Below are 131,616 nucleotides of genomic sequence, written 5' to 3' on the forward strand. Positions count from 1 at the left end.
ACTAAGTCAAGTCTTCTTTTTACTTGATTAAACCATCTAACTAAACCAATGCTACTCAAAGTAGCAAGACCACAGACTGTTTGTTTATGATAAGGCGTTTGAGCCAGAATGTGTGAAAGAATGGCTTCCTTTTTTGAGCAAGCCTTGCTATGAAAAAATGTTTAGCTAAACTAAGCAATGCTATCTGACCTATATTCTTGCCCCACTTTGAGCCAAACACTTTGACAGTTAGACAAAGACATTTTTATAAAGAAAATTAACTTTATGGGTGAAAGTTAAAATTAACTTTCATCTACTTCTATAGCATATGTATATTTACAAATACCCAAAATGTTTAAAAATACAGGGATCTACTTTCACTGGTTAAAAAAATATAATAAAATAAAGACACAGAGCACTTAAAAAGTTTTTTTTTTTAAAGCCAAGACACATTAAAAAAAAAACCTAATAAATTTTTAATTAGAATTTTTTTCCTTTTTTTAAACAGGACAAGTAACAGATTACATCAAACTTCAGAACTTCTCAAATATCTGGTTATTATACACATTCCCATCTGTCTTGCAGGGAGGGATCTTGGTCGGCTTAACAGTTTCAGGTAAAATAAGCTGCATAATAGTATATATTACAGTAGTAAGTGTACAATGCTTACATGGAATATGTTTTAGAAGCAAGAAAAAGATGCATATGCATCAAAAGGCGACCTCTTAAAATGCCACAACTATTTTTTTACATTCACTCTTGTAACAGGTCACAAGATGGGGTCACTAAGCTCAGATAAATCACTGTGATGCACATAAAATACAGAAAGATTGGTTATTATATATATTATATATATATTTATATTTTCACATGTTAGCATCTGAGACATAAACTGAGAATTTAAAATTTATTCTCTTCAGATAACAAATCATTTTTTATTCTTCATAAACATGGTGCCCACAAAAGCACACAGGTAAGGCACAATAAGGTTTTCTGTTACAGAACAGTGTGCATCATGTTTACTTAACCAGGAAACGTGCATTAACTGTGCAAGTTCATGCTGCAAACCTAACACATATACAATTTTAAATAAAAGAAAACTGAGCTTTAAACAAAACCAAAATTGGTACAATTTCAGCTTTTTCACATATTCATTTGGACTGACAATGATATATCAACAGGTTATTTTTAAAAAGCCAATTGCTACATTACAAGTAAACTTTACTCCGTTAACTATTTTAATCTGAAATCATAAACCATAATAAAGTAACTTTACTGAAACAAAGTAAATACCCAGGCACAAAGTGACCATCACTCGTGCATTTAATATACTGCGAACTTTCATAACCCAAAATTGCGAACGGAATTTTTCAAATACACATTTTGCTGCGACAATGTGCCCTGTTTTAAACTTGACATACAACAGGGAAGCTAACATTTCATTAAATTATAAATAGATTGGGAAAATGATTTAATCCCAGCGGTACTATGTCATAGCCCTAGTATTTATAATAAATACAGCTTTTCACAAAATATTTTCCCAATATCTGCCAATTGCTTTTTTATTGCTCACATAAATTTGAATCTATTACAACTGATATTGGAACTTTCACACAAAATCATACTCAGACATTTTTATATAAAACCTATAAAAGTTATTTTAAACTTGTATCTAATACTTCCAGGTGTTTGGCTGTTTGATCTGTATGATAGTACAGCCATATGTATATATGTGTGTGTATATATACACATATACACATACACACATATATATATACATACACACATATATACACATACATATATATACACACATTAGATTATGAATAAAATAGGAAGCTTATTTTACTGCTTTAATGCAGACATCCTCACAAAACAGACTACTTTGGCTGTCACCAGCATTTATACATATATACAAAAGCCAGTTTAAGTACATGTACATCCACTTACACATTTATGTAACCACTAAACCCGAACTGATTTTCCCATATTCCAGCTGTAGCAAATGAATCTCTTACAAGCAATAGAAACCTAAGGTTAAATTGGGAAATTAATAGTTTTACCACATTAGCCTGTAAGGAACTATTTAGGTGACTGTATACAAAAATTCACAATATCAGTTTACAGGAAATTATGGAAAAACAAGAAGCCTTTTCCCCATGCTTTCGTGTGGTTATTCAAACACTTCTTGGTGCAAAAATACAACCATCACATCTGAAAATGCTTAATAAGGTCAATGTTCCTCATGCAAAACTTTTAAGTGCATTGGCTTAACTGAACTCCAAAAACTGAACAAAACAATTACTCTATCTACTCAGCATTGCTGCCTCACTGCTAAGTCCCTTTGGAACCTTAAGATTTCTGGAACGTTCAAATAGAGCTGTATTCAATAAAAATATTACATACAAAAAGCATTTAAAAAGGGAGACAGGAAGCCAAACAGGAATTTTCCTACTGTAAAGAACAGTCTTAGGAGTGGAAGAAAGTCTTTTCAGGAACCTCCTTGAGAATTGGCTAGGCCAGTCCGAAGACGAAGATGAGACATAGAGTTCATGTGTTTATTTGATGGCTTCAAGGGAGTGTTGCAAGTAAGAGCCTGGGGAAAGCGATGGTGATATCTATCTAGTCGTAAATATTTTACTGTAACCAATTTCCCTGTTGTAAGATAAAAATAACATTTTAGATCTGTGTGAATGTGCTTAATATTAATAGAAATCAAACTGTGGTAAAAGACAAATGAACACACAAAAAATAATCTAAAATTATTATTCTATAAATGATAACCTAAGATTCTTTCATTTAAAATCTGGTAGAATTTAACAGTAAGCCATAATTTATCTTTTCAAAATGTTTGTAGTATTCAAGTTTCTTACCATCAAACCAAGAGCCATGCAATGCCTTAAAAGCTTTCCCAGCATATTCTGGAGACAGACATTTAACATATACACAACCCTGGAATATTTTAAAAAGAAAACAAAAAGGAAGAAAGAAAGAGTCTTAGTTTAATAGCAATAATTCAACATGAAGAATTCAATAGTGAAAGCTACTTTACCTCACGAGAGTTCTTGTCTACTGCAATGTGAACAATGCCATCGTTATCACTGCATTTTTCTAAAATTGCTTCTTGAATTGCCAAATGCCACTGATCCCCTATTTCCCTAAAAAATTAATGAAAAAAAAAATCAACAGCCACATTCCTACTCAGAAAGAAGTTTTCTGTCTCTTCAATGAGTGCATACTAAGTTGCTTCAGTTGTGTCTGACTCTGCAACCCCATGGACCGTAGCCTGGCAGGCTCCTCTGTCCATGGGATTCTCCAGGCAAGAATACTGGAGTGGGTTGCCATGCCCTCCTCCAGGGGATCTTTCTGACCCAGGGATTGAACCGGTGTCTCTTATGTCTCCTGCATTGGCAGGTGGGTTCTTTACCACTAGCATCACCATATACCTAACTAGAATTAGGACAGCTTAAAAACCATATATTGTAAAAAACTAACAGTATATAAATGCTTGTTACTAGCAGTAGGTAGATTTTAAAAATGTTGGCATTCAGAAGTCCCAGCTATGTTCTCACTTTCCGGTGTAAGAATGTACAAGCTGAGGCACTGAAGGATCAGCCTACCATAGCAAGAAGGATCAGCCTACCATAGTAAGATAAATATGTTTTCAATTTTATGTTTAAAATCCTTTGCACTTACAGTCATTTCTCTTTTCTATCTAAATAAGTATTAACAAACACTTCAATGAGTTGTGGTAAACTTATAAAAGTTAAGGATTATTTTTTAATGACATTTTCAAATTCCTAACTTAAGGAAAATTCTTAGTAAATATTATATTCTGAGCTGTTTTTTCCCAAAATATTAGAAACTTTATACAGGACAAACATTTTGCAAAAATAAGTCACTTTACTATTATGAAAGAGGTTCTGTTATAGTAACACACATTTGTCTTTCTTGTGAGATACAGATGGTGGGGCAGAGGAAAAGGCCATTCCACTTCAAATCATAAATCTTCATCTCAGGTAATAAAGTACTGGGCTGGCACAGACTTCCTAATCTCTAAGGTATGGGGTGAGACTCCCAGTAGAGGGATCACCACACTGTCATTTCTACCTCTGCAAAACGAAGGGGGTGCGTGTGTGTGTGTGTGTGTATGCTGACAGTGCTTTGTCACATTAACAATTTCGCTGTTATTTAGTCTATCATATTAACTATTTCTTGAAATAAATGAGTTATCAGATGGGAATTATACATATTTTATACATAAGACAATTTCCACTATCAGCTTTTTTTTAAAAACAAACAAACAGAATTTGATTTGTCCTATTATTGGACAGATAAGCAGTCACCTCTAGGAAGCAAATTCTAAAGATTATTACAGCTTATATGTAAAATATTATGGATTTTAAAGAAATAACTTTTGACTAGACTATTTTCAGGAATGCACGTGTCACTGTAATTAAAAGAAAAATAATTAATAGAAAAGTTTCTCAATGGTAAATGGACATAAAAGTTCCTCAAATATTGCAATGACAGGTAGACAAATCTTATAGAAAGGAGGGTATGTACATCTTTCTTAGAAAACTTTTTATAATAAGGGTTTGGAAATTTTAAGACAGCAGATATTTTTATTTATATTGCCTACAGAGGCAAAGAGTGGTGGCAAACATGACATACATTTAATAAAGGATACTGTTATTTATCATCATATTTGTCATTAATCTGATTCAACCATCTGCCTTCTATAGATTCACAGTAAAACAAAGATTTTAAAAAGTTTTTCAAATCATTATACACCTGTGTCTTTTCGGAAAACTTTGTTTCAAATTTTGGTAGTTAAGATTCAGAAGTAAAAGAGATTTTTCAATCATAGACACAGCATTATAAGACTATCATGTATTTTTCATCCAGATATTTAAAAAATTGCATGTACCTTTTGTCATAATACTTACATAACTGGATCAAACATATTTCGAATCTTCAGACATGGCGTCAAACTATTTGGTGGTGAATTTCTTCTATCTAAATGAAATGCTATAAAAAAACAAATTAGTTTTACTATTTTCCACTGTTCCATTTTATTGAAAGGTATTCAGTCAATTCGTTCAAAAAATATTCACTGCATGCTTTTACTATGAGCTAGATCCTTGGATCAAGGTGAAAAAGACAGACACACTCACAAGACAGACACAGAGTCACTGATCTCACACTTTACAGTAGGGGAGACAGATGAAAAACAGTATCACCAAAGAAATTATAACTGTGGCAAATTCTAAGAAAGAAGGGTATAGAAAGCTGTCAATGTATGTACTTAAGCCCATTTGTGAATATCAGATAACACTAAGGAGGGTGTACCTATGGTTGATACTTGTTGATGTATGACAGAAAACCACAAAACTCTGTAAAGTAATTATCTTTCAATTAAAAAAGAAAACATTTATGCTGAAATCTAAAGAATAAATAAACATAGGCAGAATAAAGAAAGGTGTAAAGGACATCTAAAGCAAAGGTGACAGCTTATACAAAGCCCAAGGCAAGAAGGAACTTGATATATTCAAATAACTAAAAGACAGTCACTGTGACTAGAGATGGAACAACAGAAAGATAACCCTGAAGATGCTGGATTATGGAGGACTATGTAAGCTGCATTAAAGTACTTGGATATTACCATAAGGGCAATGGGAATCCACTCAAATGTTTTAAGGACAGGAATAGTAAGATGGGATCTCTTAAAACTTTTACATAGACTGTTATGTGGAAAATAGATGGAAATAAGAAGTGAATGCAAGGAGACCAGTTAGAGGTTATTATGTTGTCCAAGAGGGAGATGATAGTAATGTGGATAAGACAGGTCAATGATGAAGATGGAAATAAGTGGACAGAATCAGGACATTATGGAATAGATTTGACATGACTTGTTTAATGACTTGTTTAATGTAGAGACTAAGGGAGAGATTAAGGATGACTCCCTGGTTTTTGACAGAACTGACTGAAGAGGGGACGGTATCATTAATTAAACAGGACACTGGAGGAGAGGTCAGTCTGGAGAAAGATGACATTATGTTCGTGCATGTGTTGAAAGTCTGGCACTTCTTAGTACAGAAGACAAGTACACAGCTGGGTATAAAAATCTGAAAGTCAAAACAGAAGACTTAGTGCATGATATAAAATTGAAAGTTATCAACATATATATAGCAAATGAAATTGCAGCATAGGATCGTTTGAGAAGACCAGGAGAAGATAAAAGATGGCCTGGAAAAACCTCAATACTTAGAGGTCCAGGAAAATCTGGAAAAGAAGAATTAAGAAATGCTAAGAAGTAGGATGAAAATCAGAAGAAAGTGGCAACCACAAAACAAGAAAGTACCAAGGCAGGTTCAATTGTGAATATTGCTCAGTAAAATAAGGACAAGAAAGAAAAATGTCCATTGAAATTAGCAACATCGAAGTCTGAGAGCTATTTCCTTGAAATGATGGGGATGGATAACAGATTGAAGTCAACTAAAGAATAAAGTAAAGACAGTGAGTAAACTGTTTAATGCTATTTGGCTATATGCAGGTAGAGACACAGGATGACAGCTACAGGACAATGTATAGTGCAACAATGTGTTTTAAATATAATATAATATAAAGACTATAATATGTTTAAGTGCTAATGAAAAGATCCAGGAGAGACAGGAATTTAAAACACAGTAAGGGAAGATATTTGAGAAGACTAGAGGGAATGAGATCCAGAGGGATCCTCTAAAGAGAAGGGCTGGGTCCTTGTTAAGTGAGATAGCTCCTTGATTGCAACAGGAGGTAAGGATGAGCATGTATGTGCGTTAGTTGCTCAGTTATGTCTGACTCTTTGCAACACCATGGACTCCTTTGTCCGTGGAATTCTCCAGGGAAGAATACTGGAGTGGGCTGCCAGTTCCTTCTCCAGGGAATCTTCTCAACCCAAGGATCAAACCCAGGTCTCCCACACTGCAGACAGATTCTTAACCATCTGAGCTACCAGGATAGAACAAATTCTGGTAATTCTATGGATTTGGTGGTGGAAATTTGAGGCAGGTACAATCTGATTGCTTCTATTTGAGTCATCAACTGAGAATCAGAAGACAGAGAAGAGCAAAAGTTTGAAAAGAGGGGACAAGATCTAAAACTGCTATTGAGTAGAATAGGAAACTGAAGTGACTAGCAAAAAATGGTAAGAACAAGAAAGGCAAGTAGTACTGACAACCTACTTGCAGTTAATTATTTATAAAGGTGCCAGTCTGCCAAGTGGTTCTGACCTTCCTTGCTATGCTCAGTCATTAGCATATAGACAAGCAGAGATAAACAGTTCCATCCTTGGTTGGAATTTATCAGGGTAAGATTAAGGACAGGTGATGACAGAAGGGTACTAGCAAGAGAGTGACTGAAAAGATGGACCAAGGAAACTAAGATGGACAGGAAAAGAAGTAAAGATAGGAGAAAGGCTAAAGAACTGGAGAAAGAATGTACATTGAAGAATCAGAGATTCTGGAGTTCCCAAATACATGGAGTAGAAGGTTGAAAGGATGAGTTCATGACAAAAACCAGAGTGTATCAATTAAAGATTTCAGAAGTGTCAGTAATAAGAAACATCTGGAGTATGATGTAGGTATAGTCACTAGATATGAAAAATCTTTGCCAAATCTCACATCAAGAAGGTCTGTGAACCTCTAGTACCTTCCGAACTTCTCTAGCAGTATATAGATTCTGTTCTTAGATGACCTTTTAGCTGTAGACTGTCTGACTTTCTTGAAATTCTAATAATGACTTAGGTTAGCAGGGGTTCAACCAGAGAAAACAGAAACATTCATATCACCTTATTTTAGCCTACACCCAAGACTCCAGAAAATAAAAGACCTCGAAGAAACTATCCCTGGCCAATTCTAGTCAGAAAGTAGTCCAAAAGATCAAACTGATTGATCTAACTAAACTCTAATTCCCATGGCTTCTTTACTCTAATGTAAAGAAACAGTAGCTACTGAATGATACATTTTAAATACCTCAGGAGCTACCTTTGGGTCCTTCAAATGAATGCTATTTATTCCAAACATGACATTTGTCAGAAGCATAGATAATTCTTGTGCTTCCCAGTAGATAGTGTTTAATTTTTAACTGGTGCTTTAAAATACCTTTAGACACACTAATATTATCATCCGTTTCTTATTTAAGTACTATTTAGAAACTGAACTGAAAATTCAGTAAGGTTGATTATTTAACAGTTACTTGGGAAAAGTACCATTAAATGACAATAGCCTGCAGTGGCACTGAACTCAAAAGACTACTGTAACTATTATACCAACTCTTCAGACACGCACCATTTTGTTATTTAGCCACAATACTCGGTTGTGGGATATCTCACTTCACTGACCAGGGACTGATCCTGGACCATGCAGTGAAAGCCTGAAATGCTAACCATCAGGCCACTAGGGAATTCCCCAGCATGTACCCTTTAAAGCAAAGAGTTAATTAGTGTCATCTTGGCAACAAAGCTTCATTTTTATGCCACGATTATAGATCCTATTACTCAAGGTCTTTGAAAGTGAAACTCAATTAGAGAAAAAAGGGAGAGATTGGATTTTATTTCAATTTCAAAACAATTAACCTACCTTTCCCATATAGTCTAAGTATAGCAAGCATTGATAAATATGCTTTCTATCCAATAAGATTAAAAGAAACTCAACTCACTACTAGTTTGAAATACAAATTAAACTAGCCATGAGATTTCTTTTTGCAATTAACCATTAACATACAAAAAATTGAAATGTGCTAATAGTTACTACTTGTAGAGGTTTGGGTACATAAGGCAACCAAACACCAAATCCTCCTATAAACTTATCTCTGTTTTTGCAACTATACAAACATTAAGAAAAATATGGAAAGAAACCCACAAAAGTGACTTGGCATGAGATATGCAAGTATCTCATTGGTGAAAGACTCTTAATGAAAAAGCAAGCAAAAATAGAAAAAAAGAGAAGTTAAAAAGTTATGATTTCACTTACACGTTTTAAATATAAAATAAATATATACTTGTACATATATAAATATGTATATATAAGTAAAATATATATACAATATATATTACAAATTATCTGCACAAAAAATATCAGGGGAAAAGAATGCAGTTAGATCTTTAATACTAGGTTGCTTTTAGTAAGTGAAAGAGAAAAAAATCCAAGTAATGTATCTAGTACTATATCACTGTGAAGACAAACCATGTCATTTGTATTAGCACACAGAAAAGTGGGGTGACAGTAAGAAGCTAACACTGATCCTTCTATTGGATGGGGCTGTAAGGGAGCTTTGCCATCATATATCTTTCAGCTGTACTATTTTAAACACATAAGAATTTTATATTTGAAAAAATTATCTATCTTTTTTGTTGTTTAAGCATACATACCTTGACCTTGCCACACTTTAGAAGGTATTACTAATATTTTGTCACAGGAGGCAGAAGGCTGGATCCACCGCCAAACTAGAAAGTCTGCACCACCTATTCTTCGTGTTTCTGTGCGAACTCTAGACTCATTAGCAGCAAGGAAGTCAACAGCTCTATCCCAGACTTTCTTCATTTTCTTCCTATCATTTGAAGGAAAATGACAAATTTACTATCATCTTTGTCATCTTTTTCAAATATCAGTAACTGAAGTAGCAGTTGTTATTCTTAATTAGGGTTGTTCTTATCAATGCTTATGCAGTTTTTTCCAAAAAGATTAAGATGCCTGAAACTCTCCTCAGATTTACCATATTTGGATGTCCAGAGGTGGAACAACGCATTGGTATTTTCCCCTCTCAAAAGCTCTACTGATGATTCGGATGTGTTGCTACATCTTACACAGGTAAGAATGCTGCTTTAGGGTGTGACATCATCTTTTATTTTCAAGAAGTTGTTGTTGAATTCTTTTATTTAAAAAGCTTCATTAACAACGAAATTAAGTATTTTAAAACATTAGTAAAACATCACTGGCTACTGTCTGTCTCTGTTTATTTATCAGGATGTAATTGAAGGAAATAAGGTAGAGACTTTTAAAAAGTAAGAAAAGTATGCTTAGAAATCCAGTTGTCTATTATGCCACTGAAAATCAGGCTGATAATAGATGAAAGCTTAGAAGAGTTTAAAGTACAAAAAGACACCTGTATAGTAAAACAGCTATTATTGAGGAGGGTCATAACTCTCAATGCAATTTTCATGACCACAGAAGGTAACATTCTGATTTACTTCAACTCATAATGCTTTGAACACACCTGTCATGAGGCTGTATTAAAGAATCTCGCACATGGGGAATAGGCATGTAAGGCTGTAAATCTTTATTTTCCTGGCAAGCTTCATTATGACTTCGTAAAACATCTGAAAGTAGATCAAACAAATTTATAAAGAAAGCAACTATTGGACACCATGTAATTTATCACATGATGACTATTCTAGAAATAGTTTAGATTTTTACAAATACTGTACCTATAATCTTTACCACCATATCATACATCTGCCTTGTTTCCTCTTCCTCTTTTGTCCAGCGATATTTCATGTAACGCAGAACAGCACAAACCATCACTACACCTGTAATATTTACATATATTGTGTTTTAAAATCGTGTTCAGTGGCATTCAGTAATATTTGTTGCAACCTGAAACAATTGTCAGCTGTTAAATCTGGTATAACAAAGTAAAGGGAAAAAACGCCATTTTGACAGTTTCTACAGTGATTATTTTAACTGCCATAATGGGATAGTGGAATAAGTCTTCAAGACAGCGGTTTGATTTAGCTACATAATAAAATTAAGTATAAAAATTTAATCATTAAACATTTCCCAGTGTGTCACTTAATCTTCCCAGAAAAAAACATTTCTTCTTTAGGTTGACAACTGAACATTTATTTAAATTCCTTTTTTTTTAAAATACAAAGTAACATGCTTCACAAACCTTTTTCTTTGCAGCATTAAGCTACTAGAAAAGTGAGTCTTATGAGACTGTAAACATTTAATTTTAAGTAAACTAAATTATTTTTAAAGGACTTGGGTAGAAAACAGAAGATATTTCTAATAGCCACATAAAATTAGGAGGTCTGAATGAAAATTTTAATTTGGATAAATATTATTTTTTAAATGAAAAATAATTTTTAAAAAGTTAATTTCTAACCAAGTATTTTAAAAAAAAGCTAATTTTTGTATCTTCCTGCTCTATTTCCTAAAGTGGATTTCTATCTATGCACTGTATTTGCTTTTTCTGTAACATTCATGTGACCAAGTCTGATTCCTACTTCTCATAGCACTGTTTCCTAAGCCCTTAGAATGATACTGACTGTGTGTGTGTTAATCCCTTCAGTTGTGTACGACTTCTTGCAACCCAATGGATTGTAGCCATCAGGCTCCTCTGTCTACGGGATTTCCCAGACAAGAATACTGCAGTGGGTTGCCATTCCCTTTTCCAGGGGATTTTTCAACCCAGGGATCAAACCTGGGTCTCCTGCGCTGCAAGCAGATTTCTTTACCATCAGAGCTACTGGGTAAGCCAACTGACATAAAACCCCTCAATATTCCTATATCTTAGTGAAGACTTCTGGATGTGATTTATAATGACAACTATCACAGAAGTATATTCTCAAACCTGCCATTTGATGAAATACAGATACAAAAATCTAGACTACAATGTATCTTTCTCATTCTCACAACTTACCTAAGCATAACAACAATAACCTGTGGGTGACAGTAACAAAAGCACGTCGAAAACGACACCAGAAGGACATCTGTGGCCTTGTGGATTGTAAAAACTGAACATCAACTATATCTGTCAATTCTTCCTCAGGGCCATAACCAACACACCTATGCAAAAACAATTACGGGAGAATTGAGAGACAAAACCACCGCTTAGACTACAAAACAGACAAAGTAGAAACCAAATCTTTTACCTTATTCCAACATCTTTCCCATTTTCAAAAATCCACTGTAATGAGATGTTAAATATATCTTCATATTCAGGACCTAAATCCTAATAAGAAAAATGAAAATAACCTTAATAATTCACATTCACTTGATTTTATGTGTAAGCTGTCCTATAAATAACATACCTTATATAACACTTTTAACTACATAATAAAAATATATTATTCAATACAGAAAAATGAAAAGAAATAAAAGACAAAAGTCACCATTTCCCCACCTCCCTAAGATAACCACTGTTAACATTTTGCTATGCTTTTTCATTTTTTATTTAAAAAATAAACTTAGATTGTTTTTAAACACTGCTTTTCAAGTATCGTGGTAAGAGTGAATTAGTCATTTTTTCTTTTTAATGGAACACTATTTGTAGATGAACAAAATGACAAATTACTTAGACTTGGTTTCACAGCCATTTTCTCAACAAGGGAATGAAATATGCCCATCGGTTTCAGAGAAACAACTGATTGCGTTATTCACGATAAAATTAAAGCTTTCAAATGAAGTGAAAAGCAGAATTTTAAATAATTTACATCCATTATTATGAGCTTAACAATTTCACAGTGCTTAAAAAACTTTCAAAATAAAACTGTGCTGTGATATTCACAAATGTGACTTTAGAGTATAGCATATTAAAATGTGTCAACATTTGGAAGATCTGAGTAACTAGTGACCCAATATTTTCAAAATGACCAATCATAAGCTATAAAATCTTGCACAGGTAAAAGATCCATTCTCACTGCAAAACAGATGAAAAGGCCTTAGTATGAAAAGTATGAGTATGAAAAGTTCACTGTCATGGTTTTAAATTCTATACTACACTAATCTTTAAGAAACTATTACTTGTAGAGTTTTGATGCTGTATTAAAGAAGAGTATCTATCTGACTTGAGAATTAAAATACTTTTCCCTATTTTGACTATCTATCTGTGTGAGGCTAGATTTTCGTGATGTACTTCAACCAAAACAGCATCACAATGGACTGAATGCTGAAGCAGATATGAGAATTCAGTTGTCTTTTATTAAGTTGGACATTTGCAAAAATGTAAACTGATGCCACTTCTCACTAAATGTTTTTACTTCAGAAAATAGTATTTTTCATAAAACACACTATTTATGCTAACGTAATAAAGTCATTATTCTTATTTTAAATGAATAAGTAAATTTTAAAATGCTTTAATTTCTAATATGGCAAATACATATCTAAATAAATACATACATATATATTCTACAAATAAATGCCATTTAGGATCATCAGTAATTTTAGGACTACAAAAGGATCCTGAAACCAGAAAGTTTAAGAAGTGCTATACATAAGTGGATTATGTATTTTCTAAATCAAAATATTAAAAATGAAAGTGATGTTGTATTATACACACTTTTTTCTACTTGCTTTTTTTCACAGAATGAACTGGTGTTGTCAATGTATATCAGTATAAATATTCACGGCACAACTCCAATTTTTTCCAGCATGGTAGTATTCCATTGTGTGGTTATTTTACACCATCACCCTCTCACTAGTGAACATGAAATTGTTTCAATTATTTGAGTATAACAAATAATACTGTAATAAACATCCTTAAAAATTCTTTCATTCAAAATATTAACTGAGGGCCCACTATGTGCCAGGTGCTGTTCTAGGACCTAGAACTGTAGCACTAAGCAAAAAGCCAAAATTCTCCACGCTCATGGGAACTTGTATTCTATTCAAAAGTATGTCTTTATATACTTTTGGAAGTGCAAAAAAATGAATTTCTAAAAGTAGAAACAAAAGTCACTTTATAAAATTCTTTAAAAATATTTATATGTAATAGCTACTGCATTTTAGCAACAGATTCTTCAATAGCATTGGAAATTATAATGTTCTCATTTGTTCAGTTTACTTTCTAATGTTATTTCAATATATCAAATTTGAAAGTATAATAAAGAATTTTATGAAGCAAAACTAATCTTGCTAGGCATCATTACTTATGTGTAACTACTGCCAGGATTTTCAGATGCTAAAGATAACCTATAGGCTATTTTTTTTAAGTGTGATAATTTCAGCATTATTTATAAATACCAAAAAATTTGTAGTCAATGTTAGCAATTAATTATTAAAAGATGATTTATATATGAGATCACTTCTGTTGGATATTATTAAATTAGAAATAATCATGATGAGAGCTAAATAGCTATATACTTTAAAAAGTAAAATACAGCATTCAACTATTACTAATCATGAAAGATATACACTCATGTGAATAAGAACTAAAAAATAAGAAAAAGTAAATTTTGTTTAGTATTGCTTCAAAAAGTTATGCAATTATACAAGATAATTTCAGGCAATTTCTGCCTTTTTTTAATTTATTTTTTTATTAAAGGATAACTGCTTTACAGAATTTTATTGTTTTCTGTCAACCTCAATATGAATCAGCCACAGGTATACATATATCCCCTCCCTTTTGAACCTCCCTCCCAATAATTACTGTTTTAATTTCTGTAAGTAGACACCAGAAATCACTTTGCATATAACTAAAAAATCAAACAGAACTCATATTCACTTACTCTAAATTAGAGAAGATTAAAGCTTTGATAAAGAAACATCATATTTCTGGTTATACTGCATTGATGAGGATTAGATAAAGCACAAGCAATGCAAGATTTTGACAACTCCATACAACAATATTAATATGGGAAAAACTAGAGATCTCGTCAAGAAAATGAGAGATACCAAGGGAACATTTCATGCAAAGATGGGCACAATAAAGGACAGAAATGGTATGGATCTAACAGAAGCAGAAGATATAAAGAAGAGGTGGCCACAATACACAGAAGAACTATACAAAAAAATCTTCACGACACAGATAATCACGATGATGTGATCACTCACCTACAGCCAGACATCCTGGAATGCAAAGTCAAGTGGGCTTTAGGAAGCATCCCTACAAACAAAGCTAGCGGAGGTGATGGAATTCCACTTGAGCTACTTCAAATCCTAAAAGATGATGCTGTAAAAGTGCATCACTCAATATGCCAGCAAACTTGGAAATCTCAGCAGTGGCCACAGAAGTGGAAAAGGTCCGTTTTCATTCCAATCCCAAAGAAAGGCAATGCCAAAGAATGCTCAAACTACCCCACAACTGCACTCATCTCACACGCTAGCAAAGTAATGCTCAAAAATCTCCAAGCCAGGCTTCAATAGCATGTGAACTATGAATTTCCAGATCTTCAAGCCATATTTAGAAAAGGCAGAGGAACCAGAGATCTAATTGCCAACATCCACTGGATCATGGCAAAAGCAAGAGAGTTCCAGAAAAACACCTACTGCTTTATTGACTATGCCAAAGCCTTTGTGTAGTTCAGAACAAACTGTGGAAAATTCTTCAAGAGATGGGAATATCAGACCACCTGACCTGTCTGCCTCTTGAGAAATCTGTATGCAGGTCAAAAAGCAACAGTTAGAACTGGACATGAAACAACAAACCAGTTCCAAATTGGGAAAGGAGTATGTCAAGGCTGTATATTGTCACCCTGATTATTTCACTTATATGCAGAGTATATCAAGAGAAATGTTGGACTGGATGAAGAACAAGCTGGAAACAAGATGGGCAGGAGAAATATCAATAACCTCAGATATGCAAATGACACCACCCTTATGGCACAAAGTGAAGAAGAACTAAAGAGCCTCTTGACAAAAGTGAAAGAGGAGAGTGAAAAAGTTGGCATAAAACTCAACATTCAGAAAACTAAGATCATGGCATCTGGTCCCATCACTTCAAGGTAAACAGATGGGGAAACAATGGAAACAATGACAGAGTTTGTTTTTTGGGCTCCAAAATCATTGAAGATGGTGACTACAGCCATGAAATTAAAAGACACTTGCTCCTTGGAAGAAAAGTTATGACCAACCTAGACAGCATATTAAAAAGCAGAGACATTACTTTGTCAACAAAAGCCATTCTAGTCAAGGCTATGGTTTTTCCAGTAGTTATGTATGGATGTGAGAGTCAGACTATAAAGAAAAGTGAGAAGAATTGATGCTTTTGAACTGTGGTGTTGGAGAAGACTCTTGAGAGTCCCTTGGACTGCAAGGAGATCCAAGCAGTCCATCCTAAAGGATCAGTCCTGAACATTCATTGGAAGGACTGATGTTGAAGCTGAAACTCCAATACTTTGGCCACATGATGCGAAGAACTGACTCATTTGAAAAGATTCTGATGCTGAGAAAGATTGAAGGCAGGAGGAGCAAGGGACAACAGAAGATGAGATGGTTGGATGGCATCACTGACTCAATGGACATGAGTTTGAGTAAACTCCGGGAGTTGGTGATGGAATAGGGAGGCCTGGTATGCTGCAGTCAATGGGGTCACAAAAAGTCGGACACAACTGAGTGACTGAACTGAAATGACACAGAGCTGAAGACCTTGTGTTAATTCCTGTTTGTAATATATTGGTTTTTTAAAAGGATTTAGTACTCATTTAGTTCCTTTCAAAGACTGTATCCTTCAAAGACACAAACAAGATACCACCCTTGAAAGATGTGGATATTTAAAAAATCAATGAAGTAAACACATTGTATTTAACTTGTATTTACATACACATTTTTCAGTTTCTATTCAGTGCAGTATGCAGTATTTTATGACATTTTTTCATTACTATATAGAATGTGAAAAGTTAGACTATAAACATATTTCAAGTAATGCTAAAATAAATGAATTTCCAAGTTTACTTGCTGTGTAATTTAAGTATAAAAATGGAGGCTAAAGATTATAAATAGCACGACTGCCCTCATTAATTATCGTTAAAAACAAACATAATGATTCAAATTAACAAGGACAGCTACTCTAATAAGTTAAATATGTGGAAGAACAAAGAGCTTAACACTTCTAGTTATAAAACAGTAGAAGGATAGAAAAAGGTATCTGTTGTTATTTTTCCATTTTCTGTTCTCCTTTCCTATGTAAATACCCCTCGATATCCAACCACTACTTGCTATACAACAGAACCAAGGAATGTTCCTTTATGAATAAACATTTTAAAAAACAAATGATAATTTATTTAAAACTTTCATTAAAGATTTAACAGAGTTTGAGTTCTTAAATAAACCATTACTTCCACAAATATTCGACATAGTACATGGAGTTCTATAGTATCATAAAATGGAATTTTTGTAGAAGTAAAAGTTGAATTCTTTTCTGGCATATGCAAATTAAACAGTTCATGCTAACACTGTAGCATACAGCATCTACCTGATTTTAAGTCTGAAGTGCTTTATTCACTTTTTGGAGCCACCTGGAAAGCTGTAATGCAAGGGGTGAGTCAATTTTTTCGGCAAAGGGCAGACAGTAAATATTTTAAGCTTTGCAACATATATACTTCTGGTCTCTGTCACTTACATATTTTTAATGCAACCTTTAAAAATATTGTAAAACCTCAGCAGGCCATACAAAACCAGGCTCATGAGCTGCAGTTTGCCAATCCTCGAGGTAAGGCATTCCTGTATCATAAAACACCATTTTCAAATAACTGATGACAAAACTCAGGAGGAAACCAAGTTTTTAAATTTTAAAGTAGGTCTATTATTAACATAATTACTTGTTACTATTTATTTATAGGCAACAGCTCAGCTAACACACTGCTGACAGCATCACAGAAATCTTTCTAAATTGAAAGGAAGTTTTCCCAAATCTTTAACAAATTAAATCTATTTTAATATACTGTAATTGATTCCCAATTACAAGTTTACCTTATTTTCAAAATAACTAGCCAAAATGTATAATTTAAAAACCCATATCAGATGCTTTGAACTTGGATTACAGTTTCAAAGCACAAAAACAATACTGCTTTATGTAAAAGATTCAGTTCATTAAAGAAAGCAACAAAATGTGTGGAGGGGAAAAGATAGTGGTACAGGGAAAAGTTAAGCCAACATTAAACATCTACCAGATAAAGTTCACAAATGGATAATTTGCATGACACTAATAGCTGTGTGGCTTTAGTGAATATTCTGGTGGCTCAGTGGTAAAGAATCTGCCTGCAATGAAGGAGATGCAGCAGGAGCCACGGGTTCGATCTCTGCATTGGAAAGATAGCCTGGAGAAGGAAATGGCAACCCACTCCAGTATTCTTGCCTGGAAAGTCCCATGGACAGAGGAGCCTACTGGGCTATAGTTCATGGAGTCTCAAAAGAGTCAGACATGACTTAGGGGCTAAACAATACACACTAGATGCTACCTTTAAATTACGTAAAATATGACACACAGAAATCAATAGTGAGTATGATTTAGTTCTTAATGTTTCAGTGGAAAGTTGATCTTTTACTTCCAGGAATAATGGAAAGAATATGGTCTTTAGAATCCAAGAGGCCTGGAATCAGATCATGACTCCACTACTGAATTGCTGTATGTATAACCACAAGAGGACGTTAAGAGAAAATAAGTCATGTAGGCAGATGCATATACTTTGTTCACTTCTTCAGATTCTCAGCCCTATTCAGGGTCAGTCTCTTGACCACTCAATATGAGGGTATAGGTTATAAACTCTGCCTCTTCCATGTAAGAGGCAGAACAGTATAGTGAAAAGAGCTGATATTTTGATTTTATTCACAGTTCCATCACTTACTAGCTGGATGACCTACTTATTAAACCCCTCTGAGCTTTATTTTCTTTATAAAGGTGAGTTGATACCTTTTTGCATCACTGTGAAATCAAAGGTAGCATACAGAAAGTACCAAGACAAATTATACTTGAAATACTATAACGATTATGAAAGGTATTAATTCATTTCATTTTTTAGGATACTTACTTTCCCACAAAGACACAATCTTATTAACAGCGATTAACATTCCAAGTTAGTCCATAAAAATTTATTCAGCCCATAATTTGGCATATTTGCAATCTTCTTTCCTATTATAGTCTTCACAAATCTTAAAACATATTGTGTTTAAAATTAAACAGGTCTTAAAAGTGACCTAGGAAATGAACCACCATTCATTTCATCATTCTATTGCTAAGCTATCATACAAAGCTCCGATCATTTAACTTTGCATCTATGTCTTTTCATGAAAATATAGTGCCACATATTTCCTAAATGTTCCACCAGAGGGACCTCTTTTCACAAATCAAAACTAGATTTCAATCTCAAAAATGAGGAATTAAAGAGCCCAAGAAAAACACTGTAGGAGTAAGAAAAAAATGTTAAAGTTATTTAAATTAATTGTCACATTTACTTAAATTTTCTTTGAAGAAGAAAGTGGGAAAAATAAAAAAAATGGACTGTAAAGACTCAAAGTGAAAAAAGTTTTTACTGAGGCTTATTCACTCATTTGGGGCTTCCCTGGTGGCTCGGTGGTAAAGAATCTACCTGCCAGTGCAGGAGACCTAGGTTCAATCCCTGGGTCGGGAAGGTCCCCTGGAGAAGGAAATGACAACCCATTCCAGCATTCTTGACTAGGAAATCCCATGGACAGAGAACCCTAGTGGGCTACAATCCATGGGGTCACAAAAGAGTTGGAGATGACTTAGCAACTAAACAATTCATTCCTTTCACTCCATCAAATATTTACTTAAAATGCACCAGACGCTGAGGGAAAATTAGCTTACAGCATAGGAGTTTTACACATTCTCTAGCTCATTTATTCCTGAATGCAAAAACTTAATTGTGTTGCAGGTGAAACCATGGTACAAGCACATAAAAGGTACAATAGCTCTCTCTCCATAAGCAGAAAGCCTACAATATACATATGGTTTTCATTGTTTGATACCAGAATTGTAGTGGGATTCTTCCATATTTATGTTAGAACTTGGGTAAAATAAAATAGGTTGTGCTAAAATTATCATTACCAATTAGAAAGTAATCTAGCAACGTATTTCAAAAGTATTAACAAAAGTTCTTTGAACAAGTGATTTCCTTTCTAGGACTATTTCCTAAGGAAATAATCACAAAATCAAATACTATAATGCAAAATTAGCATGCTTTCATAATACTGAAATCCCACAACCCAGGAGAATAAAAACATGTAAAGAAATATTATTCAATAATAAAAAGGAACAGTTTTTAAAAGCCTGAACAATGACATGGGAAAATGCTAACAACTTTAAGGAAAAAATATCAGTGTTTATAACATTTATACTGATACTAATTTCAGCGGGGAAATGCAAGACTAGAGAAACATGGACCAAAATGAGTGGCTAACTTTAGGTGGTGAATCTGAAATGCAGTTTTCCTTTTATTTTCTATATGAGTTAAATCATAAACATGGGGTAATGTTATATTGGGAAAAAAAAAAAGCAGCAGCCTATTAAAAACAGCACCTAAACTTTTATCTAGACCCATAAAACTATTTTTTGGGAAAAATTTCTGTTTAAGGTTTTTCTTTTAGTAGCAGTCCAAACTGCATCTTTGGCACAGGTCGTATCAGATTTCACAGCAACTGAAAACCTGAAAATGAAACTCCAAGAAGAATATACACACACCCCCCTAAATGTATAACAAAAAGGATATTATCTACAGAAAGTAACTTCATTTAATTAAGAAATTAATCCAAAATCTTTTGTAAAAATATACATTATATATTCTACTAAATTTGTTTTTTAAAAAGGTAAAACCTAATTTGAAACATAAAACAGTTCCAGAGAAAAGATATGAAGATCTTTTAAGACTGGAATTCACTATCATCATTAAAACAAAACAAAACAAAACAACACCTCAATACAGACACTTCTCTACTCAACTCATGAAGGGGTACTTCTAGTAACTTCTTTGCTGCCAGATTTTAATAGAACTAATCTTTTGTACCCACTGCTGCTTGGCTTAGATTTCAATTGTCCCAACTCTGGCTCTATGTCCCTTCTTTTTTACCTTATCCAGTCAAATGGCTGGGGAGGGGAAAAAGATGCAGTTAATCACCTTTCCACACCAACCGCTGACTTCTCCAGCTCCAACCTAACTACTGATGAAGCCTTATCCTGTTCCCAAGCCCTATCCCATCCATTTAGTCCTTCCTTCGAACACAATTCAGTACATTTAAAGAATCTCAGGGTTCTTGTGAAGAGCAACTTAATCCTATCCCAGGAATTTATGACCGACGATAGCACATATCTGGTATCTATCTGTGCCATTACTACTCTGAGAGAGTCAAGTGAAGTGAAAGTTGCTCAGCCATGTCCGACTCTTTGCAACCCCATGGACTATAGAGTCCATGGAATTCTCCAGGCCAGAATACTGGAGTGGGTAGCCTTTCCCTTCTCCAGGGGATCTTCCCAACCCAGAGATTGAACCCAGGTCTCCAGCACTACAGGCAGATTCTTTACCAGCTGAGCCACAAGGGAAGCCCAAGCCACAAGCCAAGCCAAGAGAGAGTCAACTGGGGGGAAAAAAAGGGGAAACCAAGAGGGACTCATTGCTTGGGATCAGTTCATCCTACTGCTAAAAGTAAAAACACTTTCACTTGCTGGCTTTGGACTCCCGTATGTTCTGCCCTTTTCCTGGACTATTTGACTCTATGTTCCCTTTGCCTACTCAATCCAATCCTATCTTTGCCTTCACCTGAATAATTCATCTAGCAATTCTTCTACTCTTTAAGACAGAGCCTTGTAATTATAAGCCCTTCTTATTTAGACCTTTTTGAATCCTGATCCTTCAGTTATCCAAACTATTAGCTACTACACTCTCCACAAGTTTACCTGCCATTAATGTTGTCATCTAGGCCACAACTGAAGATGAAGGAGAGAACGAGGCTGACAGACAAAATCTGCAGCATGTTAAAGAAAACTCTCTCCAGAATCACACTGGTTTAGTTAGGAAACACACAAAAAAAGAAATTAATTTTATTGGAAGTTAGTATAACCATCAGGAACTGAACTAGGTACTTTATACTTTCACTTAAGTTCTCCTAACAACTCAGATAGTCATTAAAAAGTCCCACTTTTACACTGAGACACAGGTACAGAGAAGTAAAGGGACTTTACCAAGACACAAAGCTTCTACATGCCAGTCCTACAATTTGAATCAACATCTACTCCTCATCATATTATATTGTCTTAACATCTTTTGTGTATCTACATGTAAGTTACGAATTAAGTTAAAAACTGAGTCCATATTTCTCTTTTTTGACAAGCATATCATGGGAGATTGCCACCAAAACCTTGCTGAAAGCTTTAGAACAATACAATATTCTGAATCTAAAAACAAAAAAGAGGGGGTGACGTCAGCGAAACAGCTGAATAGGAAGGCCCTGATCCTCCTTCCCTGCTAGAGACACAAATTCAACAGCACACAGATTAATTCCCTTTGTATGATAAGAAACCCAGAAACCAGTTAAGAGGTTCTTGCATCCCAAAGAAGTACAAAACCAGCTGCATGAAAGTAGGAAAATTTGTAACACACTCACTGGAGCCCCTGCCCCTGGTACAGCATAATGTGATGGGGAGAAAATTCCCAATTCCTGGCTTCTCCTTGAGCAGGGAAATAGAAGACTGGAGTAACTGTCTAAATGTTCAGAATTTTGGGGGGGCCACCAGAGGGATGGGCGGAGAAGGCAATAGCACCCCACTCCAGTACTCTTGCCTGGAAAAATCCCATGGAGGGAGAAGCCTGGTAGGCTACAGTCCATGGGGTCGCTGAGGGACACAGAGCGACTTCCCTTTCATTTTTCACTTTCATGCACTGGAGGAGGAAACGGCAACCCACTCCAGTGTTCTTGCCTGGAGAATCCCAGGGACGGGGGAGCCTGGTAGGCAGCTGCCTATGGGGTCGTACAGAGTCGGACACGACTGAAGTGACTTAGCAGTAGTAGAAGGATGGGGTTCTGTCGTGCTTGAATCTAAGCACTAATAGGTCAAAGGGCACCAGGCTGGGGACCACCAAGAACAAGGGCCATGAACTAGCACACACTCACTTGCCACTGACCCTGCCTGCAGCTCAGTGCAAAATAAGTGTTAGAAAACCCCTAACTCCTCATTTCTCCCTGAGGAGGGAAAGAGCTGGAACGTGTGTCCAATGTTTCAGTTTCTCAGGGAGCTACCCAAAGGACTGGTTTCTGTATTACCTGTTTCAAAATACCGAGACCTGCCATAAGCTAGATGCCTGGGAGTTGCTGAAAATAAGGAGCTCGACAGCTTGCTGTTGCTCCAGAGGGCCCGCAGTACAGCAGACAGGCACTGGAGGGAGCAAGAGACTATAAGCTCCTATAAAAAGATTTTGTTCAAATTTCATAAAATTTTATATTAGTGCCCATTATTTGTTTTCATACTTCATTCAAGATCCCACACTGTATTCAGCTGCACTGAGCAGCTTCAGCTGCATGCAACAAATTCTGATAAAATCTCTTTTCACTTTTATTCTGTCATGCATATTTTCTAATTTTCCTTGATGTGGGGCTTCCCTGTGGTTCAGATGGTAAAGAATCCGTCTGCAAAGCAGGAGACCTGTGTTTGATCCCTGGGTCGGAAAGATCCCCTGGAGAAGGAAATGGCTACCCACTCTACTATTCTTGACTGGAGAATCCTGTGGACAGAGAAGTGTGGCAAGCTATAGTCCATGGGGGTTGCAAAGAGTCGGACACAACTCTTTTCTTGTTATGGCTCCTTAGATACATCCATCATTTAAAAGTGAACATTACCAAATACATGGGATTTTTAAAGTATCTTTGGTATTAATTTCTTATTCTGATATTAACTTCTCATTTAAATGTTCTCTTCTCTGCAATCACCCTCTGCACTTTTTAAGTCTTCTAACTTTATCAAGGCTTTCAATGGCTAAGTCAAAGATTTCTCTTGGTATATGTCACATTGCACTTGAAAATACGTGCTGCTGCTGCTGCTATATGGGTTATTTTCAAATATCTTTTGATAGATTTCTAACTTAATTCCACAGTGATAAGAGAACAGATTCTGTATTTCAATACATTCAGACCATGAAATTTTTATACTTTGTTTTACATTCTTGGATATGTTCCAGTGTCTCCTGATTTATAATCTATGGGAACCTGAATAGAATTTGTATCCCACTGTTGTGTGAAAATTATATAAATCTTAATTATGTTGAATTGGTTCATAGTGCTTTCTAGATCTACTATACCCTTCTACTTTTCTGTCTACTCATTCTGTTATTAACTTTTGAGAGTTTGATACTGAAACTCCAACTAAAAATTTATGTACTTAAAAAATAATTGTAATATATAGTGGAACTATTAAAAAAAAAAAAAACGAAACCTGTAAAACCTCTCTAGTTGGGAATATACACCCACAAGTCCACAATAAAGATTTGAGGAGACCCCAGCATATCTGAGCTCACCGGTAAAGGTCTTTCCCTGCATGAAGGCAGTTCTTAAAGACTGGGAGATGTAGCTGTGTTTTCAAAAGGAATATGTGTATAACGGACTTTTGGACTCAGAGGGAGAGGGAGAGGGTGGGATGATTTGGGAGAATGACATTCTAACATGTATACTATCATGTGAATTGAATCGCCAGTCTATGTCTGACGCAGGATGCAGCATGCTTGGGGCTGGTGCATGGGGATGACCCAGAAAGATGTTATGGGGAGGGAGGTGGGAGGGGGGTTCATGTTTGGGAATGCATGTAAGAATTAAAGATTTTAAAATTTTAAAAAAAAAAGGAATATCCCAAAACAAAGTAGCAAGACACACAAAAAGAAATGAGGAAACACGGCCCAACTAAAACAACAAAATAAATCTCCAGAAACCGACCCTAAAAAAACTGAGGTATATGAATTATCCAATAAAAATTTCATAATAAACTGGCATAAAGATGCTCACTGAGCTCAGGAAAACAACATATAAGTAAAATGAGAATATCAAGAGAGAGAAAATACTAAAAAGAACCAACAGGAACTCTGGAGCTGAAGAATACAATAACTGAATTGAAAAATTCACACCATGGGTTCAACAGCGGTCTTAAATCCATCAGAACAAAGAATCAAGGAACTAAAAGATTAGTCATTTAAAGTTATCCAGTCGGAGGAAGAAAAGAGAATGAAGAAGAGTGAAGAAAGCTTAAGGGACTTCTGGAACATCATTAACTGGACCAATACACACATTATGGAAGTCCCAGAAGGAGAAGAGTGAAAGGAGCAGAAAGTTTATTTGAAGAAATAATAACCCAAACTTTTCAATCTGTGGAAAGAAATGGACATTCAGATGTAAGAAACCCAATAGCTTCTTATGGGATACAGCAAAAGCAGTTCTAACAGAGAATTTCACAATGGTAAACGCCTACATTAAAAAAGAAAGATCTCAAATAACCCATCTCTACACCTCAGAGAACTAGAAAAAGAATAAATTAAGCCCAAAGTTAGCAGAAGGAAATAGGAATTAGAGCAAAAACAAAATAGGAAATAGAAGGAAAAAAAAACCCAACAAAACAAAGTTGTGGTTTTTTAAAAGATAAGCGAAATTGACAAACCCTTAGTTAATAAAAAAAGAAAGAAGACTCAAACAAAATCAGAAATGAAAGAGGAAGGGGCCTTATGCATCTGCCAGTGCGGGAGACACACACCGGTTCAGTCTCTGAATCAGGAAGATCCTGTATCTGCAGAGCAACCAAGCCAGTGGACCACAACTACTGCGCCCTTGTGCTGCAACTACTGAAGCCCACTCTGCAATGAGAAGCCACTGCAATGAGAAGCCATGTACACCAAAACTAGAGTGCAGGTCCTGCTCGCTGCAACTAGAGAAAAGCACGCAGAGCAACGAAGACCCAGCAAAGGGCACCCCCCCAAAAAAATTTTTTTAAGAGAAATCGAAGAGATTTTTAAGATTGATGTCAGAGAAATACAAAAGATTTTAAAAGACTACTATGCAAAATTATTTGTCAACAAACTAGATAATAGAAAAAAATGGATAAATTCCTAGAAACATATAACCTATCAAGACTAAATAACAGATAAAAAATCTGAATGTACCTATAACTAATACAGAAACTGAATCAGTAACCAAAAGCCTCCCAACAAAGAAAAGTTTGGGATTCAATGGCTTCTCTGGAGAATTTTGCCAAGTATTTTTTAAAAAATTAACATTAAGCCTTCTCAAAGTCCTCCAAAAAACTTAACAGGGAACACTTTCACACTCATTTTATGAGGCCACCATTACTCTGACATCAAAGATGCTTCAAGAACGGAAATACAGACCAAATCCCTGATGAATATAGACACAAATCCTCAACAAAATATTAGCAAAGTGAATTAAATAGCATATTAAAAGGATCAAAAGTGGGATTTATTCCAAGAATGAAAGGACAAACACACAAAAGCCAATCAATGTAATACATCACATTAACAGAAGGAAAAATCATATAATAATTTCAATAAATACAGAAAGAGCATTTGACAAAATTCAACACCTTAAATGATTAAAAACACATGATAGACTAGGAAGAGAAGCAAATTACTGCAAAACATTAAAGCCCATATATGAAAAGCTCATGACTAACATAATTTTAATCATGAAAAACTGAGGTTTTTCCTTGGAGACCAGGAATAAGGCAAAGATGTCCACTGTTGTCATTTCTATTCAATAGAGTAGAGCAGTTAGGTGAGAAAAGAAAATAAATGGCATACAAATTTGAAATGAAGAAGTAAAATTTTATCTGTTTGCAGATAACATGATTGTATACATAGAAGACTCTAAAGACTCCATCAAAAAAAAAAAAGTTAGAACTTAAGTAAATTCAGCAAGGGTGTGGGACTGAAAAAAAAAATACAAAAAGAAGCTGCATTTCTATACATAAAAATGAACAACCAGAAAATTTAAAAATCTCATCTACAAAAAGCATCGAAAAGAATAAAATACTTAGGAATCAACATTATCTAAAAGGTAACAGACTTACACACTAAAAACTACAAAGCACTGCCAAAAGAAATTTCAAGACACAAATAAATGAAAAGGCATCCTGGGTTCGTGAACTGGAAGACTTAATTAAAATGTCCATACTACCAAAATGACTTCCCTGGTGGCTCAGACGGTAAAGAGTCTGTCTACAATGCGGTAGACCCAGGTTCGATCCCTGGGTTGGGAAGATCCGCTGGAGAAGGAAATGGCAATCCACTCCAGTACTATTGCCTGAAAAATCCCATGGACAGAGGAGCCTGGTAGGCTACAGCCCATGGGGTCGCAAAGAGTTGGACACGACTGAGCGACTTCATTCATTCTTTCATACTACCAAAAGCAATCTACAGATTCAATGCAATTCCCATCAAAATTTCAGTAGCAGTTAAGTTTTTTTTTCCAGAAAGATCAATACTATAATTCATATGGACCTACAAAGAATCCCAAATAGCCAAAATAATATTAAGCAAGAACAACAAAAGTGGAGGCCCCATATTTCTGATTTCAAAGCATATCATAAAGTTACAGTAATCAAACAATATGGTGCTGGCATCAAGACATATAGACCAATGGAATAAAATGGAGACACACTCACGTTGATGGTCAACTGATTTCAACAAGCGTGCTAAGAACACACAATGGGAAAAGGATAGTTTCTTCAAAAAACAGTACTGAGAAAACTGATTTCCACATGTAAATGAATGAAACTGAAACCTTACCATACACTACCCAAAAATCAACTCAAAATGGAGTGAAGACTTAAACATAAGACATGAAACTATAAAACTTTTAGAAGAAAATTCAGGGAAATACTTTATGACATTGGTCTTAGTAATGATTTTTAAATTATGATTTGACAATGATTTCCTGGATATGCCACTGAAAGCACAGGTAACCAAAGCAAAAGGAGACAAGTGGGACTACATCAAACTAAAATGCTTCTGCACAGCAAAGGAAACAATCAACAGGGTGTAAACGCAATTTGTGGAATGGGAGAAAACATTTACAAACCATCTGATAAGTGTTAATATCCAAAAATAAATAAGGAACTTCAACAGGTATATGAAAAGATGCTTGACATCACTAATCAGAGAAATGCAAATCAAAACCACTGTGAGATATCACTTTACACCTGTTAGGATGGCCGTTATTAAAAAAAACAAACCAAAACCAAAAGAAAAGAGAAGTATTCAAGGATATGGAGAAAAGGGAATCCTTGTGAACTGTGGGCTTCCAAGGTGGTGCTAGTGGCAAAGAATATCCACCTGTCAATGCAGAAGATGTAAGAGATGCAGGTTCAATCCCTGGGTTGGGAAGATCCCCTGGAGGAGGACATGGCACCCCACTCCAGTATTCTTGCCGAGAGAATCCCATGGACAGAGGAGCCTGGCAGGCTACCGTCCATGGGGTTGTAAAAAGTCGGACACAACAGAGTGAGCACACACGCACATTGTATACAGTTGGTGGGAATGTAAAATGGTGCAGCCACTAACAAAATCAGTATGGAAGTTAATAAAAAAAATAAAATAAAATTATTACATGTTCCAGCAATCTCACTTTTGAAAACACGATCTAAGAGATATTTGCACTCCAATGTTCACTGCAGTATTATTCACAATAGTCAAGAAGTGGAAACAGCTAAATGCCCACCAACACATCAATGGATACAGAAAATGTGGGGTATATACGGCAGAGTATTTTTCAACTTTAAAAAAAAAAAAGAAATTCTGCCATCTATTACAACATGAATGGACCTCGAGGGCATTGTGTTAAACGACATTAGCCAGTTACAGAAAGACAAATACTGCATGATCCCACTTACATGAGGTATCTACCACGGTCAAGCTCATAGAAGCAGAAAGTGGCATGGTGGTGACTGGGGACTAGGAGAAGGAAGGGGGGAGTTGCTGTGTGATGGGTGCACAGACTCAGTAATGCAAGATGAGGAAGTCTGAGAGATCTGCTGCACAACGACATGTACACAGTCAACAATTCTGCGCACTTTATGGTAGATTTCATATTATGTGTTTTTTTACCACAATTACAGTGAAGTTTGTATGACATGACCTGTTCTCAATGAATGGATGCCAACTTTTAGGGATTAGTATTTCCATCTGCAAGTATTCACATCTTTATGGAACTGGACTAACATTAAGCTCCCTAGTATGATTTTCAAAATCCACTCTCCCCTCTTTAGCAATCAGAGTGACACTTCTCCATCTTAACCTTCTAGTACTTTTCCTTTCATTTAAGATTTCCTAAACATTATTCACAGTCATACAGAAAAATATATCTGCAAGTTCTCTTAGAACCATGAAATGGAATTATCGCAGGGCAGAAGGACTGAAATAAATGACAATGGTTAGATGTTTACCTGCTTTCTTATGTACTACTTACCTATCTCAATTTCTTTCTCACCAATGGTGTTTGTACCCTTTCCAAACTACTGTGCATTCTCTCATAATAGAGTACTTTAAACCAGCTGAGTAATTCTGCTGGTCACATTACACCAAACAGCAGGCCCAAACTTTTAACAGTAAAAGTAATCAAATGCATCAGATGATAAATATAAATTGTAATAGTTTATATTAACTTTAAGAATAGAGCTATTAAAATTCTAATTTCACTGCTTACTTTCAAATATGCAGCTGCCTCTTGGACAGAAAGTGTTCTCTGACTAGAACTGCCACATTCATGATCTCCTGAAAAGATTAGCATATTAATTTTGAATCAGTACTATGTTAAACAAAAAAAACAAATATAATTAATCAAAACAGTTTTATAAAATACACAATTATAGATTGTATTATTATAATCAGTAAAGAAAGAAGACAAACACTCTTATATTGTCTAGAAAAAACTTCCAATAGGCAATGTAAACAAGTATTTTTACATTAACCACAACTTTTATATGCATTTCAATCTACATAGAAACATACCTTCCTTTTATATTCTTAATGAAACTGTTAGCCAGGGGTAAGAACCAAGTAGTGCTCACTGATGCCTATTCATAGGTCTTGGTGCAAAGAAAGTCCTCTATAGATGTATTTTTCAAGGGGGAAAATTCATTGTACTAACTTGTACATCTATTACTAAAGCTAATAATTCAAGACTCAAGTAAATCTGAATTAAAATGTCCATTTTAGAGTATTACTAAGCCTACTTTTAGCAAGGCGTGTGCAAAACTTAAAATATTATAACACAGATCAACAAGGAAATTAGATAGAAGCATCTAGCTATAATCAGGTGTACTACATACAAAAGTTTGGAAGACTACATTTTCCTTTTCTCACAGCTATTTTTAAGAGGATCCAAACCTTTATTCACCCACCAGGCTCTCGATGGTTATGAGATATCAATTATCCTTACAGTGAACTTCAATTTTGTTTCTCCTACTATTTCTTTCAAGTACTTAAAAAAAACTTTTTTTAACATAAAAGTATAATAGTTAAAACTTTTGGCAAATTTTTTTTTATCATAAAAGCAACCATATTCCAACTTTATAAATTTTGTTCCAGATTTTAATGGTCATAGTTGTAAAATGAGAATACCTATTAGATGAACCCAAAAAAGTCTTCAAACTTTATAATCTATCCTCAGAGATCCGATTCTACAGATCTATAGCAAGGGCTGGCAAACCCAAAGACCAACTGTGGCCTACCACCAGTTTTTATAAGTGAAGTTTTATTGGAACACAGCCACACTCATTTATTTATGTATTATCTATGCCTGCTTTCATGCCCTAACAGCAGAACTGAGTAGCTGTGACAGAGACAGTCTAGCCCACAAAGCCTAAAAATTTACTATCTGGCCCCTTTACAGATAAAAAGTTTGCAGACCCCTGCTCTATAGGAAGGAATCTGTATCTTTAAAAGCACTCCAGAGTATGGTGATCTAACACACTTCATAAAAAACTGCTATAGAGACAACTGTAGAAGCTTGTATTATAGGAGCAATATCAGGAATTCCATGTAGATTATATACTCTCTTTCTGGGTGCTACAGCTATCAAATTAATGTCATTAGTTTGCAACATATGTATGTTAACAGTCCATCAGTCAATGCAAAAAAAGCTTTTAGTGATATACACAGAATTATTAGCCAAAAACACTGACCAGAATTAAAGAACTAACTTCCTCCACCCAAAAAAAACCTTGGTGAGAGGATGGGGAACTATCTGGCTTCTAAATGCATCTACTGGACTAGAGAAGTTCCACATTTACCTACTGCTGCTGCTGCTAAGTCGCTTCAGTCGTCTCCGACTGTGCGACCCCATAGACGGCAGCTCACCAGCCTCCCCCGTCCCTGGGATTCTCCAGGCAAGAACACTGGAGTGGGTTGCCATTTCCTTCTCCAATGCATGAAAGTGAAAAGTGAAAGTGAAGTCGCTCAGTCGTGTCCGACTCTTAGCGACCCCATGGACTGCAGCCTACCAGGCTCCTCCATCCATAGGATTTTCCAGGCAAGAGTACTGGAGTGGGGTGCCATTGCCTTCTCCACATTTACCTACTAAGCTTGTACAAATTTCTACAAAAAGACTTACTACATACAAAAGTTTGTAAAATTACATTTTTCTTTCCTTGTAACTATTTATAGGAAGAGAATCTAAAGTCTCTTCTTTCAGATTATATGTAAAATAAGTGAAACAACTTAAAAGATAATAAAGACAAGGTAGCTACTATAGCTTAGAGATGCTAAACTTGATGCCAATTTACTTCTCTTGTTCTAACTGCAGATATGCTGCATACCTGAGAATTTTCAGACTTACTTACAGCAGAATATGAGGAAAATGCAACGTGTCAGGAGAAAGAAATTCTGTAATCTATTTACTTTATCCAAAGAAATGACACCTATACCGTCACAAAAAGAAAATCTGTACTTTTATATTAGATCTATGATTTTAGTTAATTTGTTGCTTACTCAATTCAATTGATATACAAGCTTTCAGAATTCTGTTACTATCAGTGCAATAAAAAAGTGATAACTTATATAATACAGTATATATCTATATTTCATCATACACATATGTCAGGCAGGATAAAGGCCTTGATTAAACAAACCTATACAAATAAAAACCCATTCCCTACAGGGAATAAAAACTTCTAAAGAGAAAATATCCACATGTACGTAACATAACAACACTGAACTTAGGAAAAACCATTTCTACTGATATCACATGCTACATATACAAATTAATTTTCAAAACATTTTTACATACTATGAATGTTGAGACAATTACCTGCAAGCTGTGCCAATCGATCATGAAGCTTGTATAAAGTGTTCATCATAAGATTTTTCTCACTTTCCTAAATTTAAAAGAAAAACATTATAAAACATCTGATCTTAAGGGAAAATGCACCAAATAATAATCTGTTTGAAAAGAAAAATAGTAAATAAATTTAACAATCATAGAAGCTACATAATATAAAAGGCAAATTCATATTTAACCAATGGCTACCATATTTTAAAGAAACCTTAATCTAAGAATCTAAACTATCTCAATATTCTACTTTCTTGAGGATGATTGCGATATTGTACTAACCTTGGTGCCAGAAAAGGTCTCCTACATAGCAAACTCCCCCCACCATCAAAGCAATGCTCCCAATTCCCCTCTATACAATGCATACTTATGCATATTGACTGTTTTCTTCATGTTTTGTTTTAACTGATAACCACATAATGTCAACCAACCTGACATTTTTGATTAACCCTCAAACCACTCCGAGGCTCCCAAAGTGGCTGTGCCTACGTTTATGAACCATTACAGTGAAAGAAACATTTAATAAGTATTTAGAACCCTGAATATTCACTGGAAGGACTGACGCTGAAGCTGAATCTCCAATACTTTGGCCACCTAACATAAAGAGCCAATTCACTGGAAAAGACCCTGATGCTGAGAAAGATTGGAGGCAGGAGAAGAGGGAGACAGAGGACGAGATGGTTGGATGGATCACCAACTCAACAGACGTGAGTTTGAGCAAGCTCCAGGAGATGGTGAAGGACAGGGAAGCCTGGCATGCTGCAGTCTATGGGGTAGCAAAGAGTTAGACACAATTGAGTGACTGAACAACCACAACTGGGAGTTAAGAACTGTTCTCAGAAACACGAGGAATCCACACCAACAAGATGATTCCTGTTCTTAAGGGCAAAAAACATACTAAATGTTATAGTTGCAAACAAAGTACAATGTAAATACAGAAGACAGAGGGGTGGAAAGATCCATTTATGGAAGAGGGAATATCTGAACTAGGCTTCACAGAAAGAATAGAATTGACCAGCATTCCAAGCAGAAGGCACAGCATAGGCCTGAAAGCATAAATGCTTTGGTTATATTTCTTACATAACCAGTAGCCAACTTTGACTCAGCAAACTCCTAGAAAAGTAGTTTGGAATCAATAGCTAGAGAGCCCTAGATACCAAGACAAAGAGTTTGACTTCATCCTGAACATTTAGGAGAAGAAAAGTTAAACAGAAATGTGTGTCAGGAATATTATTCTGACCATATGAAAGGAAACCAGAGTATAGACTCCTGCAACACCTAAGCACCCTCTCAAGAAGGCTAAAGCAATGAGACCTCAATTTAAGAGTAATCACAATTAACATAGATAGATATAAACAATGGAGGAGGGTAAGAACAGCTTATCAAACTATTTGAAATAAATGCATGATTCATGAGGGGTTATATCTTTATGATTTCCTTTCTCCTGAAGTTTCTGACAAAATAGGATTATTGCGTAAATGTGACCAGGAACAAATTCATACAGGATATAAAAAGCTAGGAAAGTAAAGTTCATATGCCCAATGACATGCAGTGACACCCATTTATTTTCACGCTGTATGTTCAAGGACAGAAGAGACAAGTTTGCATACTATGCATGGCATACTTTTGTCAATGAAGCTTCAATGAGTGACAGGAGGAAGAAGAAAATTCATCAGAGGCGCCACAATCCTACTAGCAGAGTCCCTGGTTTTATGTGAGACGGTTGATAGAGACAGAGATAGGTGACAATCCTTCAGCATTACTTGCTTTCCAAGTAGCAAGCAGCAAACTACTTGCTTTTCCCATTTGCTTTTTCACCCCCTCAACTCTATCTCAATCAGATTCTGAATCAAGTCAGTCCTTATCAAATAAGATTAAACATCCAAACTGTAAAAATCAGACATCAAAAAGTAACTGCAGGGACTGAAATACACAATTCTGAAAGCTATGCATCTGTGATAGATTAAACCACAAAATCACTTTTAATAAATATGTTCAATATAATAAGATGAGGTGTCCCACTGATTGCGTAGATTAGACTTGATATATAAAACCAAGGTAAATCTGACTAAGCTTTGGTACTAAAATAGCTGAGCATTTTCAGTCTCTTTCCTCCCTTATCTGGGAAAGAGACTGATTTCCTTTCTGTTTTACATGTCTTGATTATGCCCCTCCCCACACCCCTTTCAAAATCAAAACTAAAGCCAAATATTCGACAACTGTCCTCTGTGATTATATCTTTAATGAACATCACAGGCCTGGGAATAAATGTCATATTTTTATTCACATCTGTTAACACTGGACTAGACAAGTAGAAAAAATAACAAAACTTAATCATACATAACTGGATCTCATACTGGATAACATATATGCTATTATAGTCTCATACAAAGAATTTAAACACCCCAAAATCTCAACTGTAATTTTTTCAAGAATTATTTTTCCAGTGGCAACTCATTCAAAATGACCATCTATATTACTACAAGGGTGTCAAGTGCCATCCAAATGATCAACTAAATTATGATCTAAATAGTTTTCATGGAATATTTTATTAATGGAAACAAATCAACTTTGAAGAGTAGAAAGGCTTTGGTTCAATAATCTTTAGCACCATTATGCTAAACTATAGGTAAACCTGAAAGGTCTGTATATTAAATTCCAAAGTTACTTTCTTAGAGAAACTTATCTTGGCTTATAGTTTCATTATAAACTTCTTCCATTCTGCTTTTCAAACTCTCTTCTAATTCTTGGCTTGAAATGTGTCTACTGATCACCCTGAAAACAAGTTAAAGATCTACAAACAAATCCATATTTAAAGTAAGCTTTCAAAACTAACCTTTCATTAGCAAAAATAATTTTAAATTTGAAGTATTAATAGCTACCTTCTAATTGTGTATTTTGGTAAGCTCCAGATTTTTTTTTTAGTCATATAAATCATTCTCTGAAGCAAATCTCATTCTCTGAATCATTCTGATTCATAGGAGGGAAAGTCAAACTATAGGGTGACTCCACCAAATTGTCTCATATAGTGTCACCTTGAAATATTCCCCTCTCTATCTCATCCAACTGTCTCAAGGATATTTTCTGTATTTGTATCAAGTCCTTAATTAAATGATAATAATGGATTTTAATTACTTAGCACAGTGTCTCGCACAGAATAAACACTTAATATAGGTGACTAGCCATTATATTCATTATAATTATTACTATTATTCAGAGGTTAGGAACTTCAGGTTCCTCCAAGTGGAAAATTATGCAGAAGAAAATAAAGTCTTGCATTTTCAATGTTCAGTGAGTATATACTGCAAATTTAAACTACGATGCCATAGCAGTGTTAATATCATAACTGATCAAGTCAACTTTAAAAAAAAATTAAGTACTGTCACAATAAAATACTACTGAAAATAATCAATACTAACAATCTAAAGTTACAATCTATGGATCTGACTTCACATTATCACATATCCTTTAGCACAACAATGTTTTCCATACAGGTCTATCTATATTACTGTCAGTTCCTATAACAATAAAACAAACAAAAAAACTAATTGTGTATTATGATATAAACTTAAATATCACAACCTTTGTATTGCCTATAATGATGATGGGCAAATGAAAAATATTTCCACATAACACTTAGGTTAAAATTAATATTATAAATCCTTTAAAAAGAAAAGGAATCATAAATAGGTTGCATAAGACTCTAACTAAATCCTTTGCTTCCTGACAGTTAAAAAGGCCTGCCAATGAGCAAAAAATCCAAAGAGAACAAAAGAAGAGCAAAATCTGCTAGAGTATCCAACAACGAAGAAAACACACACACACTTTAAAGGCTAAGATCAGATCCCCAGATGACATGCCACTGCCATTTTACTTTGCGATTGGCTTTTATCTTTAAATGATAAACAGTTCTGCTCTTTGGAGAAAATCTGTGTCAGATTTAATTATATTATAGAAAAGGAATACTCAAAAATAAGAAAATTTATTGCCTCAGCATAAAAGAACCTTTAAAATTCCTACTGTCAGTTGATATTCATCCTAATACTTTTATCATAAAAAACATAACAAAGTATCAGTATTAAGATTTTTTACTTACTTGTATGTTTCCAAATGTTTCATCAAAGGGGTTTTTTACTATCAAGGAAAGAAAAAGAGAGAACTGTTAGTATCATTTAAGAATAAGAATCCCCCTAACCAAGCCCTCAGAAATGCTAAGACGTACTCTGCTAAAACTGAATATAAATATGTAAAGAAAATATAAACAAATTGATGATAACAAAGGTTAGAGAACTAATTTTTCAGACTTACTATATTTACCATTCTCACTATGATTTTGTAGTTTGCTCTATAATAATTAACAGTAGGTGCTCTGGTCTCAGACTTGGTTCCAGTCCTAGCTCCACTGCTTGCTAGCAACGTGACCTTGAACTACTATCTACTTAGCCACTCTTAAGTTGTAGTTTCCTCTTCTATAAGGGAAGGATGTAATGACACATACTTTATACAGTTGTTAGGATTAAATGAGATAAATCATATAAAATGCTTGATACAGTGTCAAACACTTAATACATGTTACCTATGATCATTACTATTAGTGACTTCATTTTGGCTCCTTAACTTGGTTTCTCTTCAAAATATAAAAGTCAGTTACTACTAGAGGAAATATGCAAGATGCTTTAAAGCTGAGTAATTCATTTAGAATTCTTACTTGCAATGATTAAAAGACAAACCTGCCTAGTCCTTGCTAACATCTGGAAAAGTGTCAAGAAACATACACACACATCAAAATAGCTAAGAATTAGGTATCAATATTAAACAACTTTTTTCTAATAAATATTATAAAGAAAGGATTTACCATTTTCCATTCAACCTCCCTACATCCATCCTTCCCCAAAAGATTCAAACAAGTTTATGGCTGAATATCATATAGTACTTTTCTAGTTATTATTTAGAATCTCCTCCTTACCCTCTACTTTAAAATTATATGCAAAAATATTCAAAGCTTTCAGATACCTGGATCTCTGTAAGTCAGGACACAACCAAGACTAATTGAGCCTACAAAGTTGTTCACACTGACCAGGTTTCCTTTCTGAGGTGCTTTTCTATTTTTATTTGAGAAAACAGGAAGTCCCATAGGAACCAGGAACTACTTGATTCTAAGAAAGTTCATGTGTAAGACCAGTTTAAATAAAAAAATACAATTAAAAAAAGGGGGAAAAACATATTCTGCTATCATCTTAAAAAGATATGATAATGAATTTTCAGACAGCATTTTTCTATAAAGCAATAGGGTTTTCATGTCAAGAAAAATATTTTAAAAACAAAAAATCAAAAGTACTCAATAGGAAATAGGAGGGAGAATAAAACTTAAAGATTAAATAAAATGTTAAGAAACAGAACATGCTTGGACTGAAAAGATCCTTTTTAATACACCAATTTTTATTAATGTAAAATTTGAATAATTTAAAATAAAGCCATATTTAGTTCAACATACTACTAAAAATGCTTTGTCAATCTACTTAAATTGGTCAAATGATTCTAAAAACACAAGTATCTTATTTGCTCTCTATATGGGGTGGCAAAGAATCAGACTGAGCGACTGAACTGAAAAGAAATTCTAAAAAAACATTAAAACCTGCAATTCTAAAATATAGGTTTTAATATTTACGAAGAAAAGCCATGAGAGGACCACTTTTTGACTGTTTATGCATTTGTTTTTGTCAAGATTACTAAATGGAAACTAGCTCTTCAAGTATCTCTATGAAAATATTACTGTAGACTGTGGATGTTCTCCCACTACATTGCTCTGCTGTGACTTTCTCACAAGGGATCATGTGTATTCAGGTCTGTATGCTCAGAGTCAACCACAGTACTCAGCAAACAGTGCTTGAGAAGTGCTGTTTGAGCCATCTAGGCTAAATCTGCCCTTCTTTATTCAATGCTGTGTGTTAACACAGAAGCAGAAGCGTTAGATTTTGCAGGAAGCTGGAAAAGGGTATGTATGTCTGAGCAACTGGGAAGGGAGATGTATAGAATGACAGTGAGAAAGCCAAGGAGCAGAACAATAATTCTTTTGAAAAACACTGCTCTGCCATTTGTTTCTTTCTAGGTTTCGGCCTCTTATCTAGCACACTTAGCTAGCTGAGAGTATAACATGTCTAAAAGGCCAACAATATACACACCTACTACTAAAAAAAAAATCAAAATGTTCCCTGACTTCCGTGAAAACTGTCACATACTAAGTTAACAGACAGACCTACTAAATTAATAAAAAAGTAAACACAGTCTTGAGGTTAAGATTCGAAAGGAAACTCCATTTAAAAATAGCAGTTTTAACAAAGCAAAAGCATTTCTATGCATCTAAGTTTTATTCCCCCAAATCATTTCAGTATTTCTGAAATTACATCAGCACTTTTTCTCTCACCCACATTACCTATGATCATAGATGGATAAAAAACATACTGTTATCCCTAGTGAAAACATTCCTCCCTCCCCTGCTAATTAGGCTACTGTAGAGAAGAAACCATATTCCAAAAGCAATTTACAGCTCCCTCTCCCAAAAAAACTGTCACCTCACTTTCTAGCCTCTTTTCTAAGGATGGAAACTGAGAGTAAATTGTAGTTATTGCTTTGTTGGTGTTGTTTACTTACTTAGTCATGTCCGACCCTTTATGACTCTATGGACTGTAAAGCCCTCCAGGCTCCTCTGTCCATGGGATTTCCCAGGCAAGAATACTGGAGTGAGTTGCTGTTTCCTTCTCTAGGGGATCTTCCTGATCCAGAGATCGAACCTGCATCACCTGCATTGTCAGGTGGGTTCTTTACCACTCAGCCACTAGGGAAGCCCTCATCACTTATCCTAAAGCAATGATAATAACAAGTTGGTATTTCAAACACTGTCCTCCCATATTCCCTACATCCCAAACAGCGTCTCATTTCTGCTTTTTCTCAAATTCTCCTGTTGTGGCCATTTTCCCTTCATTTTTCTTGTTCAGATTATTTCAAACCTCAAATACAGCAAACTTTTCTTTATAAATATACTTAAAATTTTGACTTCTCTTCTTCTGACTGTCCTAGCAAAAATAAAAGTCCTTAAAATATATCTTTAATTATACTACTAGACTCTTCAAAATCGTTCAATCATTTCCCATCACATTTTGCTTCAAGGAACTAATTCAAATCTTGTGATATTTTCCTACTTACAAGACATACTGTTGATATCCCTTCTCTAAACCTCTTTCTCTCACATAAATTTCAAAAATGTTACTAGTTTTACTGACCCTTTCTAACCGAGTGTAAACCTTTTCCATTCTCTTAGGGTGAGATCAGATTTGTCAATCATCATGAATTCTCAGATAAAAAAGGGGAAAAAATGAAGTATATTACAAATGTAGGGTTTTTTTTTAGACATAATGAATGCTATTACACCTTTTTTAGACAGTATAGTATACGCGTAACTCTTGTAGGCACTGGGAGACAAAAATTTCCTGTGACTCCCCTTATTGCAATATTCACCTTATTACAGTAAGTCTGGAACCAAATCCACAGTATCTCTGAGGCACGTCTCTATTTGCAAAGTACATGTTTAATGTTAACCAAATGAACTGATGCTTTCCTCAGGAAGGCCCTGTTTTGGTCATTCAACGGAACTAAAGGAAAGAAAAGTCTACGGTGACCAAAGTTCTTTTACAACTCAGAAAGAAAGAAAAAGTTTATTCATTTAATAAGTATTTCTTGTCTAGTTTGCGCTAGGCACTGGTAGTGTGGCCGTGAATAAAAAAAAATGTATCTGCCCTCAAGGAGTCTATATTTTAGAAGGATCAGAACAGACAATGAGCAAATGCACTTTTTACAATATATGTCAAATGGTTCTAAGTGCTTTGGAAATAAAACAGTAAGAATGGCACTTGACATGTGAGGGAACTTCTATACTGTTTTCCCTAATGCCTGTACCAATTTTTACATTCCCACCAACAGGGTACAAGAGTTCCCTTTTCTCCTCTTTCCTTAGATTGCACTGGAGTAGAAACCTGAGAGAGCTGAGGGAACAAGCCACATGGATACCTGGAGGAAGAGTTTTACAGACAGAAAGGAGGAGTCCGCAGGCTGTGGAGTGGCAGCATGTCAGTCATATTACTCCTGGAAACAGAGCTGTGTGGATGAGAGAGCAAACAGCAAGAAATGAAGTCAAAGGTTATTTCAGGGAATTAATAGGTAAGATAATATAGGATTCTGAAGATTTTTTTTATCTGTTAATCTGAGCAAGAAATCTCAGAGAATAGGAAGCATGCTACCTGGCTTACGCTTTAAAAGAAAGACACAGGTAATAAGTGACAGGTCACTCTTGAAATAATACATTCATGGTACTTTCCTCCTGCTTCCTCTACATCAGCACAGTTTCAGTCAGCCCAACATTTTTCTGTTCTAAATAGTTGAAACTACTATTACCAGCCATATAAAAATATTCTGCCAGGAAAAAATGAACAGACATTTTTCTAAAGACGACATACAAATGGCCAAGAGGTATATGAAAAGGTGTTCAACATCACTAACCATCAGGGAATGGGAAATCAAAACCACAGTGAGATATCATCACCTGATACCTGTTAAAATGGCTATCCTTAAAACGACGAGGTAAATTGGTGAGAATGGGGAGTAAAGGGAAGCTTTATACACTGTTGGTGGGAAGGTTAATTGGTACTGTCACTGTGGAAAACAGTATAGTTCAGTTCAGTCACTCAGTCGTGTCCGACTCTTTGCGACCCCATGAGTCGCAGCACGCCAGGCCTCCCTGTCCATCACCAACTCCCGGAGTTCACTCAGAGGAAAACAGTATAGAAGCTCCTCAAAAAATTAAAAACAGAACTCCATATGATCCAGCAAATCTCACTATGAGGTATACATCCAAAAGAAATGAAAACATGATCTCAAAGAGAGATCTGCACCCCTACATTCATCACAGCATTATTTGTAATAGCCAAGATATGGGGACAGCCTGTCATTGGGTGAATGGATAAAGATGATGCAGTACAAGTGTACCAATGGAGTGTTATTCAGTCACGAGAAAGAAGGAAGTCCTGCCATTTGCAATAACATAGATGAACCTTAAGGGCACTGTGCTAAGTGAGATAATTCAGACGGAGAAAGACAAATACAGTATGTTATCACTTATCTGTGGAATCTAAAAAAGCCAAACTCAGAGAAACAGAGTAGAGTGGTGGTTACCAGGGGATGGGCAGTGGGGGTAATGGGAGAAATACAGATCAAAGGGTAAACTTTTAGTTGCAAGATTGGCAAATTCTGGAAATTTAATGTTCAGCACAGTGATTACAGCTAAAAATACTGTTAAAAACTTGCAGGCTGCTAAGAGCAATAGATATTAAATGTTCTCACCACAAAAAAGAAATGATACTATTCTGTGACAGGTTGGAAGTGGTGGCTAATGCTAAGGTGGTAATAATTTTGCAACATATAAATTTACCAAATTGACATACTTGCACACCTTAAACTTACACAATGTTGTATGTCAATTATATCTGAGTAAAGGTGGAAAAAAATTTCTGCCAGAAAGGCTCTGCACTTTTTATCCTTCTGATCCTCTTAATGATTTTCTTTCTCCTTCATTCTGTCTTTAAGGTCCAGTTTGCAGCTCTCTTACAGTCATGAAGGATGCCTAATAACTGCAGTTTATCAGGACCTTCCTCTTCTCAGAACCTCTATGTATTTACTCTCAGTATCCCTATCTTACATTATAATTTAACTATCAGTTTTTTGTTTCCTCCAACAAGACTGCAAAATCTCTACCTGCCTTGCAGATATTGTGTACTAATATCTGTTGAAAGAACACAAGCCTGAAGGCATAGTGCAGCCTCCTACAACAGCTTCCCTAATGCTAGAGAAGTACTACAATCCTGCTCACTCCACAAGATTCTCCTTTGAATAAAAAGAAAGTAATATTTCTTAAATTCTTGATACGTTCCAGGAATACTGATGCCACGCTTTTAGGAAGTAGCTTATTTCTCCTAATACCACTATTTTACAGCAGGTATTACCCCTATTTTATGGACAGAGAAACTGATGCATGATTAGGTTAAATTGCTTCCTTCAGGTAAATGCTGTTTAAAGAGCTAGGATTCAAACCTAAGTCTGACTCCAAAGCCTACTTTTTTTCAGAAAAGAAAAGGCAACTACAGAAAAGAAAATATTTGTTCTAGTCAGTTTACGGAAAACATTCTTCTCTAGAACTTTCAGATTTGGAATCATTAAACTTTAATCTCCTTACGTAATGCATGAAAACTGGCTAAAATGGGGATAAGGAGGAAAAGACACTGCTTTAGGGAAAATACACTGATGTCTCTTAAGATGATAAAAACTCTACAAAACCAAGTTCTCTAAACTGTAGTCTAGGAAAAGATTTTCCACGATATATCAAAACATAGAGTATTTGACAACCACCATGGGCAGCACTGACCATTCCCCTTCTTTCTGCTGCCGTAGCACTTTGTTCTCAAGGCTGCTATAAAACTTACCACGAGGCATTTGCTTAAAAAAAAAAACAACAATATAGTTTTCTGATTTAGAACCATAACACATCTAAATAATATTTTGGCTTCATCTGCTAATCTAAGACTCTCACAAACATATATCAAGTGCCTACTAGGTGCCAGGCATTATGCTTGTTGCAACAGGTTAAGAAATGAAAATATATATATAAGCTCTGTCTTCAAGAAGTTCAGTCTGGAGGTCAGTAACTCTGCAGACATGCTCTTTCAAAGGTAAAGGCAGTCTCTTGTAATTCTAAAACTCTGACCTTAAGGCTAGGTTTTTAGTTTTTGGAAACTTCAAGTCATCTAGACAATTAAATCCAGCTGCTTAAATGACCAATTATCTTTCTGAGTTGTACCTAGTTATAAACAGACATTCAAACTCTCAAATCCCATCTTCTAGCATTAGCAGTTTAAACAGAGCATAATTATCTGTGAAGAAGTGGCGGGGTGGGGGGAATTGGGGGTGGGTGGGAGGGCAAATGTTTCCAACAGCTGCAGAACACTGCACCTGTGTGGCAAGCACTTCTGCATTTCACTGCCAGCCAGACTGATCTAAAAACGGACATGGGGAACAAGGCAGTCCATTCTTTCGCAACACAGCACTGCTGCCCATTTGTTCTCTGAGAGCTCACCTACTGTTCCATGGCCATTTTAAAGCTCAGGAACAGCTCACTTCAAATGTACTTAGTAAATTACTGTGAATATTGAGATTAAATCTGCAATCAAAATAGGCAGAATTTTATGGACAAGAACTGTCTACTATAAAATTTGCCTAAGGCAAACTTGTATCATCATGTTCTACTCATAAATAACCTTTCCATATGAAGCCTACCTATCTATATGGATTTACAGAGGTACAGATCTAGACTGGGATAATAAGTGAAAGAGATGAGTAGGGCAAAATCACAGATGCTTCTTCACTTTTCATATCCTATAAGACTCCCAACTTTTCACTTGCCCTATTCTGAGAGGCAATGATCCTGTACTACCAAATAAGTTTTTTTAAAGAATAAGAAATGTACACGGTGACTCTATAAAATAAAAAGGACTTTAAATGTGATTATCAAAGTACCAAGAATATAATGAAAACTGAAATAATGTATTCAGAGAAATAAAAGATCAAAGTCAAAATTAAATTGGCAATAGTCTTATTATTTGATTGATTCCCACTCTTCACCCCTATATGCTAAGAATCATTATGGTCTCTTCCAAACTTATGGTCATTTGAAAGTCTCACATTTGCTCACCATAGAAATGAAGACTCCCTTAGAAAAAATTGATAACAGAGTATAATTAAAATTTTATTTAATCTTCATCCAAGCACTAGTGTTAGCCCTGCAGTCGTCTCTTGACTCTTTGGGACCCCATGGACTGAAGCCCACCAGGCTCCTCTGTCCATACGATTCTCCAGACAAGAATACTGGAGTGGGTGGCCATTTCCTTCTCCAGTCCTCTAAGCACTGATTTTACATTATAATTGTAACTCAAGTTTGGGATCTCTGTAACAAAAGCTGTAAGAAAGACTTTTAACTACAGACCGTTCAACAAGTATTAGTGGGGCCTATTTTATACACCATGCTATGAAAACATGTTGCTTACGTAGTAGTGAAGATAAATGAGTATCTATGATACAACAAATAACTTAGAATTTAGTATAGAGTGCTTTAAGAATTCAGGAAGGGACAAATAATTTCTGTGTAAAGTACACCCGATGTTTCAAAATAAACCAAAAGTAATAAAATGGGATGAACTACTAGAAAATGCAACATTAATGTACCTCAAAAAGATCATACTGAGTGAAAAAGCCTCACAAAAGAGTATTCTATGAATCCACTTATACGAAGTTTTAGAATAAGCAAAATAAATCTATAGTAAAAACAACAGAACAGTGACAGGGTATTGACTGGGCAGGAGGAAGAAGAGGTGAAGGTAATGTTCTGTATCTGCAGGGGTTTATGTTGCACGGCTAGATGTGTTCCTTGAAACTCATCTGATGGTACATAAAAGATTTATGCATTTGACTATATGCAAATTTTACCTAAAAAGAAACAGAACCTCACTCTTAATTACTAACATTCATGAAGTATGTAAGGGTGGAATATTCTAATATCTTCAATTTACTTAGACATATTTTTTAAAAAGAATGGTGGATGGATAGAATGATGAATAAGATACATAGTAAAGCAAATACAGAAAATGTAAACTATAGAATCTACAGTGCTCACAGCACAATCTTTCAATTTCTTGTTTGAAATGTTTCATAATAAAATACTAGGGGAGGAAAAGTATAAAAAGCAAAACAATAAGTATTTGTTAATGGTGGTGGTTGTTTAGTCGCTAAGTCATGTCCAGCTCTTTCAAAATCCTGTGGACTGTAGCCCACCAGGATCCTCTGTCCATGGGATTCTCCAGGCAAGAATACTGGAGTGGGTAGGCATTTCCTTCTCCAGGAGATCTTCCTGACCTGAAGATCCAACTCCCATCTTCTGCATTGGCAGGCAGATTCTTTACCACTGAGCCACCAGGGAAGCCCCATTCATTAATGGTGCTAAAATCCTACCAGAGAACTGGTAAAAGACCACTTCAATCCCTAGATATATTAGGTTAAAACCCCAATTATAATAGCTGCAGCTTATTGTACAAAATTTCCTTTTTTCTTCCAAGTTAGTCTAAATTCTTAACAAATTGAAAACTGAAAAGTTCCTCTTATGCAAAAAGCTAGAAGAGTTACTGGAATGTAAGAGTTTTTTTGTTTTGTTTTAGAAAGACCTGGCTAATATAGTCTTATTTTTAAAAATTCACATAATTTACATTTACAGATAAGATTTTATCCTATTATACTAAAATAGTGTGAGAAACTTGGCATATAGGGAAGTAGCAAAATGTAGGAGTTTGTGTCTAGTAACTTTTAAAAAGTAAATGTTTACAAATATTCAAAACTATTTTCTAATACATTTAATCTCCTGAGCTGGAGGTAGTTCATCTACCAATGATTTTACAAAACTGGCTTCATTTACCTAAAATAATTACAAATTAGAAAATTAGATCACTAGCATATCAAAATATTACACATTCCTTCTAAAAATTAATTCTGATATTTTAAGAGTATCCATAACTTAAAGAAGAATATCTGAGTTACTGATTACTGAATCTGACTAGCAAATAAAATTGAAGTTCCCACTCAAAAAATGTTTAATATAAAAGAAGACTCAGACTTACAGAAAATACCAACAGCTTACTCTAAAATAAAATACAAACATATGAATTTTTCCCCACCCCCAACACCTGGTGGTCTCAGAGGTTCAAAACCAAAGAGAAACGATCAGGCTACTGCCACCATCTAGTTTTGTCAGATAAAGACACTTCTGTAGTCTACCCAATGTTGGGAAGAAAGGACATATAAGAACACATTCAAATAAAGACAATATATCTATTTAAATTATGCAACTTTATCGTACTATACTGCTTAAGGTCCAAAAGTTTTGAGTGATCTGCTTTTTCAGTACTTTCAAAGTCTCTTCCTGAAAACTATTTTGCATATATGCCAGTTAAAGAATTATGCTACTGCATGGTGACAAATGAACAGAAAAATAAAAGTCAACCTACAAAGGTTAGAAACAAACCTATAAATAACAGCAAGCATCTGTGCAACAGATATCTTGGCACCCAAAGGAATTTATGTTAATGCAATACTATAATTTATAAAACATGGTGACAGCTCACTGTATTAAGAGATTTTAAACATTAACTGTTATACACTAGAGACTGGTTATAACACTTCCTCAAGGTTTACGTTGCCAAGAATACAAAAGAAACTGTATTACAAAGAGGCTGTTCTAAAAGAATATTGCTAAAAGAGAATTTAGAAATCCAAAAGGAATCTGTGATACACTATACAACCAATCTCTAGCACAATGCAATAAAACAACATGCATTTCCCATACAATTAAATTCATGAGATTTTCCTTCTACTTAGGGTTTTCCCTCGTGACTCAGTACAGAATCTGCCTGCAATGTGGGAGACCCAAGTTCAATCCCTGGGTTGGGAAGATCCCCGGGAGAAGGAAATGGCAACCCATGCCAGTATTCTTGCCTGGAGAATCCTATGGACAGAGGAGTCTGCTGGTCTACAGTCCATGGTGTTGCAGAGTCGGACACTGAGGGACTAACACCTTCCTTCTACTTAGTAACATTCTCAGTCACAATGCATGGTTACTTTTGAGCAGCAAGGAGACATTATTCAAATAAGAAAACTGGAGAGAGAAAAGCTGCAGTGCAATGAGAAAGTGAATAAAACTGAAAAAAAAAAAAGTTCTTATTCTATGCATTAAACAGAGACAAGGGAAAGGGGCATTATCTACAAAGAAAGCACAGAGACTAAAGCATGACCAAAACTAACATATAAACTGAATTTGGAGCTAACAGGAAAAAAAAAAAACCCTCAACACCGACTTTATGAGCAATGTGCTCAAACGTTACATCTTGCCTTTTAGCTCTGGAAGAAAGCAGATGAAATTGAAGTCATTTGGCATATAGAGGAATTTAAATATGTCATCATTAGGTCCAAGAAAAAAAAGAAAAACATTCAATAAAACAAAATGTAAGCAGTTTTGACATGGTAAAACAGTCTAAGTAAGAAACTTTTTTGTTGGTAAAACTATATGAAATCTTGAGAGTAAAACTCATGCTTGAACACGAACAGAAAGTACAACATTTGCTGGAATCATCAGATTTTCACCTAATGTCTACTTTTAACTCCTACTTGTAGTAGAGAGAGAATACAAGTAAATCTGTGTGAACATGAACAATCACTTAGAAAAAAATAAAGCATGCAATTCCCAACAACCAATCTACCCTGATACAGTCAAAACACATGTGCTCTAGACAAAGCCTGAGATGGGAGATATGACACTGCCATTCCCTCAGCTGCTCTGTTTCCATGTGGCTCTCATAACTAGGAATACTTTAAGCACTGAGTATGATTTTAATGTTTAAAGATGTACTATGGACCTTAGAGCTCCATCAAGTACTAAAACTGGATGAAAAAAACAAAAAACACACAAAAAACTGGCCTTTTAGAGAAACCACATAGCAGCCTCTTGATCTAGAGGACTTTTCAATGGCATTTCTGAACACACTTAAATTTTGCTAATTTATGCTCTGACTTCAAAACACCTAACTTCATAGGGCTACTATATACTAGAGCTGAAAATTCAAACTTGACAGTAACAATTTTCTGAACCAAGTAAATAAAACTAATGTCCTCATACTCATTTAGTAAACATTTCAAGGTATCTTAAAATTCCCAAATTATGACCAATTCTAAGCTTACTTCCCCACATACTATCTCTTATTTGTTAAATTCTCTTCAATGAATATTTTTGAGCAATCAAAAAACCAGATGCTACGGAATACAAAGATGAAAACTCATAGTACCTTCCTCAAAGCGGCTTACAGTACAGTGATTCTCACTACTTTGGAGGGTCAGAGACCCTTGAGAAATTGCCAAAATCTATGGACCCTATCCCGAGAAAAATGAATACACATTCCAAATTTGCATCTAATTTCAAGGAGTTTACCTGGAATCCACTTATGGCTTCTTTAAGGTTCAGAGACCAGAGGGGGTTAAGAATTCCTGGCCGAGTAGAGTATAAAACTTTTGGGGGAGGGGGAGCTGGTGAAGATAGTTTCAAATGAAATCCAGGTAGACAGTACTGTACAAGGACAAAGATCCCATGCCAGAAGCCAGATTCTCTGTACTGAAATCTTGGTTCTGCTACTTACTAACTTTAGACAAGTTTCTTAACTTCGCTAAGTCTCAGTTTCCTAATCTAAAGGGAATGATAACACCACCTGGCTCTCAGGATTGTTTTAAGAAGTGAAATAACTGCATGCAGTACAGACCCAGAGTACCCTGACCTGAATTAATTCCTAAAGTCTTCACAGTCCAAGTCCACAGACACCCTGAGTAAACCTCCAGTTTATGACTCTTGAGAGATCAACTAAAACATCTTCTCCCACATCCCACTGTCCAAAGCAGCCAGTGACTTCTAAAAGTCCTTTAAACTCTAAGGTGATTGTATAAGACAAAAATGTTGACTTCTTTCATTTACTTTTATTCATTCAGTGGAAACTTCCTTCCCTTAGAATCAAAATTTATTAACAAAAATAGGCCCCCTCCCCAAAAAAGTATGGCAACAAATCTGTAATAAACTGGTAGAAAAAAAGTCTTATAAATTAAAGCACAAGATTACACATATATTTACATTCATGTTATGTCTCTTCTAGTTAGCAAACTGACTTGCCAGAATTTTGATTTACTATTTTAAGCTGTTTCTCACCCCCTGCAAATGTATACTCTACAAGCTTTAATCTTGCTTTAAAACATCAAAATCCATATCACCATGTATTTACAAAATTACCAAAAAAGAATTTTAAAGAAAGGAGGTATTTGCTTAAAGTAAATAAAATTAAATAAGCAATCTAAACTAACCCCCTCCCCACAAAAAAAGAGAGACATTACTTTGCCAACAAAGGTCCATCTAGTCAAAGCTATGGTTTTTCCAGTAGTCATGAATGGATGGGAGAGCTGAACCATAAAGAAAGCTGAGCGCTGAAGAATTGATGCTTTTGAACTGTGGTGTTGGAGAAGACTGTTGAGAGTCCCTTGGACTGCAAGGGGATTAAACTAGTCAATCCTAAAGGAAATCAATCCTGACTGAATATTCATTGGAAGGACTGATGCTGAAGCTGAAGCTCCAGCTCCAATACTTTGGCCACCTAAAGTGAAGAACTGACCCATTAGAAAAGACCCTGGTGCTGGGATAGATGGAAGGCAGGAAGAGAAGAGGACAACAGAGGATGAGATGGTTTTGGATAGCATCACCAACTCGATGGACATGAGTTTGAGCATGGTCCGGGAGTTATTGATGGACAGGGAAACCTGGTGTGCTGCAGTCCATGGAGTCGTAAAGAGTCAGACATGACTGACTGAACTGATTGAAACAAACCCAGCAGAATGCTGTACCACTATTTTTAAAATGTATGTGGACTGATATTCTGCCTACAATAAAATTTAGGCAATGACCCTAAATCATTCTATTTCTCTCATTTTCTAGCTCAAATATTACAGAATTCTTACAAAGGTACTAAATATTTTCAAAGTAATTGGGTGGTATCTTTATACTTTTTCCTTCTTGGGTGACACAATATTAATATAATTTATAACTTTAATATATTATATTCAACCTATTAAAATTTTTAAATTCAAATTACAGGACTTCTTTGGTGGCACAGTGGATGAGGAGTCCACCTACCAGTGCAGGGGGACACAGGGGTTTGATCCCTGGTCTGGGAGGATTCCACATGCCGAGAGCAACTAAGCCCATGTGCCACAACTACTGAGCCTGTGCTCTAGAGCCTGGGAGGTGCCAACTACGGAGCCTGCGTGCTCTAGGGCCAGTGCTCTGCAACGAGAAGGCCGCAATTAAGACCAATCCCCACCTGCTGCAACTAGAGAAAACCCACAAAAGCAATCCAGTGCAGCCAAAAACAATTTTTTAATCTAAAATTACAAATTAAATTTTTATAATTTAAATAAAAATTTCCTCAAGTAATGCTTACTTCTGATATCATGTCATTTAGATGAATGAAAAATAACTCTTCACACTGAAAAGCAGTGAGGTAAAATGAAAAAGAAAAATCTCTGGAGCAAGGAATACTCGCTCCAAAATTTATGACTTGGGACCTTCGGCAGGTCACCCTCTTTGAGACCCATAAAATGGGATGGTTTGTGATTATGCTTAGCAATGTGGGGAGAAAAGAGATTAATAAATCTTAGCTTTTTCATTTTTTTTCCCAGTCCTTGTATGAAATTAAAAAAAAAATTTCGCTAATCAGAGAGAGAATCTGGGTTAATAAAGATCTTGTATTTAAAGCAGAATCACCTCTGAGAAGATTAAAGGGATTTTACCAGTTGAAGGTTGGCAAGCTAGTCACTGATTCAAATATTACAACTGATTTCCCATTATTCACTATGGTTGCCTTGAAAACAAATTCTAAAATATAACCAGTGTATATAACTTCCTTATAGCATGTTTTAAGCAATATTTCTTTACAAGTAAAAGGATTTCATTTACATCAAGATGTTCAGATCCCCAAGGTAGTATTTTTAGTATTCACACACTAAGAAAATATGACAAAATTCTATCATGAATACGTAATTTTTTATATTCTAATCATGGTAGTATTGATACACAGTTAAAAATAACAGCACACTATGAGAAGGGCAAATCATGTTAGGTCATCAGACAATACCTTGTAATGGGTGGTGTTCCCAAATGTTCTCAGCCCATTACACTGAGAACTACTGACCTAACTTCTAACTGAAAAATGGAGGCAACCCAACTACAACACATATAAGAATGAAGGATGATTTAGAGAAATAGGATTAAGTTCTGATTCCATACTGGCTCAGTTCTCACTAAAGATCATCACACTATCAAGTTTTACCAAAATCATATTTTTATTATCAGAATTCTATACTGTGAATTAATTCAATCAAATGAATTTCTCTTATCATTTAGCTGAAAGCAGCCGAACTCAGGGAGAAGGCAATGGCACCCCACTCTAGTACTCTTGCCTGGAAAAATCCCATGGATGGAGGAGCCTGGTAGGCTGCAGTCCATGGGGTCGCTAAGAGCCGGACACAACCGAGCGACTTCCCTTTCACTTTTCACTTTCACGCATTAGAGAAGGAAATGGCAACCCACTCCAGTGTTCTTGTCTGGAGAATCCCAGGGACAGGGGAGCCTGGTGGGCTTCCGTCTCTGATGTCGCACAGAGTCAGACATGACTGAAGCGACTTAACAGCAGCAGCAGCAGCTGAACTCAGAAAATCAGAGTTACAAGTTGTTAAAAGGGAAAGAGGGAATGTGAGATAAATGCAATACAGTAAAATAGTTAGGGGGTGAGCTTTCAATTCATATTGCCACAGTTCAACCAACAACCTAACTCCCTAACTCCTCTCTCTGACCTGCAATCTTGGACTAAGTGATTAGCCTAGCCCTCCATTACAAATTCATTTGTCATAATATGTAAACAAACTGCCTAAGATTTAAATGCTTAAGTGTAAACATTTATGTTTATACTTGCCAAACACCCAATAACTGGACCTACTATTTATTACAGGGCATTATGCTACATGAAATCAATCAAACAAAGACAAATTCTGTATGATCTCACTTGTATGTGGAATCTAAACAAACAAACAAACAAAACATATAGACACTGAAGACACTGGTGGCAGCCAGAGGCGGGGGTAGGGCGGTGGGGGAAATGGGTGAAGGTGGTCAAAAGGTACAAATTTCCAGTTATAAGTCCTGGGGATGTCATGGACAGTGTGGTGACTATAGTTAATAATACTGCACTGTATACTGAAAGCTGCTAAGATAGTAACTCCTAAAAGTTCTCATCATAAGAAAAAGATTGTAACTATATATAGTGATGGATGTTAACTAAACTTAGTGATAATCACTTCACAAAACATACATACATCAAATCATTATGTATTAATAGCATACCTTAAACTAATACACTAAGTCAATTAAATCTCAATTTTTAAAAAAAACCTGAAGTACTGAGCACTTAGATGTTTAACCAAGATAATAGCAGAATAGCAAGAAGCTTAGGCCAGCATAAGAACAGGAATTAAGAGACAGAAAACACAAAAAGCCAAAAATAAACTTGCTGTCTCCTAACGCAACTCCCACGGAACATGCCCATATTCTAAGGACCTAAAACTTATACCAATACTGAAGGTAAGTTATGACCAACCTAGATAACATATTAAAAAGCAGAGACATTACTCTGCCAACAAAGGTCTGTCTAGTCAAGGCTATGGTTTTTCCAGTAGTCATGTATGGATATGAGAGTTGGACTATAAAGAAAGCTGAGCACTGAAGAATTGATGCTTTTGAACTGTGGTGTTGGAGAAGACTTTGAGAGTCCCTTGGACTGCAAGGAGATCCAACCAGTCCATTCTGAAGGAGATCAGTCCTGGGTGTTCACTGGAAGAACTGATGTCGGAGCTTAAGCTCCAATACTTTGGCCACCTGATGCGAAGAGCTGACTCATTTGAAAAGACCCTGATGCTGGCAAAGATTGAAGGCAGGAGGAGAAGGGGACGACAGAGGATGAGATAGTTGGATGGCATCACCAACTCAATGGACATGGGTTTGGGTAGATTCCGGCAGTTGGTAACAGATAGGCAGGCCTGGCGTGCTGCAGTTCCATGAGGTAGCAAAGAGTCGGACATGATGAAGCAACTGAACTGAACTGATACACGTGCTAAAACAGGATCTATACTTTTTATGTACAATATTATATAGTTGATTCACAATATTATCTAAGTTATAGTAAGTCACAATTTTTAAAGGTTATACTCCATTTATAGTTATTATAAAACACTGGCTATATTCCCTGTGTGGTATAATATAGCCTTGTAGCTTATTTTATACATAACAGTTTGTACCTCTTAATCTCTTACCTCTATGTTGCTCCTCTTCCCTTTCCTGTCTCTACCTCTCCCAAGGTAACCATTAGCTTGCTCACTGTATTTGTGAGACTGTTTCTTTTTTCTTATATTCACTAGTTTGTTGTATTTTTTTTTAGATTCCACATACAAATGATATCATAGAATTGCCTTTCTCTGACTTATCTCACTTAGCATAATACCCTCCAAGTCCATTCATGCTGTTGCAAAAAGCAAAACTTTGTTCCTTTTTATGCCTTAGTAGTATTCCATTGTGTGTGTGTGCACATCTGTGTATACACACATCTTTATCCACTCATCTGTCATGGACACTTAAGCTGCATATCCTGGCAACTGTAAATAAAGCTGCTATGAACCCTGGAGTGCATGTATCTTTTCGAATTAGTTTCGTAAAATGATATGGTTTTAAATAACTTTCTATGGGCTAGCCTGGGAACTTAAAACAGTACAGTTAGACATGTTTCAAGTTTACACAACTATTTTACACATGATTTGGAAGACAACCATTCATAAATCAGACTGTTGATTTTTCCTTTTAGAAGCAAACAACTTGCCTTTATGAGCAAACATTAGGTATTCAAATTCATTATATGTTAAGTGTAAATTCACCATAAAATAACACCATGCAAAAGAACTGAGATGTTTTATAAATCAAAGAGCATGATGAACAAGACCACCCCTAATCTTTCTCAGTTTAGTTTAAGGTCAAGTTCAGTTTACTCTAAGGTCAAGAAGCAATAGTTAGAACAGATATGGAACAGCAGACTGGCTCCAAACTGGGAAAGGAGTACATCAAGGTTGTATTCTGTCACCCTGCTTATTTAACTTCTATGCAGAGTGCATCACACGAAATGCCAGGCTGGATGAAGCACAAGCTGGAATCAGCATTACTGGGAGAAATATCAATAACCTCAGATATGCAGATGACACCACCCTTATGGCAGAAAGCAAAGAAGAACTAAAGAGGCTCTTGATGAAAGTGAAAGAGGAGTGTGAAAAAAGCTGGCTTAAAACTCAATATTCAAAAAACTAAGATCATGGCATCTGGTCCCATCACTTCATGGCAAGTAGGTGGGGAAACAATGGAAACGGTGACAAACTTTATTTTCTTGGGCTCCAAAATCACTGAAGATGGTGACTGCAGCCATGAAATTAAAAGATGCTTCCTCCCTGGAAGAAAAGTTATGAAAAACCTAGACAGCATACTAAAAAGCAGAGATATTACTTTGCCAATAAAGGTCCATCTAGTCAAAGCTATGGTTTTTCCAGTAGTTATGTACAGATATGAGAGTTGGACCATAAAGAAAGCTGAGTGCTGAAGAATTGGTGCTTTTGAACTGTGGTGTTGGAGAAGACTGTTGAGAGTCCCTTGGACTGCACGGATATCCAACCAGTCCATTCTAAAGGAGATCAGTCTTGGGTGTTCACTGGAAGGACTAATGGTGAAGCTGAAACTCCAATACTTTGGCCATCTGATGTGAAGAACTGACTCATTGGAAAACACTCTGATGGACTGAAGGCGGTAGGAGAAGGGACAACACAGGATGAGATGGCTGGATGGCATCACCGACTCGATGGACATGAGTTAGAGCAAGCTTCGGGAGTTGCTGATGGACAGGAAAGCCTGGCGTGCTGCAGTCCATGGGATCGCAAAGAGTTGGACACAACTGAATGACTGAACTGACTGACTGAAACCTTTCTCAAAGTACTAGAACCTATAAATTTTTTTTTACCACAACAAAAGTTTTATTAGTTATTTCTATTTTCATTTTTCTAAATAGTAGCTGACTTTTTTCTTATCTCCCAAAACAGTCAGGTGCCAGAATCAAAATGTCATTTTTCCCTCCTACATGTCTAGTTTGAAGAGCTATACAAAACAGCTTACAACAGGAAATGGTGAAAAGAATATAAAGAATATTCCCCATAAGAAATATAAGGAAGAATTTAGGGGATACCTCTTTCATTTTAGGTTAAACTAAAATTATCTGTATTTATACTTTAAAATAAGGATTAATTAAATCAAGTCACTGCAGTGAATCAAAAATGACTGAGCAGTGGAAGAACTGAATCTCATTCACCAACCTGCCTCAGGCAAGTGACTATGCTTTACAACAGTGCAATACAGTGAAAAGGACAAGGATTTTAGGGTCAGACTTGGTTTTAAATCCCTGCTGTCCTACCTGTTTGACCTTAGACTTTTTTTTTTTTTTTTGACCTTAGACTTTAAATTAACATCTTATACCTCATCGTACTTACAAAATGAGACAGCAAAAGCTACATCATGAAGTTATTATAAAGATTAAGTGAAAATATTATAGAGAACACAATGCAAGGCACACTGTAAGATTCAAAAATCAGCAGTTGTTAGATCTTATTAAACTAACAATATAACTCCATACCTCAGGGCGGTCTAGACCTGTGCTATTCTACAGAGTAGCCACTAGCCACCTGTGCCACTGACCACTTGAAATTTAGCTAGTCTGAACTGAGACAGTCTGTGAGTATAAAATCAGCTCTTGGTACCATACATTCTTATACAGTAAGAATGTAAAATATCTCAATAATTTTTAAACTAATTATATTGAAATGATAATATTCTAGATTACCAGATTAAGTAAACCTGTCTTACATCTTAATGTTGCTACTAGAAAAACTAAAATTACATATGGCTTAAAATTACATAATGACTTATACTACGATTTTATGAGACAGTTCTGGTCTAAACCCATATCTCTGATACAATTTCAAATGCAAAATGGGATGAAAATTTCATTATGTTTTATATATGAACTAACTAGGAGACCAAAGATCCTAATGCACTTTAAATTCCTTTAATTCCTTATTAAATCAGCATGATAGTTTATCCCCCAATCTCTTGATTACTCCCTGTTCAATCTACTGCCTATTCATAGGGGCACACCTCATCTTCCCACTTTAGCAGTAACAGTACTCATGGTATCCTATCTTACAAACTAGATGAAGAACAGCAGGTGACAGGCCATTCTTCTCTACCAGCTGCAAGTACTGTCTGTTCTTCAGATAATGTTAACAGAAGCTGACTCTAAGACCCATCTATATTTCTAACAGATGTTTTTCTGTTTCAAATTCACTACTATGTTTTGGATTAAAGCAATGTACCCCATCTTTCGTATCAGCAAATCTAACTTCTAAGGGTCAAGGAGACTAAAATCTAGTTTCAAACCGTTTCATAAACTATTAAATTAATATAACTGTAAAGATAAGAAGGGGCTTCCCTGATGGTGGCAGAAAGCCAAGAGGAACTAAAGAGCCTCTTGATGAGGATGAAAAAGGAGAGTAAAAAGCTGGCTTAAAACTCAAATTCAAAAAGCAAGATCATGGCATCCAGTCCAATCACTTCATGGCAAATAGATGGGGAAAAAGTGGAAACAGTGAAAGATTTAATTTTCTTGGGCTCCAAAATCACTGCAGACACTTGACTGAGGCCACAAAAGATGCTTGTTCCTTGGAAGAAAATATATGACCAACCTAGACGGCATATTAAAAAGCACAGAAGTCACTTTGCCAAAAAAGGTACATATATTCAAAGCTATGGTTTTTCCAGTAGTCATTTATGGATTGGAGAGTTGATGCTTTCAAACTGTGGTGTTGGAGAAGGCTCATGAGAGTCCCTTGTACAGCAAAGAGATCAAATGGAAAAGACCCTGATGTTTGGAAAGACTGAAGGCAAAAGGAGAAGAGGGCGACAGAATGAGATGGTTGGATGGCATCAATGACTCAATGGACATAAGTGTGAGCAAACTTTGGGAGACAGTGAAGGACAGGGAAGCCTGGCGTGCTGCAGTTCATGGAGTTGAAAAGAGTCGGACATGACTTGGAGACCGAACAACAACAAATATAAGAAAATTCTTTTTCAGCACCTAGAAACAAGGTACTAATTAGGTAATATAAAAAGATGACTCCTTTTATCTACTCGGACAGTTTGAGAGACAGCTTTAAAAAATTCTGATAGGAGCTATAAATTTAACCAACTCTTTTACTTATTAACATCATAATGGGAGAAGGCAATGGCACCCCACTCCAGTACTCTTGCCTGGAAAATCCCATGGATGGAGGAGCCTGGTGGGTTGCAGTCCATGGGGTCGTTAAGAGTTGGACACAACTGAGCGACTTCACTTTCACTTTTCACTTTAACCCCCTCCAGTGTTCTTGCCTGGAGAATCCCAGGGATGGCGGAGCCTGGGGGGCTGCTGTCTGTGGGGTCACAGAGTCGGACACACTGAAGCAACTTAGCAGTAGCAGGACATGTCATAGTGCTGAACACATGATGCTTAAAATACTATTGTTGGGAAATTCTAACTTATGACATTAAAAATAACAGGAGAGGGTGGGGCAGATTAAGAAAGTAGGGTTGACATATATAGACTGCCAGGTGTAAAATCAATGGCTAGCAGGATGCTGCTATATAACACAGGAAGCCCAGCCTGGCACTCTGTGACAATCTCGAGGGGTGGGATGAGGGCTCAAAATCTCTCTTGAGATACACACGTACACACACAGAGTTATGACTGATTTGCGTTGTTATATGGAGGAAACCAATACAACACCATAAAGCAATTACCCTCCAATTAAAAAAATAAAAGATAACATACCTATACATCACTTCTAATTTCTAGAAAGCATTTCCACAAACATCACATAGGTGCCCTACAGAAGTCATGGCTGCAAGTAAAGTTGACTGTACTATCCCCTCATTTGACAGATGCAAAAATCAAGGCCCAGAGGTTACGAGTGACCTACCTGCCCCAATAAAGTTATTAGGTGAGAAAAGATACATTAAGAAAATCTACTGCTTCCCAGTGGCTAAGATTGTGGACTCTTAAGTCAGATCATGGGTTCAAATGCTGGCCTGAAAACTTAGTGGTGGTGGGATCTTAACACAAGGCAAACCTAGCCATTTTCCCTCTGTATTTCAGTTTCCCCATGGAGATAAATATTAACAGCTCCCTTCATGTAAATTAAGATAAACTGCTCGAATACAGAAAGTTCTTAGTAAACGCTTTTATCATTTAAGGCTTTACAATCCAAAAGAAGGGAGATTTAAAGATGACATTTAAAAAAAAACAAAACAAGACTTTTGTTGTAAGAATACTTCTAGAACATCTTGAACCACAATCATAAACGTTTCAAGTTGATAACATTTTCATTTTGGATAAATTCATTCTTATCTCTTTTTTACTTTTAACATTTTTTAATTTTTAATTGGAAGATAATCACTTTACGACATTGTTTCCACTGCACAAAAAAAAGTGAACCAGCCCTAACTATACATATATCCCCTCCTTGATCCTCCCTCCCACTCCCCCATCCCACCCCTCCAGGTCATCACAGAGCACCAGGCCTAGCTCCCTGTGCTATTCAGCAACTTCTTACCAGCTATACACTTTATTACTTCTAAAGTCCTGTAAGAAATGAAACTATTTCTTTTGTGGTAAACTTTATCACAGGGAGTATTCATATTTGCAGAAACTAACTTTTAAAGTCACCTTTCCCAAGTTACAATATACAAATCTGAAACAATGATGCACAGTAATGAAATTTTAATTCTGAAGGCTAGCTAGTACATAAATTTAGGAGAAGGAAGAGAAAGCAAGGGGAGAGGAGGAAGGTGGTGTGTTGGGAAAATGTATCACTCCTACAGTTCTAGAAAGTGTATATTCATCTTCTAGAATCACATCTGTTCAGTTCAGTTGCTCAGTCGTGTCTGACTCTTTGCGACTCCATGAATCGCAGCACGCCTGGCCTCCCTGTCCATCACCAACTCCCAAAGTTCACTCAGACTCACGTCCATCAAGTCAGTGATGCCATCTCATCCTCTGTCGTCCCCTTCTCCTCCTGCCCCCAATCCCTCCCAGCATCAGAGTCTTTTCCAATGAGTCAACTCTTCGCATGAGGTGGCCAAAGTACTGGAGTTTCAGCTTCAGCATCATTCCTTCCAAAGAAATCCCAGGGCTGATCTCCTTCAGAATGGACTGGTTAGAGGTGCCCAATAAATAATTTATGAGTGAGTAAATGGATGAATGACTAGGAGAAACAATGTTTCTTCAAGTGAACTAATTCAAGACAGCAAGCATTTGTGATACCTTAATAGGTATGGCTCAGATGGTAAAGCGTCTGGCTACCATGCGGGAGACCCAGGCTCGATCCCTGGGTTGGGAAGATCCCCTGGAGAAGGAAATGGCAGCCCACTCCAGTACTATTGCCTGGAAAACCCCATGGACAGAGGAGCTTGGTAGGCTACAGTCCATGGGGTCACAAAGGGTCGGACACGACTGAGCGACTCCACTTCCACTTTAATAGGTATCCTTAATCTAGGAAGTCATTAGTAAGGCTGAACAAGGTTCTAGGCCACACCCCAGGGACTAGAAGAAACACACAGTCTATAGATTTCCCTCTGCCAGTTAATTTCAATTACTCTTTTTTTATGTAAATTTAAAAAAGTATACGTAGGTGAATTCCTACAGAGCAAAAGCTTCCTTTATAAGTACAAAGTGCTTTTAGGAATTAGCCACAATTAGCAAATTCCTTTTGTACATATATACATGTAAAAGAGGTCTCAAACTGCAAAATAAAATTGATGTTCCATGTGTTAAAATGCCCATTGCCCCTAAAGGATTTTTTCCCCATTCATGTATATTCAAGACAGGGGAGCAATTTTGTTGGTACATTCTTCATCACTTATCACTAACTTGCAGAGTTTTGCAACCAAGCCTTATTTCTAAATATTAGCTTGCCATTTGATATCAATACAGCCATAAAAATGAATGCATAAGCCATTGTGCAAAAACATTTTAAGCAAAAAACTATGGACACAGAGCAGTAACTCTGCTACCAAGATAAAACAAATGGCATAACTTTAAACTCTATGTGTATGCTCAGTCACTCAGTCATGTCCAACTCCTTGAGACCCCATGGACTGTGGCCCACCAGGCTCCTCTGTCCATGGGATCTTCCAGGCAAGAATACTGGAGTGGGTTGCCATTTCCTCTATCTGAAACCAGAGATGGAACTTGCCTTCCTGCATCTCCTGTATTGGCAGGGTGATTCTTTACCACCGAACCACCTGGGAAGCCTCCTTAAAATCTATACCTCTAGAATAAAGAAAAACAATTAAGACCTTGTAAAAGTAATAATAATGGTTTCTATATGATAGACTTGTTACTTTATTTTCAGATATTATTACCTGTTAGTACAAATTTTTATAATCCTTTTAAAAAGGTAATTCCTTAGAAATGTATTTTCAAAAGAATAAGATAAAACATGTAAAACCTAACCATAAAAATGTTCGATAAAAACTAAAACCTAAACACTTCCCTCTTAAAAATTATTTTTCAGAGTGATGTTAATGAAGACTATTAATTAGATCAAGTTTTGTTTTGTTTTTTAAACTACCACTTGTGAGATTCAGGTTAAAACATACATTATTAAAACAGCAAAATCCAAATACACTGCTACCGGTTCACTTTAACATCTGTTAAAAATAAATTATGAGTATGAAAGTCAAAATCTAAAGCTATGAGACAGTAACTGTTTTAATAATTTATACAATTAGTATTTAATTTGGTTCCCAAATTAAATAGTAGCAATTTTGCATGTATACTAAATTAATACAGGATAAGAATAAAGATATACCATTAGTAATATACTTTATTCATAAAGAAGCTACTATTGCTTGCTTACCATATATTTTAAAGATTACTTCCGTTTTAAACTCTTATGAACTAGATAGATATCTCTTTGCACTGATGTTATAACCTCTGGTCAGAGGTTCCTTTCACTTAAATAAAATACTTCTCAGTAAGGAGAAGTTATTTTAAGACTTCATAACTCTACTGAGAAATAATGAAAAGATCTAATTTTTTTAAAATCCCGGAAATTTTAGAATGCTTCATTCCCACTGAAATAAATTATAACCATAGGAAAATACATACAAAGCTCTTTTAAAAGGTGCAAAAATGAGAGAACAAATGTATTATACTTAAAAGACTTTTACATCTTGAAAATGAACAATGGAAAGCATAAGTTTTAAAGTGGTAATATAAATCAGAGGACCACTTTCCCCACCCCTTTTGAGACTAGGCCAATCTTTCAAGAATTAGAAATAGTATCATATTCCTTATGGTTTTACATATTATGTAACTTGTATTATATTGCAGCAGACTGCCTTCCTCATAAATCAGTGAATTGATTAATCTAAAATCTAAATAAGGATAAATGGTTCCACACCATTCCTAAATGTCAAGTGAGTAAAAATTTGTAATTTGTTGTCCTAAGGAAGTTGTTTCACAGATTACCCTTGGCACTCCAGGATTTCATGTATTAAGCTGCTTCACCTATCCACATCTTTGATAATTGTCTGCTGCTAAGTCACTTATGTCCGACTCTGTGTAACCCCACAGATGGCAGCCCACCAGGCTCCCCCCGTCCCTGGGATTCTCCAGGCAAGAACACTGGAGTGGGTTGCCATTTCCTTCTCCAATGCATGAAAGTGAAAAGTGAAAGTGAAGTCGCTCAGTCATGTCCGACCCTCAGCGACCCTATGGACTGCAGCCTTTCAGGCTCCTCCGTCCATGGGATTTTCCAGGCAAGAGTACTGGAGTGGGGTGCCATTGCCTTCTCCAGATAATTGTCTAGATAATAATAATAGTAGAGGACATATACAGAGGCTTTATGTACTTACACACATTAAAGGGCAATCTAGCAGAGCGGTTAAGGGCCACTATCTGCGTCTAAACATTGCCTCTGCACTCATGACCCCAGGCAAATTATGTAACTTCTGTGTCTCAGTTTCCCTATCTACAAAATCTGATAAATACCTACCTCATAAAGATTACATAACAATTATAATTGTCTGGCACAAAATGCTACATAAGGATTGAAGTGAAGTGAGGTGAAGTCACTCAGTCGTGTCCAACTCTTTGCGACCCCATGGACTGTAGCCCACCAGGCTCCTCCATCCATGAGATTCTCCAGGCAAGAATTCTAGAGTGGGTTGCCATTTCCTTCTCCAGGGGATCTTCCCGACCCAGGGATCAAACCTGGGTCTCCTGCATTGTAGGCAGATGCTTTACCATCTGAGCTACCAGGGAAGCCCATACATAAGGATTAGCTGCTATTATTAGTAGTAGTAGTATTACTATGTGTCATGTACTGAGGCAAGTACTTTACAGGCATTATTTCATTTAATTCTCACAACTCTATTTTACAGGTGAGAAAATTGAGGTTTAAAGTGGTTCAGCAACTTGCCTTCAATAAAAAAGCTAACAAGAGGAAAGGCCCAAATTCAAACCCAGGTTTCTTTTTTAATGACCCAAGCCCTGATATTTATGCCAGTGTTTCAAACTAGACTCCATGAATATATTCATAGGGAATTTACAAGTTTTCGGATGATTTTTATTTTAAATTATGCTAGAGATAATTTTCAGATAAAAGATATTTTATATAGTAGATTTTAATTCCTCAAATCATCAAACTGAGGTATACAAACCCCTGGTTTTCCCATGAATGTTCTTGGAAGTTTAAGAATTTTTTTCTTACAAAGTGGTCAACTTTTAAAAACTTTAAGCTCACTCAGCTTTCATTCTTCAAGAATGAGAGCAACAAATAATTTTCAAAATTCTTTATACCTATTTTATTACAGATGCAATGTTTTAGATATTCCAGCTAGTCAAACTGCTTGAAAAAGTAAAAATATAATTTAAAAAAACTACGGTACCCTTTGTAGCACTTGATTTTGTCTTGAAAAAGAAAAACCCACATTTAAAAAAAAGAAACAAATATTAAAAAGCTATCTATTCCTTTAATAAACAGCACTTTACTTTCACATTATGTACCACTCTCTCACTTTTATTCCAATTGTGTAACTACAACAGCATACAGGTTATTTCCACTTGAATTACTCAAAAAATAAGCTTCAAATAAACTAATTTTCTCTATGCCACCTTCCCCCCACCAAGTCCCTCAGCATCTCTAATCCCCATCAAGACTGTATATTGTCACCCTGCTTATTTAACTTATATACAGACTACATCATGAGAAACGCTGGGCTGGAAGAAGCACAAGCTGGAATCAAGACTGGCGGGAGAAATATCAATAACCTCAGATATGCAGATGACACCACCCTTATGGCAGAAAGAGGAACTAAAAAGCCTCTTGATGAAAGTAAAAGAGGAGAGTGAAAAAGTTGGCTTAAAGCTCAACATTCAGAAAACGAAGATCATGGCATCTGGTCCCGTCACTTCATGGGAAATAGATGGGGAAACAGTGGAAACAGTGGCTGACTTTATTTTGGGGGGCTCCAAAATCACTGCAGATGGTGACTGCAGCCATGAAATTAAAAGACGCTTACTTCTTGGAAGGAAAGTTATGACCAACCTAGATAGCATATTCAAAAGCAGAGACATTACTTTGCCAATAAAGGTCCATCTAGTCAAGGTTATGGTTTTTCCAGTGGTCACGTACGGAAGTGAGAGTTGGACTGTGAAGAAAGCTGAGTGCCGAAGAATTGATGCTTTTGAACTGTGGTGTTGGAGAAGACTCTTGAGAGTCCCTTGGACTGCAAGGAGATCCAACCAGTCCATTCTAAAGGAGATCAGCCCTGGGTGTTCTGATGCTAAAGCTGAAACTCCAATGCTTGGCCACCTCATGCAAAGAGTTGACTCACTGGAAAAGACTCTGATGCTGGGAGGGATTGGGGGCAGGAGGAGAAGGGGACGACAGAGGGTGAGATGGCTGGATGGCATCACCGACTCGATGGACGTTGAGTTTGAGTGAACTCCGGGAGTTGGTGATGGACAGGGAGGCCTGGCGTGCTGCAATTCATGGGGTCGCAAAGAGTCGGACGCGACTGAGCGACTGAACTGAACTGAATCCCCGTCAATGGTATTGCTGTTCTCTCAGTCATCCAGGCTCATGACCTTGTGGTCAAGCAAGAGAGGAGGGATTCTTAAACACAGAATGAGTGAAAAGCCTGTGGTCTTTACCAGTGTACTCAATTCCTCCTGTAGGAACATTACATCAAGGAGCTGTAATCTATGTGGCACAGTGGGCATACACAATTATAATCGCTGAAATAAATGATATGAAGAATGCGAAAGATGTTATTTGAGCAGCAAATGCTGAGCCAAATTTCAGGGTGAAGAGGATAGGGAGTCAAGAGTAGACAGAGGTGAGACTTTTAAGAATGAAGAGCAGTTACTAAGAAGAAACAACCTTCTCAAAGAAGTGAATAACATGCACAAAGGCACAAAAACCTCATGACAGTCAGTGAACACCAAGTAGTGTTCCAGAAAGTTCCAGTTTTCCAGAAAGTAAAGTGTGATAAGAGGGACTATTAGGAAATGAAGTAAGAAAAAGCAGGAATACTTAGATCATGAACAGTTTAGCCAAGGAGTTTAGATTTGATGTAATGAGTAAGGGAAAGCCACTGAGTAATTATAAGCATGAATGAAATATTATATATATTTTTTAAGAAATAATCCTCTGGCACTGAAAAATTGACTGGAAAAGCTACACTCCAGAAGCATAGACAACTATTAGGAAATTGCTAAAACAGTTAGGCAAGACAGTGGGGAATGAGGAGAAAGAGACTGATTCAAAAGATATGTACCGAGGTAGAACTTCAGGATTTGGTAACAAGTTAAACTGTGCTCTGAGTTTGGAAGCAAGATGGAGGAAAGGAAGGAATCGAGGCAAATTTAAGATTTTTAGCTTAAGTTCTGGGTGGATGGAAATGAACCATGTTATTAAATGCAAATGTTAACTAAAACAGGGAACAAAGCAGGAGAAACAAAGTAAAAGAATGAAAGCTGACAAGGACAGACGGTGTTGTTACTTCTGGTACATCCAGAAGAAACTGTCTAATAAATGATTACATCAAGAACTCAGGAGAGAGAAATCTAAGGCAAAAAATATAAAATTGAGAGGTATTAGCCAGGAGAAGGGAGAAGGCAATGGCCTCCCACTCCAGTACTCTTGCCTGGAAAATCTCGTGGGCGGAGGAGCCTGGTAGGCTGCAGTCCACGGGGTCGCTAAGAGAGTGACATCACTTTCACTTTTCACTTTCATGCATTGGAGAAGGAAATGGCAACCCACTCCAGTGTTCTTGCCTGGAGAATCCCAGGGACGGGGGAGCCTGGTGGGCTGCCGTCTATGGGGTCGCACCGAGTCGGACACGACTGAAGCGACTTAGCAGCAGCAGCAGCAGCCAGGAGAAACTAGTTAGACAAACTGCAAAAGAATAAGACCACCAATATTTAAAATACAGGCAGACAGATAAATGAAAAGTAGGAGTGGTGGTACAGAAGTTTGGAAAGGAGAGAGTTTCATGAAAAGTGAATTGTCGATGTATTGAATGTATCAAAGAGGTGAACTTTAAACCTCTTGGATTTGACAACTGAGTAACTGAGGACAAACAGTGAGGTTACAGAGGTAATGGATGGTAAAGAAAGCTAAACTAGGACTTCTTTGTGGCACAGAGAATGAGAATCAGTCTGCGGTCGCAGGGGACACAGGTTCGATCTTTGGTCTGGGAGGATTCCACAAACAGAGCAATTAAGCCCACGAGATGCAATTACTGAGCCTGTGCGCTGCAACCACTGAGGCCCATACACCCTAGAAACAGTGCTCCAAAGAGAAGCCACTGCAATGAGTAACCCCTGATCACTGCAACTAGAAGAAAATGCCATAACAACAAAGACCTAGCACAGTCAAAAATACATAAATAATTTTTTTTAAGTTTACAAATAATAAATGCTGAAAAGGGTGTGAAGCAAAAAAAAAAAAAGCTAAACTAAATGGGGGCTGAGTGAATGTGAAAGAGGAAAGGGGAGGAAAGAGACATTAATCTTGGCTGAGAAGGAGTAAGAGCTAGAGAACAAGGTTAAAGAGCATTTTCAGGATGGCAGAGATTTTAGCATTTTTATATGATTAGATGGAAAAGGAAATGGCAACCCACTCAGTCTTCTTGCCTGAGAAATCCCAAGGACAGAAAAGCCTAGCGGGCTACAGTTCAAGAGATGGACACAATTTGGTGACCAAGCAGCAGCAAAGGAAGGGACCAGTAAGTGTGAGATTTTTAAATTATGGCTTTGTACTTAAGCTTAATATAAGGAAAGTTAACCACGATACGATATTAAGTGAAAAAATAAGCTGAAGAATATGTATAGTCTGATGTCACTTCTATGGCCTTCAAGTTACTATCATTACTCTCATGTTAGCAACCATCACTAACTGAAACTATCATTTGTTTATGTGTCCAGCTCCCCAGCTCCCCTAGAATGTAAACTCTATGAGAAGAGAGATTTCACCTGCCTTGTTCTCCACATATCCTTGCAGCTTAAAATATTGCTTGGCACATAACAGGCACTCTACTGGTCAATGAAAATGTCTGTGTGCACACACTCATGTACATATGTATGCATACATTGATATTTACATGCAAAGCATTAAGAAAGTTCTAATATATTATTTGAACTTATGCCAGGGTTGAGTGTGAGACTAGGGGGTGAGGCATACAATACTGATTCATTTTTTGCTTCATAGATCTCAGTTCAAATTTTCTAAGAAAATCATGTCTCTTGTAACTGAAAAACAACTTTATAATAATGATCGTATGAGACTAAGAAAGTAAATCTATTCTGCCTTTCTATTTTCTTTTGGTGGGTTGTCATGATCTAACTCGACTTCAAGCTGGTCCTTGAGTTGTTTTGGTAAGGCAGTTCAAAATCAGAATCTTAAAACTTAGAGCTGGAAAGAACATAGACATTATCTAAGGCAACCCCCGAATTTTACAGATGAGAAAGCAGAGACTCATAGTACCTTAACTACTAAAACTAGGGTACTGATAAGAAGTTTTTAAAGATCAAATGATTAGAAACTATTTAAACGGCTAATCTACAATGTGTTACACATTTAAAAGATAACTAATAAAAGCTCGCTAAAGCTTACTCTCACATTTAACTTACAATCTTCTGGTGAAATTATTACTCAAAGTAAACTATTTTCATAAGCACACTGGTTGACTAACGAAACCTACAGTTAAGCACTGACTAATCATTATACTGTGACAAAGGATTCAGAATACATAAATATAGGGAGTGAAGTTATTCACCGTTAAGTGTGCACACTAACTGAACTAACAGGCACTTTCTTTCTACTAGGATATACAGTAGGTCAAGTAATGGCACCCCACTCCAGTACTCTCGCCTGGAAAATCCCATGGATGGAGGAGCCTGGGTAGGCTGCGGTCCATGGGGTCGCTAAGAGAGTGACTTCACTTTCCACTTTTCACTTTGATGCATTGGAGAAGGAAATGGCAACCCACTCCAGAGTTCTTGCCTGGAGAATCTCAGAGGCAGGGGAGTCTGGTGGGCTGATGCCTATGGGGTCACACAGAGTCGGACACGACTGAAGTGACTTAGCAGCAGCAGGTATATAATACATTTAAGGATTCACCACATTTTGACTCAAAGTTCTATATCAATATCTACAATATGTATTTAACAGAATTCAATAAAAATTAAATGTTGAATAGGCAAGAAATACTCTAGTAAATATAAAAAAATGACAACCATTTCTCTTCACATATATACTGTAGTCTACCAGGAATACAACTGCTGTCCAAACTTTTGAATATCACTTTACATTTGTTTACAAACTATGTCATTTGATCCTCACAACTGTGACAGACAGCAGAAACCGTTTCTCCCATTTAATATATAAGAAAACGAGGCTCAGAAGTTAACTTGATTAAGGTCATTTTGACAAGTCCTAAGACCTGGATTCTCTGTCTCTTAGCCACTGTTCTTTCCATCCCCCAGGCTACCTTACATTTACCATTTATTAAAGTGCAAACTACTTTATAATTTCCTTCCTTCCACACTGGTGAAAGTGATTGGCGGTTACCTAAGCTCTAGCAATCCTATCCCTTTCGAGTCCATTTAAAATTTTCGTGCCTAAGAAAATATTAGTCATTCATCTTAACAGTGACAAGAAAGATGTGTAAGTCACCTTAGTTGAGCACTGTGCACCTTTCATATAGTAATTCTGTATGAAATCCTACCAAGTATTCAATTATTTTAATTCTAATAAAAGTATCCTCTAATTTAGAAAGCTCTCTACAAATAATACCCAAAGTAGGATGGGCATAATAGTTGAAAAAAAAATCTGAAACCAAATCTTAGTCCTGTCACTCACTAGCTGTTTAACTGCAGGTACATTTCTTAGCTTCTGTGAGTCTCACTGTCCTCACCTATAAAGTGAGGATGACACCATCTGCCTCTGTGAGTTTGCTGGGCAGATTCAGCAATAATACTTGCAAACCCTGTATTTCTTAAAAAAGGGCCAGTTCACAGAACAGAGCAGTTCCATTGGAGAAACAAGCATGCAGATAGGTATTGATCATAGGTAATGTCACTTATGTGAATTTTACTAGTGTAACTTCTAGATAATAGACTTTATTTCTTGTCTCCGTAATATGTGGGGTAGGACACTATATACATATAGTGTCCCTCTTGCTCCCAGGGCACCATAACATGAGTGCTGGATTTCAGTCCTCTTCTAATCCCGCTATAGTTAAGGACTATCATAATCTATTATTTGACTATCTTAGAATTGGCTATATCCAAACAGAGGCTTACACTATTTTCAGTACACTCTTTAAGTCTACTAACTGCATCTTTTGACTATTTCTATGTCAATTTTATAAATACAAACCATGACAGTGAATTCATGCTGAGTGAAAAGGGTAGAAAGTTTCAGGGGTACAGGGGAGAAGGACCTAACACTGAGAACTTACCTATTCAGCAGTACATCTTTCTAAATATTATAAATGTTACATTTTGTAGTATTAAGTATATGTGTAGATATCTCTAATTTCTTTAAATTACATCTAAAATACATCTTACTAAATTTACTTTCTTTTAATCTTCCCAGGCATCATTCTAATCAAGATTAGCATCATTTTACAGATTATGTTAGGGAAGCTCACGCTCTAGCTCACTCCCCCTTGCTCAACTCAAGGCCTTTCCTCCTCCTCTTGTAACCTCTGCCCAGAATGCTCTCCTGTCTAATACAAGGCTGCCGTCTTGGCCTGCTTCAGGTCTCATTTCACAAAGTTCCCACCATCACCATGTCTACAGTGGTGGTGGTGGTGGCGTAGTCGCTAAGTCGTGTCCGACCCTTGTGATCCCGCAGACTGTAGCCTGTCAGGCTCCTCTGTCCATGGGATTCTCCAGGCAAGAATACTGGAGTGGGTTGCCATTTGTTTCTCCAGGGGATCTTTCCCACCCAGGAATCAAACCTGGGTCTCCTGCATTGCAGGCAGATGATTTACCAACTGAGCCATGAGGGAAGCCCTCTATACTAGAGCCCTGTCTATAGTAGAGTACACCAATTACACCATCCTTATATCCTTCATAGAACATAAAGTGATCAGTATTCATTTTCTTCCTGTGTTGAAGGGCAGGGACACCTTGACTTACCACTGCTGTATCCTGAGTGCTCAATACAGATGATGCTGGCTTAATGAATGAGTGAACGAGACTGCCCACAGCCATTCAGCAAAGCAAAAGGCAGGGCCCGGAGACCAATCCAAATTAAGGTGACTGCAAAACCCTGCACTGCCATTCCACTACTTTTTTCCACTGGTGGAAGTGGAGCTGCTCTGGGCTGGGAAATCGATCAGTTTAGAAGCATGACTTCTGACGTTCTGCATTCATTCACTTTAAAGAAATTAGAGATATCTACACATATACTTAATACTACAAAATATAACACTGCAATATTACAAAATATTTAACTAGTTTCAAGAGATCTTACACTGTCTTTTAGAACAACAACTCAATTTTTAAAAAACCCACTGCCTTTATGATGCCTGAACCATCAACATAACTTCAAATTTTGAGTAATTGGACTGGCATCTCCACATATGGTTACTACTTAGGGCCCAAAGAAAATTTAAGTCACACATTTTAAATGCTCTCTACTAACAGGCTTGCTTATAATATTTTGTTCTTTTAAAAGATGTTTTGAATTCCCCAATACATCATACAGAAAAACCTTAAAACCAGCCACGGGGTTATCATTCTTATCACGATAACCATATTCTTTCTTAAAGAAAGATGACATGAATGCCCTCAATGTGTTGTGTTGCACTATTAAACCATGTGCTTGCAGGTTGAAGCCACCTCGGGTAAAACGCCCAGTGCGGCTAGAGCCGACCACTAACAGCATTCCCTTTGTTGCCTTCACCACGGGGTTGAATACTTACTGCCGAGTCCTCCATCCTCGGATACTCCTGTCCCTCTCATGCCTAGGTAAGTCAGTCCCAAAATGAGGAAAAATAGGCAGGCAGCAGTTAAGAGAAACATGGACAAATAGTGGGCACTGAAACCCCCCGTTGGGGACACCTCCTCCCGTTTAAATTGTTGGAGAAGTTCCTCCTCGGGTTCGGAAAGCTTCGGTTTGTTGTATGTGTTCTTCAGGTAGGTATGATTGGAGCCTGTATGATTGGAGTGATTGATCCTGAGTGAACTCGAGGCGGCCACCGCCGCGCTGGGAGGGAGGCTGTTGGGAAAAATCCTGGGGGAGTCCACGCCGAAGGCCCCGCCGCCGATATGATTATTGGTTTTAAGAAGGGAGCCTGTGGACGAATCCAGGGTTGAGTCCATGTCCGCGAGTGGCGGCGGCAGGAGAGGGGTTAGTTTCTTAGTGTTAACGCGGTATCTAGGAATGGGGCTGGAGTCCAGCGAATCACACCCTCCTCCCTGCTCTGCCGCCGCCGCCGACTCCTCGAGGTTTCGGCTCCTGTCTAGACTCCCGGCGGCCGCCGCCCTGTCATTCATCGCGATGCCTCCCCCTCCCTGAACTGAGGTCTCCAGCCGGCCGACGGCCGATTTCGCAGGCAGCGGCGAGAGAGGCTTACTGTGGCCCCGCCTGGGCCGATGCCGAGAAAGGGTGTCGTCCTTCAATACCTGTCTGCTGGAGGCCACGTCGTCGTCCTCCTCTTCCTCCGAGTCCGAATAGTTTTCCCGGCAGCTGTAGGGCAGAAGCCGGCTGCCATTCACTGTCCGGCCGGACCACAGCGGCTCCTCGGCCTCCGGGTCCCTGTCATCGCCGTCTTCCCCCTCCTGCTCCTCGTCGTCCGCCGCCCCATCTCTCCCCGACGGGCTCTGCAGCTCGGGGGCCGCCGGCCTTCTGGCCCCCCACCACGAGTGGGGCTTCCTCCGCTCGGCCGAGTTGCTGTTAGTCACCTCGCTGGCGGCCAGGGGCGCCGCCGGCGGTTTGAGCCCGCGATACTGGAGCGGAGCCCGGTCTTTCCTCCCGCCGCCGCCGCCGGCCTGGTCCCGGGGACTGGCCTCCACGTCCGACTCGTCCGAGCTGAAGCCCAGCAATACTTTGCTGCCAGCCGTGAGGGTGGCCGAGGCGCCCCCAGGCCCTCCCAAGGGGGTCTCCGGGCCCGAAGCCGAAACCCGGCCCAGGCCCCCAGGAGTCCGTAAGTAGGAGAGGTCGCCGGAGACCGGCCGGACCCCCATCCCCACGGCCGCCGCCGCTGGCCCGGCGGCGGCGACCGTGGCGGCTGCCGTGTTATTGTTATTACTGTTCCGCGTCTTGGTGCCGCGGCCCCCGGACCGGTGCTGCTGCTGCTCTTCCTCTCGAAGCTTCTTCAGCTTCTTGAGGTAGACCGGACGGGTGCTCTCCGTCACTGGGCCAGGAGATAGGCCGTAACGGCGGAGCTGAGAGAAAAGCTCCTCATCCGAGAGCTGCTGAGGCGCCGAAGCCGCTGCCGCCGCCATTTTCTCTCCAGGGTGTTTTACAAGCTCCGCGCTACCGGAAGTGACGCGCCGCCCTAGACCCTGAACTAGACCGGGCTGCGTCGCCCTCCCAGCGCCACGGGCGCCTTGGCCAATGGGAGGCACGGGAGGAGCTCACCTGAGCGGGAAAGGGCCACCTGAGCCGCGCGCGGCTTCAGCGGCCGAAAGTTTTTCTGCGCTTTCATCTCGGGGTGTCTCCTTCGTCTGTTCTCCGCCCTGCCCGTCTCAGCGCCTTTCCCGGGAGTTGCCTCTTGCCAAGCCACACCTTGACCTCTTCTTTCCAGGTTCCTGCCACCGGGCAGTAATAATTGAAATCTGCCTTGAAGTTTTTAGCATTAATTTTCTTTTCATCCAGATTCCCGCTGCCAAGGGGAACCTAGAGACTTAAAGAAATCTTGATGGCCAGGTGATTGGCAAATTTTCCTGAGCCCTGGTTCTCTCTTTTCGCTTTGTCTTTCCGCTTGACTCACGAAAAAAAAGTTTGTCTCGAGGCTCATTTTGAGAAGCCGCTCCTCTAATGTTTCAAGGAAAAGATACAGAGTAAACCAGCCCAATACAATTTTCTTCAAGAGTAATGCTTATTGATTCCTGAGTTAGTTGTAAGGTATCACCATTTTTTTCCTTTTAAAATCTGATAACCTTGATAGGTCGTCATTTGGGGAATTGAAAGAGCCAATCATATGACTGAAGAAACAAAAACGTGCCATCTTGCTTATTTTCTTCCTGGAACCTTTCCAACCTATAGTTATTTGTTTATTATTAATGATTATTTTTATGCACTTGTCTTCCTATTTATTTATTGTCTTATGCTTTTGAACTGTAGGCTTTATGAGCGGAGGAACCTTGCTTCATTCACCCCGTTAGTGCCTGACAGTAGAAATTCAGTAGACGTTTGTCAAACTAATGCATTGCAAAGCTAAGACAGTGTGAGAAGAATATTTTCACATGAGAGTAGTGGCAGAAGAGAAGAAACCATACAGTCAAAAAACAGAATCAATTAAGACCTGGAGATCCAACCCCCTCATTTACAGAACAGGAAATGATTCTCAGAGAGATGAGATTTGCCCTGTTTGGTAAAGAACATTTCCCTTTTCCTCTAACCCTGGCAGATTGACACTTCTTGAATACTCAAACCCTAGCAGCTATGTGGCAGCATCTACCACAGTATCTGACATACCACGATGTCTTCATCAAATGAATTATTTTGCCCTCTTACATTATACACATCTGAACAGGAAAATATGTTAGTCAAAAGCATACATACTAGTTTTTTGACATCCTGAATCCAGCAGCAGAATAATACTCAGTAATCTGAATTTTTTACTTTTGCCATCTCCTCAAAAATACTCTCACATGGACAGGCACTTCCTAGTCATTCATCAGAGGACTTTAAAATCCATAATCCTGAATTCTATGACTGTTAAGTATTTTAAAGGGGATTTGACATAGAAAAGTTTAGCCACTTATGATGATAATGACCCAAAATTTATTAACATAATTGTCTGGGTGGGGAATCAAATGATTACAAACATACTAGACCTGTGTCTCAGAATAGCAGAGTGGTTAAGCTGTGAGTCTGAAGTTAAGCAAAACTGGATATAGACCCAGTCCTGTCACGAACTTTCAACATTTGTTTAACACTCTACTGGCTCTTCAGGTAGGAATCACAGAGGTTAGCCTCGGATTTTTAGGAATCTTTAATATTCTCCTACAATGATTGTCAGACTATTTGTATATATTTCTGCCTGTGGCTTTGGTCAAATTATTTAATCTTTCTGAGTCATAATTTCTATATTATCAAAGGAGAGATGATAAACCTTCCTCAGAAAGCTATTTTAAGGATTAAGTGAAAGTATGTCTGTGTAATTCTTAGCACCACACCTAACACACAAGGTACACTCATATGTTAGCCAATAATGTACAGCCAAGCACTGTGTGTGTATTTGGTAAGCATGGATTCTGAGAGAGAACTCTGTGCAATAGCAACTAAAGAAAATACCATCACCAGATGGTCAATATCAAAATCAGGTTGATTATATTCTTTGCAGCTAAAGATGGAGAAGTTCTATACAGTCAGCCAAAATAAGACCAGGAGCTGACTGTAGCACATATAATGAACTCCTTATTGCCAAATTCAGACTTAAACTGAAGAAAGTGGGGGAAACCACTAGACTACTCGGTATGACCTAAATCAAATCCCTTACGATTATACAGTGGAAGTGACACATAGTTTCAAGGGATTAGACCTGATAGAGTGCCTAAAGAACTATGGATGGAGGTTCATGACATTGTACAGGAGGCAAGGATCAAGACCATCCTCAAGGAAAAGAAATGCCAAAAGGCAAAATGGTTGTCTGAGGAGGCTTTGCAAATAGCTGTAAGTATAAGAGAAGCAAAAGGCAAAGGAGAAAAGGAAAGATATACCCATCTGTATGCAGAGTTCCAAGGAATAGCAAGGAGAGATAAGAAAGCCTTCCTTAGCAATCAATGCAAAGAAATAGAGGAAAACAATAAAATGGGAAAGATTAGAGATCTCGTCAAGAAAATCAGAGACACTGAGGGAACATTTCAACCAAAGATAGGCACAATAAAGGACAGAAATGGCATGGACCTAACAGAAACAGAAGATATTAAGAAGAGGTGGCAAGCATACACAGAACTAATCAAAAAAGATCTTCATAACCCAGATAATCATGATGGTGTGATCACCAACCCAGAGCCAGGCATCCTGGAATGCAAAGTCAAGTGGGCCTTAGGAAGCATCTCTATGAACAAAGCTAGTGCAGGTGATGGAATTCTGGTTGAGCTATTTCAAATCCTAAAAGATGATGCTATGAAAGTGCTGCATTCAGTTTGCCAGCAAATTTGGAAAACTCAGTGGCCACAGGACTGGAAAAGGTCAGTTTTCATTCCAATCCCAAAGAAAGGCAATGCCAAAGAATGCTCAAACTACTGCACAATTGCACTCATCTCACACGCTAGTAAAGTAGTGCTCAAAATTCTCTAAGCCAGGTTCGACAATACTTAACTGTGAACTTCCAGGTGTTCAAGCTGGATTTAGAAAAGGCAGAGGAACCAGAGATCAAATTGCCAACATCCTCTGGATCATGGAAAAAGCAAGAGAGTTCCAGAAAAACATCTCTTTCTGCTTTATTGACTATGCCAAAGCCTTTGACTGTGTGGATCACAATAAACTATGGAAAATTCTGAAAGAGATGGGAATACCAGACCACTTGACCTTCTTCTTGAGAAATCTGTATGCAGGTCAGGAAGCAACAGTTAGAACTGGACATGGAACAACAGACTGGTTCCAAATCAGGAAAGGAGTATGTCAAGGCTGTATATTGTCACCCTGCTTATTTAACTTACATGCAGAGTACATCATGAGAAAAGCTGGGGTGAATGAAGCACAAGCTGGAATCAGGATTGCTGGGAGAGATATCAATAACCTCAGATATGCACATGACACCACACTTATGACAGAAAGCAAAGAAGAACTAAAGAGCCTCGTGATGAAAGTGAAAGAGAAGAGCGAAAAAGCTGGCTTAAAACTCAACATTCTGAAAACTAAGATCATGGCATCTGGTCTCATCACTTCATGGAAACAGATGGGGAAACAGTGGAAGCAGTGACAGACTTTATTTTGGGGGGCTCCAAAATCACTGCAGGTGGTGACTGCAGCCATGAAATTAAAAGACACTTGCTCCTTGGAAGAAAAGTTATGACCAACCTAGACAGCATATTGAATAGCAGAGACATTACTTTGCCAACAAAGGTCTGTCTAGCCAAAGCTATGGTTTTTCCAATAGTCGTGTATGGTTGTAAGCGTTGGACCATTAAGAAAGCTGAGGGCCGAAGAACTGATGCTTTTCAACTGTTGTGTTGGAGAAGATTGTTGAAAGTCCCTTGGACTGCAAGGAGATCCAACCAGTCCATCCTAAAGGAAATTAGTCCTGAATATTCATTGGAAGGACTGCTGCTGAAACTGAAACCCCAATACTTTGGCCACCTGATGCGAAGAACTGACTCATTTGAAAAGACCCTGATGCTGGGGAAGATTGAAGGCACAAGGAGAAGGGGACGACAGAGGATGAGATGGCTGGATGGCATCACCGACTCAATGGACATGAATTTGAGTGAACTCCGGGAGTTGGCGATGGACAGGTAGGCCTAGCATGCTGCAGTCCATGGGGTTGCAAAGAATCGGACAGCATTGAGCGACTGAACTGAACTGAACCGAACCACTGCACAGACAGAAATAGAAATGATGAATCTTTGCCCAGGGTGTTAAATAATCACATTTAGTGCTTAAGGAAGACGAAGGAATTTGGCAACCATAGCGCTTAGTCATTTCAGCCCTTGGGGCAGAAAGTTTGGAATGATCTAGGAACCAAAGGTCTGGAGTCTCCAAGTTATGTGACTTAAGGAAATCTCAGATTCTCAGAACCTCAATTATTTTCTAAAATGTTGATAATATAGTCTATCCTTCTTGGGTACACAAATAATATTCGATAAGTATTTGTTAAGACTAATTAATGAATATTGTATATGAAAATGCTATTCAAATATGTTGTTTGTTTGTTAGGTATTATAGCCAGATATTCATAAAAATGAAAACTATGATTGGCATAAACTTTATACTTTACAAAGAGTTTTTATATACATAGTCCCATGGCCTCTATTAGAAACCTTTCCTCCTTCAAGATATTGAGGGCATGATTTATTACATGGAACTACTGTGGGGTTATAATTACCCTTTGTTTGAGCAGATCTAATATTTCTCAGGAGAACCTTCACTGGCTCAGCACTGTCACTACTCACTTCCAACATTCTCCTCATTTACCAATGGTTCTTACTCTTGCTTCCAGATTGGCTAACTTAGCACAGGCTCTAAATTAGCAAATTGCACCCACATACTCTACAGGGAGTGCAGTCTCAAACTCACTCCTGCTAAAGCTTTCAAAATTTTGACTAAAGGAAAATTTATGAAGTATTACAGAAGAATAGATAATCTATCTCTTCCTCTATGTATTTTTAGTATTTTAATATGTTTAATATGTTTTAATATGCCTTAAGCCTGCTTGTCAGAGACCAGTGTAGCTTGAGCCACATTACTAACACCATACTCCCCCTGGTTCCCAGGAATATACGTTTTGCTGTATTTCCATTAATAATCATGACATTAGCCTATATTGAAGGACCTTCCAAAGAATGATGACACATTATGTTCAGTGATATTGCAAAGGGTTTATTTCCTTAGAAAGTGTCCTTTCTGACCTCAATATTATCAGTTGTTGCAATTTTCCAGACAACTCATTTGTTTCAGTTTTGGATTTTGCTTTATTTATTTATTATTGTTATTTTATTGAAGTGAAACTCATGTAACATAGAATTGACCATGTAAAAGTATACAGTTGGTGGCAATTCATACATTTACAAAGTTGTGCAGTCATCACCTCTATCTAGTTCCAAAAAATTTTCAACACTCCCAAAGGAGACCCCATACCCATTATGCAGGCATTCCCTATTCTTCCCTTCTTCAGCTCCCTCACGACCTAATCTTCTTCCTGTCTCTATGGATTTAACTCCTCTGGATATTTCATGTAAATGGACTCATACAATAATGTGACATTTTGCATCTGACTCTTTTCATTTAGCATTTTGAGATTCACCAAGATGTCACATGTATCCAACACTTCATTTCCTTTTATGGCTGAATAGTAAAATGGATATACCACATTTTGTTTATCTGTCATCCATTGATAGAAATTTGGGTTGTTTCTACTTGTTGGTTATTGTGACTACTACTGCCATCAATATTAACTATCTGCTTGAATACCTCTTTTCAGTTATTTTGGGTATGTACCTAAGAATTTCATTTCATATGGTAATTATGTGTTTCACTTTTTGAGGAATTGCAAAACTATGAATTTCTTTTTCACTTTGTGTGTGGACACTATTTGTCTGCTGTTGTTGTTGCTGTTGTTTAGTCACTGAGTCATGTCTGACTCTTTTGCAACTCCGTGGACTGTTGCCTGCCAGGCTCCTCTGTCCCTTGGATTTTCCAGGCAAAAATACTGGATTAGATTGCCATTTCCTTCTCCAGGGAATCTTCCTGACCCAGAGATCAAAGCCACTTTCCTGAATTGTCAGGCAGATTATTTACCACTGACCCAGCAGGGAAGCTTATTGGTTTGCTGACTTGCCATTGTTTCCTTCTTTGAGATGACAGCTAGGAAGTTCAGACTCAAATTTATGTCCCAGCCATAGCAAGTGTTTGACACTGTTTCCACTGTTTCCCCATCTATTTCCCATGAAGTGATGGAACCAGATGCCATGATCTTCATTTTCTGAATGTTGAGCTTTAAGCCAACTTTTTCACTCTCCTCTTTCACTTTCATCAAGAGGCTTTTTAGCTCCTCTTCACTTTCTGCCATAAGGATGGTGTCATCTGCATATCTGAGGTTATTGATATTTCTCCTGGCAATCTTGATTCCAGCTTGTGCTTCTTCCAGCCCAGGGTTTCTCATGATGTACTCTGCATAGAAGTTAAATAAGCAGGGTGACAATATACAGCCTTGATGTACTCCTTTTCCTATTTGGAACCAGTCTGTTGTTCCATGTCCAGTTCTAACTGTTGCTTCCTGACCTGCATACAGATTTCTCAAGAGGCAGGTCAGGTGGTCTGATATTCCCATCTCTTTCAGAATTTTCCATAGTTTATTGTGATCCACACAGTCAAAGGCTTTGGCATAGTCAATAAAGCGGAAATAGATGTTTTTCTGGAACTCTCTTGCTTTTTCCATGGTCCAGCGGATGCTGGCAGTTTGATCTCTTGTTCCTCTGCCATTTCTAAAACCAGCTTGAACATCTGGAAGTTCTTTTCGGGCTCCAAAATCACTTCAGATGGTTATTGCAGCCATGAAATTAAAAGACGCTTACTTCTTGGAAGGAAAGTTATGACCAACCTAGACAGCATATTAAAAAGCAGAGACATTACTTTGCCAACAAAGGTCCGTCTAGTCAAGGCTATGGTTTTTCCAGTGGTCACGTATGGATGTTAGAGTTGGACTGTGAAGAATGCTGAGCACCGAAGAATTGATGCTTTTGAACTGTGGTGTTGGAGAAGACTCTTGAGAGTCCCTTGGACTGCAAGGAGATCCAACCAGTCCATCCTAAAGGAGATCAGTCCTGGGTGTTCATTGGAAGGACTGATGCTGAAGCTGAAACTCCAATACTTTGGCCATATGCAAAGAGTTCACTCATTGGAAAAGACCCTGATGCTGGGAGGGATTGGGGGCAGGAGGAGAAGGGGACGACAGAGGATGAGATGGCTAGATGGCATCACCGACTCGATGGACATGAGTTTGAGTGGACTCCGGGAGTTGGTGATGGACAGGGAAGCCTGGTGTGCTGCGATTCATGGGGTTGCAAAGAGTCGGACATGACTGAGTGTCTGAACTGAACTGATAGCAAGTGTTTAGAGCTGTATGGAGGATACTGATAAATCAGTTGCATTGCTAACACCATATAAATTTTCTAACTTTATATTCATGTGCCTCATTTTTAAAATGATTTTTTATGGAGGAGATGGAAAGAGGGGCTTTATTACTTTGCCAGGCAAAGGGAGAACACAGTAGGCTAGTGCTTTAAGAACTGTGCCCCGCTTCTTACTGAGGAGGGGAGGTTTGTATAGTCAAGCAGCAACATGTGATCAAGGCAGTAACAGTCTTATTATACTCTTTCTTCTGCTAATTGCAATAAAATGATTTTAATTTTACTTTCTCTTCCAAAGATGATGTACATCTTTTTAGCTGTCTTTTGATTTTGGGCGGAGTATCATACAATTCGCTGGACAATCCAAAGGGTAGATTCTATTAGTTTTCATCTTTTACAAATAAGAAAACTGACATTAGAAAAGTTTCTTGACTCAAGTCTAAAGGGCCAGACAGAGAACTGAAACCCATGGCGTCAGAATCCAAATTTCATGTTCTTTCTAGTACAGCACACAACCTCTTGAATACTTTTCTTAAATCATACAGTAATATGTGTGAAAATAAACTTAGATCCCACTTTTCTCACCCATCCTAAAGAGAAAGGAGTCTGTAATGAGGTGAGTAAGAGGGCAAAAGCTTTTACAGTTAACCTATTCCTTAGTTTAATTGCTACCTGAAACAATTGGAAAGAAAACTCAGAAATAAAAAAGCTTATTATTTTGTTTAAGTTCTTAGCAGATCAAAGAAGTAACACAATATTATAATGATGTTATCACTTAACTTCTCTAAAGTGCCTCAAGGATGTCTTTGACCTACAAAGTTCCTGATGTTTTTCTTTTTAATTGCTCAACTTTTATTCAACACTAACAGTGCTTCTAAGGAAGAAGCCAGAATAAACAGGCTGAAAATACAACATGGTATTGAGAAATGTTAGATAAAATTCTTATCCTATGTAATTGTGAGAATTAGCCAAGAAAGTTTCATAGAAAGAGCATCTGTTTTAATTTGCTGTATATAACTCAAACAGGTGATGAATTCTCATACAACTCAAGTAAACAACATACATATGATTGATAATTATAATCTACCCTGTGCAAGAAGGTGAATTGCTAAGTCATGTAAAGGAGTCATGGAGAGTGTTTCACATTAATATGTGATAGACATAGGTCTCAACATGAGATTTGAGGTCTATTCCCGTTCTGCAGTTAATTAATTGTAGTAATATTTGATATTTGTATATTATCTCACAATCAAGAAAGCTTTTTCATGATCTCATTTGATCTTTTTGACAACCCTAACAGACAAGCATTATTATCCTGTTTCTATGGATGCGAAAACTAAGGCTCAAGAAAGTTTGATAATTCGTGCTTAATGAGAGTTTACTAGCTGATATCCAAAATCATTCCTAGATTGTCTCACCCTAAGTTCACTGTTTTTTTCCAGGGCACCACAATGCCTCACATGAGAAGATTGTACTTCACAGAGGAAATCATTTAACCTTTTTTCATTTAGTTTCTTCATCTGTAAAATTAAGTAAGAATGCTTGACCGTTAAGATCTCTTACAAGTTCCAAACTTTCTGAAAGTACTTTCATATAGTACTTCTTATTGTGCATTTACGTTAGACTTATTTAAATACTTGGTTTATTTCTCTCTATGTGTTCTTTGAGATAAGGATCTGTGTCTGAATGAAATTTCCATCCTTCCAAGTGCCTGGCTTATTAAGTGATACCACATGTCACAAAATAGTATTAGAAAGACTATGAGGTGGCACACAAAGAAGAAATACATCAGAGATAAGACTCCTATAGAATTAGCTAGAAATAGGAGAAAAGTGTGAATCTACAAATTCAGCATGAGGTTTAAGAAATATACCTGCAAAGAGGCTCATGACCCAGGCTACTCTAGCGATTTGGTTTCCATAAGCAGCAAAAAGCATTTTAACACCAAAGTTTTCTGCCTCATATCTTATAAACAATGGTGTAAAGAGATCTGAATAGCTCAGTTTATGATTATCCAATTTTTCTACTAAATCGTTACTTTGTGTTATATTGATTGTGATACGAGAACTTGATAGGAGACAGGCACAGAAAATTATCAAGTCTGTATTTTATAATACTTTCAAACTTTTGGTTATGTATCCTTTGATATTTCTTATCCTTTCTTCCCAGAAGTTTAAGCCTGGACAGAGTGGGTAGCAGAGGGAGAAGACCACTTTTGATTTTAGTCAACGGGATGGAAAGCTTTGTCTCCCATCACTCATGACAGAAACTTGCTCCTGGCTTCTGCTTGCCTCTAAAGAAGAACATTAGTGCCCACCCAAACAAGAGGAACATTTCTGAATGGTGTGTGGTCTTTCATTGTGCATTTGGCCCCTGAAGAACAGATCCACAGTGATGTTCACTGGGTTCCCCTCTGATGTCAGGCTTGAAACTTCTGTCCAGATAAAGTTGGGGCACCAGGCTCACCTCATTCTTCCCTCCTTTCTCAGTGATCGGTGTCCTTCATTGCCTGATATACAATGTCTTAAAACTGTTTCAGTTTATTTTCAGTTGTTTCAGGTCAGAGGATAAATCTAATCTGTTACTCCATTTTAAAGAGAAGGAGAACTTCTCGTACATGGGGGTTTAACATACTAATCTCTCTACATTTTTTACATGTTTGAAATTCTCCAAAATAAAAAGAATATTTTAAAAAGGTAAAGACCTCATGCCTGGTTGTAAGAAGGTTTTTGAAGGTAAACAATGTTGCATAATGGGAATTTTATTTAATTGTATTATCCATAAAGATGGAAAGATTATCTCCTTTAACCACCCAAGAATTTTTCATTAAAGTATGCTGCTGCTGCTGTCACTTCAGTCGTGTCTGACTCTGTGCAACCCCATAGACGGCAGCCCACCAGGCTCCCCCGTCCCTGGGATTCTCCAGGCAAGAACACTGGAACGGGTTGCCATTTAAAGTATACATAACTAATTTTTTTGTTTTCATATACAAAAGGAATTATGTTGTGAACATCTATGCCCATATTACCTCCTTCAAATATCCATTTTGTTGTCTGAATTTGGTATTTAGCATTCTTATGCATCTTCCCTTTCTTCTTGCTCGCTCTCTCTCTGTTTCTCTGTCTCTGTCTTTCTCTATATGCATATAATATATATACTATATATATATCATAATATCTATAAAGTATGTTTAAGCTATTTTAAAGTTTTATATATGTATAAAATATGTTTTCTTCTGAACTTATATTTTTATTGATTTACAAAGTTATGTTAATTCTGTACAGAAAAGTGATTCAGTTATACATAAATATATTATTTTTCATTATGATTTATCACAGGGTATTGAATATAGTTCCCTGTGCTATGCAGTAAGGCCTTGCTGTTTATCCATTCTGCATATAAAAGTTGCATCTGCTAACCCCAAATCCCCTTCTGTCCCTCCCCACCTCTCCTTTCCCCTGGCAATCACAAGTCCGCTCTCCATGTCTGTGAGTGTTTCTGTTGCATAGATAGGTCCATTTTTGTCATATTTTAAATTCCACATAGAAGTGATATCATCTGGTATTTGGCTTTCTCTTTCTGACTTACTTCACTTAGTATGATAATTTCCAAGTCCATCTATGTGGCTGAAAATGGCATTTCATTCTTTTTTATGACTAAGTAGTACTCCATTCCACACATGTACCACAGCTTCTCTGTCTATTCATCTGTCCATGAACATTTAGGTTGCTTCCATGTCTTAGCTATTGTCAACCATGCTGCTATGAACATAGGGGTGCGTGTGTCTTTTTGAATTATAGTTTTGTCCAGATACATGCCCAGAAGTGGGATTGCAGGATCATATGCCAACTCTAGTTTCATTTTTTTGAGGAATCTCCATGCTGTTTGCCATAGTGGCTGCATCAACTTATATTTCCACCAACAGTGTTTGAGGGTTCCCTTTTCTCCACACTCTCTCCAGCATTTGCTATTTCTAGGCTTTTTAACCATGGCCATTTGAGATGGTTCATTGCTGTTTTAATTTGCATTTCTCTAATAATTATTAGAGAATTATTATTTCTCAAATTACTTCTCTAATAATTAACAAAGTTAAGCATCTTTTCATGTGCCTGTTGGCCATATGTGGGTCTTCTTTGGAGAAATGTCTGTTTAGGTCTTCTGCTCATTTTTTGATTGAGGTTTTTATTGTATTTTATGAACTCTTTGTATATTTTTGGAAATTAAGCCCTTGTTGGTTGCATCATTTGCAGATAGTTTCCCCCAGACTCATAGGTATCTTTTCGATTGTTTATAGTTTCCTTTGCTGTATAAAAGCTTGTAAGTTTTGTTACATTTGTTTATTTTTGCTTTTGTTTCTATTGCCTTGGGAGACTGAACTAAGAAAATATTGCTACACTTTATGTCAGAGAATTTTTGCCTATGCTCTCTTCTAGGAGTTTTATGGTGTCATATCTTATAAAGTCTTTAAGCCACTTTGAGTTTACTTTTGTGTATGATATGAGGATGTGTTCTAACTTCATTGATTTACATGTAGCTCTGCAACTTTCCCATCATCTCTTGCGGAAGAGACTGTCTTTTTTTTTCCCTTGTATATTCTCTGCAACTTATATTTTTGATCAATACCTTATTTGTGCAGTTCAGATATATATAGCTCCAATTCAGTCATTTTCACTATATCAATTCAATGAATGGCATGCCTACTTTTTAGGTGCTAAAAGTAAATATTTTGTCATCTCTAGTTAAGACTGCAGGATTTGTTCATTGACTTGTTCAACAAATATTTACTGAGTGCTTATTGTAGGCCAAACATTGTTCAAGGGGATGGAGATACTACAATGAACAAAATAATATCATGGACCTTACATTTTAGCTCAAGAAGATAGACATTAACAAATAACATGTAATGTGTCAGTTAATGAATGGTGCTAAGAAGAAAAACAAAGCAAGGGAAATGAGATAGGGACTACAAGTCATAGGAGGTGACACTATGTGGGTGGTTAGGAAGACCTTTCCAATAAAGGGCCATTTGTGTAGGCATCTGAAGAGAATGGCAAGGGCGAAAACCAGAGTGGGAATACGCAAGGTGGGATCCTGCTTTCACAGAAAGACTAATGAACAGAGGGGAGGTTTTGAGGAATGGTGCAACATGATCTAATTTACATTTAAGACATGTTATGTTTGGAATAGATTTTAGGAGGGGAAAGAGAAAGAAAAAGAGATAAGTTAGGGGGCTACAGCAAAAATTCAGGTGAAAAATTTTATGGTTTGGAACAGAGAAGTAGTGTGAGGAAGTAAGAAGCATTTGGATTCTGAATATATTTTAAGGGTAGAGCTAAGCAGGATTTACTTACAAGTTGGATGTTGGATCTGAGAGAAAGGAATCAAGAGTGACTCCAACTTTTAGGGATGGAGTATCCAGAAGAAAGGAGTTGCTATTTACTGAGATGTAGCTACCTGGCGATATAATAAGTTTCAGTGAGAGTCAAGAGATTCATTTGGATATGTTATGTTTCAGTTCAGTTCAGAAGCTCTGTTGTGTTCGACTCTTTCTGACCCCATGGACTGCCACACACCAGGATTCCCTGTCCGTCACCAACTCTGAGAGCTTGCTCAAACTCATGTCCATCGAGTTGTGATGCCATCTAACTATCTCATCCTCCATCATCCCCTTCTCCTCCTGCTTTCAGTCTTTGCCAGCATCAGAGTCTTTTTCAGTGAGTCAGTTCTTACCATCAGGTGGCCAGAGAATTGGAGTTTCAGCTTCAGCATCAGTCCTTCCAGTGAATACTCAGGATTGATTTCCTTTAGGATTGAGTGGTTTGATCTCCTTGCAGTCCAAGAGACTCTCAAGAGTCTTCTCCAGCACCACAGTTCAAAAGCATCAATTCTTTGGTGCTCAGCTTTCTTTATGGTCTAACTCTCACAACCATACATGACTACTGGAAAAACAATAGCTTTGACTAGATGGACCTTTATTGGCAAAGTAATGTCTCTGCTTTTTAATATGCTGTCTAGGTGTGTCGTAGCTTTTCTTCCAAGGAGCAAGCGTCTTTTAATTTCATGGCTGCAGTCACCATCTTCAGTGATTTTGGAGCCCAAGAAAATGAAGTCTGTCATTGTTTCCATTGTTTTCTCACCTATTTGCCCATGAAGTGATGGGAACTGATGCCATGATCTTCGTTTTCTGAATGTTGAGTTTTAAGCCAGCTTTTTCACTCTCCTCTTTCACTTTCATCAAGAGGCTCTTTAGTTCCTCTTTGCTTTCTGACAGAAGGGTGGTGTCATGTGCATATCTGAGATTATTGATATTTCTCCTGGCAATCTTGATTCCAGCTTGTGCTTCATCTAGCCTGGCATTTCTCATGATGTACTCTGCTGCTGCTGCCAGGTCGCTTCAGTCGTGTCCAACTCTGTGCGATCCCATAGACGGCAGCTCACCAGGCTCCCCTGGCCCTGGGATTCTCCAGGCAAGAACACTGGAGTGGGTTGCCATTTCCTTCTCCACTGCATGAAAGTGAAAAGTGAAAGTGAAGTCGCTCAGTCGTGTCCGACCCTCAGCGACCCCATGGACTGAAGCCTACCAGGCTCCTCTCCATCCATGGGATTTTCCGGGCAAGAGTACTGGAGTGGGATGCCATTGCCTTCTCCAGATGTACTCTGTATAGAAGTTAAATAAGCATGGTGACAATATACAGCCTTGACAGACTCCTTTCTTAATTTGGAACCAGTCTGTTGTTCCACATCCAGTTCTAAGCGTGGCTTCTTGACCTGCATACAGATTTCTCAGGAGTCAAGTAATGTGGTCTGTTATTCCCATATCTTTAAGAAAATTTCCCACAGTTTGTTGTGATCAACACAGTCAAAGGCTTTAGCATAGTCAATGGAACTGAAGTAGATATTTTTCTGGAATTCCTCTGCTTTTTCTATGATCCAGTGGATGTCGGCAGTTTGATCCCTGGTTCCTCCCCTTTTCCAAATTCATCTTGAACATTTGGAAGTTCTCAGTTCATGTACTGTTGATGCCTAGCTTGGAGAATTTTGAGTATTATTTTGCTAGTGTGTGAGATGAGTGCAATTGTGTGGTAGTTTGAACATTTTTTGGCATTGCCTTTCTTTGGATTGAAATGAAAACTGACCTTTTCCAGTCCTGTGGCCTCTGCTGAGTTTTCCAGATTTGCTGGCATATTGAGTGCAGCACTATCACAGCATCATCTTTCAGGATTTGAAATAGCTCAGCTAGAATTCCATCACCTCCACTAGCTTTGTTTGTTGTGATACTTCCTAAGGCCCACTTGACTTCACATTCCAGGATGTCTGACTCTAGGTGAGTGATCACACCATCATGATTATCCAGGTCATTAAGATCTTTTTTGTATGGTAGTTCTGTGTATTCTTGCCTCCTCTTCTTAATATCGTCTGCTTCTGTTAGATCCATACCATTTCTGTCCTTTATTGAGCCCATCTTTGCATGAAATGTTCCCTTGGTATCTCTAATTTTCTTGAAGAGATCTCTAGTCTTTCCCATTCTATTGTTTTTCTGTAGTTCTTTGCTTGATCACTGAGGAAGGCTTTCTTATCTGTCCTTGCTATTCTTTGGAACTCTGCATTCAGATGGGTATATCTTTCCTTTTCCTTTTGTGCTTAGCTTCTCTTCTTTTCTCAGCTGTTTGTAAGGCTTCCTCAGACAGCCATGTTGCCTTTTTGCTTTTCTTCTTCTTGGGGATGTTTTTGATCACCGCCTCCTGTAGAATGTTATGAACCTCTGTAACATATTACGTTTGGGACTTCCAAATAGAAGAGTCTAATAAGCAGATGTATTACAGGAGTCTGGGCTAAAGTTATAAATATAAGTATCAGCAACATATGGATGGAATTCACAGCCACGGAAAATAACTACACAGAAACAAGAGACGATAAGAGAACTGAGCCCTGAAGTATTCCAACATTTAGGGAAAGAGAAGATAACATGAAACCAACAGAGAGGACACTGAAAGAGGCTCGTGGTATGTGAGATAGAGAAAAAGTTAAGAAAGTGATGTCTGGGAAGGTGCTAAGCCACATTTCTGAAGATTCTCCTCATCTACTCTCCCTGTGGATAATAGGCTCTTCCAATGCAGGCCTAAAGTTGGTTATTCCCCAGAAGTTAAGGAACTCAATATATGCCTGTAAATGAAAAACTAATAAGTGTTTATAAAGTTTCATACAGTAGTAAGGTTATGAATAATACTAATTTTGTTTTACTCACTTTAAATGCTCAATTGGATCTTTAACAAAAATAAACTTCATAAAAGAATCTGAGGTAATGTCCCAAGTCATCTTTCTCTTCTTCGTTCATATTAATGTTCCCTTCTTCGCATTTTGACTTTCTTGTGGAAAAGTCCAAGTGGTGCATTTTTTCTAAAGGAAAGAAGTAATTGATGGCTAATGTCTGAAATGTTTAAACTTCATATAAAAGGTTAACTGTTTTTATTTAAATAAGATGTATTATTGTTATTAAAGTCTGTAGTACCCATGGGTTTTGGGTGGGGTCTGAGCTACAAAACTCACATTCAGTAACTGGAAAATTCTTTCTAGTTTAGCTCAAGTGGTTCTTTAATTACTTACCTAAACTTTTTGGTTTCAGTTTGGTGTTTTAGAACTCTTTTGAAAAGCCTTTAGGCTTTTTACAGGCGCTGCATCTCTACTCCTGTTTGAAATGCAGCATAAGTATCTCAATCATTATAAAAGCCACCAGACATGTACCTTAATGAAGACAAATGTGCGAATAAGATTTGTGTTATTCTTGAATGTGGGCCATCATGACAGATTTTCAAAAATTTAAAAGCTGAGAGGAATCTTAGAAAGTATGTAGGCAAATCCTATTGTCTTTAAGTTAAGAAAAAAAAGCTTAGAAGGTTATATTATTTGTCCAAGGTGCCTTAGCTAGTTAGTGAGAAAATAAAGGTTAGAACCCAGGCATCCTAACTTCAGACCAGCTCTCTGTACTATATAGCTATATTTTAAGGGGGGGGGGGCGGAAATAACAGGATAAGAGAAGCTTATTTAGTTGTACCTGGTTAAGGATCTTTAGCCATTTTTCTTATTTTATATCAGTACTGCTTTGGCACTTCCATAATCTCACTGAACAACCCTATTGAATAGCAAAAGCAAGTTACCATCATTCTGATTTTATATAGGTGATGAAATTGAGGCATAGAGTTTCATTTACTTCTCCAAGATCACAAAGCTAGAAAATGTGATAGTACCTAGGTCTTCTGAATTTATTTACTTTTTCTTTCTGTACTATAATTAATCATATCAGAAGAATCATTTATATGATCTCAGAATATAATCTCAGCAAAAAAAGAAAAAACAACCCTTTTGTGTTGTATACCAGTTGGAAGACAAGGGGGACAGGGTGATGATGGAAAATGTAATGGCTGAAAAAATAGTAACAACTAACAGTGTTGCCATAGTAGCAAAACTGAGCAATTAGAAGCATTGATGCAAATGTCTTTGAACAAAAAGAATCAAATTCTGTGAAGGAAGTAATTTTTGGTCACTCCTTACATTGTTTCAAAATACCTACTGCACAGAGGCAAAAATGAGTAGATTTGAAGTAACTTCAATTTCTGGGTGAACAAAAATAGGAATTTTTGTTCATTAAAAACAGAAAGCGATTCAGTGTTATAACATGGCTTCCAAAAAAGCTATTGTAATCCTACGTGACAGTGATAAAAGGATGTATGGAGTAAGCTGTGTGGGTTATACTAAGATTGGATCACCATATTAATCATAGTGACAGATTTTAGAAAGGACACTAAACACCTGAAATTTGTGTGAGAGGATGACCAGAATGAAAGTCTGGAAACAATTTGAGCCATTGAGGAACTTTTGAGGAACTAGAGCATGAATCTGAAAATAAGAATTAAGGGTTCCTTAAATTTATTCATTCATTCAACAAAAACTTATTGAATACCTACTATATGTCAGGATAGGGCCTTTTAGTATTTAGTGAAGTCACTCAGTTGTGTCCAACTCTTTTGACCCCATGGACTGTAGCCTGCCAGGACCCTCTGTCCATAGGATTTTCCAGGCAAGAATACTGGAATGGATTGCTATTTCCTTCTCCAGGAGATCTTCCCAACCCAGGGATTGAACCCTGGTCTCCCGCATTGTAGGCAGAGGCTTTATAATCTAAGCCACCAGGACTTCAAGACTTTGGCCAGTTTCTGCATGAGTTGGGGAGCCATGTGGAGGATTTTTTTAAATTGGAGTATAAGTGCTTTGCAGTGTTACTTTCTGCTGTACAACATCATGAATCAGCTATATGTATACACACATATCCCCTTCCTCTTCAGCCTCCCTCCCACCCTTCCATTCCGCCACTCTAGGTCATCACAGAGCAGAGAACTGAGCTTAGATAGAAGAGTGACTGTATCTCGTGTGTTTTTGAGGCATATTTCTGGGAGTTCTGTTGTGAGTAGGCTGTTGCAGGTGGGGCCAGGGTGGAGGCATGGAGGCAAATCAGGTTATTGAAATAATCAGGCAAGAGTTGATGTTGTTTGGACCAGGGTGGTGGCAGTGCAGGAAAAGAGCGGTGATTGGATTTGGGGTATGTTTTGAATTGGAGGTATATTTCATATACATGAAGGTTTTTTTTAGGTTAAACTTAATTTAAACCCCTCTGTCTCCAGAAGATAGCACCAGGATCTTTGGATGGTGTTGGAAGGGGGAATGGGAGCAGGAGGAGGGAACATGCCAACTGGCAGATGTTTCAGTGGCAAGAGAGGAAGTGAGTCGGGGATGGGCTGAGCTGGAACATGTGTCTCTTCCTCTCCCTCTAATGTCATAGCATTTTGACACAGTGTCACAGAGGGAAACAACATTCATAACTGTCAGAAATATTATAGAGTTTCTAAAAGTTCATGAGATTAGCAATATAAATTGCAAAGCATAAAACTGCTGTTATATTTGTTCTGCAATAGTGTAAAAACAATGTATTTTTACAAAAATAAAAGGAGATCAAAGAAAGACTATGACCCACCACTTTCTTAAAGAGTCACTTGGGATTACTGCTAGCAAGTTATCTACATGACCATCACCACCCCGCATGCCCATTCATCCCACAGTCATTTCATTCACTCAAAAACTATGAAACACAAGAAGTAACTGATAGACAAATTCCCTGGATCTCCAATGGTGCTGTTTCAGTCCTGGCCCAGGTTCAGGCCCATAAGTCTCAAAGAATGTGACCCCCCAAAAAAGGTAACTAACAGAAAATGAACAGCAAGGATAATGTAGATAATTATTTCTACCTTGAAATGGTCTGATATAAAATTAATTGAAATTGGACTCACAGGACATGAATACCATACCTATGCCACTGGGAGAAGAAGAATTGAAATGTGAGCTGGAGGCTAGTCCAACATAAAAACAAAGGAGGATTCTAGTAAAAGTATCATAAAAATTGACTGTTTTTTTAAAATTTATTTTAAGTGTAGTTGATTTACAATGTTGTGTTAGTTTCTGGTATAAGCAAAGTGATTGTTTTATATTTAACTATATATGTACTCCTTGTGCTATATGGTAGCACCTTGTTGTTTATCTATTTCATTTATAATAATTTGTATCTGCTAATCTTTTGGCCATCTGTATGTATTCTTTGTGGAGAAGGCAATGGCAACCCACTCCAGTACTCTTGCTTGGAAAATCCCAGGGGTGGAGGAGCCTGGTGGGCTGCTGTCTATGGAGTCACACAGACTCAGACACGACTGAAGTGACTTAGCAGCAGCAGCAGCAGCATGTATTCTTTGGAGAAATATTTAGGCCTTCTGCACATTTTTTTTCCTGGGTTGTTTGTTCTTTGTGTGTATGAGCTGTTTTTATATTTTGGAAATTAACCCCTTATCAGTTGTATCATTTGCAAATATTTTTTTCCAGTCTGTAACTTGTCTTTTTGTTTATTTATGGTTTCCTTTGCAAAAGCTAATAAATTTGTTTAGGTCCCATTCATTTATTTTTGCTTTTATTTCTATTGCCTTGGGAAACTGACCTAAGAAAACATTGCTACAGTTTTATGTCAGAGAATATTTTGCCTATGTTTTCCCTCGGAATTTTATAGTGTCATTCTTATGTTTAAATTTTTAAGCCATTTTGAGTTTATTTTTATGTATGGTGTGAGGGAGTGTTCTAACTAATTTACTGTTATCCAACACTATTGCTGAATAAACTGTCATTTCTCCACTGTATATTCTTGCCTCCTTTGTCAAAGATTAATTGACTACAGGTGTGTGGGTTTATTTTTGGGTTCTCTATTCTGTGCCATTGATCCATATGTCTATTTTTGTGCCAATACCATGCTGTTTTGACTGCTGTAGCTTTGTAGTAGTATCTGAAGTCTGGGAGGGTTATGCCTCCAGTTTTGTTGTTTTTCCTTAGGATTCCTTTGGCAATTCTGGGTCTTTTATAATCCTATATAAATATTAGGATTATTTGTTCTAGTTCTGTGAAAAACATCATGGATAATTTGATAAAGATCATCTATTTTGGGTAGCATAACCATTTTAACAATATTAATTCTTCCAATCTAAGTGCATAGGATAGCTATCCATTTAAATCATCTTAAGTTTCCCTTATCAATGTTTTATAGTTCTCAGCATATAATCCTTTCCCTTCCTTGGTCAGGTTTTTTCCTATTTTTTTTAATGCAATTTTAAAAGGGATTGCTTTTGTATAAATGAGCCTATTTACAAAACAGAAATAAAGTCACAGATATAGAAAACAAACTTATGGTTACTAAGGGGAAAAGGGAAGTGAGAGGGATAAATTGGGAGATTGGGATTGACATATGCACACTACTATATATAAAATAGGATTACTAATAAGAACCTACTATATAGCACAGGGAACTCTACTCAATACTGTATAGTAACCTACATGGGAGTAGAGTATAAAAAGAGTAGATATATGTATAACTGACTCACTTTGCTGTACAGAAGAAACTAACAGAACATTGTAAATGACCTATACTCCAAAAAAATTAATTTTAAAAAGTAAAAAGGATTGTTTTTCTTTTACTTTTTCTCTCTGATATTTCATTGTTATATAAAGAAATGCAAATAATTTCTATTTGTTAAACTTGTTTCCTGCCTTGCTGTAGGATACAACAAGTAGTTTTTGTATGGAGTCTCTAGGATTTTCTGTATGTAGTATCACATCATCTGCATATAATGACAATTTTACCTCTTTCCTTTCAATTTGGATGCCTTTTATTTCTGTTTCTTGTTTGGTTACTGTGGCTAGGGTTTCAAATCCTATGACAAGTAGAAGCAGTGAGAGTGGGCCTTTTGTCTTGTTCCAGGTTTAGTGGGAAGGTTTTCAGCTTTTTACCATTGAGTATTATATTGGCTGTGGGTTTGTAATAAATGGCTTTTATCATGTTGAGGTATGGTCCCTCTGTACTTACTTTGGGAAGAAATTTTATTATGAATAGATATTCAATTTTATCAAATGCTTTCTCTGCATCTACTGAGATTAGCATGTGGTTTTTGTCTTTTGTTGATGTGGTGCATTCCATTGATTGATTTATATAACTTGAACAATCCTTGTGATGCTGGGATGAATTCTACTTGATGTATGATCATTTTTATGTGTTGTTAGAGTTCAGTTACTAATATTTTGTTGAGAATTTTTGCATCTGTATTCATCAAAGATATTGGCCTGTCATGTTCTTTTTGACGGTGTCTTTGTCTAGTTTGGGTATCAGGATCATGGTGGCTTCATAAAATGGCTTTGGGAATATTCCCTCCTCTTCAACCTTTTGGAAGAATTTGAGAAGGTTTGGAATAACTTCTTCTTTGTATATTTGGTAGAATTCTCCAGTAAAGCCATCTGGTCCTGGACTTTTGTTTGCAAGGAGTTATGTTTTTTGTTGTTGTTTTTTTTTTTAAATAATTGGTGGATGTTTGACACCTTACAAGTATTCTTAGTAATAGATAGAAATAATTTGGTATTGTAATATAATCGAGTTTATGATTTAATCAGTAATTTTGAGTTAAGCCTTATCGCCAATACATGTTTCTATATAATCAGAATTATGTTGTTAATGTAAGAGATAGTTTATTGATTCTGTATGTGTCTTCTATGTGCCAGGCAATGTATAAGGGGTTTAATGCTGAATAAGATTAACTGTACCCTATCCTAAAGTAATTTATATTTTTGTCCAGTGGTTCTTAAATGTTAATGTACTTGAAAATCACCTAGAGAATTTATTGAAAATTCAGATAGATGGGCAGCTCCTTCCAATCCTGCCACTGCAGAAATGCTGATTTGGTAGTTTGGAGTGAATCCCAAGAATCCATCTCCATTTTAAACAAGTTTCCCAGTTGATTCTAATGCAGGAGATCTATAGACACCCTGGAATGTGACAGGGAATGAGGAGAAACAGGATGGGTCTCTGTCAGCCTCTCGGGGGCAACAACTGGTCAGTATGACTACTTACAAACAAGCTGGTGTCCTTTGGTGAAAAAGATTATTCTTAGTGAATAGGAAATGTGCCCTTCCCTAGTGGCTCAGAGGTAAAGAATTTGCCTGCCAATGCAGGAGACACAGAAATTGTGGGTTCACTCCCTGGCAGTATTCTTGCCTGGAAATTTCCGTGGACAGAGGAGCCTGGCAGGCTGCAGTCCAGGGGGTTGCAGAGAGTCAGACATGACTGAGCAGACACACACGTACACATACATGCATACACACAGGAAATCTTGGATGAGTCTTAAAAAAGGATAACTTCCAATTCCCAGACTACAGTTTTTCAAAATGTCTGACCATGTGGGGAGCACTTGCCATCAAACGCACACTGGGCCAATCAGTCAGTTTGCCGGTCACTCCCAACTGTACCTTCTGCCTTGACCTGCCACATCCACTGCCTGCAGAGGGATATACAATTAACCTGCCCCCACCTCTTTCCTAGCTGATTTGACTCAGGATGAATACCTAATTCAAAGTCAGCCAATCTACCGGCAGGTCAGAGAGCACATTTCTGTTTCCTTGGATAATCTGACATAGATTTGTAGTCACTTGATTGTAGGTTAAGCTAAAAGGTCACGAGCAGTCAATGTGAGATGATTGAACAGAAACCTAGGAGGAATGGACACCAGAATATATGTGTAGAAAATGGCAGTGAAGCCACAAGAGAGACACAAATATGAAAGGAAACACTTGACCCCTGAGAGATGCAAAGAATAACCACAGTTCCTGACTTCCCATTTCCCTGCTCCAATTCTCTTGGACCCAGTTCTAATTCATGCTTTTAGTGTCTTGAAGTTTCTTTGTGCTCTTTCAATAAAACTAATTTTTTTGAGTCAGCCACAGTGGGTTCTACCTATTGCAACCAAATTGTCCCTATGTATGGATGTGAGAGTTGGACTGTGAAGAAAGCTGAGCGCCGAAGAATTGATGCTTTTGAACTGTGGTGTTGGAGAAGACTTTTGAGAGTCCCTTGGAAAGCAAGGATATCCAACCAGTCCATTATGAAGGAGATCAGCCCTGGGATTTCTTTGGAAGGAATGATGCTAAAGCGGAAACTGCAGTACTTTGGCCACCTCATGCGAAGAGTTGACTCACTGGAAAAGACTCCGATGCTGGGAGGGATTGGGGGCAGGAGGAGAAGGGGACGACAGAGGATGAGATGGCTGGATGGCATCACGGACTCGATGGACGCGAGTCTGAGTGAACTCCGGGAGTTGGTGATGGGCAGGGAGGCCTGGCGTGCTGCGATTCATGGGGTCACGAAAAGTCAGACACGACTGAGCGACTGAACTGAACTGAATTGAAGCAGAGACTAAACACTTCAGGGGAAAAAACTATCCACTCATTCATATATATTGTTTTGGTTAGAGATTTGAATCATAAGCAACAGAAATAAACACTAAAAGATAATTAAACCATTGAGAGGCTATTGCAGCGCTTAGCCTTGAGATTAGAGAACCAGTTTCTAAAATGAACAATAACCAAGGTAACACAAGTTGATGTGGAAGATGAAATGCAGCCACTGTCTCATAACTGCAAACTGCAATTGGCTCACTGCCTCTCCTCTGTGTTGAATGATGTCTATTTTTTTTTTATTCATTCCACATTCTAAGATTAAAAAACTGAAGAGAAAGTGTGTAGTACCAAACCTAGGATGCATCCATATACTACTTTTATGAGGGCAAAGAAAGGAAGGATTTGCCCTTTGTTTGCAAAGTGGGAGGCAAACAGACAGGTTTTTTCTTCTGAAAACCATACACCATGGAAGAAATAAGATTTCCGAAAAGGGAATTGAGGCTTTCTGTGAGTGGGAATGGCTATCAGAGATACTTTGAAATAGAGACAAGTAGCAAGAGACCATGTGCCTGCCCTCAGACAGAAAACTTACAGAGAAATCATGTGGTATTCGACATTAAAAACAGAATTCCATTGATTGTTCTGATGGTTAGGAAAGTGGAATAGCCAGGCTTGTGAAATAGTGAACTATCACTCTATTCAAGCAAGGGTTGTATAATCATTAGTCAGTAACATGGAGGGGATTTCTAAATTGGATGACAAATGGGCTCAATGACGTGTTTGACTACTTACAGTTCTTAATGGTCTATGAGGAAAAATGCATTTAAAGCTATATATCTGTTTCATATCTTGAGGGTAATGAGTACCACACATATACTAAATACCTTGTGAAGTAGCTTTGCCTTTTATTCACCTTGAAATTATTCTTTTAAGCTTTAAACTGCTCTGCTTATTGCCCTGTCCCTGCATCTCTCTAATTGTCATCACTGAGATGTCTTCACCTTGAGATAAAGGTGTCATCTTGCCCAGCAAATTGGGGTCCAACTTCTTCCTAGGCATAGGGAATGGCAGGAGCCGCAAAAGCCCCAGGATAGAGGTTTGCTGACTGAACACATAGGCTGTCCTGAAGTTGATTCTGATTGCCCGATAACTAGGGTAGGGTGTTGTTTTCTTGTGATGGAGACTGTGTCTGCCACACCTGTCTCTTTCAGGAACTTAATTTCTGTCCCTGAACTGGCTGTTTATTTTCATATCTGGTTGCTTGAACTTTTGTTGAATGTCTCCTAACTGTGTGTATCACAGTGCTAGGAAGAGATGCCATCTGAAGTATTTTAAGCAGAAAGGGATTTGTGATAGAGAAGTAGATCATTTTAAAAAATGATCTTTCCAGTGAGTCGGCTCTTTGCATCAAGTAGCCAAAGTATTGGAGCTTCAGCTTCAACATCAGTCCTTCCAATGAATGTTTAGTGTTGATTTCCTTTAGGATTGACTGGTTTGATCTCCTTGCTGTCCAAGGAACTTTCAAGAGTCTTCTCCAGCACCACAGTTCGAAAGCATCAATTCTTCAGTGCTCAACCTTCTTTATGGTCCAACTCTCACATCTGTACATGACTACTGGAAACATCATAGCTTGGACTGTATGGACCTTTTTCAGCAAAGTGATGTATCTGCTTTTTAATACACTGTCTAGGCTTGTCAGACACCAGTTACAAGTCCAGGTTGTTACCTGTAATTCTGGCCAACTGGCTATAGATCAGAGGTTTCTGGGACCCCCCTCCCTGTGTTTGATTAATTTACTAGAGCAGCTCATGGAACTCAAAGAAATATTTTACTTAGTAGATTGCCAGTTTATTGTGGTAGGATATAACTCAGACCAGCTGGATGGAAGAGATGCACTGGGCAGGGCACAGAGCTTCCATGCCCTGTCCAGCTGCTCAGTCCTCCCAGTGCCTCCATGTTCACCAAACCAGAAGCTCCCAAACCCTGGTCTTTGGGTTTTATGGAGGCTTCATTAGTTGATTAAATCACTGACGGTTGATTCAACCTCCAGTCCTTCTGTCTGCTTCTGAAGTGGACCGAAAGTTCCAATCCATTAATCACTTCACTGATTCCTCTGGTGACTAGTCCTGACTTTTACGTAATTTAGGAGTATTCTAAAGATCACCTCATCAAAAAAATAAAAGACACCTTTATCACTCTCCACACTTAAGTAACTTGAAGGGTTATAGGAGTGCTGTGCCAGAATTATGTATTTTTTATTATAAATCACAATATCACAAAGATATAAAGTTATAGTAAGCAATGCAGTGTGGTATCCATATAAGAGAATCAAATCAATGGAACAGAACAGTGGTTCCAGAAATGGACCCACACAAACTGCCAGTTGACTCTCCAGAAAGGTGTCAAGGTAATTCAGTGGGGGAAAGGAGACGCTTTTCAAAATGATGACGGAGCAACTTCAATTCATAGGAGGAAATGAATTCCAATCTTTCCTCACACTGTATATAAAAATGAACCTAAATGGATCACAAGCATAAAAACTAAAAGCATAGTATTTCTAGAAGAAAACATAGGAAAATATCTTCATAACTTTTACATATACAAAAATTTCCTAGATAAGATACTGCATAGTGCTTAAGATTCAAAGGGATTTGGAGTCAGGTAGACTCTAGTTCTGCCACTGATAGTATTTAAGCCTTTACTTTTGTTATTACTCAAATAAGTTTCCTCTTCACTAAGGCTTTTTGTAATGATTAAACGAAATATATGGAGTATTTATTATACTGCTTATTGTGTACAGAGCTTCCCTGGTGGCTCAGATGGTAAAGAATCTGCCTGCAATGCGGGAGACCCAGCTTGGATCCCTTCGGTGGGAAGATCCCCAGGATAAAGAAATGGTGTACAATATACCCACAAAATGATACCTAATAATATAAACAGAGGTGGAAGTCACATTCAAGGACTTTTGTACAGTTTATCTAGATTCTAACCTAATTCTGCAATTTGCAAGCAAACTGATAACAATTTGCAATTTGTGGCAAGTTAATGCTGAGGCTTATATTTTCTTAAACTAGAGTTCCTAAAGTAATGGTCATCAAGAAAAATGGTAAATTGTCATTAAAACTAAAATATTCTGCTCTTTGAAGACTGCATTTAATAAAATGAAAAGGCAAACCACATACTGGGAGAAAATATTCACAATACATGTATCTGATAAAGAACATGTATCTCAAATACTTATAATTCAGTAAGAAGACAAGCAACACAGTTTAAACATGGGCAGAGTATTTGAGTAGACACTTCTCAAAAGAAGATATAAAATGGCCAATAAACACATGGCAGTATGTGCATCATCACTAGTTATTTGAGTTATTTGCTTATTAAAGCAAATTAAAACACAGTGAAATACAACAACATACCTACTAGAATGGCTAAAATTCAAAAAGGTGATAACACCAAGTGTTGACAAGGATGTGGAGCAACCAATGCTTTCACACATTACTGGTGAGAATATAAAATGGTACACCCACTTTGGATAACAATCTGGCAGTTTCTCATAAGGTCAAACATAAACTCACCATGTAATCTAGCAATTCCACTCCTGGATATTTGCTCAATTAGAAAGGAAACGTATCCACTCAAAGATTTAAATATGAATCTTAATACCTAACAATACACTTAAATGAGTGTATTTTACTATATGTAAATCTCAATAAAATTGATTTAAACTGTAGAAATCCAAACCATATACATATCTCTAAATGGAAAATCTAATTCCCAGTTTATATTCTCCCTGCCCCAGGAGCACATAACCATAATCTGTTTTCCCACTCTGATAAGCTGAAACTGCAGGTGATAAATCTTTTAGAATTATGTCCCATTTGCTACTCAAAAAGCGATATCTAACTGGCTTGCATGACCCAGATATTAGTGACTTGTCTGAAATGCTAACTTTTAAAGGGCAAACAAATGAAGAGTAACCAATATAAAAGATGGAGAAGGAAGAGGAAAACCTGTTTTCAGAGGAAGGAAGTGTTAGTCACTTAGTCATGTCTGACTCTTTGTGACCCCATGGGCTGTAGCCACCAGCCTCCTCCATGGGATTCTCCAGGCAAGAAGACTGGAGTGGGTAGCCATTCCCTTCTCCAGGGGATGGATCTTCCTGACTCAGGGATTGAACTTGGGTCTCCTGCATTTCAGGAAGATTCTTTACCATCTGAACCACCAGAGGATTAAAGAAAATAACATTTCCAGCTCCTCTAGGGCCTCTCTCTCTGTTTCTCCTCCCCATCCCAGCCCCTGCTGAATGGTACTGTCTCCACCTTCTGAGTCAAAACGTTGAGAGCAATTTCTGATTTCTCCTTACCCTGACCACCATAATCGTTTACAGGTCACTTGGTAAGTCCTTTGTAATAGTTCCTTCATCAGCATCCTTTCCCTCCTGTCCATTACTTATGCCATTTTAGTCCAGTTGACCTTATACTACTCTAAGTAGATGCGATAGGTCCTTACCTCTAGGCTCTCCTTCCAATCCAACCTACTTGCTGCTCTGCAGTTAATTTTCCTGAAGCACATGTCTATGATAGTGCCGACAATATCAAGCACAAACAGTAAGAAAAAAACAGAAACAAAAATTCATGATTTGCTTGCTAAATAAAATTTCAATACTAGCATTCAAGGTCCTCCAGAATTGAGTTGCAGTCTGCTTTCCTAGACCTGTATTCCATTATTTTCTTACATCTACTCAGGCTGTGCTGTGTAATGTGTGAAAGCTGTTATTAGCTCCGTGTTAACAAAAATAACAGAGAGTCAAATATTTCTAAATAAACTGTATAAGGGTTAACTTCTGGCACTTCATCAAATATTCAGAAAGACCTCTATTCACATGTGTTTCTGTGGCCTGGTTTTCTTGCAGAGTACATGCTTCATTCAGGTCTGTGTTGTGCAAAGACATACTTAACTAGTTCATTCTCTAAGCAAAGATTTACATATAGTAAATAGCCTTTTGTATTTGAACAAGTCTTTGTTTTACATAGTCTGCTCAAGAAACACTGGTCATGCTTTCAGAATAATTTTTTTCTGTCTTAAAGAATACAATCTTTATTAAATTTAATAAATATTCATTGAACTCTGTGAAATATGCTGTACTAAAAAGGGCCTTCATAAAATTAAAAGATAAGTGGGACAAAAACCCTTAAACACTTAAAATCCAGTAAGAGGTCAAGATAACAAATTCTGAAAATCTTTGAAGAAAAATATTTTCATCACTAACGTACAGAATGCTATAGTGGCTTAAAGAAAGAACAAGTTATAGCTGTTGCACAAATCAAGGCCTTTTTTGGCAAGGGTGATATTTGACAAAGTCCTGGAAGGATAGCTGGGATTTGATAGGCAAAGATGATTCAAGAATACTTTCTAGGCAGAAGAAATATCAAGGATAAATATCAGAGAATTCAGAAAGTGTTTGGGCTATTGGGTTGGAACTAGTGTGCCAGGTCGTCTGACCCATAGTGTCCATAAAGGGGGCAGTTGGTGATGTAGGTTAAACTCATGTCAGTAGAAAGTCTGGCGTGTTGGGCTGAGGGGTTTAGACTTATGTTCAAAGCAAAGAAGAGTCTTTGTTTAGTCGCTAAGTTGTGTCCAACTCTTTGTGACCCCATGGCTGTAGCCCACCAGGCTCCTCTGTCCATGGGATTTCTCAGGCAAGAATACTGAAGTGGGGTGCCATTTCCTTCTCCAGAGGATCTTCCTGATCCAGGGATCAAACCCGCATCTTCTACATTATAGGTGGATTCTTTACCACTGAGCTACCTGGGAAGCCCCAAGGAACCTGGTGTGTGTGCTAGTTGCTTAGTTGTGTCCGACTCTTTGTAACACCATGGACTATAGCCCGCCAGGCTCCTCTATCCATGGGATTCTTCAGGCAAGAATACTGGAGTGAGTTACCCTTCCCTTCTCCAGGGCATCTTCCCAACCCAAGGATCAAACCTGGGTCTCCTGCATTGTAGGCAGATTCTTTACCGTCTGAGCTACCAGGGAACCTGTTAGGTAACACATAAGAAATGCATGAATGGCATGTTTGAGGAGGATAATCTATAAGGACAGCAGAAGAGAGAAGAAACTGGAAAATTAGGAGGAAAACTAGGAGTCTGATTCAATTCTGGTAAAAGGTAATACATTGGAAGGAGGGAGTCATAAAGAGAAAGGTAAGCACAAGTGGCATTTTAAAAAGTTTTTACAGGACTTGGCAGTGCATTGAAATTAAAGGAGAACAGGGAAGAAGACTAACATGGGCTGAGAAGCTGCATGATCTGGGCATTGGGCTCCACTGTCTTGTTGAAGGATTCGGGCAAGAGGATCAACAAAGCTTTCCAGATTAGGGAATGAGGAGAATGCTTGTTCCATTAGCTGGCATTAGGAAATTAGGAGGTGTTTAATTTGGATATGTTGAGCTTGAGGTTCTGATGGAATATTTAAGCGATGATTTGTATGAGAAATTGAAAATAAGACTAGGGAGCCCAAGAGCGGTGACCAGGTAGGTGACATCGGTTTGGAAATCATCCAGGTAGTTGAGACAGTGAAAGCCGAGGATTCAGTTCAGTCAGTTCAGTTCTGTCCGACTCTATGCTACCCCATGGACTGCAGCATGCCAGGTCTCCCTATCCATCACCAGCTCCCCGAGTGCTCAAACTCATGTCTGTCGAGTCGGTGGTACCATCCAACCATCTCATCCTCTGTTGTCCCTTTCTCCTCCTGCCTTCAATCTTTCGGCAGCATCAGGGTCTTTTCCAGTGAATTGGTTCTTCACATCAGGTGGCCAAAGTATTGGTGCTTCAGCTTCAACATCAGTCCTTCCAGTTAACATTCAGGACTGATTTCCTTTAGGATTGACTGGTTTGATCTCCTTGCAGTTCAAGGGACTCTCAAGAGTCTTCTCTAGCACCACAGTTCAAAAGCATCAATTCTTCTGCTCTCAGCTTTATGGTTCAACTGTCATAGGAAAGACTATAGCTTTGACTAGATGGACCTTTGTCAGCAAAGTAATGTCTCTGCTTTTTAATATGCTGTCTAGGTTGGTTACGACTTTTCTTCCAAGGAGTAAGCGTCTTTTAATTTCATGGCTGCAGTCACCATCTGCAGTGATTTTGGAGCCCAAGAAAATAAAATGTCAGTGTTTCCATTGTTTCCTCATCTATTTGCCATGATGTGATGGGACCGGATGCCATGATCTTCATTTTTTGAATATTGAGTTTTAAGCGAGCTTTTTCACTCTACTCTTTCACTGTCATCAGGAGGCCCTTTAGTTCCTCTTCGCTTCCTGCCATAAGGGTAGTATCATCTGCATATCTGAGGTTATTGATATTTCTCCTGGCAATCTTGATTCCAGCTTGTGCTTCATGCAACCTGACATTTCTCATAATGTACTCTGCATAGAAGTTAAATAAGCAGAGTAACAATTTACAGCCTTGATGTACTCTTTTCCCAATTCAGAACCAGTCTGTTGTTCCATGTCCAGTTCTAACTGTTGCTTCTTGACCTGCATAAAGGTTTCTCAGGAGGCAGGTAAGCTGGTCCGGTATTCCCATCTCTTTCAGAATTTTCCACAGTTTGTTGTGATCCACACAGCCAAAGGCTTTGGCATAGTCAATAAAGCATAAGTATATGTTTTTCTGGAATTCTATTGCTTTTTCTGTGATCTAATAAATGTTGGCAATTTGATCTTTGGTTCCTCTGCATTTTCTAAATCCAGCTTGAACGTCTGGAAGTTCTTGGTTCATGTACTGTTGAAGCCTAGCTTTGAGAATTTTGAGCATTACTTTGCTAGGGTCTGAGATGAGTGCAGAGAGAAAGGGGCTCTGTGTGGAGTGTTGATAAAACCTCTTCATCACTGCAAATACTGTTGAATGATTAGTGTATCCCAAGCATCACTTTTCATGCGTTAGTTCATTTATCACAATAAAGGAATCTGTGAACTTTATCACGGATTAATTATAATTAATTCATTATTAATACACAAAGAAAAAAATTAATTTTCCAGAAGTAAAATCTCAGATGATTTCAAGATGTCAGGTACTGTAGAGGGGGCCATAAAACTGGATTTATTTTCTACTGGAATCTGAGTCTTTGACTTTTTACTAAGAGAATTAAATTCATTTGCATTTATAATCATAAATCTTACATGTATGTTTGTTTCAAGATTTAGAAATTCATCTTGAATTAACTTAGGCAAAATGGAAATGCATTGGCTCCTGTGACCAGAAAGGGCAAGAGTGCAGCTAGAGACGCCCTGAATCAGAGACATGAGGCTCCAAGATCCGCTTGCTTCGCTTTCCTTCTTTGCCTCTCTTACTATACTGTCCACACATACCTCTCCACCCATCTTCCCAGCTTTATCTTCAAAGTTAAAAAAAAAAAAAAAAACCCTTTTGCACAACTCCTGAACAAACCCTGGAAAAGGAGTATGATGTTCAGGGCTGGGTGGTGAGTGGATGGGAATGGTGAGGTTCTAGGACTGATTTAGCTTAAGTCAGATATTCACGTCTACATAATTAGGCCAGGTATATAACATCATGTAAAACAGTATTATTTCCATCTGTAGTCTATGGATAGAGTGAGGATGGAGGATGAGGTTCTTTGCTCAGAAAAATGCAGGGGTTCTGGGCAGAAAAAGAGGTAAATGACCATCTTAATTGTTACAAAAAGCAAAGGTCTTATTTTGTAGTTCCTAGGTTTTAATCCCTTTCCTCTTTTAGACATGGATTGTTAGTTTGTTCTTACAGTCTGAGATAATTAAGAAGGAAGGCATCCTGTTTCAATTAAACCATTCTTAGACTTTTGCCATCTAATTATTAAAATCAAGAGCAACATAAGAACTGTACTCCCTATTACTAAGGATGCAAAACCCAGGGCTTTGATTTCCTTTGGTGAAGCTTCTCCTTTCTCTCCTGTGGTTTCTTTTTTTTTTTTCTTCTGTTGGGGGAGGGTTATTTTAGATTGTAGTCAAAAATTACATCATTATCTTTATGTTAAATAGTATAAATCACCTGTTTCAAGTAACTAACTTTATTTCAAATTTATACACTATTTGTAAAAATTCAACTTCTCTCTAGATATTTAATTTACCTTATTGATTACCCTAATTCCTTTAACCATCACTTTTATTTTCTTGAATCTAAATTTTTATTATATGTTGGGATTCTGAAGCAAGCCTTTAGGGCATTTGTTTGGAAAGACAATATGACTTCTATGTTCTTGGATACCTAAAAGTCATTTATGCCTTTCCTATCTGATAATAAATGGTGTAGGTAGCTCAGAGTGGATGGAAAGTCAGTGCCTTTAGCTACTGAGCCATGGTCACTGCGGCAACAAGTAATGAGCAAGAACAAGCTTATTTGATATTTCAATCCTACTTCACAGATAGGCAGGACTATTTTGTTTCTTAACAAAGTCTGACTATATCTTTTATTTTACCATATGTTCATAGACAAGTTTTCTCATATAAGTTTTTTTCCTGGTTAACTAGGAGGCAATTTGGGAGAGATTCTTCGCTGTGCCTTTTCTCACAATTTTAGGCAGAAGGTAAGGTTAGTACTGTGGTTCTGCAGCTGGGTTTGGCAGCTTCAGAGTCTGAGCAAAGAAAAGACATTAGGGATTCCTAAAGTGGAGGTCTGGCCAAACAGACTATGGCATAAATTTATGTAGTGATGAAAGGGTCCAGTCTAGTGGGTAGGGAGATAAACGAAGTTGCAGCCGGCAGATATTATGAAAGAGCAGGGAAAAGTAAAACTTGAATTTATTATTTGGACAAATAGGTTTGTGTGCATGTGTAGCTGCTCCATTGTGTCTGACTCTTTGTAACTCCATGGACTATAGCCTGCCAGGCTCCTTTGTCCATGGAATTTTTCAGGCAGGAATACTGGAATGGGTTGCCATTTCCTTCTCCAGGGGATCCTTCTGACCCAGGGATCGAACCTATGTCTCTTGCACCTCCTGCATTGACAGGCAAATTCTTTACACTGCACCCCTTGGGAAGCCCGGGAGGTTCAATAGGAGTGAAAGAAACGGATGATTAGAATGATGTGATCAGAACTGAAATGGTAGAATTGAAAATCTCATTGCATCTTAGTTGCTCATATTCTTTTTAATTCAGAGTTTCAGGTTTATCCTACATTCGTATTTTATTTGAATCCCATAGTCATTAACAGTTTGATGATACCAGTTCATTGCTGGGTTGTCTTTCCTCCAGTTGTATAATTTTTCAAGTAATTTTTTTCTCTGACTCATACAAATTTGAGTTACTTATTTTTCCATAAGCTAGATTCCTAAGCAGCCTTTCCAGTTTTCTTCATGGAAACATATCTTTGTTAAGAATCAGGGATGAGATACCCCTTTTCCCATCTATGAAAAATGCCATCTCTGTTTTAACTATCCTCTGGTTTTGAATTTTCATTCTCAGTATAACTAATATGCCAAAACTTTCGTAATTATGCATATACAGGGAGAACAATGTGTACATCTGTTCTGAAGCAGAGAAGAATTAAAAGGATAGACTAATGTTAACTCCAGCTTAGTAAACACATACTTGCTATGCATGCCACAGAGCATTCAGAATGATGAAAAAGCTCTTCCTGATTCCCTGATTACATAATTGAGCTTTATAATTTATGTTCTACTACATACTCTGTGAAAGATTTCATGGACTGCTTGATTGTGGTTGTGACAAAACCTAAAATCAAACTCAAGTGTTTTAATCCCAAGTTGTGGTTTTTCCACTATTCCACACTGGTCTTGTGTCTTTTTAAAAAATATTATTGAAGTATAGTTGATTTACAATGCTCTTGTTAATTTCTTCTGTACAGCAAAGTGATTCAGTTATACATATATAAATTCTTTTTCAGATTCTTTCCTGCCATGGTTTATCACAGGATACTGAATATAGTTCCCTGTGCTTTACAGTAGGACTTCGTTGTTTCTTCATTCTGGATATATAATAGCTTGTATCTGCTAATCTCAAACTCCCAATCCTTCCCTCCCCTAGCCCTGGCAACTACAAGTCTGTTCTCTATGTCTCTGAATCTGTTTCTCTTTCGTAGATGTGTTCATTAGTGTCATATTTTAGATTCCACATGTAAGTGATATCATACGGCATTTGTCTTTCTCTCTCGAACTCACTTCACTTAGTATGCTAATCTCAACAGGCTCTTTCATGTTGCTGCAAATGACATTGTTTGATTCTTTTTTATGAGTGAGTAATAGTTCATTGTATATGTGTACCATATCTTCTTTATCCATTCATCTGTTGATGGACATTTAGGTTGCTTCCATGTCTTGGCTGTTGTGAACTATGCTACTGTGAACATAGGGGTGCATGTGTCTTTTCAAATTATAGTCTGGATATGCCCATGAATGGGATTGCTGGATCATATGGCAACTCTAGTTTTAATTTTTTGAGAAAACTTCATACTGTTTTCCCTAGTAGCCGTACCAATATACATTCCCACTAGCAGTGTAAGAAGTTTCCTTTTTCTCCACACCCTCCCCAACATCATTATTTGTAGACTTTTGGCCATTCTGATTGGTGTGAGGTGGTAACTCATTGTAGTTTTGATTTGCATTTAGGGAATTAAAGGCACATATCTTTTCATGTGCCTATTGGCCATCTGTTTGTTTTCTTTGGAGAAATGTCTATTTAGGTCTTCTGTCCATCTTTGGATTGGGTTGTTTGTTTTTTTTGTTATGGAGTTTTATGAACTGTTTGCATGTTTTGAAAATTAAACCCTTGTCAGTCGCATCATGATGGATGCGTGTCAGATGGTATCACCGACTCAATGGGCATGAGTTTGAGTAAACTCTAGAAGTTGGTGATGGACAGGGAGGCCTGGCGTGCTGCAGTCCATGGGATCACGAAGAGTCATACATGACTGAACCACTGAATTGAACTGAACTGAATTGAGTTGCATAATTTGCAAATATTTTCTCTACCCATGGGTTGTTTTTTCATTTTGTTTATGGTATAAAAGTTGTACAAAAAGCTTATAAGTTAACTCCCATTTATTTTTGCTTATTTGTATCTTATGTGCCTTCCAAGACTGTTACTGCCTTGAGGGAAGGTACTCAGTAAAAATTTGTGGGTTAAATTTGTCTGAATCCATGTATTTAAAATAAAGAAAGAGGTTATGACATGAAGAATTGGTTCCTATTCCTTCATATTTAAGCACGTTTTAATTTCATTAATTAAATATCATAAAGTTTAAATCACTTAAGTATAATATAAATATTTATATTTATGTAATATTAAGTATGGTTTTAATTCTGAAGCCAACTGGAAATGAAGGAAGAAAATGTTAATTGGAGTTACTTCTGGGTTCAAAATGCTCAATCAGAAAAATACAAATAATACTAGTAAATCAAATCCTCCTTCAGTAAACTATTCTCTTTTCAACTTCATTTCAGTTTGAACTGAACCTATATGAGCACATCCACACAAAATTATAAACATTGTAAACATTCTCTGAATATGGTTTTATATTTTATTCTCACTTAAACATTGCGTCACGAGCCTTCCCTAGGTTAGCCGATACAGTTATACAGCTAGCTGTTCATAACTATCTCATATTCCATCTTTCCCCTATTGTTGGCTATGCACCTTGTTTCTGATATCTCTGCTATTGTAAATTATGCTGCAAAGAACATTTTTGATCAAAAGTCTGTCTGCACCTTTGATTATTTCTCAAGGGTATACCCTTACATCAGCCCGGATTTTAGCAGGAAATTGATGACCTATTCCAAATGTTTAATTCAAGAGAGCTTCATGAAATTACTGATGATTAGATTACTAGAGGTGTGGGCAGGGTTAAAGGAATCAACAAGGAATGGTGAAGCACTCAGGAATCGGCAAACACACCCTTCCCATGCCTAGCCCAAGAGAAAAAAGGGCCACATTGTTACTGGCTCACAAAGAAAGTCTCAGCCGAGCAATTAGAGCTGCCCCACAGGAAACCATGGCCTTAAATCTGTACTTCTCAAAGTGTGGTTCCCGGATCAGCAGTATCAGCAACACCTGGAAATCTATCAGAAATGCAAATTCTCAGGCCCTTCCTCATTCTACCAATTTGGAAACAAGGCCTCCAAATGATTCTGATGCTCTGAAGTTTGAGAACCACTGGCTTGAGGAACAAAGTTGTTCACAAAGCCATGGCAGCAGGGAGGGATCAAGTGATGGGAGGTAAATGTCCTCAGATTTCCTGCGCTTTTCTGCTCCCTCTTCTCCTTCACTGGCTAGACCCAACTAGAAGCTAGGGAGCAAGGGAGCCCAGGGATCTTTCTGTGGACAACATGTAGTAGAACCAAGAACAGTGGAATGGTGACATGGAGGAACAGAAAGAGAAAAACCAGCCACTCCCTAAACCTGAACCACTGAAGAAACAAATGTAAACATTTTTATACCTTTTAATGTTGTTATTGTTTAGTCACTAAGTTGTACCTGACGATTTGGTACAATTTGGTGACCACATGGACTGTAGCCCTCCAGGCTCCTCTGTTCAGGGGATTTCCCAGGCAAGAATACTGGAGTGGGTTGCCATTTCTTTCTCCAGGGGATCTTCCCAACCCAGGGATCGAACCTGCTTATCCTGAATTGGCAGGTGGATTCTTTACTGCTGAGTTACCAGGGATGCCCCATACCTTTTAATACAGGATAGCAAAATTTTTTTTGTAAAGTACTCATAAATACACACCTCTGTCAGCATTGGTTTTGACTGCCTCTCTGGTGGAACACTTGCTAACTTTGAATATGAAATTTTTGAAGGGTTCCAGTTGTGGTTTTTTTGGCCATGGGGCATGTGGGATCTTAGTTCCTGGACCAGCATCCAACCTGTGCCCTCTAGCATTGGAATTGTGGAGTATTAACCACTGTACCCAGAGAAGGCAATGGCACCCCACTCCAATACTCTTGCCTGGAAAATCCCATGAACGGAGGAGACTGGTGGGCTCCTCCATGGGGTTGCTAAGAGTCGGACACAACTGAGTGACTTCACTTTCACTTTTCGATTTCATTCATTGGAGAAGGAAATGGCAACCCACTCCAGTGTTCTTGCCTGGAGAATCCCAGGGATGGGGGAGCCTGGTGGGCTGCCGTCTATGGGGTCACACAGAGTCGGACACGACTGAAGCGACTTAGCAGCAGCAGCAGTGTACCACCAGAGAAGTCCCCTGTTCAGGTTTTGTAAACTAAAAATAGTATCTTAGTCTTGTTTTAATTTGCATTTCCTCCTTAAAAGTGAGAATTTTTTTTAAAAAATATGTTTTTTACCATTTGCATTCTTCCTGGTTATTATCTAGTTATGTTCTTTGCCCACTTTTCCACTAGGAAATTTTCTAGTTCGATAGAATTCTTTTTCAATACGAAGATGATTTCTTCTCTCTCTGTCATATTTGTCTTGGGTATTTTTCTCAGTTTGTTATTTGTCTTTTATTTTGGATACATGGAAATTTTACATAGTCAAATTTATTAATCTTATTCTTTATGATATATTCTTTTGCTTGATTAGCTCTTTAAAAATGATTTGTTTGAATTGTGATAATGACGGATAAGTTGGCTTCTTTATCAGATTCTTATCACTGCAGTAACAAATTGCCTCATAATTAGTGGCTTAAAAATGATACAAATCTATTATTTTATAGTTCTGAGGGTCAGAAATCCAAAATGGGTCTTACTGGGTTAAAATGAAGGTGTAGGCAAGGCTGTGTTGTGTCTGGCGGTTGAAGAGGGAAAATCATTTTCTGGCCTCTTTGAGCTCCTAAAGGATACCTGCCTTCCTTGGCCTGTGGTTCTCTTCTCCATCTTCAAAGTGCATCACTCAATCCATGCTTCTGTTGTTCCATCTCCTCTGTCTCACTCTCCTGCCTCCCACTTTCCCTTAGAAGGACCCTTTGATCACATTGAGACCACCTGGATAATCCACCATAATCTCACCACCTCAAGATCTTTAACTTAATCACATCTGAAATTTTTTTTTTTTTTTTGCCATTTAAGGTAAAGACTCTCCCTGCAATTCAGGAGACCCAGGTTCAGTCCCTGGGTTGGGAAGATCCTTTGGTGAAGGGAATGGCAATCCACTTCAGGATTCTTGACTGGAAAATTCCATGGACAGAGGAGCCTCGTGGGCTATAGTCTATGGGAACACAAAGAGTCGAACACAACTGAACAACTAACACACAACACAAGGTAATATATCCACAGATTCTGGGGATTAGGACACAGGAAATCTTTGGGGGCCATTTTTCTGCCTACCCCAGTTCCCACCACCCTATTCTTTTAATAGTATGGTCCAGTATAGAAACCTACCTAGATACACTGCCCTTACTCTCCTTCAAAAAATATTTTTAAAGCATGCTTACCAGGTTCAAATTACCTTTTTGTTCAAAAACTGTTTTATTATCCCCTTTCTGTTTTAAATCACCCACAGAATATTAAAGTACCTTGTTGACTGTGGCAATTTTCTCCATAACCCAAAGAGCAGTTTCAGTCACCAAATTCCACTTATTCATAGCTGGGTTTGTTTTTCAAACTTACATTTGGCTGAATCCCACGAGCTATATTGAATATCTAAAGTGAAATTTATTTGTGAAGCCAAACATCTGCCAAGTATTGCACTGTCTCTTATATTTATGGTCACTTCCAATTTCCCTCACACTAAAAGCATAAAAAGTAATTTTTACAGGAGTCCATCATATTCCAATATTCATGATTTAAGAAGTAAGTCACTATTCATGGGAATGAACGTTTCCTTTTTTACCCACTTAACACTGTGCCTAGTGTTCGGGATATAAACAAAAATAGGACATCATCTTTGCCCTCAAGGTCAAGGGGAAAACGTGGTTCCAATCATATTTTTAAAATCAGAAATGAAATCAGAAGGTCATATGTTTGCCTTTTTTCTTAAGCTCATTGAGCTCTTAGATTCCATGTGGTATGTATGTATTTGTATATGTTCATTTAAATAGGTACTGTATATTCTGAAAAGAGAATACGGTGTAGTAAATAAGACATGGGATCAAATCTTGGCTCTACTGTTTATTTGCTCCATGATCTTATATGAATTATTTAACTATGAGCCTTAGTTTCCATATTTGTAAAATGTGGATAAGAGTACCCACCTCACCGGACTTTGTAAGGATTAAATGAGATAACATGTAAAGCACGTAGAAGAGCCTGGCGAATAAGTCAATCCTCAAATGTGTTGGGTGGAGTCAGAATGTAAAGGAGGGATGGTTTCTTTATATTACAGAGCAACTAAGCGCAAACACTCTGGAATCAGGCTAGTTTTAAAATCCCAGCTGTCATTGTCATTAGCTCTGTGATTTTGACTGTCAAGTGGAAGCAATCATCATCATCATTATTAGAGACCTCATCAAGATTCTGAGTTAAATACACTGACACATGTAGAATGCTTACAAGAGTGCTTGGCACCTGGTAAATGCCATATAATTGTTGGCTATAATTATATATCTCTCTAAACTTTTAGTTCCTCAAAATAAAATGCTACAGATATATTAGCTATATTAACTAATACAGTTCTATTAATTATGTGAACTAAACTTATGATTTCTTAGCGTAAGGTATTACAGCTGCTATTATAATGTAATAAAAAGACCAGTCTGATGGGTTGACCCACATTTATAAACACGTCTGAATGAACAAGGCACTATTGCTGTGAGCTAGTGTCTTTCTCTATGAAATGGTCACACTAATCTCTGCCTAACACAAGATTCTTGTTTTTAACATAGTAAGACACAAAGTATCACAGATGACCTGGGTTTGAACCCTGATTACTAGAGATTTTACCTTGGATAGTCATTAACCTCTCTCTTTCCCTTCATTGTATATACATTTTTTTCATTGAGAGGAATGATTTCTACAGCTGTCACCATAATTGGTGGGGAGAGCTGTTTTCATTTAGGAAAACATCTTAACAACAAGTGGAAAGTGCGAGTGGGCTTGCAGAGCATATACTGAAAGAGGAAATTTTACCTAAACTGTGCTTAGTGGAGAAACAAACAGCTGAGAGATGAGGGAGAAGAAGATGTGGGAGGGAAGAGAAGAAAAAAGAGTGAGAGGACAAGGCTGGAACCTGAGGAGAAAGCTTGCCAGTGGGAACTATAAGGTGAGCAAATAAAAAACTTGAAGGAAAAGGGATGTCTAAGTGTGTGTTTGCATGTCTTTGATTTAACCCCCCTTTCAAGATTTCATCAAAATCTCACCTATCTGTACTTATATGTGAGTGAGTGGTTGGGTCATAAAGGAAAGACCAGTCCAATGGGTTGAAAAAGACCCAACAGTGAGGTCTACTCTACAGTCACTTTTCCTGATCTTTGTGTGGGGCTAAGAGCGTCACGTGACAATGACAAGTGGTTTGCAGTTTCAGGTGGCAGGGAGGAGTAAAAAATCCATGGTGGTCCAGAGAAGTATCTCTCCTGTACCATGTTACAGGAAGGTGGTCTTAGAAGGAGGGAAGCTGTGGAAAGAATTGCAGGTATCCTCTTCCTAATGTTATGGTAATGGATAACTGTAAAATACCGGGTTGGCCAAAAAGTATGTTCATATATTTCCATAACTTTTTGGCCAACCCGGTACGTCACACTTAGGGTTTCTGTGCTGTGTGCTGTGCTGTTTCAATCAGCCATGTCTGACTCTTTGCAACCCCATGGACTGTAGCCGGCCAGGCTCCTCTGCCCATGCAGGTTCTCCAGGCAAGAATACTGGAGTGGGTTGCCATGCCCTCATCCAGGGGATCTTCCCAACCCAGGGGTCAAACCCAGGTCTCCCGCATTACCGTCTGAGCCACCTGGGAAGCCCTGGGGGTCCTATATAAGGCCTTTTATTTTCTCTCTCTCTTAATTGATTTAAGAAATATGCATAGAGTGCTAAATAAGTGCCAGGCATTCTCCCAGGTCCTGGGAATGTAGTAGTGAACAGAACAGACTAAGCTTGCAGAACTTAGTTTGGGGGAGTGTAGAGATGAGAGAGTGTATAAAATACATAAGATATGTCAGATGGCGAGAAAGACTACCGATCAAAATAAAGCAGGGAGGGAGATGAAAATGTTGGAGCAGGGTGGAGGAGGGTATGGTTTTAAATAGGAGGGATAGGAAACTTCAGTGCAAAGATGAGTTTGAGCAAAGGCCTGAAGGAGGTGAGGGAGCAAGCCTGTCTGGGAGAAAAATATTTCAGGTGGAGAGAATAGTAGATACACAAGCCTTGAGTAGGGAATGTGACGGATGGGCTAGAAAGTTGGTGAAGAGCCTGTGTGGCTGGAGTGAAATGATCTAGGGAAGCGTTGCAGAAGTCAGAGAGGTAGAGAGTGTATGTGTGGGGACAGGCATAGGTCCCCACACACACTGACTGCACATTGGAATCACCACGAAAGCCCCAGCTTGATGCTGCCAGTACTGATGTATTTGGGCTTGGTTAGGACCTTAGCATGGGTAGGCTTCCAAAGAGTCCCATGAGAGTCTAATGAGGTAGGAAGCAGATGCCCACCCCGTCCCCCATCCCAACCCTTGACAGGGTAGAGCAATTGAGGAGATTCATTCCCTATTGACTGAAACTGCAAGACATGAATAGCAGGACAATTAAGGGAGGAGGCTGGGCCCTGCCCAGACCACATATTTCTTTTCAGAGTCAGGAGACCTCATTGACCACACAGGTACAGAAAAGGCTCCTTGGAGGCCACAGGGGAGTTATGTCAAGGGATGTCCTACCCAGACACCTTTTCAGTAAAATCCATCTTGGCTAAAAGATGTGTGCACAAACATGGGAGGATCCCAGGATATACCAACTATGGACTATGAACCAGGCAAATCAACATGATTGGACAAAAGAAACCCAGAAGAAATGCCCCATAAAAGTACTTCAAACTGCTATGAGGGCGTGACTCAGTAACTCTCTCTCCCTGAGACCCTTGTGTGTCTATCAATGTATACTGTACTTTCTTACCCTCCTAATAAATACTTGCTTCACTACTTTCTGTCTTTATGGAAATTCTTTCCTGCAAGGCTGGAGGCCAGGGCCCTTGTCACTGGTCTAGTGGCTAGGAGCTGGTGCTTTCACCAGTGACCTGGCCTCCATCTCTGCCTGGGAACCCAAGACCCGCTCCGTGGCCGCTCGAGATCACTAGTAGGCAGCCAGGATTGAGAACCACTAATGTGAACAATGTAAGCAACTGAAAAGCTTCTTCATGAGAAGGAAGGGAGCAGCAGGCTGAATTATATGTTCTGATTTAAACTTTAAGAATCCCTGTCTTGAAACTGTATGCCATCCAGTTATATTCAATGTATCTTTTAAACCACTTGAAATCTCTCTTGCAGTCACATGGGTGAATCTAGAGAGTGTCATACTGAGTGAAGTAAGTCAGACAGAGGAGAAATATCATATAAATTCCTTACATGTGGAATCTAAAATGTTACAAATGAAGTTACATACAAAACAGAAAGAGTTTCACAGATTTAGAGAGTGAATTTATGGTTGCAGGGCAGGGTAAGGGCTGTTTGTGGAAAGGATGAGGGGAAGGGATAGTTAGGGAGTCTGGGATGGACATGTACACACTGCTATATTTAAAATGGAAAACCAATATGAACCTACTATACAGCACATGGAACTCTACTCAATGTTATGTGGCAGCCTGGATGGAAGGGGAGTTTGGGGGAGAATGGATACATGTACATGTATAGCTGACTCCCTTCACTGTTCACCTGAAGCTATCCCAACATTGTTAATGGGCTATACCCTAATACAAAATAAAAAGGTGGTTTTGTTTTTTTTTTTAAGTTTTCTTTTTAAAAATATTTCTTGAAACCTATGCATGCCTGCATTCTCAGTCATGTCTAACTCTGTGTGACCTCATGAACTGTAGCCCACCAGGCTCCTCTGTCCATGGAATTCTCCAGGCAAGGATACTGGAGTGGGTTGCTATTGCCTCTTCCAGGAAATCTTCCCTACTCAGGGATCGAACCCAGGCCTCCTATATGGCAGGCAGATTCTTTCCTGATTGAGCCACCAGGGAAGCCCTGTATATAAGTATGGTGTTATAAAAATAGAAGATCTCAATATTATAACAAAAAATGCTTCATGTTTAAGGTGTATTTTGGTAAAATTCTGTTAAACATTATCTTTCAGTTTCTGTTGGAAGTTTATTGAATATTACCTAGTGAATTAGGGAAGAATATGCATAGACTTCTGTATATGAGAAGCACAGCTTATCTACAAAGTCTTGTCTGAGATTGGAAATTATGCTTATCTGTGACAAACTGTTTGAAACTCTAGTAAGGATGGTAAATAACAATGGAGAAGATGGAAGTTAAATGACAAAATCTTTTTAAACTGGGCTAAATGCCATGTATGGCTATTCTCTGTGAAATGGTTTATTGTCATGTAAATTATATGCCATTTTCAGTCTGGCAGTTTTCAAATCGCTTCTCTTCTTTGCAAAAAAAAGAGAAAAGAAAAATATTCTGTTAATAATGGAAAACATTCTTTTCTGTTCGGGAGTGTTTGAAAAAAGTAGCTATAAAATGTGAATTGCAATACAGTGTTCCAAATATGTAGTAACTCTGGGAACTCTATAAAACTGAAATCCACCCACAGCTTTCCAGAACCTAATATCCACATCCACCAAGGGAATTATTAACCTTCTCTAATACTCCTGTGGGTGCTGGTGTATTTAGTCATGGACTATAGCCCACCAGGCTCCTCTGTTCATGGGATTCTCCAGGCAAAAATACTGGAGCGGGTTGCCATTTCATTCTCCAAGGGATCTTCCTGACCCAGGGATCAAACTTGGGTCTCCTGCATTGCAGGCCGACTCTTTGCAGTCTGAGCCACCAGGGAGGATCCTAAGTATGATTTCAAAATATGTATTACTTTAATTTCTCTTAAAATGATTATAATAGAAAAAAGAAAAAGTAGGTTTCTATGGTACTAAGGCTGGTAATGCAAACCCACAGCATAAGCTATTTTTGTTTCAAAATGGGTAAATGAAATAAGGATGAGTATATTCAGTCTACACAGAAGAAAAATTTTTTTGTTTTAACATATGTTTCTCATCTTTCAATTTTTAATGTTATGTTATGAAAAATGCCAAGCATTTTCAAGACTAAAGAGAATAGTATAATGAACTGGCATATATCCATCACCCAGCTTCAACAATTAGCTCTGCTTATATTCCTTGTCTTGAAGTCAGTTTTCTCTGATGCTAATAATGCCTCTATTTCTTATGACTTATGTTTGCTTGATACACATTTTTCATTTTTCCTCTCCTTTCACTTTTAACCTGAGTTTTTATATTTAAAATACGTTTTTTGTAAGCAGCATTGTTGAGTCTTCCTTTTTTAAAATCCAGTATGATAATCTCTGCTATTTAAATGGGTATTTAGACTTTTTACAGTTAATGTGATTAAAGATATAGTTAGCTTTGTGCTGCGCTTAGTTGCCCAGTTGTGTATGACTCTTTGCAACCCCATGAACTACAGCTTGCCAGGCTCCTTTGTCCATGGAATTTTCCAAGAAGTTTGCTATTTCCTATTCCAAGGCATCTTCCCAAACCAGGGATCGAAACCACGTCTCTTGTGTCCCCTGCATTGACAGGTGGATTCTTCTCTTATCACTGCGCCACCTGGGAAAGCCCCTTAGGTTAGTTTTAAGTCTACCGTTTTGCTATTTGTTTTCTACCTCTATTCTGTTTTCATTTCCCCCCTCTTTTAGATCATTTTTAGAATTCTGTCTCCACTATTATTTTATTGACCATACCTCTTTGTTTTATTTTTTTTTACTGTTTTTCCTAGGATGTACAACACTCATCTATAACTAAGCTCAGTCTGCCTTCAAATAATACTGTACCTCTCCAAGTATACTAAAGAAAGTAATAAGACTATACTTAGTTTCTTCCCTCTCATTCTTTGTGCTATTGCTGTCATATGTTTCACTTTTATATATTATAAACTTCGCAATACTTTATTACTATTTTTGCTTCAAAGAGTCAGTTGCATTAAAGGAAATGTTTGAAAGAGAAAAGATTATTTTGTATCTATCCTCATGTTTAGCTTTTCTGATTTCCACCTTATATAATCTTCCTTTTGTATTTTTTGTATCAGATTTTTGATGACAAGTTTTCTCAACTATTGTTTAAAAAGTTTTTGTTTCATTTTAATTTATTAAAGAACATTTCCAATGAATATAGCATTCTAGGTTGGTGGTGTTTTCAGCACTGTAAAATCCATTCTCTTCTAGCTTGAATTGTTTCTAAAAAGAAGCCTTAAGCTTATTCCTCTATAAGTAATGTGTCTTTTACTCTCTGCCTGCTTTAAAGTTTCTTCTGTTTATCACTTGGTTTCAGCAGTTTGGTTAAGATGTGCTTTAGTGTTCATCTACACTGTTCATCTGTTCATCTTGCTTGGGATTTGTTGAGCTTCTTGAATCTGCTCATTTACAGTTTTCATCTAATTTGGAAATATTTTAGACATTCTTTTTTTCAAACACTTTTTCCTTCTTCCTTTCCCTATGTCTTTCTGAAACTCCAATTACATATGTGTAAGTCTGCTCGATATTGTTCTACAGACATTGAAGCTGCCTTTTGTTTCAGTCTTTTTCCTTCTTTGTGTCTCAGTTTAGAAAATTTCTAGTGCTGTGTCAAGTTTATAGAAAACTACTATAATGTCTAATCTGATTTGAAGCCTATTCAGTGAATTTTTTTTATTTTAGATATCGCACTTTTCAGTGTGTTAGTTCCAGTTGTATCCTTTTATAGCTGCCATCTCTTGCCTCATTATGTTTATGTTTTCCTTTAAACCCTTGAGCATGTTTCAAGTAGGTGCTTAAAAGTAGTTATCTGTGAATTTCATCATTTCTATCATTTCTTACTCTTTTTTATTGATTCATTTGTCTTCTAGTTTACGTATTACCTTCTCCTGCTTCTTCACACATCTAGTAATTTTTTTATTGGATGCTGGACATTATGAATTTCAGGTTTTAAATGTCAGGATTTTAAAAAAAAAAACTTATTTAAGGGTTGAGTCTTGTTTTTGAAGAGAGTTAACTTGCAGGTTAGTTAGATCCATTTGAATCTTGTTAAGCTTCATTAGAGTGGAAAGTGAAAGTGAAAGTTGCTCAGTCGTGTCCAACTCTTTGTGACCCCATGGACTACACAGTCCATGGACTTCTCCAGGCCAGAATACTGGAGTGGGTAGCCTTTCCCTTCTCCAGGGGATCTTCCCAACCCAGGGATCGAACCCAGGTCTCCCACATCGCAGGCGGATTCTTTACCAGCTGAGCCACAAGGGAAGCCTTAGAGTAGCTCTGGAGTAATATGCATTCTAGAGCTAGTTGAACCCTGCCATTAAAGGATTATCCTTCTGCACCAAGTGCTTCAGGTGTTCAGTGAAGTCTTTACAGTTTGGTTGATTGGAACTCAAATATCTCCCTGCTCTGCATCAGCTCTGGGAACTTTTAAGGTTATTGCTTCTGAGTAGATCCTTAACCAGCTTTGTGAAGTTCCTCCCTGTGGATTTTCAGCTTAGTAAGGGAACTTCTGCAAGCACTTCTTGAGCTTCCTCCCAACCCCACAATCTCTCTTCTAAGTTCTTTGCTTCACAAATTCTATCTGCCTTGGTCTCCCCATCTCTGTTTCCCCAGAGACTAACTTGCTCTGCTTGAATTCCCTCTCTCTACTCCATAGTCAGGAAAGTGCCTTCAGAAAAACATCCAGAGTGATCTTGGGCTTTCTTTTCTTTTAGGGTTTACGAAGTTAACAAGTCCTATCATTCAGTGTCTGAAAACAGTTGCTTCTTATATTTTGTCCACTTTTCTCGTTGTTTACAATAGAAGGACAAGTCTAGCACCAGTTACTTCATCATAGCAGCAGAGGAAGTTTCAGTTCCAATAATTATCTACTCATGGCCAATCGTGGTTCATCTATACCTCCATCTCCACTCCCACCCCTCCAATTTTCAATTGATGATGAATGGGACAATTACAACTACAGTTGTAAGTGGGTAAAATAGGAGTGCCACCTGAAGGTTGATGATGTGCCACTACAATAGATACTATAATAGGACATATGGTATCAGCATTGGAGGCTTCATCTTGCCTTCAAATCCATGGTTCAACTTACTGTCAATAAAGTACAGTTTGGTTTTTTCAATTTTTAAATCATTTGACTTCACACTCAATCCCAGTGTCAATTATTGTAAGCAAATTTAATGAAGTGACATTTATTTGATTCTTCTTTTAGAAAGCCAACATACTGAATAGGAATTACAGATTCTTAGCAGAGGTATCAATTAATGATTATCTGACCATATATCCTTATTACATATTAATATAACTTAATTGGTTAAATCATTAGATAAGAAAATGTAAAAAGCTAGTAATTCATCATTTTGACATCTATTATTTGAATATTACCCAAATTAAGGCATTTATTAATGTTCCTTCCTTAACTGATTTAATCACCTACAATAAGTGAACTAAACATTTCTACGTGTTAAAATTTCCCAAAGCAGTTTCAGAAGGCTGAAGAATAAATACTGTAAATGGCAAAAGGTCTTTAACACCCCAATCCAAACACTGACTAATTGTAAACACCTTATAAAAATACAAGAGACTTGTATTTTCTCTTGTAGAAGTAATATTATAGTACACTTTTCTTCTCTCAAAAAGTTTTTTGTTTTTTTTTTTTTGCTTTCTTAGTAAACTCACGAGGTTGTATAATGTGAGTCCTGGTAATTTGTTTTATTTTACTTTAGAGTTGTAACATAGCAGTGAGTGGAAAAGCTGAAGAATTCACAACATTCTTCCACTGAAGCACAAAACTAGTGAGGCTGTGAAGAAGTGAAGTGAAGTGAAGTCGCTCAGTCGTGTCTGACTCTCTGTGACCCCATGGACTGTAGCCTACCAGGCTTCTCAGTCTATGGGATTTTCCAGGCAACAGTACTGGAGTGGGGTGCCATTTCCTTCTCCAGGGGATCTTCCCAACTCAGGGATCGAACCCCCATCTCCCGCATTGTAGGCAGACGCTTTACCCTCTGAGCCACCAGTGAGGCTGTATGATGTAGTAAATTATCACTAGAATTAAGTGGCTAGATTTTAATCCTAACTGCCAATAACTTGCCAGCTTGGATTGAGATGTCGTTCATTCACTGTCATGAGTGCTATAAAGAGGAGTTTATATCTCTCCACATATCTGACACTACAGAAGACTGAGGAGAATGAGTGGTTCAGTCGCTAGAGATGTGAACTGTGGAAACGTAGATATGATCAGGGTGCTACGGCTTAGTCCAGTGGTTCTCACCACTAAGACCCAACACTACCATTTTGGTTGTTTATTTTCTGTGTTTTGTTTGTGGGTTTCTCCCCCCAGTTTTTAAACATTAAAAAATTCACATACAGTAAAATTCAACCTTTTTTGGTATACATGTCTGAGTTTTAACAAATGCATGCAGTCATATAGTAGTCCCTACCACAGTCAAGATTCAAAACAGCTGACATTGTCCCCAAGAAATTCCCTCTTGATGCCCAGTTGTAATTAAACCTTTCTGGGAATCCCTAGCCTCTGGCAACCATTGATGTATCCCTGATTTTCTAGAATGTCACATAAATGGAATTACATAATATATAGCTTGCTGCTGCTGCTGCTGCTGCTGGTGCTAAGTCTCTTCAGTCATGTCCGACTCTGTGTGACCCCATAGATGGCAGCTCACCAGGCTCCCCCGTCCCTGGGATTCTCCAGGCAAGAACACTGGAGTGGGTCACCATTTCCTTCTCCAATGCGTGAAAGTAAAGCCGCTCAGTCATGTCCGATTCTTTGCGACCCCATGGACTGCAGCCTACCAGGCTCCTTCATCCATGGGGTTTTCCAGACAAAAGTACTGGAGTGGGCTGCCATTGTCTTCTCCCAATATATAGCCTAGACTGCCCCAAAGTTGCCCTTTTTTGGGTTGGCCAAAATGTTCATTCAGGTTTTTCTGTAACATCTTTTGGAAAAACCCAGTTAACTTTTGGCTAATCCAATGTTTTAGATATTTTGTTATTCCCCCATTATGATCCTTAAATAAAATCCAAATGGATGTTTGCATCTACTTTAATGAAAAGTTTGGTTTTAAGGGAAATAAGAAGATAAGAAGGTATTATATATAAAAGTATAAGGAAATGAAAAAGCAGAGGTGTGATGTGATTTTTCCAAAAGGTGAATAATTCTTGGTAAAGATCCAAACAAAACCAAATACAGTCTTACTTTTCACAGAATCTCGCTACTCCCAGTAGTTGCACTTCTGGAAATTCAGTGTATATTAACAACTGTATGTTTATATGTAGAATGGAGCTAGGTCTCTAGGTTCAGATAATTATAAGAGGTTTTCATCTACATAAATCTCCAATGCAGTCATCAAAAGATACGTAGACTCTGGGACAGTTCATGTGTGGTCCTGTCTTGTGCATAGCAGGACATCTGCTATCCCTGCTCACACCCTTTAAGAGCCCACAGTGCCCTCCAACTGTTGTAATAACCAAAAGCATCCCCACAAAGCATTTCTAAAATGCCTCCTGGTGGATGGCAGTGGAGACTCGCTGGCCAAGATGAAGTAACTCATGCCAGCCAAGACTCTCAGTGGAGATCACCATTCACAGATCTTCTGATTACCAGGTGAATCCTGCAGGTACCTTCATACTAGGAAAGGGAAGTCTTGGAGTGCTGACTTTTATACTCTAGTCTCCAAAAATAGATTCCCCATGTTAGAGATTAACAGATTATCATTTAGTTTATCCCAGTTCTGTTTTGAGTTTGTTTAGCCTGAATCAGTCTCTGAAAACCTCATCAACTTGAAAGCAACAAAATTAATTTCCTATTGTGTACCTAACTCTGCCAAAGTATTTTTTCCTCAATAGGTCTTACTTTCACAATTAGTTAATCTCCCTTGAAAATTTTGAATGTGTCCTTTCAAAACTTCACAAGTGCATATTTTTTAAGGTTACTACATGCAAAAATCTGTTTTGCCTTAGTTGTTGTTGTTTAGTCACTAAGTCGTGTCTGACTATTTTGCGACTCCATGGACTGTAACCCGCCAGGCTCCTCTGTCCATGGGATTTTCCCAGGCAAGAATACTGGAATGGGTTGCCATTCCCTTTTCCAGGGGGTCTTCCTGACCCAGGGATCAAATCCACATCTCCTGCTTGGCAGGCAAATTCTTTACCACTGAGCCATGTAGGAAACCCTTTTTTTTTTTTGCCTTAGTATATTACATAAATGAAGCCAGTCACATAAACTGGCACTGTTTGATTGTGATTATTTCCATGAATGGAAAGAAAAGGTGTTATGTTCACCAGAGAAAAATGCCTCAAGAAACTTGAGTATCCTCAGGAATGAATGCAAGAGAGAATTCAAGCCTTATTATGGTTTTAAATAAGGTAACTTCCACAGTATATTTTATAAAAGCCTTGATAAATGTTTTTTTAATTATGAAGAGGGTTTTTTCTTAGGTGAGAAGAGTTTTTAGTTTTCTGAGATACTAGTTGATGCTGCTAAGTTCTTGCAGATTCTGAAGCTAGACCTATGTCCCCATTGTCTATTAATGGTAATGTTTTTATTGCAATAACCAAAGGGCAGAGCAAAGTTTCTTCTTGAGGCAAGTTATATAGCTTCATATACATTAATGATAAATATTCAAGACATTTATCCCATTCTAATAACCTCTGTTGAGAGTGAAGTTTTGCAGACAGTCTGTAGTAACTTGGAAGAAGCTAGTATTTACAGGAGAGAGCCATTTGGATCCAAATATTGCATTAAATCTTTCCATGTATATTTTACAGATGCTCACGAAATACCTATTATATTTCAGACACTTTAAAGCCAGAAACATTCCTTAAACTAAATCTGAGTTGAAGTAGCTAATCAAACAAAGCATCCTCAAATATCAGTTGATGGGGTGTAGGAAAGGGAGGACTCTGTCCTGTTTCCACAATCTGTATTTTTTCCATTACTCCACATTGCCTCCCAAGTGGTACTAAAAGCCCAAAGAGAAGGTGAAATTTTGTGGGACTATAAATATATTGTAAACAAGGCTCCAGACAGCATTCAGTCCCTTGGTATCCTTGCATAAATGAGAACAGTCTTTGTAAAACCTGATTTTAATCAAGCTTGTTGATAGCTAACCTCAAATGATGCTATTGCAGACTCTCAAATAGTCATCATTTGCAGAGGCACATGACATTTTGATTCAATCTCTTTGCTTGTGGCAAAAAAACCCATTAAATATTTTTCAAACCAGTGAAATAGCTTTACTGCTTTCTCTTATTAATACACCTTTATTGTAAAAGCCTTAGGCAATAAAACTAAACAAGATGAAGAAAGTGAAAATCTGTGATAAAGTAATCATCTAATCACTGTTAACATAAGTAGTGTCCAGATATACACAAATATGTTAACATGCATAGACATATTTTAAGCCATTTTGTAATTATACTGTTGAGAGTACCATGATCACCCATGCTTTTTTCATTTAAAATAATGAGTACTTCTTTTTATGTCAACAAATTCCATTAGACCCCCCTTTTTTTGGCCACACCACCCATGGCGTGCAGATCTTTGTTCTCCCACCAGGGATGGAACCCATGCAGTGAAAGCACGGAGCCTTAACCACTAGACCTCCAGAGAAATCCCAGACCCAATTTTAACTTGCACCAAAGGATTCTACTGTGTGGTCATTTGTTCAGTTTTGATGAAAATTGTTTCTAGTTCTTTAATATAGTAAAGTTGGTCAAGAACATTCTTGTTCATGTATGTCTCATTCCTATCTAATTATTTCATCAATTCTCAGAAGTAAAAATTTTTGTTAAAAGAATACGCCTATCTAAAACGTTAATGTGATCATTACGTGCAGAGTCTAAAAAGACATATGTGTGAAATCTAAAAGGACAATACAAAGAAACTTATTTGCAAAACAGAACAGACTCACAGACTTAGAAAACAAACCCTGGTTGTCGGGGCAGGGGAAGAATGGGGGGAAAGGGATGGTTGAGTTTGGGAGGGACATATACACTTTGCTATATTTAAATTAGGTAACCAACAAAAACCCATTGTATAGCACATGGAACTCTGCTCAGTGTTATGTGCCAGCCTGGATGGGAGGGGGGTTTGGGGGAGAATGGATACATGTATATATATATGGCTGTCCCTTCACCGTTCACCTGCAACTATCACAGCACTTTTTTCTTTTTTTTAGCTGGAGGGTAATTACTTTACAGTTTTGTCACCACAATTTTTGTCATACATCAACATGAATCAGCCATGGGTTTTTTTGGCTATACCCTAGTACAAAATGTTTTTGGTGTTAAAAAAATAAAAATTAAATTAAAAAAGAAAAAAATTGATGTGATCATTATATGTAGAATCTAAAAAGACGTATATTAAATCTAAAAAGACATGATACAAATGAACTTACCTGCAAAACAGAAAGAGTCACAGACTTGGAGAACAAACTCATGGTTGCCAGGGTGGGAGAGGATGGGGGGAGGGGATAGTCAGGGAGTTTGGAATGGACATGTTCACACTGCTGTCTTTTAAATGAATAACCAACAAGGACTTACTGTATAGCCCAGAGGACTCTGCTCAATGTTATGTGACAGCCTGGATGGTAGGACGTTTGAGGGAGAATGGATCCATGCATATGTATGGCTGAGTCCCTTTGCTATTCATGTGAAACTATCACAACATTGTTAATTGGCCATACTCAAATACAAAATTCAACATTTAAATAAATAAATAAACGTTGATATGAGATACCATATAACTCTCTGGAAAGACTGCACTAATTCCTAACCCTTGCAACAGAGAATACTATCAATCATTTTCATCTTTTCTTTAATGAAAGGTTAAAGGGAATAATCTCATTGTTTTTATTTGCATTTCTACAATTACCAGCAAAGGTGGATATCTTAAAATGCTAAACTACTATAGTTTTTTAAAAAATGTTATTCATTCCTATACACTAATAATGAGAAAGTAGAAAAAGAAATTAAGGAAACAATTCCATTCACCATTGCAACGAAAAGAATAAAATACCTAGGAATATATCTACCTAAAGAAACTAAAGACCTATATATAGAAAACTATAAAACACTGATGAAAGAAATCAAAGAGGACACTAATAGATGGAGAAATATACCATGTTCATGGACTACCCAAAGCAATTTACAAATTCAATGCAATCCCTATCAAGCTACCAGCCATATTTTTCACAGAACTAGAACAAATAATTTCAAGATTTGTATGGAAATACAAAAAACCTCGAATTGCCAAAGCAATCTTGAGAAAGAAGAATGGAACTGGAGGAATCAACTTGCCTGACTTCAGGCTCTACTACAAAGCCACAGTCATCAAAACAGTATGGTACTGGCACAAAGACAGACATATAGATCAATGGAACAAAATAGAAAGCCCAGAGATAAATCCACACACATATGGACACCTTATCTTTGACAAAGGAGGCAAGAATATACAATGGAGTAAAGACAATCTCTTTAACAAGTGGTGCTGGGAAAACTGGTCAACCACTTGTAAAAGAATGAAACTAGATCACTTTCTAACACCACACACAAAAATAAACTCAAAATGGATTAAAGATCTAAATGTAAGACCAGAAACTATAAAACTCCTAGAGAAGAACATAGGCAAAACACTCTCCGACATAAATCACAGCAGGATCCTCTATGATCCACCTCCCAGAATTCTGGAAATTAAAGCAAAAATAAACAAATGGGATCTAATTAAAATTAAAAGCTTCTGCACAACAAAGGAAACTATAAGCAAGGTGAAAAGACAGCCTTCAGAATGGGAGAAAATAATAGCAAATGAAGCAACTGACAAACAACTAATCTCAAAAATATACAAGCAACTTATGCAGCTCAATTCCAGAAAAATAAACGACCCAATCAAAAAATGGGCCAAAGAACTAAATAGACATTTCTCCAAAGAAGACATACGGATGGCTAACAAACACATGAAAAGATGCTCAACATCACTCATTATTAGAGAAATGCAAATCAAAACCACAATGAGGTACCACTTCACACCAGTCAGAATGGCTGCGATCCAAAAATCTGCAAGCAATAAATGCTGGAGAGGGTGTGGAGAAAAGGGAACCCTCCTACACTGTTGGTGGGAATGCAAACTAGTACAGCCACTATGGAGAACAGTGTGGAGATTCCTTAAAAAATTGCAAATAGAACTACCTTATGACCCAGCAATCCCACTTCTGGGCATACACACCGAGGAAACCAGAATTGAAAGAGACACATGTACCCCAATGTTCATCGCAGCACTGTTTATAATAGCCAGGACATGGAAACAACCTAGATGTCCATCAGCAGATGAATGGATAAGAAAGCTGTGGTACACATACACAATGGAGTATTACTCAGCCGTTAAAAAGAATTCATTTGAATCAGTTCTGATGAGATGGATGAAACTGGAGCCAATTATACAGAGTGAAGTAAGCCAGAAAGAAAAACACCAATACAGTGTACTAACACATATATATGGAATTTAGAAAGATGGCAATGATGACCCTGTATGCAGGACAGCAAAGGAGACACAGATGTGTATAACGGACTTTTGGACTCAGAGGGAGAGGGAGAGGGTGGGATGATTTGGGAGAATGGCATTCTAACATGTATACTATCATGTAAGAATTGAATCACCAGTCTATGTCTGATGCAGGATACAGCATGCTTGGGGCTGGTGCATGGGGATGACCCAGAGAGATGTTATGGGGAGGCAGGTGGGAGGGGGGTTCATGTTTGGGAACGCATGTAAGAATTAAAGATTTTAAAATTATAAAAAAAATAAATAAAATTTAAAAAAATGTTATTGAAGTTTAGTTGACTTACAATGTTGTGTTAATTTCTGCTGTACAACAAAGTGATTCGTTATACATATATATGTATTCTTTTTCATATTCCTTTCTATTGTGGATTATCACAGCATATTGAATATAGTTCCCTGTGCTATACAATAGGACCTCATTGCTTATCCATTCTATACATAATAATTTGCATCAGCAAATCGCCAACTCCTAATCTGTCCCCCTCCCCTCCCCTCCCCCTGGCAACCATAAGGCTGTGCTCTATGTCTGAGTCTGCTTCTGTTTGTAGATATGCTCCTGTGTGTCATATTTTAGATTCTATATAGAAGCGATATCATATGATATTTGTCTTTCTCTGTCTTACTTCGCTTAGGATGATAATCTCTAGGTCCATTCATGTTGCAAATAGCATTATTTCATTCTTTTTATGGCTGACTAATATTCCGTTATGTGTGAATATTTCAGTTGGTTCCATGTCTTTAAACAGCCATAGTTTTTAATTTATTTGTATGTATATGTTAATTCTCTGGAGTTTTGCCCATATTTGCCATTTTTCTATTGGAAAGTCATCTCTTTTTAAAATTTTGGCAAGAATTGTCTTTATTAAGGATTTATGTAAATGAGAGTTGGACTGTAAACAAAGCTGAGTGCCAAAAACTGATGCTTTTGAACTGTGGTGTTGAGAAGACTTTTGAGAGTCCCTTTGACTGCAAGGAGATCCAACCAGTCCATCCTAAAGGAGATCAGTCCTGGGTGTTCACTGGAAAGATTGATGCTGAAGCTGAAACTCCAGTACTTTGGTCACCTGATGTGAAGAATTGACTCATTGGAAAAGACCCTGATGCTGGGAAAGATTGAAGGCAGAAGGGAATGATAGAGGATGAGATGGTTGAGTGGCATCACCAACTCAATGGACATGAGTTTGAGCAAGCTCTAGGGGTTGGTGCTGGAAAGGGAAGCCTGATGTGCTGCAGTCCATGGGGTCGCAAAAAGTCAGACATGACTGAGTGACTGAACTTAACTGAAGGATTTTAACTTAACCCAGCATTTCCCTCAGGATATCATTTACCTTTTAATATTGTTTCTTATATCCCTGAGATGTAGATATGGATATGGTTATATATATATATATATATATATATATATATATATATGCATCTATGTAGGTAAAGATACATATGTATATCTTATATATGTATCTTTTGTACATATATGTGATATGTATCCACGCATATGTTTGGAGTGTTAGTTTAGAAAGATTGCCAAGTGCTCACCTATATTTTTTCTAGAATGTTTGCAAACTATCAGACACAAGATTTTCTTTTCCCAAGTGGTGTGCAAACTAGATGTCTTCACCCATCCTATCAGTTCTTTGCCATCCCCAACCTTACTAAACAGAAAGACTCAAGGAAGGAAGGAGTGAGGATTATCTTGTGGTGGTAATTGTACCATTCTTAGTGGTGCCAAAACAGCCCTCTCAAAAGGATAAGTGAAAGTGGTGTGTCTGCTTCTGCTCTAGGCAAAATGGCCTCATCAAAGTTCTATGTCAAAACTGGTCTGCTTTCTTTCTTTCTTTCTTTCTTTTTTTTTTTTTTTTTTTGAGGCTCATTCTGAGAAAAGCTCCTTCGTATAGTATTTGTTACCCATGGAACTGTCTGTTGCTTCAGGAGTCTGTGTTCTAGGATGTCTGTGTCTGTGATGACTTTCAGATGAGATTAGAATTTATAAGATTAGCAAATAAACTGGAAAGAAGAATCAAGGGAAGAAGATTCACAGTGCTCCGGAGACTTCAGAAATCAGTGAGCACAAGAAAATCCTCCCACTCCTCTGTCCTGAGAACAGCTTGAGACGTACAGGTGAGGGCAGGCATGCATCTTAGCTATTCAGGCCGCTGCTGCTGGAGCTCCTAAAATACTAGCTATGAGTGGGGCTTTGCAGATTACGAAGTGCTTTCACATAAACTATGTAGTTATTGTTGAAACAACATATTTGTGTTCTGTCGTCCTTTTCAGCTCTCTGTCTCTCCCTGGGAAAGTTACATTCCTGGATGGGTCCAACCTCTCTGTCCGTCTCAAACTCAACTCCCAGGTCCGACTGCAGACCCCAGTGCCTTCCTTCCTGTCATGATTTCTCATACAGGATGTGTCTTCACAAACTGGGTGGAGTTTTAATTCGTTTCACTGGGACTTGCTTCTTTAATAATGTAAAAGGCCATAGTCATGAGCTCTATGTGACATGAACACAGACTTGGGAATTAAACTTTCCTGAGGTTGTTTGGCTCTGTGGAGTTTTCACTGCTTGACCTTATACAAGTTACCTAACCTCATTGAGCCTCTTCTATAAACATGCATAGTGACTCCCTGACAGAACTTTTGTGAGGAGTGAATTAATAAAACAAATGCTTCATAGATAGAAGTGGCTAATGTGACAGTTAGTGTCCTCCATTTCTTTCACAAGAATCCATAGCTACTGTTTCAGCAATAATTTTCAATATTTAAGTAACTTTTTTGTTATAGAAATGTCAGAATATAACAATAGGCAAATAAAATTAAACCAAGCAAAAAGAAGAAAGGAAAAATAAGTGGAGAAAATAACTTGAGAGAGCTACTATTAACATTTTAAGATTACATTAAATATATTCACATTGAAAGTAAAAGTTGCTTAGTCATGTCTGGCTCTTTGTGACTCCATGGACTGTCCAGGCCAGAATACTGGAGTGGGTAGCTGTTGCCTTCACCAGGGGATCTTCACAACCTAAGGATTGAACCCAGGTCTCCCGCATTGCAGGCAGATTTTTTACCAGCTGAGCCACCAGGGAAGCCCAAGAATATTAGAGTAGGTGGCCTATCCCTGCTCCAGTGGATCTTCCCAACCAGGAATCAAACCGGGGTCTCCTGCATTGCAGGCGGATTCTTTACCAGCTGAGCCACCATATTCACATTATGGTACAGTTATTACCACTGTCCACCTCCAGAACTTTTCATCATCCCAGACTGAAACTTTGTACCCGTTAAACTGGAATATCCCCTGGAGAAGGGAATGGCAAGCCACTCTAGTATTCTTGCCTGGAAAATTCCATGGACAGAGGAACCTGGTGGGTTACAGTCCATGGGGTCACAAAGAGTCAGACACGACTGAAGGGACTTAGCACTCATGTATGTATTCTACTAGACATTTTATAGTTTTGTTTTGATATGATCAGGTCAGTCAGTCAGTTCAGTCGCTCAGTCGTGTCCAGCTCTTTGCGACCCCATGAATCACAGCACGCCAGGCCTCCCTGTCCATTACCAACTGCCGGAGATCACTCAAACCCTCGTCCATCGAGTCAGTGATGCCATCCAGCCACCAGTCGTCCCCTTCTCCTCCTGCCCCCAATCCCTCCCAGCATCAGAGTCTTTTCCAATGAGTCAACTCTTCGCATGAGGTGGCCAAAGTATTGGAGTTTCAGCTTTAGTATCAGACCTTCCAATGAACACCCAGGACTGAGCTCCTTTAGGATGGGCTGGTTGGACCTCCTTGCAGTCCAAGGGACTCTCAAGAGTCTTCTCCAACACCACAGTTCAAAGCATCAATTCTTCGGTGCTCAGCTTTCTTCACAGTCCAACTCTCACATCCATACATGACCACTGGAAAAACCATAGTCTTGACTAGTTGGACCTCTGTTGGCAAAGTAATGTCTCTGCTTTTGAATGTGCTGTCTAGGTTGGCCATAACTTTCCTTCCATACCAGGAGTAGGCGTCTTTTAATTTCATGGCTGCAATCACCATTTTAGTAAATGTTGTATTGAAATATACACATAGAAAAGTGCACAAATCATAAGTATTCAATTCAACAAATTTTTACAAAATAAACATTCCCATGTAGCTAACATCCAGATCAAGAAACAAAACATAAGTAACACCCTGAAGCACCTTTTATAGCCACTTCCAATCATTACCCCCTTCCAAAGTCAATCCCTTCACTGTTTTGACTTCTAATATCATGGATAGTGTTTCCTGTTTTGAGATTTTTAGTAAATGGAATCATGCAGTATGTACCCTTTGGGCTTATTTAGCTCAGCCTGAGGTCTACAGGAGTCATCTGTGTGGCATGTAATTGTTGTTCAATCGCTCAGTCGTGTCCAACTCTTTGCAACCCCATGGACTGCAGCACGCCAGGCTTCCCTGTCATTCACTGTCTCCTAGAGTTTGCTCAAAGTCATGTCCATTGAATTAGTGATGCCATACAACCATCTCATTCTCTGTCGTCCCCTTCTCCTGCCTTCAATCTTTCCCAGAATCAGGTCTTTTCCTACAAGTTGGTTCTTCACATCAGATGGCCAAAGGATTGGTGCTTCAGCTTTAGCATCAGTCCTTCCGATGAATTCAGGACTGATTTCCTTTAGGATTGATTGGTTTGATCTCCTTGCAGACCAAGGGATTCTCAAGAGTCTTCTCCAACACCACAGTTC

At 37.7% G+C, this 131,616-nt stretch overlaps 1 protein-coding gene across 1 annotated transcript; it reads right to left on the reverse strand.

Moving 5' to 3' along the window:
• Positions 1-885: 885 nt before the first annotated feature.
• LEMD3 (LEM domain containing 3) lies at positions 886-71,969 on the reverse strand. The gene is made up of 13 exons (XM_069584717.1): positions 70,414-71,969; positions 36,103-36,140; positions 31,986-32,052; positions 29,382-29,449; positions 11,897-11,976; positions 11,665-11,810; positions 10,448-10,549; positions 10,237-10,339; positions 9,392-9,570; positions 4,929-5,010; positions 3,032-3,137; positions 2,853-2,931; positions 886-2,634 (listed from the first exon to the last, which is right to left on the reverse strand). Exons 1-13 carry the CDS (start codon positions 71,936-71,938, stop codon positions 2,471-2,473), a joined length of 2,739 nt encoding a protein of 912 aa, XP_069440818.1. The 5' UTR covers positions 71,939-71,969; the 3' UTR covers positions 886-2,470.
• Between the last annotated feature and the right edge of the window lie 59,647 nt (positions 71,970-131,616).

Source organism: Ovis canadensis, chromosome 3 (genome assembly GCF_042477335.2).
Source record: "Ovis canadensis isolate MfBH-ARS-UI-01 breed Bighorn chromosome 3, ARS-UI_OviCan_v2, whole genome shotgun sequence".
Taxonomy (NCBI): Eukaryota; Metazoa; Chordata; class Mammalia; order Artiodactyla; family Bovidae; genus Ovis; species Ovis canadensis.

Bases quoted from the DNA above. Each gene is read 5' to 3' on its own strand.
- LEMD3 (XM_069584717.1), bottom strand. From the start codon at position 71,938: ATGGCGGCGGCAGCGGCTTCGGCGCCTCAGCAGCTCTCGGATGAGGAG. The intron at 29,450-31,985 runs GTAATTGTCTCA...TAATCTTTTCAG, and splicing joins TCGATTGGCACAGCTTGCAG to GAGATCATGAATGTGGCAGT. The intron at 11,811-11,896 runs GTAAAAGATTTG...GTTTTTGCATAG, and splicing joins GGGAAAGATGTTGGAATAAG to GTGTGTTGGTTATGGCCCTG.